The following is a 111,024-nucleotide window of genomic DNA, read 5'->3' as shown; positions in this document are numbered from 1 at the left end:
CCAGCCACTCTTCCCCAAGCCTGATAGAATCTAGCATTGCATGGGGTGGTTGTGGCTGAAGTGCAGAACCCGGCACTTGGCCTTGTTGAATAATTCCTAAATTACTCTCGTATGCTGTAAAAAAGCAAGGCTTGAGGGTTTTTAGACAATGTCAAGATTGAAAGAAGCCTTGAGGAGAAATTGTGAATTTTTTTACTGTTCAAAAGAATGGAAGTAGTGCCTTAAAGTGTCTTCTAGCAAAAAACTTTCACTTTAGTAAATTATGGGATGTGTCTGATGCCAGTGATGTGAAAAACTACAAAGCGGTGCAGAACAAAACTGAGGCAGGGATTCTACAGCAAGCGGTGATTCCTGGTGGGGTGAAGAATAGGGAACAGACTGGGGATAGCATGACAGTTTCTCTGGGAATCTCAGGCATTACCCCTGGGTAATAAGTTTTGGCTGTGTACATCCCAACTGTGTACATCCCAAATGTAAGGAGTCTTTTAATACATAGTCTTCAAGCATACTACAGAATCGCAGAATGGTTGAGGTTGGAGGGGACCTCTGGAGATCGCCCAGTCCCACCCCGTGCTCAGAGCAGGGTCAGTTACAGCAGGTTGCTTAGGACTGTGTCCAGTCAGGATGGAGACTCTACAACCTCTCTGGACAGCCTGTTCCAGTGTTTGACCAGATGTACAGTAAAAAAAAAAAAAAGTGGTTTTTTTCCTAATGTTTAAACATTATTTCCTTTATTTCAGTTCATGCCCATTGCCTCTTGTCCTGTCACTCGGCACCACTGAGAAGAGTCTGGCTCTGACTCTTGTATCTGTGTATATATATTAAGATAAATAAAAAAGCTGTAGGCAACTAAAGTAACACGGAAAGAATAAGTAGATGATAGATTCAAAATAAAGCAGTGGCATTTGATTCTATTTGATACCGGTGCTTTGCCTGACACTGTCTGATGTGTTTCTTGATGTGCTGTGGGACAGTAAAGCCAGTATGTTCAGCTCTGGGGTAAAGTAATGATGGAGGCTGGGATTCAGCTGGTTGGACATAGATGCCTTCATCTGAGGTTGCCACCAAGACTCTCTAGACGGCAACCAGAGAGAAACGGGTTACTCCACAGATGTCTTCTTCAAGTAATCCCTGTTCGGGTGAGCTCCCTAGAGATGCCTCTGTATCTCCACTGATCAGACAGGGAGCCCAGATGGTCAGGTGAGATGCAGGTGTACACATGTGATAGATGGATCCCACATGTGCTCTTGGAGGTGCTTTGTGTCTCCAGAGCTGCACCGATACTCCCTGTGTTTGCCCTGAGAGATGCTTCCGGCATGATGGGGATCAGTGGGGATCAGTCTTGAAGCTTAATGAGCAAACAGAGGAGATAGTCATAGGGAACAGAAGCTTACAGGTCTTCATGTGGGTGTGTGGTGGGATGGCTGCCCTCAGACAGGTTCCTCTGGGGAGAAGACTGCCTTCCCGTGGGGCTAGTGTGTCCAGCAGAGCCCATGGAGCCCTGCTTGTGTCTGTGGGATGGACCTGACCCTTAGCTGTCCCATGGCCCCACGGCAGCCCCGTGCACCGGAGGCTGAGCACGTCTCCCTTGGGTCTGCTCTCCAGGCGGCTCGCTGGAGGCAGCTAGCCCTATCTGATGAGCTGTTCTAGATCTATGAACATGACCCCAGGACGCTGTGAATGAGGGTTTGGTTCCCTGCCCCTCAAGAGTCAGTCCTGCTGGAATTTCTATACAATGACATTTGAAAGGGAGTGTAAAAGAAATCTTGTCAGAGTTCTGGGAATCTGCCCAAGCGCATGTTTGTGTCGGTTACTGTGGTGGCGTCTCGTGGGACACAACCTGTAAAGCCATTGCTTGCAAGTGGGGAAATTCTTCTCCTTTGCCCAACTGCTGAGCAGAGCCAAATTCTTCAGAGCCCTGGACCATGAACTTGCCGTTTCAGTGGGTTTGTGTCCTCTGGCAGATCATGGATAAATTACAACCCTTTTTGTTTTCTAGGCGACTAATGGGGTAAACTGCATTTAGGCTAAAACATATTTGTTCCTTTGTTCCACTTTTGGTATCTTTCCCCCGCCCCGCTTCTTTTTTTTTTTTTTTTGCTAAAGACCTTAAAGAAAGTGAAGGTCCTTTGCTAGTACAACATGTTGAGGTTAATTCTGACCCACTAGATCACATACTACAGCTGCTTGCACTTAACAGCTTGGCGTGAGATGCTACCAAAGGTGACCTTCATGGTGCCTGGTAAGAATGTAAACCTCTTGAATCCCCCTCTGAGTGACATACACCCAATGCTAAGCATGGGATAAATGTTTTCCAAGTTATGTATCATCTTTAGAAGAGCAGGAGGCTATTATTCTGAGGACATCCGGATGCACTGCTTGTTCTGTGTAATGTCCTGCTCGATGGTGCCTTACTTATACTGCTGCTAACAACAAAAAACAATATACTGATGTATACCTTTAGCCTGTTGTACAGTGACTTAAATCACTTGTTGTTATTGCTAGTCCATTTGTATTTTTCTAAGCATTTGTGTTCCACCAGCACACTCAGAGTGAGTACTCTCAAGGGGGAATTTCCTTCCTGATAAACAATTTTTTAGGAAGGATGTGGTGGTTAAGGCACTGGACTGGGATTTTGGAGACATGGGTTCTGTTCCCAACTCTACCACAGTCGAGATGTGATGAGTGGAAGGGCAAGCAAGCAAAGAGGAGGAGCTGTTTAGCTACAGCAAAAACACACTTTCATGTGGACTGTTTGTCCAGTTTGGAAGTTAGATAGGTCTGTTTTCTTGTTTGGTTAATCAAGTAAACAGTATTAGAGACTCCTGTTTGTGAAATTGGAATCTGAAAGCTAATCTTGACCTGATCCAGGAATCCAGATGTTGTTTTAACTACACGTTGTTTTAACTTGCATGAGATTTCAGATGCCACTTTTCAGTGTTTCTTGGTTGACTTAATTCACCGATTCACCATTTAGTTCTCTGATCTTCAGGCAATGTACTGTGACTTCTACGCTAAGTTGTATATGCACACAGTTTCTCCACTATCTTGCTTAGATACAAAGGCAACAGACCACACACAAGGTATTTCCTTTGTCACACAGGGTTAAGTTCCTACAGTTTGGTAGGAATGTAGATAACACTACATTTTTTTCTTTTCAGAAGCAAGAGCTTGGGCTACCAACTCTGAGCTGTAGACCACTAAGCTCAGCGTCCTGATTTGGTGCCACCTTTGGGAGGATGAATCAGGACAGTGACTCAAAGGATCAGCCCACTGGTGAGTTTTCTGCTTGTCCAAGTGTTTGCCTATCTTCTGTTCGTTCAGCATGATTTGCTTTCCATTTATTTTCCTTAGCGCTATGGGAGGAGAACACGGAGTCACAAATAGAGCAAAACACGTGAATTCAATGCTAAATTGCATGCCATGAAGGTTACTGGATCTTTGAGGTTTCCTGGTCCACATCTAGATACCGGCGTTCTTAGAACTGTATTCCAGGTTGAAACTTTTTATAACAACTGTTTTTATAACTTCTCACCAATTCAGAAGAATATGTTTTTTATTCCCGTGTGTTACACAACTCATTCAGATTTTATCCATAGTTTAGTTTTGTCATTAATTGCTTTTGTAATTCCTTTACCCTATAAAGTAAGGCCCAGGGAAGATGCACACACATACCATTTTCATGTATGTCCCACGAAGTTTCAATGTTCGCGTCCTTGCCCAAGAGATTGAATGGACAGGAATTTGTTACTTATTCTGGCTCAGTCCTGCCATAAATTTCCTCTCCTCTTCCATCCCCATCTTTGGTTATTGGAATTCAGTATCATCTAATGCTTCTGGCAGTTTCTGCAAAGGAGAGGGGCCTGGGAGGTGTGTAAGCCAGAAGCAGCGCCTGACAAGCCTCCCAGGCTCTTGCTCAGCTGTGTGCTTTTTTGGATGTGTAAAGGGGCATTCTTAGTTCTGACGTGAGGGCTATTTTTTGACAGTTTCCATTGTTCCCTACTCTTTGTTAATGGGTGAGGTCTTTTTGTCTGATTCCTTTTTCAGAAATAGAGGCTAGTATGAGAGCTGTCTGCTCACAGGTTTGGGGATTTTTCTTTTGTTGTCAAGAGTCCTGAGAGTTTCTTCCTTCCTTTTTCAGACTCACTCGGGCAAACTTGTCCAGACACTGTCTGCCTGAGGGGATTGTTAGGATATTCCTGTGCTGGGATAGCAAGGAAAGTGGTCCTCATAGCCACCACCCTTGTGCCATGCTCTTGCTGTCACAGTCCACATGGCTGTAGGCAGAGCAGGTTGATGAGTTTGGGGTTCTGAACACCTGGCTACAGTAAAGATCTTGCTGTTATCTACGGGTTTGAATCTGGGAGTTCAAGAATGGAAAATTTTTGGAAAATTCCTGTGGTAGCATGGAATATCTATCCTTTAATACCCTGCACGTGTTTTTATTACTGTGAACAGATGGTGATTACATGTCAGCATGTCATGCAGATTCATGAATCATCTACAAAAGGACCTAGAGGTTGGGTCTTTGGAAGAAGACGTTCAAGGAAAGTCTCCATAACGCAAACTGTCCTGGGTGCTCTTGAGAAATGTGTGGATCGCTTGGTCAGAATATTCACAGATTGCTCATTGCAGCGTTATTTTTTGTAGGGGTAATAAATGTTATGCTTTGAGTTTAGATCCACTCTTGAAAACAGGCACAGGAATGAAGCTGTCAGGAAAGACACATTTCCAATGTACTACTTGTGTGGATTTTACACCTTCTGTTGAAGTGCTTAGTACTGGTTACTATTGGAGTCAAGATACTGGGTTAAACAGGTCTGATCCACTGATGATTCATATCTTGACTGAAGATAGGGATCTTCACATTTGGACCTCCATTTGTTCAGCTTCCAGCACCAGCCCTCTGTAGCCACCTCATAAGTTTTACGTTGTCGGTTCATTTCATTATCTAAGCCTTGCTACCACTGTAGCTATACTTAGAGGGGAAGGATATTGTAATCTTGTGAAAGATTAAAATACTTTTACTGTAATCCAGCTGGAAGGGTAGCACTTTTCTCAGGGTAAGAGACAGCCAAGGTTTTTCCCATTCTGTCCTCCCCTTGTACGCAGGAAGGAAGTGCTGGCAAAGGCCCCCTCAGCTTCCTGTCGACTTCGGAGCACATTTCCAGACACAACCTTCTCCACCATCCATCACCCAGCCCAGCCAAACAATCACGGCAGCACAACGGGAAAAACACACGTCTCGCATAAACGCTTTGGAGGCAGCGGGAGTGCAAACCGCTGGGATTCGTGCACAAGGCAGTTTGATCTGTAGGCTGCGTCTGACAGCAGGTTACTGAGGATTTTCTTCCCTTCCCTTTATAATCAAGTACTTCAATAATCAAAACTCCCCTTTAGAAGAAGCAGCTTAACAAAGAAAAAAAGGGGAAAAAGCAGGAAAAGGGCTGATGTTTAGTAAAGGAGCTACTGCACTGACAGGTTGTGGAGCCTTAAGCCAAGGAAACGACCGGGGATGCTCTCTGGTCCAGAGCACCCCAGGGTGATGTGCCTGGCCACCGGGGAAGGAAGTGACTGTTGTCTGGCATGACGGGGGCAGAGGTTTCTGTCCGGTCTTCAGGGTAGGACAGTGATGAGGCAAATGCTATCTGTGATGCCTTAAAGAAGGAGGAAATAAATAAGGTGGAGGCCTGAAATGAATCGCCTTTGCTGAATATGATTCTGTCCCTCTCTCCGAGAAAAGGCTCAGAACTGAACTGTAATCTTTTTCTTGTATTAATGGTTTTGTTTAAAAGCTGCATTACCATATTTAGATAATATTTTCAGACCTGTCTGCTCTGTCACCTTTTATTAACCATTCCTTAAAACAGCTATTTGGTTTTATTTGTTTCAGTATGGCTTTAGTATTCTTGCCAACTTTGAGCTGGGAATTTCATTTTGGTTTTGATAGCAAAAGCCTGCAAAGATCGGCTGTTAAGAGATGGTGAGCAATCACTGAAACACCTCTGAAGATCACTGTATAATCCTATTGCATAGCTGGATATGACAGAATATCAAGAGTCTAACTTGACAGAGAAACAATTTTTTGATATTTGAGGCTTAATTTTCCATATACATCTAGCCTGAATGCTTTATGTGTAAGGCTGAGCACCTAGGTTAGTCTTCCTGGGTGTGAGCATCCACACAGATAGAGCCCTGTCTGCGTTAGCATGTTCTCACTCTGCATTTTCCAGTAGGTATGTTGGAAGCCATCCTATTGTTCCTTGGCCTGAGATACTCCAAAGCAACCTCCTAGTGGGTTGTGTCCAACAGCAAGAGGACTGGTTTGTACTTGGGAACGGAAGGAGGGGGATGGAAAGACTATCGACCACCTCAGCAATTACACCTGCCCTTCTTGTTTCAAATTGATGTTGCCCATGTTGAATTGTACTCTGTCTTTGAGCCCACACCTCCAAGTCAGCTAAGCACATCAGCTTGTAAGTTAGTGTGGAATTAAAACACCTCCAAGACTTCTCTGTTTGGGTCATTGGAGGGCGTGGGGTAAAATTCAAGTCAGAGACCAGCTTAATGGTAAATCTAAAACTTACCCTGAAATTTCAGCAGTTGCTCATAGTGTAAGAAAATAATGTTGTGTGGGGTTGCGTTTCTCCTGAATTAACTGACACTACAGGATTCCTTCAACCTTTCCTCTGACTTTTCTCTCTGAAAAATGCTATTGTCAGTAATTTCTGCAGCGTGACTATCTTGCAGTGTGCCCAGTGTACTCAGAGTCAAAGTAGTGTTTACTTAAGGCTATGTTTTGGCGAAGTTGGGGTGAAACTTGAATATGAGTGTAAGCTCTAGAATTAAAGAAAGGGTATGTTGTTTTAATGATAAGGTTTTTAGGCTAGAGTTGTGGAAGTAATTGGTGAAGACTTTCCGGAAGCAAATTCCGTAATACCGAAATCTGGCCACTCTGACCCCATATGCATACTGGCCGATGTGGTGGTTTGATTTGTAACACATCTTCCAGTGCAGTTTATGCTTTTTATACTTTTTTATCATGTAAAAACCAGTGTGTAACCCTTAACAGTCTTGATAAGCAAAAAAATCTCAGCTCCATGCTGGCTACCTGCACAAGCAGCTCATCTGCCCAGCCAGATGTGCCCTTCTGTGGTTATTTCATTCCTTCTCCCTCTGTTTCACATTTTTATTGTCCTTTGTCTGGGCTTGCAACAGGCATGGGGTGGGGAGTAAGCTCCTTAAATGCCTTTACAGTACTCTGTGGACAGAAATTATTTAAGGTCTTTACAGAATGCAGTAGTACGGAGTCCTCATTTAAAAGCTGAAGGCATGCCTGAAATGCTAACCATTATTTTTAAATCTACCAGAAAAGCACATGAATAACACCAACTGAAAAAGAAAAGAAGGTAAAAGTTACAGGGGGTGGGAAGGATAATAAACAGCAGTAATAGCTGTATGTTTATGAAAACAATAACAAAACAAAAAACTTACCCTTCAGGGCAATGGCCTAGAACTAGGAAAAGTCAGGTTTCCCTACTGGTCAGGGCTGAAAGTAGGTGCTGTCAATTGAAGTTGTCAGCTTTAAAAGAAAAAAAGCAAAACTCAGTAACCTAGTTTCAGGTCCTGCCATAGACCCGAAGTCCCCAGACGGTTTGTAGCATTTGGCAGTCTCATTTCCCTGTTTTGTGAAAGTATTAATCTTCCCCTTTGTGAAGCTGCTTGACTGTACATGGGAAAGTGCTCACATTAACAGTATGCAAAATTTCTTAATTTCCTTCTAGAAAATAATTTATTGTGTCTTTGCTTCTCCTGGCCATCCTGTTTGGAGGAAGAAGACATCACTCTAATGGGCAGTGGGTGCAATTCTGCTCAGTTCATATATGCGCTGATCTCTTACTTATTTTGTTAATCTAATTATGCACTGTGACAGCAATGGGTTAAAAAAAAGAGACAGGACTGTGATTTGTTGACAGTGTCCCTCTTAAGTACAAGAGTGCCAACTTGAAATCAATCCACCGCATGCTAGCCGAGCAATGTAAGGAACGCGGGACGGCAGTAACATGATCAGATTTGCTGAAACCATCGAGCAAAAGTGCTGCTGTGCTGGGAAAAGCTGTGAGCGGCGGAGGTGTTTATTTCAAGAGGCTGTGGCTAGGAGGACTGGTAATTCTCAAAGAAGTGAAAGCAGGCAGGGACTTGCGAGCCCCTTCTGACATGTGCTAGTGGCTGTCATGGTTCATGGCTCAAGGGAAGACAAGTCCTCAGGACTGCCAAAGTCTCTGAAAAGTCGAAGAAATAGGCTTGTGATAGTAAATGCTGTTTGCCCAGGGATACGAAAACACCATGTGACTGAGAAGAATTATGTTTAGATTGGACATGTGGTCATATGACATAAACTGATTGATAGCAAAGAAGTTTTCCACGAATTGCCTGCTGGTCTCTACATTCCTCTTTGCAAAAAGGGATGGAGTATAAGAGCTGTTTCCTCCCACTCTGGTGAAGACAAGGGTCAAGTTAAATCCAACAGTCCCAAACAACCTTCACAAACTCTAGCAAGGTCCAGGTAACAAACATTGGAGGAAAAACATACTGTGAAATCAAACAAGCACTAGTTATGAGAAAGACTGGAGGCGAAACGAGGTCCTACAACCCAGGACCGCGTTATCGCCTCTTGGTGCCTGTTACCATGCAGCGCCTTGAGAGATTACAGGCTCTTCTGCATCCTCCTTTCCCTGGCTCCACAGCCCTTGTTCACCAGGCAGATGTCCTCTTCTCCAGCTTGACAAGAACCTGCAGGGTGGTGTGTGCTCTGTAGGAGCAGGGGGGGTTGCCTGCAGCACGTAGCTGCAGATCTTCTCACCCAAGGTGTTTGCCCTTCAACAAAAGGGTTTGGGAGTAAAAATGCAGCCTCTGTTTGTGTGCGGGAGGGAGGAACGACTCTGCCACTGCAGGAATTCATTTGTGTTTTAGTGGGAACTGTGAGGCAATAGAAATGTCCTGCTCTGAGGCTAAAGCAGTGTTTGCTGTGTGTGATTGTGCGTTCTTTTAAATTAAACTATTTTGCAAGCACTTCCTTCCTGCATTTCTCAGAAGGAGGGAGGGGGGTGTGCAAAGAATGTTTAACTGCCTTTGACGGAGGAGGAAAACTGAAGAAAACAAGAGATGCAATCCTAACTACTGACCTTTTACTTGAGCTTGGTGATGTTTTTCAGCAGCAGAGCCTCCAGGGAGTAACAGCATCCTCCTTGCTATTGTGCTGCCTGCCCAAAAAGGGGGCTAAAGTTCAGCTTTTATGATGTTCTCACTCTGGGCTTGTGGGAAAAAGGCCACATTCCCTTTCTTAGGTCATACGAGTGCAAGAGATGACAGAGTCCTACAGTCTAACCCCAGGGCATTAGGCCAGTTCAGAATGAGACTGGGATAGACAGCTTGGTAAATATGCAGCCAGCTTTTTCTCCTTACAGAGATTCACAGCAGGTGGGAGGGTAATTTACATTGTTAAATTAAAAGGCACTGATTTATTTTATGTTGGTGTGTTACTGTTTCATAAAAGCACATGGGTTGCCATTACTCATAATGGATTCTTGCACTTTATTGTTAAATACTCCTTTTCCACTTTGGTCGACAGTTACTGGAAGTGAATGTTATCCACTAAGACAAAAACAAGAGGCAAATAAGCATAAAACAAAACCCCAGCCTCCTCCCCAACAAACCACAGGTTTTTAGGGAACCCTCCACAGTTCTGAAGATTGAGATTATTGCAGTAGATGTTCTCAAATTGTGCTCCTTGTCCATCAGACTGTTTATTCCCCGTACCATGTGGTAGGGGCTAGAGACCCATCCCCTTTGCTCAGTGGTTCAGATCAGGCTCCCCATCTCATAGGTGCCACCTAGACTTTCGCTCAGCACCGTGGCAGGCTGACTGTCGCCAGTTCCCTTAGCAGCTTCTAGTGTTTCTATCCATTGAGGTTTCCTTCAGCCTCATTGTTGAAGTGTTGTTCAGTAGATACTGAGCTGGTGTTTTTAAATGGCACAATCCTTGGTTGTGGATCCTGAAGAGTTGAGCAGAGGAGGAGATTCTTCCTGGAAAGGCTGCCTATCTTAAGGACAGATACTGTTTTAAAGTTACCATAAGACATACTGTTTAAAAAATAAATCTGGATGATGCTGACATCCATCTGTGCATTTGCATCCTTTCAGCAGTGCTTGCAACTCCTGCTCCGGGTCCTGCAGCATCTTAGCCTGGCCATATTGTGCTGCAGCAGACTAAGAGATCCTGTCTTGTGGCTGATGTATGAGTTTTACCTTAAGTTGGAGCCTTCTCTTTTGCATCGTAGAGCACATAAAACTCAACTGCAGCTACCCTGCAGTTCATTGAAGAATATGCATCGCTACCTATTACGTAATTAATAATGTGTATCTCTATATGTTGTAAGGAAAGATGTGTGTTTTGGCAGAACGGAGCAAATGGAAGTGCTGACTGATCTAGCGGCTTCATTGCAGCTGCAAGGGAAAGGTCTTGCTCCCTGCCCTTCTCCCTCACGCCCTCGTACCCAGTCCTGGGTACATGAGTCATCCTCTTTGCTCCAGTGCTGCTACCTTGGACCCTTCACTGAGTTGGTTCAGTTCACTGGCCCAGCAAGAACTGATCTGTGTTTTGGCTGAGTTTATTGCCAGCAGCTTGGGTGGGACTGGCCTGCGAACGGTCTGCTGAGGACCAGAGCCTGCGCAAGCTGGGGCAGGGAAGGGGCTCTCCGCATTTCAACGGGGCGAGCTGCTGAGTGGGGAGGGTTCAGGTTGGTTGGTGTAACTGCTCTTGCATGCGATACGCAATAGAGATGTAACGAGGATGAGTCACTTTGCTTTTGCACCAGCAAAGTGGTGAAATACAGCCAGATATTAATTCAGAGCACTTGAAAGGTGTATATGCCAAAGCACACCTTTGGGTGGCTGTTTTATGGGTGCAAATGCCTTATGTGTCCCCCCACTTAGTCATGCTTTCACCTTCCTGGGTACCACACACCTGTGACGTGGTGGAGCGTGCCGTTGTGGCGAGGTGAGGGCCAGCTCGACACACCTTGTGATTTTTTTTTTTGTCTTTCAACACTGAGCCTTGCCTTTGCAGCGTCTTCCAATGACTGACCCTCAAATTTGCTAAATACACATATCTAGTTACCTGATATATGCAGGCAGATGTTTGGGTTGTGGAGGGGAGAAACGAGGTATTTGGAGTCTGTCAACTCTCTGGCATTTCTGGTTATCATAGTGAGTGGTAGAGTACAAATTAATGCTGGGAAAATAGGCTTGAAGATGAGGGAGGTTTGCCAGGAGGTTTGCCGCAGATGAGAGAGTTGGACCCATGATGTGAAGCCAGCGGCCAGTGGCATTCAGATAACCCCAGGAGTGTGTCTGATCAAGGCAGAATCATGGTTCTTTTAGCCAACTTGAAAATTGCTTAATATTAATCTGCCTTTCTGGCTTACAAGTATTGATTTTCATATATACGAGAAAATGCCTGTGGCAGCCTGACATACAGTACTGTCTTGGCATAGGTGCTGGATATATGCTCTTGCCCAACTGCCCACTCTCCACCATCAGCTAAGTAGTGAGCGGCTTTGCTGGCTGTGGAAGAGCCACCGTCCCTGTTGACTTCCAGGGAGCGAAGCCATTTTACAGAATTGTAGGCTTTGGCTCTACAAATCATTCATTCAGCCTTATTTAATTTTGCCTAATTTGAGAAGGTCTCTCTCTTCATTTTCTTCTGGATGCTCTTTGTACTTAGCTACACAGACATTGGGAGGGAGAAGAATTTTTCTAAATTGTTTATTTTTTCTTGGGGAAAAAGTAATTAAGATTTATTATCGGTTTTCCCTCCCCAGGGCTCTACCTCAGAAGAATCTTCTGTAAAGCAATTTTCAGCTTTTACTTCAAGAAGTATGTAGCAAGCTATCAGTAATTCAGCATAACAAAAGTTCATGCAGTTCAGAGCTTTCATGATTACAGAGGAGCTTTTCTTGAGATTTTTAAAATGTCCTAGACACAATTAAAATAATTTCTCAGCAAGGAGAGAGCAAGCTGGGGACTCTCCAGCAGATGTAATCACTCAAGGAAAACTTTGTTTGGCTTGGCTGGGTCCTGCCTTCGTTCCATGCTCTTTCATCCCGCCGCCGGTCTTTGTCTCTCAGTCTTTTGCAGTGTCTCTCTGTCCGTCTTTGTCTCTGTCTGTCTTTCCCTCTTTCAATCTGCCCCGCATTCCCTTGCAGGCTGAATGGGACAGCGTTAACCTGGCTACTTCCAAGACAAACAGCGAGTCAGATTGAAAGAGGGGGGCCTTTGGCTGTCATGAGACTTCACAGTCACTCACTTCCTAGAATTAAAGGCTGGGAGTTGATCTGTAAGCCAGCCAAGCCGGAGACAATGATTGGGTTTCCATTTTGTTCCTTTGATACTAACTTAAATATGTGCACCAAATGGGAAAACAAAATTTACATAAAAGTAAGTAGAAATCCAGTTTCTCATACAGATCTGTTCTACCCTGTGTCTTCTGATATGGATAGCAAAAGTCATCCGTTGCTTCCTAAAGGACTTTGGAAATCAGGCCTGCTCTTCGAGAACTGATTTGTAAATGAAATCCTGACTGTGGTGTGGGTTCAGCCCTCAGAAGATGGGACTGGTGCAGCTGGAATCCTGGTGGCAAGGGGAGACTGCGCAGACGTGTAGCGGCTCCAGGCTTGGCTTGTGGGGGACGTTGGGGGTTCCCCCGGTCCCTGCCACCCAGGAGGGTCTGTGCCTTCATTGGGGGCTGCACACTGGGTTTCCAGAGCTGCTGATACCAGGCTAGAATACGTTCGAAGTAATTGTTAAAACGGATAGATCCATACTGATGCGAAAATGAGGGAGGTCAGAATCGGGCACCTGTTCTCGTTTCCATTGGGGGTTCTGCTGGGAGACTTTGGGTAAACCACTTCACTTCCCAGTGCCCGTGTGTGGAAGAAGTGCAGCATCTTTGTGCCTTATAAACTGTAATATATAGCCTGAGGTGCAGCTTTTTAAGGAAAACAACACCTGCTCAATGTAGAAAATGTAGAAAAGGAAAAATACAAACACGGAGGGCTGTTGTCTTCGAAGTGATACACACTGTTGGCAGCTCTTTATGATAGTGCTTCATTCAGCACTGCTGCGTTGGGGTATGTCTTGGTAGCATCATTGACATGCAAAAAAGTGTCGAAGTGGTCACAGTAAGGACTGTAAAAGGATTGCATTTGGGAGATCAACACGTCCTTGGTGCGTGCAAGTCTGATAGGGAGATTTCAGAGATCTTTATTTCAAATGTCTTTGAACTAAAGAAAGTGGTGGTGGAGGAGGGCAACCACATGGAAAGGATTTTAGGTAACTGCAGCTCACAGCCACAGGCAGAGTGTGTTAGGTTGTTCAGGTAGCTTTGTGTCAAACTTGGTGATGTTTCTGCAATGCCAGGGAAGCCAGTACAGACTTCCTAATGTGCTTGCTTTGGTGCTCCCAGAGGTCCAAAGCCAGCTGCTTCTGAACCAGCTGCAAGCTATTATGGCTTGTAAAGTCGGTTGCAACTCCTGGATAGCGCAAAGAATTGTTGAAGGTAAGTATTACATTCAGTCACATCTCTCTCACGGCGTGATCCCTTTTCGGGATGGAGCTGTTGTGACAGTGCACAGGCACTTTGATCTTTTAATCCCTAGCAACTGCATGGCGCTCTCCTTGGAGAGCTGTCTCAGTCTACCTCCTTCTACTCCCCGCGGCTCACTTGTTTAAACTATTACTGAGTCCACATATTTATTATCCTTCACTTCAATATCTGATTGTACTCATTTTCTGTTTTAAGAGTTTTACATTCTCTATTACATCATTATTATTCTAACTACGTGCTCAAATAGGTCTGTGGTGGCCGATGTACTATAAAACAAAGTATTGTTAATATCAGGTCTTTAGTGTCAGGCCCTGTGTCTAGCAGTGTACAATGACACGATTGTACTTTTGAGTGATCGGAGCACTGTGGTGTTTGGTCTGGTTCATCCATGGGATATGATGACATGCAAAAGACTGTAATGAGTATTGTATTTTAAATTATATGTGCATTTTAAATGGGTGAAGCTATGAACAAATAAGTATGTGAAAGATTGTTGAACTTCCCTGTTTGACAGTTACCAGCTAATTCTTGGACATCCCAAACCAAAATATTTAGCAGTATTAATTTTCCTGTGAGGCTGAAGACTGGGGAGACTTTAACTCCAGTCCTCAGTAGCTCCTAAACAGGAATGACCCCTCAGGAAAGTCAGGCTGAAACATGCTATCCTTCTCCTTCATTATTTTTCTTTGATTCCATGTAAACCATTCTGCTCTGAGTGGCTTATATACTCCAAATGTCTCCTAAAACACTTCCAGCCTCTCACCTGTCCCTTCCAGCTTCCTTGTTGAACGCCCCATTCTTCTTGCTACCACAGCAAGGCAGCCACTGGCAATTAACTTTCCAAGCTGTACTTCTTTTAGGTTTTTTTAATATACCTGTCTCTAAGTATACCTTATCCTTTCTCCCTGCTTGTGGGGAGTTCTGTTTTCGCAAATGAAAAGGAATGATGTGTTAAAGCAAATGCGAGTTGACACTGGGTCACCTGTGGTCTGTTCAACCAGTTCCTGGTTACATTATCATTATCTTGCCCTGTAGCTGGATGTTTCTAGCTGGGTGTATTGCCCATGCATACGGGTGACAAGAGCATGGGTGTGAAGACCACTGCCTTTCCCCCGCTGCAGAACCACCCCTGGGATGATGGTGGTGTGCTTTTTGGACATGAGCTGGTTTTCTGCTTTAAACTGCAGTGTGCTGCTGGGCTGTACCAGCTCATGTTCATTAGTGGACAGCAGTGATTGCAGCACCATACTCTGCTATATGATTTGGGCATGTTGCAGGTTCCCTCATTGATGAAATTGCCATGAGGAGTGATAAGGTTCCCTCTCAGGGACTGATGGTCATTTAAAATACCCCGAAGTATCTGTGATGATTACTCAGGTTGAGTGAAAGTCCTGAGAGACGCCTGTGAAATGGTGCTCATTGCCACAAACTGCTTTATAATCCAGCCTGGCTTCCCTGTCTAGCAGCAAGACCATTGCAGCACCCTGATTCTCCGTAGCCCACCCCATCAGTGGTCCCTGAGCTGAATACGGTTCTGGGAGGCGGCAGGATATTGCACACTAAGCTCTTTTTCTCAATTTTGATTCAGCAGTGTAACTCAGTATCTCACACTAAAAAGACTTTCCATTGGTATTCATGGCTCATATAACAGCTCCTCAACTGTTTCCTGCGGGTTCAGAGGGAAAGGATCTTTCCATGCATAATTTAATCACATTCAGCAGTGCAGCAGTTGAATTTTTTTTTTCCACAAAAAATCTATAACATCTTGTTAGTTAAATCTTATACTTTTATAAATGTCAGTGAGCTTGCTTATCTTGTTCATTCAGATAAACACCTCTCAACATCCTGTTTTTCTTATGTCATACGAACAGGAAGAGAACGATTGTTTGAGATGTGCGTCAGTCATAATTGTAACCAGGCAGCCACGTTACCCTCCCCATTGCCATAGAAACCAACAAATCTCTTCAAACATGTTGGTGCTGAGCTGACAGGTATCCTTTCTTTTCTACTTAACCGCCCAAGAGCTATAACTTTGCAAGTCATGTGTAGGACCTCTCAAAGATTTTTTTTTTATTTTATCTAAGAGGGTGCACCTATAAATTTTGCAAGTGAATAGCCATCGCTACTTTTATCTTAAGTAGCAGTGATATCTTTTATTCGGCCTTGTATCTGTAAGTAGAAACACTGAAAAAATCCAAGGCAAGCTGTTCAGTCAATGGTAGCGCAGTGTGAAGTACTGGGCAAGTTTTTGCCTGAGTCTGCGTGTAATGACTGTAACGTGTCCTAAAGAAGAACGGTTTTCAGCCAGCCGGCTTATGGAAAAGCATTTGGCTATTTTGCAACCACTTAGAGGTGACTTGGAGAGCTTTGTGCATGGAGGGAGCAGATGCATCATTTGGGGCACACTTCAGAGTTACTGGAACTGTTCCTGGCACCTCAGGATGAGATTTGCAAAAGCAGCAACAGGAGCAGAGATACGCATGAAGAACAGGTCATTTGAAGATTCTTGCTTTCTCTGGCAATATTGAGTATCAGTACTGGAGACAGAGCTCTAATTTAATACTCTGAGATGCAATTAGCTATAGGAAGAGGAAGGAATTTTTCAGTATAGGAATTTTACCATTATTTTCTTCAGCATAAGCAAAGTAGCAATTGCACTCTGCCTGCGGAGAGCTTGATTCAGCCTGGACAAATGGGTCTTCTCCACTTTGTTTACTTGAGTCTTTTAATTACGTTATATGTAACCTGAAGGGAAGCTGAAAAGATACTTTACAAGCCATATTTTTGATTAGAAGAAAGCTATGATATTTTCGCAAATTAGCATTTAAAGCAGATCAGATTGGTTCGATATACTGCCTGACAAGCGCATGGATCACGGATGCCCACATCTGCCCTTTCTGCGTGGCTATTACTCGTAGCCTGTCTCCCTATGCAGGCAGAGAAGGAGGAGGAAGGAGAAAAGGAGGAATGCACAGAGCTGGTAATAGTGTTGAAGACATCATCTCTTGAAAACACAGCCTGAGGGACAGAAAATAAGCCAGCTGTGACCGGGAACTGCTGGCCTGGAGGGGGTGATCGTTGGTTACCACTGTGGCCTGTGCCTTAGAGGAATGGCCAAGGAAAGAGCAGCAGAGGGAAAAGTGAATTTCCCAGCAACAGACTTGGGGAAGGCAGGTGGTGACTTCCAGGACATGGTGCTGCGTGATGCAGGGCACCGTCATTCAGCATCTGAGAGTGAGAGGTGACATACTGCTGGTGCGTTGGTTAGCCTGTCTTCCTTTTACCCTCCCTGGTGCTCAGACTGAAGATGTGGACGTAAATAGAAAAAAGAAGCATTTGTACGTAATTCCTACATACCTACATTTACAAAAAATTGACATAGATAAAATCTGAACAGGCATTCGTTTCAGTTTTCTGTATCTTTCCTCTCAGCAGATCTGTTAAGGCTAAAAATACCCATGCACTGGGGCAGGTGACACTAAGATCTGCTGCAGACTTAAGCTTTTTTTTGGTTTTGTTTTTTAACTAATGGGAAAGATTCGTACAAGTTTTAACATGTGTTGGGTAGATCATATGAAGAGGAACTCTCACACAGATACTGGAAAGCTGTGAATTTCAAAGTAAATACTTAATAAAAGCAGTAAATGGCAAAATGTAATGTGTTCTTGAATTTCTTAGGCTTGTTCCAATAGTTGTGCTTCCCTCCTTCGACTCCGCCTTTGTCAAGTATTGGGCAATAAAAGCTGTGGGCTTTTTCCTTGCTGGAAAAGTTAGTTTCAGTTGTAATTGCAAGACGCTGATCTTGTCTCTAATACCCTCTAAAAAAAAAAATTCTAATTGGAGTTTTTACTCAGCTGACAGCTCTAGCTTTTGCCAGTCAATCTGTATGCTAAGAAAAGAATTAGAGCTGTTACGATAACCCGACTCCAGAAAGAGAAGGTGCCAGAAAACTTGGAGGTGCTGGTTTTTTTCCCCCTCATTTTCTACCGGTAGAAAACTGGTCAGTGTATTAAGATCTACAAAAGCAGTTTTTGTAAAGAGCAATGTCCCAAACTGCAGGGAAAGAAATCAAAAGGAGATCTGTTTTTTCCAGCAGTGTGGTACAAGGGTTTTCAGCACAGTTTCCCCACCCCAGGTGAGCTGCAGCCCTGTGCTCCCATGAGAAAGCTCAGTTGCACCTTTATTTGCTTCACTGGATAAGCTGGACTCCTCACAACACATGAGAAAAATGTTTCCGTCCGCACTTCCATGTGACACAAGATTCGGAGTGTCTTTTGAATGTTTTGTTAAAGCGTTTCGTGGTACAACTTGATAGAAAGCTCATGTGAACCCTAACTTAGCTGAAACTCTCCATAATATAAGCAGAAATTAAGCATTAACTGAAAACTGGATTAAAAAGTTAGGACATGGACCCAAGCCCAGTGAAATGCTTCCTTAGTTGATGTGTGGAAATTTTTGTGTCAGCTTCGTTGGGTGAGAATTTCATCCATGGAGCTGTTCCTTCAAGGAGATACTAGGCTTAAAGCTTTGGCTGAAATAAGTTGGTGTCACTTGGGGTAGGTTAAAGTACATGGACTTCTTCAGCTGAAGCCTTTGTGTTGGGGTACTGAAAGTGGACCAAATGTTTTTAGCTGTGCATTTTAACGTGCTTAAACAGAGTCTACTTTGTTGACATCAGGTCTCATCATGTAAAAATTTCTATTTCAACTTCTAGTTTTAAAACCAATTTAATTCTCATTTGGATACTTACAGAACAAAGTTTTCTTGAACCTGATTACCTATCTTCAGTGATCAGAATGGTCTCAGCTAGTAAAAAAAACAATAAAAAAGTGAATTTCAACTTTACTGAAAGGGTTATTTTAATACGCTCCCGAAATGCTGGCAGAAAAGCTGAAGTATTCTTCAGGCTCAAGTTGTCTTTGTGAGGTGTAACCTACAGATTTCTTTGGGCGATTGGGTTATCCAGCCACAGAAGAAAACAAATTGCGTGTCTGATATTAAATACCTGAATCAGCAGTACCAGTCATGGAACTGTGTAGATAACAGAAACAGAAATCCTTAAGAGCTAGGAGAAGCAGGATGCCCTTGGTGCCTTTCACCTTGCTGATAGGGATGAAGCTGCGGCACTTTTGATTCTGTAAAGGGCCTGGTTGCCTGGTCTGTACCGGTGGAGTTCAGCAACGTGACCGTAGACATCGGCCTGAGACAGGGAGAGGTTCTGGCCCCCGCTCAGCATCTGCTGATACTTCTTAAGTATGCAGAAGTGAGGAACTGGCGGAAGAAAATGTGAGAATGACATTTAAACAAGAATCAAACTATTATTACTGTTCTAAAAAGAAAGTTGGATGGCTTCACAACATGTACTATGGCTTTTTAGTATTAACAGTTGGGTTTTTTTCATGGAAAACTACTTAGGAGAGGCAGTTAAAGATTCTTAGGTTTAGAACTTGGGGATTTCCAGAGATGTCTGGATGGGAAAAAAGTATTTATCTTTTTAGCTTTACGATAGTACTCTGCATCTGATGCTTCTTTCCCAAACTGCAGTTCAGTCCACTAGACCTGCTACTGCTGCTGTTCCTGACAGACTCAGTACTAACTAGCCAGAAAATAAGGACATATGTAAGAAGTTCCCCCTTTTATCCTGGACAGTATTAGTTTTCTTCAACTTTGCAGGACTGATAAGCTTGAAAGAAGAAATTGTTAGTTTTCTGGAGAGCTGTTTTGAATGTTGTTTTTAAACTCCTGAATTTCCAGTTCCTTGAAAGTGCCATTAACTTGGTGTAGGGACATTGACTTGTACCCTGGCTATGACAGACCCCTTCTGTTCCTGGGCTTGCGGAGGTGTGGTAGGACAGCCTCCGCCGCTCAGCGGTGGGATGTGAGAAATGGCTCATTCCAGGGCAGTGAGTGTTGTCAGGGCTTCTGGGAGCGTGGTGACTCGCTCCTTACCCTTCCCTCCTCAGCACTGAGATGTTTTATGGGAACAAAAACCGTTTCCCTTTATCACTGAAAAAATGCATGGAGCTGTTGGCTAAAGAAAGTAAAAATAGCTTGGCTGAATTTTTGGAGGAAAGGAAATATTTTATGATGAAACTGTTTTTTGCTTAAATAGGTTTGAACACAAGAACATAAGCCATGGTTTCGGCAGGACAGGGATCCACCGTGCTCAGTGTCTTCAGTCACCTCTCTGGCTGCGCCTGGAAGTGAAAATGTAGGGAGAGGGTGTAAAAAATCAGAAGGGAATGAGGGAGTGCACTGCCGTCCTCCCCTCCAGTGTGTGCCTCAACTCCCATCAGTCCGCAACTCCCAGTCCTCCTGTGCCAGGGATTGTATTATCATCTTGGTGCTTAACAACCCTTGATATTGAGGTTATAGCCCATCTAACAGATGAGGAAACCATTAAAAGTGTTGCCAATTACTTGCAAAAGGCTAACAATTGTTATATTTTTAGGCTTTTATTAATTTTTATTTAATTACCTGCCTAGAAAGCAACTTCTTAGTATTATTTTTAGAATTGCCACTTACGTAAAAATAGGTGCACTTCTCCTTGCCAAGCCAGGGTGGATTGAAAGAATCCAAAAATGACTTCTGTTTGTTTGAGGTGGTGACCCACGTGCGTGTTCAAACTGACGGTGTGAGATGCTCTCCTTTGCCACTGTGCAAGGGGAAGGGATGTTTCTGCTCCCTGAGAGTGGGTCATCTCGGGCACTGCGTGAGGATGTTCCCAAAGCTGGGCAACTTCTCGGTTAGGTTTCATTTTTATTTCTTTAGTTGGCACCAGATCTGAAGGGCATCTCCTGCTCACATGCCGCGTGCAATGCCTGGATGTTGTTGGTGTTCCAGTGTCTGTGTGCACTAAGTGGGAGAGGAATGTGAGTGCCCTTGGGGCTGATACGGGGTGGGGGAGAGGAGGGTCCTTGTTTGGAATACCAGGGGTGGAGGTGTGCTGAGCCTTGCCTGCCTTACACGGTGGTGTCTGGTAAGCAACCCTCCTTCCTCTTCATTGACAAAAAGCACCAAGAAAATAAGAGGAAAATGTTATTGGCTGTTCTGCTCAGACAAGCAAGTCTTTTCTTTTAATGAGAGTGCATTTTGTTTGATCTGTGTTTTTTTGGGGGGGAAATGATGAATTTTAGCCATTATGAAAACAAAACCCATGGTTATTTGTAAGGATTGTTTTATAAGAAGCATATGTGTGCTTTATTATTCTTTTGCTTGAAGTGTGGGGATTGTTTTCAGTGGGGAGGTTGTATTAGAAGAATGTGAACTTCTGACTCACTGAGAAATAGAGCATGTATTAGCGAAATTGTGAGGTTTCCTATTATGTTTTCATAACTTGAATTTCTCAGAATGGAAGGGATCTCTTTTGCCCTTAGTTATTAAAGAATGACTTTTACTGCCATTGAGAAAGAATAGATTCTTTTTCTAGAAAAACTTGTATTGCTTTCAATACACTTTTACTCTACCCACTATTCTTCATTTCCCTTTCTCCTCTCCAGCATGGCAGTTTCTCTTTCTCAGTGTTCCGCCTGTGCAACTCATTCCCCAGCCATATTTCTGTTTGATTTCTAAATTTTGACATTTCAGTAATGGTGTAGTCGGCAGTATAGACCAAGGTATGGCTTAACATAGTGATCCCAGGAGGGGGTGGGCTCAGCTAGTGCCATCTGAGGAATTCCAGCTTTTCTCTGGAAGAATCAAATGAGAAACTTGAAATCAGCATTGAATGCATAGCTGGATGCTTTGTGATAAGCTTTTGCAAGGATGTTGGAGAAAATACAATTAGTAGAGCTAACCCTGTGATATAGTATTGCATTCTGTCACATTAATACAGTAGGTCAAAACCAGAGACTACAATTCAGGAATTGCTGGCCTGTACCTTGCTATCCTACATGCAAGGTACATCATTGAATTAGGTGCTTCTATTAAATCAGGTCAGTCTGAAAGATGGCGAAGAACCACCCAAAGACAAGCTTCTAGATGCTGACCACCCCCTAAAGTGAAGCAAAATATCCCCTGCTGAGTGAAGCAGCTGTCTCATTTGGATTGAAACGAAGCTTTCCCCCCTGCTTTTGATACAGGGAGAGAACGGGGGTGGGGGGGAATTGTTTAGGGTTGACCTGACTTTTTTGTCTGGTCTATGAACCAAAACATAAAGTGGTTCCGCAGTTCAAATTATTGTCTGGACCACATCGTCGCAGTGCATTAGGCGATGTGAACACCTCTATTTCAGTAACGATTCCAGTCGTGGGGTACTTCATCTGCTGTAGAGAGACTGCAGGGGAAACCCAGCCATGGCCTGCAGATCTCTTCTCCTCTGGCAAGCGGGAGTGGATGACTATCGTGTCAGGGCTGGAAGAAATGTATCAGAACAGTCACAGCTGGTCAAAAATGGAGAACTAAGGAACCATTCATTAAATGAGGAGTCTGGCTACTGAAAATGAGCTGATGTTCATAATCAGGTGATTACAAGTCAGGAACTTACTGAGGTTTGGGGGTTTTTTCCTCCCTTTTTTTTTCCCTCCTGTCTGATGCAGATATTCCACTGGCTGTGTTAGTGCAGAAGGTAAATCTGAATGTATCAATGAAGAACTGGAGGAACAAGTAATGAATGCTTTTCCTTTGGTGAACCTAGACTCACAGACCTCCCAAAAGGCTAAATCTTTAATGTTAAAATTATAGGGGAGGTGTGTGGTGTATGGAGTTTTTAAGACTGTGGTAGCTGCATGTGGTTACTTCCTTTCTGAGATCTGAAGCGTTCTGTGCAGTGGAGTTCAAAGCTCTGTCGATTAGAAAGCTGTAGCTAAAATTGGAAACCGAGCCAAAGGCTGGAGTGAGCCAGACATACCTTATAAAGAAGGACCCTCTCCGTCTTGTTGCTTCATTTCCTTGTGTTTGAATTCAGCTAAACCCACATAGTTAGACGTTTAAAAAGCATATTTGTCTTTTGCGGGAGACGCAGTTAAGGAATGGTAGCTGGGCATGGTGAGTGAATTTTGGAGCGCTAGAAATGGTGCTAAAGCAGAGCAATTTATTGCTTCTGAAATGAAATAGTTTTGTGACATCTGATCCTCTTGTAAATTTTGCACTGGAGAATTCAGTGGTGGGATGTAATTAACGTTTAAATTGATGAGGCTCTTACGGCAGCATTCCTCTGCCTGTCTGCAGACGCTGGTACAGGAGACATTTCCCTGCGAGCTAATAGCTCTGGGGCGCTTTATTCTTAGTGGGAGTCTCATCACTGCAGTTGGTGGAGATTGGGATGAATCACCGAGTGGTTACTCCTTAGTCATAGTGTTCTTCGAAGTGAATTGTTACCATATCTGTTTTTCCTAAGACACAGACTCTGCCATGAGAAAGTATTAAAGAGCCTTTGACCTTCTTGGTACAGATGCATCTGAAATAGAAGTGGACACTCTTGTAAGTGAAAATCCTCCCCATCCCCAAGATGGTGCTCGTTTACATTTAAAAGTAACGTGCAGGGGTGGAGAAGGATGCATTGGAATTTCGTGCTGGTCATGGTGTTATTGGAAGGGGAGTGATATTCCTGAAAAAATCAATCTCCCTTAAGACAACTGTAGACAATTTAACTGGTAATAACAAAGTATTTAAGAGCTGTAGACCCCCTCAGTTCAGGTGAACTTGCAGATCTGATCAGAAGATGACGTGGACACTCGTTGGATAACTGATGCGCAGGGTGCAATGCCTGCACAGGTCCACGTTCGCTTCCCCATCCCTGAGAGTACATTTGTTGAGTGCTAATTTGGGGAGAAGTACTGTGGGCATCAGGCCCCAGGTGCTCCGGCAGCATCCACAGACACTCACTCACGTGTGAGAAGTCTGAGCTGGCCCCGCAGCCACGGCTTAGGGGTGGACTCAGACCTCACTGAAGCAACGTGTGTTTTGGGGCACGGAGGTGTGGGGAGAATACAGGGCAAACACGGTGGTTGCCAAAGGGTTGCTAAAGCCCTTGCGTTGGTACTGGTTTTCTTACCATGGTTTCTCAGTAGTTTGGAGCTCTGCCTTTTTGGCTGCTTGCTAAGTTGTTTGTTTTTTGATTCTTTATGGGGAAAACTGCATTTTTATTTACCTCTGCACTCCCAGTTATAACTTATTTGGTACAGTGCCATGTCTATTAAGCAAAACCCTTTGTGACTTTTACAATCAGAAAGTGAATTGAATGAGAACAGGGAAAAACTGACCTTGGATTTGCAGAAAACGGTGGCTGTCTCAGCTGTGCTCCTGTGTCAGTGTGGATGCAAAGCAAGCAGAGATTGCATTTCATTGTGGGTGAAGTAGGAAATATGATCCTTGGCACTGTTTGGAAAAATACAGACAAATTACAGCAATGCCACTAAGCATCATTTAAAACACGTGTTTTCAATAAGAAATGGCAAATGGATTGGTGCAAGGGGGACGGAGCAGCAATACCGTCAAACCCACTCCTCAGGATATTGCATCTATCAAGTTCTGACCGGCTAAAAAAAACGCGTCCCGCTCCTGTCTTTTGCAGCTTCTGATGCACTAATTACCCTTCGCTCTTCCCTCCCTCTGAAACCACGAAAGAAAGCTGCACTAGCCTTGCTGCAAGATTATATTTTAACTGATACACCTACGATGGAAACATGACAGTTACTCCGAAAGAAATAGTAATAAGCAAGAAGTTGCTCCCAGCTCTGGGGAACAGGCTTCGTAGGGATGCTCTGGGGCAGTGGGTGGTCTCTTGTCCTCTGAATTTCTAATAGTTTTCAAAGAGATTTCCCCGTTCGTTCCTAGGTTTGTCAGAGGCCTCGTCTCCCGCTCGCGTTGCTGTCGGAGTGAAGGCGAGTCTTCAGCACGAGGGACGTTGAGGCAGGACCAAACACTGTTGCAATAGCATAATCCTGACTGTTTTTTAAAAAAGTGATTAATCTATATCATATCTGCTTTGATTGTTGACCATTAAGTCTAGTATGTATGATATCTTTACCCACTCCGTGGTTATGTAGCATGTCGGGTATCTCTTCCCAGACCCTGGGATAAATCCAAGTAAGAAGAAATTACTGAAAAAGCCTCCTACAAAGCAAAAGGAGAATGGCACTGCCATGCCCCACCAGCTAATACCCACATATTCACGTATACATGCTTTTTTGGAAGTCTTTCTACTTATTTTAAAATAATATAGCACTTTACCTTTTGTTTCTTTATTGTATCTACTTTCTCTTTTTTTTTTAATTACAACCCAGAATTTTACGATGTGTATTGCATAGTACCTGTATGTTATAAAATTGTTTTTGTGTCTTTTAAATGTCATTTCACATTGTTAGGAGAAATTCCATATGGAATCATTTTCTCAAGCTCAAAAATACTTAAACAAGACTGGAAGGTTTATTTATGTTACGTGTGCTCATTAAAAGTAGACACAGCAAGAAAACCCAGAAGGTGTAAAAATCTGTGAGTTTCTATGGAGAAATTTTGTATCTTTTTAATTAAATCAGCTTGTTCTTAGAGATTCAAAGTTTGTCACTAGAAAATGTATCTGTTCATTTTTTGCATCATTTTTCTGTTCCCTGTTGGCCTTCTCTTCTACAAAATTAGCACAAACTTGGTGTTAACTACAGACACTTTTCTGAAAAAAATTGAGACAAAGTAGGTTTTGATAAGAGACAGATTAATTCTTAATCCACATAGCATACTATTCATTGGTTTTCAGATGTAATTTAAATTACACAGCATTGGGTGTACCCATCATGCTGCTGAAACAGGAGTTGGCTAAATAACTCTGCTCCCACCCACCCCCAGTTAATGCATTGCCTATACATTTACATATTTTTGATTTTAAGTGCAAATGGGCTAGCTGTGCTTATGGTAACATAGAAATATCTAGAACCTTTATTTTCCTTTCAGAAAAATATCTCAAAGGCTCGTTGAGATTAACAGGAGTTTTCACAGGGGACAGATTTCAGGGATTTATTGGGGCAAAAGGGACACAAACCAATAGATAATAGTAAACATTCATTGATTGTTTACTGGGTGGGTTGGATTTGTTATATATTCCATTAAACATTTATTAAAATCCTGTTACTTTGCAAGGAAGAGGTGTAAGCTGTCTGCCTAAAGAAGACTTAACCATTAGCATTATGTTCTTGACCTTTTCTGTCCATGAATTTCAGCTGTAATTGACTGCTTGGTGGATGTGATCCTACATTTCAGTCACATTAGCCTCCTTTGGGTTTTGGATTTTTTTTTTTTTTTTTTGCATTCTCTATCTTTTAATTGGTTGACTGTAATTCTTCCAGGTCTCGGGCCATGGGGCATTTAATGGCTTTTGACATAAAGAAAAAGCGTTGAGAGATTTTTTCATTGGTAAATCCCTCCTCTAGGGTTTGATGGCTCACTTTCCCCATGCGAGACACAAGGAACCTCAGTCAGAAAGTGGGTTTCTCTTGCCAGGGTGTTTTAGCAGAACCAGTGAATAATGCAGCAGAATTTTGCAAGGACGCTATAGCAAAACCACTGCTTTACCTCACCAGCCCGCGGGCACCGCTTTTGTCGTGATCACAGCAGGTTTTGAGTGATGTATGCACAAAGGAAAAAGAGAGAATGAACAGAAAGTAGTTTATGGCTTTCCTCAAAGGCACTTTTCTAACTCAAAAATATAAGCCTTGTGGTTTATATGGTTTTGAAATGTAACCACAGATATTGAGAACTGGAAAAGATTTCATTTACCATCTCCTCCAATTTTCGTACCAGATTCAGGGCGGAGGAAATTTATTTTCAGAATGAAAGAAGTTGAAAGGAAATATCTTAATGTCAAAATTCTTAAAACAGGAACATACTATTTGGAGAAACTGTCAGATGAAGAAATTGAGGTTTTGTGTCTTGATGGAGTGGGTGCAGATGTGTCTTTTTGAGATGTCCACCGAAGTGCTATCTATAACCTTGCTTTGGTGAAGCTTTGCCAGATATTTTATGGTCTGCAACCCCCTTTTTTGGAGCTGTGAAGGATCAGTGTCAGACTGAGCACTTTCTCTTCGAGCTTGGTCTAGGAACTGAATGGGATTAGCTGCCTGCGGCACGACTCTGCCTGTCGCGAATGACTGGTTTAGAGGCTGCTTAAAGAATCACCGTCAAAGATATTAGCAGAAAGTGATTTTAATACAGATTTATAAAAGTGCAACTTAACAGATGGCAAGGTTCACTCTACCACTTACTAGAGGGATGAAGTATACAAAGTAAAATCATGTTGTAATTGAGCTAGAATGATTTGTACAGAGACCAAGGACGAAAAGGGTAAGGGAGACCCTCCCGTTGAGTCACGAGGTTCAGAGTAGACCTGGCTGGATCTACCCCTAGTCTCAGACTTGGTCAATGGTTTATGTCTAAGGATTGTATGTGTTTAGCAGCAGTGTAAGGTTTATTCACAGTTTTAAGGTAGATCATAAAATTTAGGAGCACTTGATCATTAACTAATTATTAACAAATTTTAGCAGCACTTAATCATTAACTAATTTAACATTTACGAATGTTAGTAGAGTCGACTACAAGCATGACTTAATTACTGTTAGTTCACACACATACACACAGACAGAAATATATATATAAATGTACAGAAGGTACCTGTTAAAAATTCCCCTCGAGTTCAGTGAAGAAATGTTCCTGTGAAGTGTCTCGGCATTTCTCTCAAGGGGCGAGGGTTGAGCCTCAAGGAGTGAGGGTTTCAGCCCAGGTCCTGTCGTCAGTTTTTGGCGACAGTCCTCCGAATATCGCAGATTCGAGAGGTCGCGAGCTCTGAGAGGTGTCCCCCACTCAGAGGGAGATGCTGGGCGCAGCTCTCCTGCAGTCCAGGAGAGCTCAAAGGCTCTCACTCAGGACCACCGTTTGTAGGGTTGCAAGATGATTGGCTTTAGTCATCCACGAATTTCCATCCTGGCCACGCTCCCAGGCGGTAGTTACTAAAAATTCTCAAGGTTTCAGTGTTGTTCACTTGAGCTGCACCCCAGATAAGAGTATCAGGGGGTGACGCCTGGGCCAGGCAGAGGGAGAATATTCCCAGCCTCAGCTGTGCAGAGTTCCTGAACGGTCAAGGAGCGCTCAACCGCCAGACTCAGTGCACCAAGGCCAAGGTTTCACGGGAATTTCTGAGATCAGCAAGTGGCCCTGGATCGGGGGGCGGGTGAAGGTACCGCCACACAGCCTCTCCAGTTTGGGAGCATCGTAGACCTGGCCATCCTTGGCTGCTCACAGCTGGGAGCAGAGAGAGCTGATGCTCTCCTACTTGCCACACTGTTTTTTCACACGGTTTTACACGGCCTCATCCTTGTTTTGTTTGGTTTGCTCATTGAATGACCCTTGCTAATAGCTGGATATCTCTTCCGTATGTAAGAGTCTCTGCAGAATTTAACTTTTCTTTAGAAGTGGAGATTCTGGGTGTTCTTGGTGTGACATACAAAGGCATTTTTCTGGCCTCTGTGACCTATCCTTGCTTTTGCAGGCGCTGTCCTGTCACTATTTTAATGTGTGTATCTCAGTAATTGCTGCTTCTTGCTCTTACCGCTGTGGCTGAAGGTCGCTCCAGAATTTTCCTGTTCTTGTCCTCTGAGTTGAGCCCAGATGCTTTTGTGGTTCAGTTACGACCATTTGGTTTTCAGTTGCTTTGCTTTGTTCTTCCTTCCCTTGTATTTCTTCCTCTCTCCCTTTTGTGTTGAGCAATCGTCTGCTCTCCAGATTTGTTCTGGAAGGCTTATGAAACTCCTCGTAAGGTCCTGTCCTTTTTCCTCAGATATCCTGGCATTAGTTTCTTGCTGCTTCTCTGGTTCCTTCTCGGATGTGGATGAGCAGGATCCTACCTGGTATTCCAATGGGAACATAACAGTACTGTTATTGCTTCATTATCCATGCCAAAGACAGTAATTTTCACTCTTTAGGGGTGCCAGGAGAACCAAGAAGAGGCCAGTCCCCCAAAGAGGTCGTGCAGGAGGAAGAATAGAGGAATTCTTTATTTCTTTCAGTAGCCAAAATGATGTGGACCTTCACATCTACATCTTCTGTCCTAGCTGCAACAGTCCAGCATGAACTGCTGTGGCTTTCCACTCTGGTGGGACCAGGCAAAAGCATAATGTTGCTTTGTGCTCTCGTTTGTGTTTGGTTCTAGAAGTATTTGCATGTCAGTTATTTTGTTAAGTTTAGCCTCTGCTTACATTTCATCCTTAGGTACTTCCAAGGCTTTACGAGGTAAGGAAGGAGATAGCACTGTTCTGACACCAGCGTACCACGGTTAATATTTCAGTGTTTTCTCTCCGTGTTCAATCCCTGTTCTGGAGAATTGAGTGGGATTTGCCTCTTTCTTATGCACAGACTGAATGGAGAGCAAAACCTTTTGGTCAGGTCATGCCAGAAGATGGGTGGTTGCCCTCTCCATGGTTGATTTTCTCCTGCCCCAGTAGTTCGGCACTGGCCTCCACTGCCACCCGCTGCCTGGCTGCCTGGCGCCGGGGCTCGGCAGTGTCCCGAGACATTTCACAGAAACAACTACATTATGGGTGCGTTCACTTCCAGGGCTTGGGGAGGGGGAAGGTTGTTTCCTACTTACCCGTGCTTGCACAGTGGCATGCTGGCAACATGCTGAGTCGTTTAAAATTCACCGGAGAGACGGTTTTCATGCATCTATATATTGAAAAAATGGTGAGATCAGATTTCAGTTACAGGGAGGTAAGGTAGGAAAAAGTCACGTAAGAAAAGGGTTTGTTTTGTTGATTGAGGTTTAGAAAGCTTTTTAACAAGTTGCATTATTGGCTGTATCTGAAGTGAAACACTGCTTTCCTAACTGCTCTCATTTCCTGTATCATTCCGGCTTGTTCACTGCATTAATTACAGTTCAGATTTACAGTGTATTCGGTTACACACTGGATTGCATTCTAATTTTTTTTCCTGTGTGTGTATAAATTTCTTTGGGAGTCAGGCCAAGAGGAGAGTGTGTATATATGCATACACACACACATGGGCTGAATTTGACTGTTAGTTGCTAATTTTGTGGGGAGTAGGGATCTGGATTTTCTTCTGTTTTGTTGTAAAAAGAGACTTTTCTTTTTCCAAAGGAGAAGCAGTAGCTGAGAACAGCCAGTGTTTGGAGAGTTCAAGATTTCAGAACAACCAGAGATGAGAGAAAATATTATCTTATGAATTGTAAATGTGGCATTTTTAATTTGGCTGGTGTTTCCCAGAGGTTAGTGGATAATGGGAATACTATCATTCTCTTGGCTCGACCAGTAATCAGCTTGCTACTAAGAATATTTTATAAATCTAGTGCTTCAGAGTTTCGTTGGATGAGGTAGAGCTTTTCACAGTTGAAGTAGCTTTGTGTGACCTGAAATATGAAGTGAGATCGGATACTAAGCAAGAAATCTGGCATTTGGAAATGAGCTATTTAGGAACTGTAGAACGCAGAAGGTGATTGAAAGGATGTTTCCTTTTCAGTTTAACATTTTTCTTTTGGCTTTATGAAAACATAAGGGGAGGTACACTAAATATATGAGGAGTGTTTTTGGAGAACTCATTCAAATTTTTAAATTCATTCTTCACATTTAAACTGTTGATGCAGTAGATGATTTTCATTCAGAATATTCTGAGTCATGGTTTCGTAAGTAAATGATTGCGAATTAAATAGACCCAGATATCAGAAATGTTACTGCTTTTAAAATGAAATACTCCTAAACATGCGGTTCAGAAATACTGGTATGAGGAATAATACTGGTATGATGGCTGATAATAGATAAAAAATAACAACTGAATGCAAGTTCTCAAATAACTAGGTGAAAAGTAAAAGAGAAAAATTCCAAATAACCTTCTTTTGAAATAATTGATCACTCCTTTTTTTAGCTTTGCCACTAACGACAGCAGCATTTCATCTTTCCTCTTCCTCAAGCACCATCTTGCCCGAATCACATCAGAGCCCAGCCTGCTTCCAGCCCTCGGCTCGGCTCTGCTCGGCTCTCCAGCACACAAAGGCTGCCCTGCGCTCGCCAAGCAAATAGAGGCTGATCTTCCCATAAATTTACCCACTCGCGTCTTCCATCCACAGGTTGCAATGAGGTTAACACTTTAGAGCCAATGCATTAAAAATTACTGTGTTGATAATCCTTTCCAACCTGTGCAAGATGCTTACTCTTCTAGGACCATTTTATTTTAGTATTAAAAAGGGGGAGTAGTGGGGAGACCAGTGGGGATGTATTGGATGCATAGCAGCAGCATGATTTAGTTGTAAATGCACCAATACAGCTTTTCAGTATTTGAGCCCATGTGGGTGTTTAGTTAAAGCCATGCACGGATGATGTCTGTTATTTTGTTAGGATTTCAGAGTGAGGGATTTTAGCACTTTAATCCTGACTGACAGTTGGAAGGTTGGTGGTTTCAAACACAGTGGCATGGAGTAGCTGATTTCTCTTCACTGAAACAATGCACCAGTGTGTCTAGGCTGCCTGTACAGAGCCAATAAATCTGTTTTGTTTTGTTTTTCTCCCCCCTTTTCTCTCTCTCCCTCTCTCTCTCTTCCCCCTCCTCCAGGCCAGGACCCACTCCTATTGCTGAAAACCCTTCAGCTTCTCTGGACAAAGAAAGAGATGAAGGTAAGGCCGAGCTTCCTCTCCACACTGCAGTTAATAACTGCATGCAGAGCATGTCCAGACGCAGAACGCTTAGGTCAGACCTGCAATTCTTCAGGATTGCTTTCAGTTCCAGCACACAGGGGAAGAGCCTATGCATTTGCAGCAAGAAGTGAAAAGAAAAGGTAGCTCTGTGTGATGTGAAGCAGCTCAGGGGCTCATATAAAAGAGCTGAAGTTTACAGGGCTGAGTTACAGAGAGAAAAAAATCAAAGTTGCTTTTGTTTTCTTTTAAACACTTTTTTTGTCCATTAAATGGAGAATCTTTGGGGGAGGGGGAAGAATATTTCTAGTAGCTGAAAAAATGAGGGTTTAGCTCAGTAGAAAAGTGCTCTTTGCCAAGTGGAATGATATCAAAGCCTTCATATTCAAAGTATTTTTACTTTTTTTTCCGATTTGGTTTGGTTTTGCCTTTTAGAGTGGTGAATGCAATTTACACTGCCTGTCTAAAATTAGTGCTATATTTTTATACAGCACCCTATGGGCTCTACGTGGAGATTTCTCATAGGGAGTAAAATATACTTCATCTAAATTTGGGAGCTTGAAAACTAACAAAAACACTAGATGCATCAGCTTAGTGGTGAGTTTCCCATGTTGAACCGTGTTTTCCCCTGTGTTGTTCAGGCAGATTCATAGCTGAGATGTTTTTTTCTAAAAGACCCAGAAACCTGTAGCTCACCACATAGCCATGGGGAATGTGTCCTGTGTGAAATGGCCGGCGTGGCTGAGTACCTTGGAGTACGTGCTCCATCCTAGGTGTCTGGAGTGTTTAGTCATTGTACTTGTCTGCTGCACTTAGACTTTCCATTACTGATAGTCTGTGGTTCCCAGCCGGAATAATTAAAGAACTGGAAACACAGTGTGAGAGGTGCCTTTCCAAATGGTCAGTCACCGACATAGACTTGAGCTCAGCAACTCTGAAGCCTTGAGCTTTCTATCAAGTTTTGTTAGAGTTGGAGGAAAAAAAATATTATTTGTTAGGTCTTGAGGGCAGTCAATCCCACAAAACAACAGTAGGAAAGAGTAATCATCAAAATCTCTGTACTGTGTACCCTGGGATGTGTGTGGATTGTGAAGAAAAATACTCTGAAAAAGACAGAGCCTCCCGTCGACGTGTCCTTGTGCAGAGAACACCACAGCTTTCCTGCGGAGGGTGGAAAAGCTTGAGGATCCCCGTGAGTCACACTTGCAGCTCTGCTTATTCAGTTTGTTTGTTTCTGGAACGGTCATCCCAGGGAGACGCTGGTTTTGCAGAGCGTGCAGGCTGCAGCCTCCCGGTGGGGCAGGTCTGTCCCCCTCGGGCCCACCCTTCAGGCAGTGCCGCGTGGCTGCGGGCACGGGCAGAAGCGTGTTTCTGAACCTGGGGGATGCGTTTCTGAACCACGAGGAAAGCCTTTTTAAAGAGATGAGGAGGGCTATGGTGGGACCAGGCGGTGGCACAGCAGCAGCTGCCTCTAAGGTGGGGAGCACAGCATGAATGTCCCCGATGGCTTCTGACATGTGCTCGTCACACTGTCACGGAGGTGGGCTAATCCATGCTCAGGGCATCGCCACCCTTCAGACATGCAGTGCACCCACAGCAAGTGTAGACACTTTTTTCAGGGGCAGCTGCTGCCCTGCCCTCTGTGTGCAGCTCGAGGTGTGTGGTGCTGCTGCTTACATCCAACTCTCCAGTTCAAATACATGAGGGAAGTTGACTTAAATACAACTCTATCTGCTCCATTGACATTTAAATGGCAGGGAGCTTCTTTGCCTTTCACTGTGTGTGAATGTAAATCAATACTGTCTATTAACTAGTGTGAATCAGCCCGTTGGTCTCAAATCAGTGACCATGAGCAGAAGGAGGGTATCTGTCCATGGCACGGTTCTGGAACGTGGTTATAAGAAGTGGTCATTTCCTACATAGGAAAGACAGTTTTGGAATAACCAAGAAGCATCAACAGACTGCTCTGAGCTATGTAACTAGAAATAAGGGACCAAAACTGAATGAAGGAGTATGTAGTTTGAGCATCAGCAAAATTTTCCTATTCCCATGATCTGTCAGGCTGTAGAAATCCCCCAAGGAGCATTCCCTGCCATGGGAATCAATTGAAATGGAAATGGCAATTACACGTTTGAGAGGAATCCTTCTCTGGCAGAGAGACGATCTCTTTCCTCTCTGATTTAGGTGTCTCATGCCTTTTTTTTTCTTTGTGTTTTTTTCCCCCTCAAACTATACATACCATAGTTGAAGTCTGCCGATTGCTAGGAAGTTTTGAAGAAGGCTTTTCCCCTGCTTGTCAAAGTCTAGCTGGTACGAAGTCAAGACTCAGTCTAGATAACAACAGTTAGCGCTCCTGGCAGTTGTGCCAGTGTTTGGAGATGCTCTGCGTGTGAAAGCAGGCTTGTGCTCTCGCAGGACCTGGTGTCTGCTGGAGTCCATCCTGCCAAAGCCCGGGCTCTGACTCCAGCCCAAGGAGGAGCTGAGCGGTGTGGTGAAAGCTCTTGTTCAGTCTAAATGTGCTGAAGTGGGGCTTTGGGGGGAAAAAAAGAAAAAAGAAGAGAGGCCATTTATAAACAGTGCAATTTAGTTGGCGAGTTGCTTTGTTTTCCTTTGGCTGTTGTGTTGGATATTTGTGGTTGGATAAGAGCTTGCCTTTTCCTTCTGCTGAGTCTCGCAGTGAAGTTGGAGCCCTGTTTAACATCGCAAATTCTTGCCACAGGGAAAAATACTTACAGGGAGAAATCTGTTATCTAAAGTCACATCTTTGTTAGTCATCAGCTTTTTCATACTGCATTTGATAATCTAGTGAGAAAGAAACAGTTTCTGTCGTAAACGATAGGTTTTGTGGTTTTTCCAGACATGAAAGACACTATGGAAAATAACTGTCTTCCAGTAAACATTGTCGATGAATAAAAAAGAACAAATTCGTTGGCAAATTTTCTGTAGATTTTCTTTTGTTTTCCATGTCGTTCTTCAAACTTTATGTTGTTTCCATTGGAAGCTACAACTGGGGCCATCATATACAGTAAATTACAAGTGCTGGCTGCAGGCAGGAATGAGCATCTTTTGGATTTTGCTAGTTAGCCACAAAAGAAAGAGAGCAGCTGCTCTTAGTGATTTCTTGTTTTCTGTCTCTGCTTTTGCCTTGCTCCACGCCAGTACATGTACCATGCGGTGAAAGGTCCTGTGTGGGTACTGAAGGATGCCACTTCTTCACCCTGCCAACCCTCCGAGCTCCTTGGAAACTACTTCTAATGTAAACATTATAAAGATATTGCTCAGTACTGCTAATTTATCACTTCTACCAGATGGGTAGTAAGTAGCCTATTAACATTCACAAAGTGAGTGTCCAATTCCTTCACATTTCTAAACACATCACCCTGGGATTCCTAAGATTTATGGCGTGGAGTTTTCCCATGTTCCGAGCCCCTTCGTATGACCTTTAGACTTGCAGAGGTGCGCAGTGTCTGACGTGCAGTGGCAGTAGGGAGTCGACAGCAAATACAGGTAGGTTTGGAGGATAGGAGCATAGATTTGCAGGATGGCAGTCTGAGTTTGAACTCTGATATTTCTTTCTTTTTAATCTTGTGTGTAAAATCCAAACTATTGTGGTACTCCCAAATATTCCTGTAACGGTGAGGAGCATTATGCCATTGTGGCTGAAGTGGGTATAAAGTCAAATATGAAAATTTGTGGTACAAGAATGAGGAGGAGGGGTTTATATGCTTTATTACTTGTAGGTCTGTCAGAAGACGAGTAGGTTTTTAAGCCCGGTTATCTACCTTCAGTATTGCCATTTTCCTAATAACACTCCTTTCTCGAGCTCACTTCTTTTCTCCCCTTCCCCCAAATCCCAAGCCCCTTTGTCTGCCCCACAGAACAACTTCTCTGTCTTTATGGGATAATTAGTGTGGACAATTGCTGCTTTTCCCATTGGGTTTGAGGTGCAGTGAGCCATGAAGGAATCTGTAATGACATGAAAAGTCACTGGAGGCGCGGATGGTGGCTGAATAGCAACAGTTACCTCTCTGAATAGATTAAATTAAAAAAAATAAAGCTTTGTGTTCAGCTGGGGGAAGGGAGGATTCACTAATCTTTTTGTACATGACAATGTGTTTTTGTATCTCAGCAGCTCAAGGAAGAAATCAGGCGGGGCTTTGCAGGACTGGAGGACCCATTGGCAGGACTCCTGGACATGCTGGAGAGCAGCAGTGATTGGAAGGGGAAAGGGCATTCCCTCGGGTATTACATCACCACTGAGTTGCAGCTTTGGATAAAAGAGCATCCTGCTGTTCCACAGGTTAGAAAAAGAGAGAGCAAGAGAGCCGGGAGAAAGGAGAGGGGATTGATTTTAATGTCCCTCAAGTGTCCCCAGTTTCACTTTATTCTGTAGTCCAGCGTCTTCTCTGTAGTCTCATACAAACACGGCGTGACGAGGTGTGAAATTTGTACTGAGATGATGTTATCTGTTGTATGCTGGCCTGAAAATGAAATAATATTAGAAGCTGTGGTGCGAGAGCTCTGTTTCCCCTTCCAAGCTAGGATTTCCATCTTTCCAGATCAAACCACTTTGATCAAGCGTTGATCTTGCAGCCTTTGCTGGGCTGGAGGCTTTCCCACTGGAACTCACATCCCTGCTGTCAGGATAAAACCAATTGCAGTAATCTACTCTGCATATTCTTCCAGTTCTGCAAATAGAAGCCAGTTACTGTACGATTGCTTAACTCCTGCCATATGGTGGGGAGCTTTTATCGTCGGGAATGCAGAAAATGGTAACAGTATGACTTTTCAGCAGCTGAATGATTAGCTTTGTAATGTTGGGTCATCAGATTATACGTCCTAATGTTTACCATTCCTTATGCCTTCATATGTTCTGACCTACTGAGATTCTCTCTTTTTTGTATGCTTTTGGCTCTGAACTGCAAGATACTTCTGTATTTGTGTTGTTTCATTTCCCATTTTTCCAAATGGCTCTTTTTAGATGTTGAGCTCTGCCATTACAGTATCTGCAAAGTGCAGTGAAGTGCTACTGGCACTGAAATTCCTATGTCATAAGAGAACGATCATGTAGGAACGCAAGGATTAATACTTGTATCTGTGCATCTTTTGACGATGCTTTTGCTTTTCCTGCCCTTCTTGCACCCAGGAGCAAGCCTGGGAATGAAAATTGAATTCTTATGCCTGATAGGTGAGATCTCCCTTGAGGGGAGTTGCTGAATTCAAAGATTTTCTGCTGGGAACTAGAGGGGAGAATTTCTAAATAGCTGTGTTAGTAAAAGAGGGCATTTTTCCAGTTTCGTATTTTACTTTTGCACAAGGCCATATGCCTTTTCCAGAATTATCCCGCAAACATTTAATGTTTTTAAATTGGATGCTGTGAAAAAAATGTGTATCATATTGTTCTGATTTCTGCTTGCAGACTCCATGGGGAAATTGGAGAATCCCTTCCCAAGGAATTGGCGTATTCCACTGTTTAAACAAGCTGCATTTTCAACTGCCATTGAATTGTAGCCATCTTTACTAAATCTGTGTTTGATTTTTTTTTTTCTAGTCTGGCATCAAGCTGAAGAAGCTGCAGGCCCGTGTACTCAGAATACTAGCCCAGTGCCCAGCTAATCTTCTTGACCCTCTGATTAGCATTTACCAGCTCCATACAGCAGACCGGAACTATTTGCTTGGACATGTCAGTCATCTTTATCACAAGGGCGATTACAAAGAGGTGGGTCATGTCTTTCAAATAAGTTTACCTACCCAGCTCTCTAGTTCTCTGTTAATGTCTGTGTCCTTTTCTGGATGCATTTCAATGTGAATTCTGTTTCATCACAGCAGCTGCACACTGTGAATGGTACAGCTTAGCATGGTCTTCCCATGTACATGAGTAGGCTGTGTTCAACCTCATTTTTTCTAATGGCTGAGTACAGAATGCTAGTGAATCCTTCCTCCACTCCTTTTTTGATCTTTGAAAGTAATAGGTTAATAGGGTTTAATTTGGAGAATTTAAGGGGATGGTTGTGTTGTTTTTTGTTTTCCTTGTCCTTGGCAAGAAAAGAAGGGATTTTAGTAGTTGGTCATAGACCTGCTGTGCTATCTTCAATCTGCCTGCAGCAAGGAGGGGTTGGAAAAATCTCTCTGTTCCCACGTGATTACCCTAACCAAAGGGTTCTCAGTTTGAGGAGTTTTGAAGCCTCTTTACCATTGAGGCTCATATTCAAAATGTGTTACTATTCGTGTATTTGAATTTGAGTGGCTGACACTGGCAGGAGTTCACCAAACCCAGAATTTGATATGTTTTACCCTGTGGTTTAGAGTACTTGCAGCATCTCTGGCATCACCATGATGTCTTGGTAGCCTTGTGAGTGTTCTCATAAGCAAGCTACGCTACTGTTAATGCTTTCTTTATTTTTTTTTTTTAAAGGCAAAAAAAGAAGGTTTGTTTTTCTCAAAGGAAAATGGTTCACTTTGATGGTGTAGAACAGCTTGATCTTGTTTAGCAAAAGAAAAAAATCAAATAGCATTTTTAAAATCCTATTCTTCAGTAAAGCTGAATTCCCAAGTGAGATCGTGGAATTCCATTCTTGTTGATTTCTTTGAATACTGAAACAAGGATATTTCATGTTTGATTAGAAGTTCACAGGTAGCTGCTTGAAGCTTACTCTTTTGCTCAATAAGTTTTTGAACGTGAGTGTTTGAACATCCTAACAGAAATGTAGTATTTGACTATATTCAAGTGTGATTTTTAAGTTCATGGCTCCAAAGATATTTATTGTTGTCATTAGAAATGCAGTTCTTTCTAGATCTGGTTTTGGAAAGCTCTAAATTTTTTTTTGGTGGAATTGTTTTTCTGTTCTTTCTTCCACAGAAAGGCTCATTTACTAGTCATTCCCAGTGTGAAGAACAGGAAACCTCAACTGTTGCTTACCCTCAGCCATAACTTTCTTCTAGTTTTGTTTTGTTGCCAGAAGGATGAATAGAATTATCTTCAAGAATAACAGGAAATCTTTTACTGCCCTTGGGGACTGATCATACCTAAGTTCACAGCAACTAACCCCAAAAAACCTGGAACTAGGGCTCTGAGCACTTGCAGCGGGCTGTGCCGTGTCTGTTCGTCCTGCTCTTCCCCGTCTTTCAGATGGGGCGGTAAAAGCAGATTCACATGCAGGATTTTTGGCTCTTCTGTCTCTCACCTGAAAGGACAGAAATCCTTATGAATCCTTGCTGTCATTATTTATTTTCTTGCTGTATTTACAGTAAGACAGCAGGCTGTTTGGGTGCATTTCCCTTTGCCTGTTTTGATTCATTGCCTACTGCAGTGTGCGAACCACGGAGGTCCCCCGCTCTGCCCTGTGGGTTAAGGCTCCTTTCCCTCACAGAGGTTTTGGAGAAAGATCTCTTCAGAAAACGAGATCCCAGAGATCCCTGGGGACAGCCATGGCGGTTATTTGTTTCTGAAGCACATCTGGTCCTCCCTGTATGCCTTGTTTTAGTAGAACTGGTCAAAAGCTGGACCAGTTTGTGAATCGCAGCAGCCGGGAGTTCTGCAGCGAGCTGGTGGGAGGGCCGCCTGATGGCGCAGGGTGCAGGGTGAGGGCAGCAGGAAAACCATCAGCTGTGCACGGGCGGTGGAGGGTTTGGTGGAAGACGCGCAGGTGGAGGTAACATTCTGATTTAGCAGCAGTAGAATAGTAGCTGTGGTGAGGAGGCACCTGAAGGGGAGCGCTGGCCAGCGGATGGCACTAGTGCTCCCATGATGCAGAAAAACAAGCTGATACAGTGAGAGTTAAAGGAAAAAGCAGGGACATATAAGTGGGTTTTTGAGGCGTCTGGCCTGTTTGGGGTTTTTATCCGTTCTTTTGTGAATGGAGTTTGCAGCTGCTGGGGGAGTATGGCAGCGTGGGGCCTTGCAGGGCGCTCTGGAGCTGTGCAAGGGGCTCCCGGGTCTGCTCTGCGTGGCCTGCATGGCGTGAAGAGACAGAAGGGTTTAACATTCCCGCCCAGGTAGTTTCAGGTGAAATGTGGCGGCTTCGTCCCTTTCTTAGAAGCTCTGCAAAGCCACGGGCCGTGGCTCCATGCCGCCCTCGACCCGGCTGTCCCGGGCCGGGCCGGACCCCAGTCGGGCTGCCGGGTGGACGGCTTTGTGGGAAGGGCGATGGCTGCTGGTGGGGCCGGGACAATGCGGGGATTCAGCAGACCGGGGGTAATGCAGTGCGAGCGAGTCTGTGAGAGGCCCTGAATAGGCCAGGCTGTGCTTGAGAAGAATGAGGGGTAGGCAGAAGGCAAGCTAGTGTTTCATGGTCATCTTATGTTACACTTCAGCCTTTCAAAGAGTGTCTGGGGCTGGTTCAATGAACCTCTCTTGCACTGCGAATGCGGGAGCCTAAAGACAAAGGGGACTCTTGTCACTCGCAGGCCCCTTTCGGGAATAAAAGCCATTGTCACATGAACAGGGGCAGTCTGGCAGGCTGTGCATGCTTCAGTGCCCCATGATATCACTAAGTCTCAGCAGAAATCACATTCAGGGCCCTGTCAGCTTTGATTAGCGGGGTCTCATGACTTAATGTGCTGCGATATTTCATGTCTAAGGGTGGCGGCTGTCTTTCTGTGGGATGAATGCCCTCTATTGTCCACTGAGTTATTTTATTTACATTTTTTTAAACAGCTTATAAAGGTAAAAAGATAGCTGTGCTTAAAGAAAAAAATCAAATTCCTTTGCTTCTGGATCAGTAGTGAGTGCTGCTCGGGTCAGATACAGTGAAACTTGTTTTCACAGTCAGCATCAAAGTTCTTGTCTTGTTTAACAGCTTTATAGTAAATTCTGAACAGGTGGCAGTGGAGCTGGGTTTAGGAAGGAAACAATAAATAATCTTTTTAGCCTCTGACAACCAGAAATATTCTTGGGCCTGAGAGAGCTCCCACTCTGACTTCTCTGCATCGGTGACTAGCAGCATTTTTCTCCCCTTCATCCGTTTGGTTCTTAAACAAGAATATTGGACTAAGCTATTAGTGGGGCAGGGAGTATTTAATTTTTAACAGGTTTTTTGCTTGTTGTCCATCCAGATTTCTCTGTTTTCAAAAGCAGAGTATATTTTTTCTACTAATGTTTAATCCATTAATTTCTACAAATAATGAAGGTCGATTCTTTATGTTAAATTCAGTTAATGTTTGCTCTTTCCAATTAAGATAATGTGGATTATCTATTAAAATTCAGTTGTTAAAATTTGTCATAAAATAACTTGGAGTACCCAGAGAAAAAGCTCTGTAGACACAGAATTCAAAGTTTTTGTCAGCAGTACATACTACTACAGAAGTAATTTATTAATTCCGTAGAAAGGATGGTTGACCAAAGAGTTAAACTTAAAGGAATACAAATATGTTAAGGTGTAGAAATGCATAGTTCAATCACCAACATGACCTTCAATTTTCAGTGTAGTGATGTTTTGAACACCGATTCAGGGATGTTATTGTTTGTGGTCCTACTTCATACACGGTGCTTGAGTATTCATGGTGTATTTTTGCAAAACTGTCAATACAGATCAGTGTTAAGATTGATTGAGCACATTAATGGATATTCAGATTTTGGATTTCTTCACTCTGACTTTTTTGAGCTGTTCCCAGGACAGTGAAAATGTCTCTGATATTGCTTCTTTCCACCATTCACCACCTTAATTACAAAGGCTTGTTCAACTCTTACTGTATTTTAAAGTGTATGCATTTGAATTTCCTTGTTTCTTTTAAATTAAAAATAATAATGGATAAGAAAAACAAGGAAGATGTTACAGGGGATGTTTCTCATGTAAAGATGATGATGTCAGTCTCAACCCTTTTTTCCTATTAGCTTAATCTACTGCTAAAGGACAGCTTTAATGGCATGTTGCATGCTAGATTCACGCCAGTCCAGAACAGAGGTAGCCAACCTGTGGGCCATGGACCACTCTGCCGCCTGCTCCCAAACACCATGTCTTCTGGAGCCGCCTCTGCTATGGGCGTCTGTCTGGTGAAGTGGTTGGGAAGGAGCTTGAGTGTTGCTGGGAAATAGTAATTCAGATGGTAGTATTCTGCTCCTACTGCCAGCATTTCTGGGCTCTCGTCAAGCAAGCAGACTCTTGGAGAAGAGGTGCGAATGTGCAGCAGATCTAGCCATACAGAGAGTCTGGATCTGGAGGATCTAGTGAAGGTGGGTGGCCTGTGTGCACAGCAAACTTGGGCAGTGCTCTAGAGGATCACTCATTTGTGAGGATGCACTGACCAGTTAAACCAGGTTTGAAACTGCTTTGAGTGACTTGAGGAAGTCGAATCACAGAAGTGTTTGTTTCAGTTCCCTCTGCCCTTCACCTGTGCTCACGCATATTCCAACCTTGACTTTTACTTCTCTCCCTCTACCTCAGATTCTTTAGACATGAGTAACCTGTCACGACTTCATTTTGATGGTCTCACTCCTTATACAATATGTTCATGCTCTTTTGAAAGTGGACCTGGGAAATCTCATGTTTTTCTCGTTTCTGAAGATCTTCCTGAAGACAGCTGTGTATATTGTATGCTCTTTAAGCAGGAAGTAATTAAATATCTAACCTGATGTCATACACTTGTGCAGTGATGCACTCTGAGAGTTTGAGCAAAGCTGATTAGCCACAGGTTTGAAATGAGTGGTTCCAAAACACAAAACAGATGTTCCCAGTGATTAATACGTGGTGTGCCTTTTACTCAGTTATTTCTACCATTATTATGTATCCAGGCTTTGATCACTGTGATTTTCTTAGAGTTGACGTTGCATTCTCCTCTGCAAAGTCTCATTCTGTTGTTTGGTCTATTCTATGGGTTTTCAGAAATTCCTTCACCATTGGTTCAGAAATACTACACTAAGTCAAGCACAGGCATATTTACCTTTGTGTTGTCCCAACTTGCTTGCAGCAGAGCTAAGTAATGCAGGAGTCATCAGAAACCATTTGTGTCTGTCCTGCATCATCACTCCAAGCAGTGCTACTAGCAAAAGGTTATTCCTCTGATGCTAACCCCACCGTGGGAAAATTGCCTAAATTGTCAGTGTAGACACCACCCAAGTGCACATGCCCTTGCAGATAAGATCTTGTGTGGCTTCCTGCGCTTCATACTGTATATGGAAAGAATAGTCATTTTTAGATGAGACAGAGCCAATTGCATTCAAAACAAGTAGAGAGGATCAGGTATTGGTGCAGGGTGCTCTGGGCTTGTGTGTTCACTTCAAAACACTCCCCATTTTCCCAAACTCTTGTTTTTGCAATTGCATGACTAGAAGAGTGGTCTGGTGCCTGTGGCTTGGCCTGAATGCGTCGAGTTTGGGTACCTTCCCCCATCCTATGGTCAATGCACCCGCACACATTTTAGATATAATTTAATGTAGTATTGCCCAGCTTTGGATTCTTCCCCATCCTCATCCAACCTTCCTTTTCTATATTTTTAGGTGTTTTTCCTTGGGAAACAAGACTATTATAAAATGTCCAAATACGATTTTTGCTTTCACCATAATTAAGTCAAAGAATGACCCAAAGCTCCCCGAGGACAGTGAGAAGACTCACAAACTTTGATGGGATTTGAATCAGGCAATGGGTCATCACCTTTTCTCCTGTACTAAGCAGTGGCTTCGTCATGTACCTGTCCCATATGCACTTGGAGGGTGCAAGGCAAGACAGGGACCAATCTTTCCCATATTTCTGTTACGATCTGGGGCAGGAGGGTTTTAGTATAGGTTAAAGACCTTTATGTGCAGCAATAATGCTAATGATGCTAATTCATTGCTGTTACTAGATTACATGCTAGAAACTCTCTATGTCTGAAATGTATTTTTGTGAAAAAGCTCCTTGTACCACCAGTCAGGACTAAACATGTTCTCTTTATAGTTTGAGGAAGGGTGAGTAGACCCTGATAAGCTGACTATATATGTTAGTGTTCACCAGAGCTTTTCCTGTGTCTTAGCTAGGTTTTTTGCTGTAATTGATCAGCTGGCAAAGTGGGGGGGTATCTGCTGCTTAGGATTTTTGTTGCCCTGCTGATCCAACCTGGGTCTGGGGATCTGCAGTTGGATTAACATGGTTGCTAGCTTCCAGCTACCCTGGCTAGTCTTCCAGCACAGCTTGGAGAGTGCAGCACTGCATATGGGGAAGTGCATGTTTCTTGGGTGGGGAGGGGGATTCTCACCATTTCAGTTACAGAATGCTGTCTGCCTAATTAAAGTGTTTGTTTTCTAACTACAAAATGAGTCTGTGAATGAGGTGTTGCTTTTCTGGAGATCTTATCATCTATAAACAGACTGTTAAAAATAGGGTCGTTTTACACAAAACTTGTTTGTGGAGTGAAACAATTCAAAACATGATAATAACAAAACAAAATCTTAAAATAGCTCTAAGTTGAGACCACAGACACAGCTGCCAAACACTTTCATCTTTATTACAGTTACTCATATCTCTTCTCTTATTATTCCTATTGTAAACACACTGATTTTATCTCAGTTGTCCTCACTATTCAGCCAGCCATGTAACTACACCCTGCAATCCAGCCTGGTTGGTTGTTCCTAGGACCCAGGTCATGCGTTTCCTTCCACGTTTAGCTTTGTGCATGGACGAGGCTGCTGCCCCGCCGCTGATGGCGTTCCCCCTGCGGGAAGCTTCTGCCAACAGCACGATTTCTCTGACTGCTCCGTCAGTTACTTTAGCTGGGTGATGTTAAAATGACGTTAAAAACCAGCTGTGATTTGCTTGAAGTTCCTCTGACCTGCAGCAGTGGTGGTGGTGGTGTGAGCTGGGCCTGCCGCAGCTGGGGTTGGAAGGCGATGCCTCTCCATGCTTTGGCTAAATGAATATTCGTTGCTCTTCACCCTTTGGTACAGGGTAGAATATACATCCCGTAAAAGAGGAAAACCTAACCTGACGTGGCGCATATTCATCTGATTAAGTCACCTGTACAGTTAATAGAGATGGAGATAAAACTATACCATTTAGATAACAGTTCTGCAATTAGGTTAATCTGAACATGCATGTGAACATTGAATAGCTATTAGGGAGACCATTGTATGCTTGCATGTTAAAATTAACGGATTACTTGTTTAATAAAAGGTACTAATGAGATCAAATAGTGAAACAAGATTTTAAGAGTTGCAAGTCTTTTTTTTTTTTTTAATTCAGCAAACTGAGATAGCTGGAGGAAAATAAAACCAGCTGCTAAAGCTGTGGAGACCCAAAACCCTTCTTCAGGTCCAAAACAGAAGTAACGACCTTCAACTTGTATACAAGTTGAGAATAATTACTCAGCTTGAATTTTGTGATGTTAATCTGATAATTTGAGAGAAAAGGTACTTGACGCTTGTGGAGCAGAGTAGCATATTAGCCTCTAAACAGGTGGAATAGTTATAAAGTCTGGAGTAAGAGATTTGGTTGAAGAGTTAGCTGGGCTGAGAAATGATGATGTGCCTTTCTATTCAGTGTTTAGTTTGTAGCATACAGTCACTGCATTAATAGTTCCTGCTTTTGTCACTTAAAGCTCTTCTGTGGATTTCTCTTTTGGGGATGAAGCCTAGACTGTCAGTGATGCAGTGTTCGTTTTGTATTAAAAAAACAAACAAACAAAACCCCCCAAAAAACCCCAAACCCCCCCAAACCAAACCCAAAACAAAACAAACGGAGAAAAAAAATGTTTTCTCACTGATAACTGGGTATCTCTGTTCTTTCTGCACAGTAAGATCTAATGATTGAACTTATATGGTGTGTTGGTTGTCTGCTTTTGTACACTCAATCTTTGATGCAGTGGATGAAATACATGCATGAATTTCCCAGAAGGTAACGTAATCCACGGCTTCTGCTCTGAGCAATGCTCGGATGAGCTGTTAGGTTTTGTCTGTGTTGCTTGGCTGGGTCTGCAGAACACGTGCTTCCAGTAATGAGTTAAGTTGAGGTGTCATTTGAATGCTAGGAGAGATCACAGAAAATGTGTTTCATGGTGTGCTCCTACCTCCGCTTAGGTTATTTTTCTGGTTAAATTTTTCTGTAAGGGTTTCATGCAGGTGAAGTATAATGATGAGGTTTGTGTTTGCTTGGGGGGAATTCACATTTTTTATTATTGTATTATGTTTGTTTATGTATTCTAACAAATAATACAGTTCTAAAATTCAGCTATTTTGACAAACAAATCCATCGCTTTCATAATCTTTCTCTCAAAGCAAAATCAATCACAGATAGCAGAGAAACCTGTTGAAGATAAGAGCTCTTCCTCTAAGCCCTAGCATACTGTTTTTATCCTTGTCTGAATAGATAGGCATTTGTGAACTCAGTTGATTACATACTCTGTCCTGTTGTTGCTCAGCGTTACATGCATGCTGCAGTAGGGTCAGAGATGTTGTATTTTCAAACACTGTTTACAACCGTTTTGGAAAACACAGCCTAACTTTGCAAAGTAATTAGAAGGATTTACACTTCATGTAAAACATCCTTGTTACCTAGTTCACAATTACGTCAGTACTAACACATAAACGCTCTAGAAGGCTTCTTGCTCTTATTACTCTATTTACTGGAACAATACACTATATTAAAGAAAGCCATTATATGTTTATTCTGTGTTTGAGATCCAAGTATTCTCACACATTACAGAAATTAGACACTATTAACTGCTTAAAATCCTAATTAGTTTATGTGCCTCCCAAGCAATGCACAGTTAGATCTTAATACATTTCTGTAATCACCAAGCTGGGACAGGATAGACAGTGGCTGAACCAGTTCTTCTCGCAGTCTGAGTTACTGCAGTTCACCATACCAGAGTTTCCTCATCTGCAGAAGATACTGATTTGGAGTTAATTTGTGAACGTGGCAGGTCTTGGCTTATCGAAGATTTGTAGATACCACAAAAGGGAAAAATATAGTTCTTACCATCTTTCTGATTGTGGTGAACCTTAACACTATCAGGGGTGTGGAGGTACGCAGAAATTATAAAAACTAGGACCTCTTGATTTCAGGGTCTTTTAAATCTTGAGTTGCTTTCACAAAATGCGACCATTTTACAAAATTTAAAGGGCACAGCAAGGTGGATAAAGTTAACTCAGAAAGGTGTGGTGGGTCAGGTCTTTTTTACAATTATATTGATAGAAAATATCCATCTTAGCTGATTTTGTTCAAGCACTTTGCTTTCTCTCTCTCTCTTTCTGCCAGACAACTCGATCTTTAATTTTTGCTCCAGGGTATGCTGCTGCTTGGAATATGCAACTCTGCCAGCAGTGCTCTTGTACATTTCTAAGTGGAATGTATGTGGCCAAATGTTTATATGATTTGTACTTGAAAATTTAACAGAAATAATTAGCACATTAAAAATTTGTATAATAGCATATATACTTCGCTTTGGAATAATGCCCATTTATCCACTGTGTTGTTCTTCTCCTAAATACACAACTTTTTTTGTATTTTCTAGGCAGCCATACTGAGTATTAAGCTAAAATTACAGCCAGATCAAGATGTGGAGAAGGTGAGTCATTTCCTCTGCAGGCTTCTCTGTCATCAGATCCACCTTTTGTTAAGCAGGAGATCCATCAAGGCCCTCCAAGTTGTGCTGCCTTTCACTTGAAGCTTCACTTTGTTCCCAGCAAGTAACTGCTGCATTGCTGATGTACCTTTACATCTAGGGAAGTGACAGAGTGTATTTTGTTAGATCTCATTACAGCTTACCGGAGTGTTTTTCTAGCTGCAGCCACTGTTATAAAATATTCTAGCTGTGTTCTTGACAAATGGTTATCACTATGATGGAGTTCAGTGCTTTTGCTATTTTGAAGCTTTGCTGATATTTGTGTTGAAAATGTCACATCATTTGTGTTGGCTGATATTTGTGTTGAAAATGTCACATCACTCTTTTAGGCAGCACTGGTTGATTAAGCAGGGAGGTTGTGACTTGCTGGCCGTGTCTGAGCAGCAGGGAATGGGGCAGCCTTCTGCCGGGTTTCAGTCTGCGATGTCATGGACCTCTTCCGTGCCTTCTGTGTGCTGCAGCGCTCAGTCTGTGGAACATGGTCATCAAAGGCAGGGCACAGAGCTTTAAATGTAATTTCTTCTCCTAGATGTGTACGCCACTACTGCTCCAAGATAGAACTAACTTGGTGGAAGATTATGTGGGAGAATATCCTGAGCTCCAGAGCAAGCTCTTGCAGATCCTGGACACGTGGTGTGAACCTGGTTTTAATATCAGAGACATCACAAGGTAGAAACGCTTATTGACTTTCTGAAAAGCTGGGGCCAACTTGCTGTCAGAGGACAGTATGTTCTCTGGTTGTCTATCTCAGATCATTTCTCAGCGTAATGGAGTGCAATATATTTACTTTTCAGCTGAGAAAGGGGAAATTCTGGTGTCTGCGCCAGAGTCTTCTCAAACGCCTCAGCCCGTAAGACAAAGATATCATTCCTATTGACAGATGCTCAGTTCCTGCCAGGAAAGAGGAGTGCAAAATGAAACCTGTGCAGTTGATCTTAGCAATATAACAATATCAAAGCTTCCTCCAAGGAGGCTGTAGCAATCAGACTCTCGTGCTTTGCTGCAGACAAGGGTGAGTTTCAGTATCGGTTGTACAGGTTTTGCGGGAAGATAATACTGTGATGAAGTGGCAGAAAAACAAGAGATGCAAGTGGTTAACCTTCATGTGCTCGTGAAATAGTCGTGTGTGTTTTAATTTATAAATTGCCTCTCACTAGAATAGCTCCTGTCAGTCACAAAGCCAACAGTACAGTCAAACTCACAGTGTAGATGCAATAGTTGCAGTTTTAGTTCTGAAAAAAGACGAGAGGGAATTGCTCGCTTTCTCTTTCTTTAAAATAAGCCTCTGGACTTGCTTCAGTCACTGACTGGGAAATTTGTGTGGTTGTATTGTTGGCTTTTTGCTGTAACTCTGGAAAGGCAGTGGACTGTTCTTACCAACACGTAGCAAACCCTAATACCTCTAGTGTTAAATATCTACTACTTGGGAAACATACTTTAGGCGACTCCACAGATGTTTCTTTCTGATTTTGTTTATTTGCTTACAGACAATATCAAGGCCTGTCCAGGTACAAACCAGATAAATTTAACCGTAAAATGCTAAGCAAGCTGGTCTTCAGGCTCCTAGACCGATTTAATGTAGATCCAGGTATGTGATATTGCAACATATTGTGGAGTTATCTCACCAATAAAGAACAGATGAAGTCAATTTGTCTTCTTCCATGTTCAGCAAGGAATCTCTGCTGTAATTTATCATGGGGAGTTTCAGGGTTTAATTAATGATATTGAAAAACAAAGCTGGTAAGTTATGGGAATTATCACTTTGTGCTGTCGAAGAATGAAGTGCTTGTGACTAATAGACTGCTTCTTTCATGATATGAAATAAATCTTGACCTCAGAGTGGCTCTACGTAAACACATGATGGTCAGCTTTGAGTTATGACTCCATTCCACTCACATAAGAGGCAAGTCATTATTCATCTGGGGATCTGTTTTCTTGAATTATGGGTCCGTCAGCTGGGAAGAGATAACCCTTGGGAAGCAGGAGCCTCACAGCCCTTTGTATTCTTTGCATAAACTAGGGTTGGTGGTAGGGAATTTTAAGGCTCTTGCAGCCTTTCGAGAGAAGTAACACATTTTACATCACTGAATAGATCTGCTTCACTACCAGTTATCTAACAAAATCTACTTTGTTTCGCTTTGGTTGTTAGCAGGGACTGTTGATCTTTTTTTCTTCTCTTTGGGATCTTGCGTCAGACACCTTCGGGTGCACCGTTAGGTTTTACCCTGCAAAGCTTTCCATCATCAGCCCAAGATATGCAATTCTCTTTTCTTGGACTGAAAAGTGTTTTCTAACCACAAATTGTGGGCTTATTACACCTGGCAGCAACACTATATTGCATATTAATCTTCACATCTTCAGACTGGTGTTCAAAAGTTAGTAAGATAATCCTTACAAACCCTCATTGGAGGATAGGTAAATATAATTAAACTTAGCACATTGTTGTGAAAGCTGAGACACAGGGGGGTGATTTATTTAAAATCTAAAACCTTCCCAGGAGTTTACTAGTCTTCAGTAATTTTTCCTCCTTTACAAGGGTGGTCGTTCAGTAGGCTGTATTGTCTTTTATGATCTGTGAAGAGTATTGAGTTGTTCCCCTTTCCTTATGAAAGATCCACCAAGAGTGTGATATTAACTGTAGAGGTAAAATGATATGACTGTTCACGTGCAAAATCCTGAGAAATTTAAAAAAAAAAAAATCTAGGAGAGGAGCATGTAGCTGTTGATCTCAGGTGCTCTCTGTGCGATAGTAGTGTGCCTCAGCCTGGTGATGGTGTCCCAGATGTTGTAGCTGCTGATAACAATGGCCAAATCTTGCTGGTTCTCCACAACACATTCACAGGTGAGGAGATTCCTTGAAGTAGATACAGGTCCCATTCCTGCCTACGCTTCCAGAGAGTGATTTATCCCGTGCAAACTGCAGCGTCTACAGTGCAGGATAAGTCACTTGCTAGAGAGGGCTGTCCACCTCTACTGATGTGAGAGGGGATGTGGGCTACTGATTTAGACATGCCAGATTTGGGGCAGCTAAAACCAGTGTTGGATGACTCTCATAGTCCCATATATGAAGGTAGGTGTTTATTTTTTATGTAATATCACACGTAATTCAGAGCAGGACTTCACACTTTGCTTAACAGTGGCTGTCTTAGTCTCCTTTGAAATGCTTTGGAAGGGGATGAATGCCTACAGAGGAACTTCTGCCGTAGTGCTGGTCCTGCTTGAACTGAATTGGGAAATGGTGGCAGCTGGAATAACATGGCTTTCCTTTTCTTCCCACCTCTTTCCCCTCCCTTCCTCTGAACTTCTGGGTATTCTTTCTCCATTCTTTAGTGGAAGTAAATCTGACTGTGACGAAAGAGCATACAAAAAGGAAGCAGGCTAGGTAAAACGTACAGATTAAAAACTCCCCTCATTTCTCTTGTTCTGAGCAGCTCCACCAAAAGCTAGCAGTGAGGTAAAACTCACAATTCCTATTACCTAAACTGATTGTGGGCTTGTTCGATGCTGCAGTCTTCTGCTGCTTTCTGTCTCCTCTTCACTCATGACTCCTACTCGCTGAAAGAGGCTGAGAGCAGCAGCAGAAGAGGGAAGTGGCTTTCGGTGAGAAAGGCTGGAGGAGGACAGGGTTTCTTGGTATGAGAAGGCAAACTTGTGTGTGACTCAGTTCTTGCAGTTCCAAATCTACTTTCATATTTCACTACCCGAGCCCACTCTTATCCACTCACAGTAAATTTCACTGGCTGGTAAGCAAAACTTAGGTGATGATCAATCATTAAGATTTGAAACACTTCTTGGAACTGCCAGTCTTAAATTTCAGAGCCAGATAGGAGGTGGCCCAATATAAAAAAGATCTGGAATCTCAGGGATAAAAAAAAGGCCATCATCTTATATTAGTCCACCTCTTCTTTTTCTGAACTGTATTCCAGTATTCCTGTTAACACACAAAACAGAGCATGGTAAGTGAGAGATTTTCTGTTGAGTCCCAAAGGTGTCCCAATAAACTGTGTGTGGATTCCACCTAATTAGCTTTATTGGGGAAGGAAGAAGTTGGGCAGAAACGGTATGTGATTGAGGAAAGTAAGTTTTATAGCGTCTTTTCTCACACATGGATCAGTATGCTCTGGTTTAACGAGCCTGCAGCTTTTGCAGGCTAATTACTTAATACTCTTTGAAGGCCCTGTGAGATTGGCTTAGATTTACAAATGCAAGTTTCAGTCAAAACAGTTCTCAGAGATAAGGGAACAGACCCTACCTGTTGAAATGGTTGAGTCTATTTTCTGTTGTGTTTTTGCACAGCCAGTATACCACAGAGAGTTCAGTGGCGTTTTTCATTGAAAATACCATTGGGTATGAGGTAGAAATTATACCATTCTGAAAAGTATAACTGGCCTCATATATTGGGCCTTAGTGCCCATATGACAATAAAGCAGATAATAGTGGTGTTGATAGAAAAGAGATGGTAGTTGAATGCACAGTTAACAGTTGTTGTCCTGTAGCAGTGTAATAAATTAGCTGAGCACCTTAAGTTTTGAATGCTATGAACATGTTTTTACCATAGTCTTTAAAAAGTTTTTTTAGCATAAACTAAGAGAAATGTTTCTCTTCATTTGACCACCAGGTTAAACTTTTGGTTTAACCTTTAAATTCAATTTGGTGTGAATCTTCCTTATTAACCCCCAAAATGGATTTGTGAGATAGAGCGTATCACTCGGTTAGTGTTGGGGCAGTAGAGGGCAGACGAGGGCTGCTCAGCAGGCTGTGCATCTGCTCAGGTAAGTCACAACTGTCCTCAAACTTTATCAGGTCTGCGAGAGCTGTCAGCACATCGCAGGGCAGTCACCAGGGAGAGCTCCAGCAGGGACTCGTGGGAGTCTACACTAGGCACTTTCAAAAGATGCAGTGTTAGGGAGACAGGAATGACTGCCTTTGGAAGGAGGAAACTTCAAATGTTTTTACCTTTTCCTTGTTAAAACAGCAGAAGGTTATTCCTTTCCTTTACGTTTGCTTTACAAGGGTTGTTTCCCCCTAGTTCCATCAGAGTGATTTTCCATCAGAGTTTTTTAGCTCTTGTCTTAAATACCAGGACATCTCTACGTAGCACTGTGACTGAGAAGAACCTCTAGGCTTAGATGTCAGAAGATAGGAGCCATCCATTCCTGAGGTTGCAGTGGCTGCAGAGTCAAGGTGCTGAAGGAGGAGGGGATTGGACATGCCAGGGTCCTTTCTGGGGCCCTTACCTTCTCAGCTACATTTTTGTCTACTGAAGTACAGGCAGTAGAATATGATCTGCTCTAGACCAAGACAAGCTGGCCAGCTGCTCCAAGCTTTTCATCAGCACCACCCTTGCAGTTCTGAGCATGAATTCATCGTATCCAGACACATGTCTAAAGACCACACCAGAGCATTTTTTCCTTTAGGCATAGATTGAAAACCTTGTACTATGCACTCTGTTCTTCCTCCAGTCAGCTAGTGCTCCAGGCAGAAAAGCTAGCAGGTAGCTCAGGGGTTTGGGGGTAGTCTGGGGCTTCTGCTGTTTCACCTTGCTTTCTGAAGAGCACTGTCCCTGAACCCAGAGCATTTAATGAGAGACACTAATGCATCTTTGAGGCTACAACAAAAAGAGGTTTTTTTGAGTTCGGCCATACCCTCCACCAATTTGCACTTAGGGACTAATCTCGTAACACACTGAGAGACTAATGCACAGCTTGCTTCTCATCAGATTCCCTGGCAATCCTTAGCAATACCAGGGTAAAAGCCTCTAGCGTTTCAGGTTCCCTGATTTTATTAAAAAAAGGCTCCTTTACTTTGTCCCCAAAGTATGCTTTGTCTGGGACCTTCTGTTTTGCCAGGGCAGGGTGAAGGAGTTTCATTGTGAATGGAAATCAAGCTTTTGGGGCAGTGTAAAGAGAGGATTGGGCCCACATCCCAGCTGAGGAGGCATCACGTATCACCTGGGAGTGGTAGCCACGCACCACACCTAAAAATATATTACACCATCTCCCCAGTAGACACATCTTACTGATGTTACGCGAGTGAAATAAGTGTGTATTGCAGGTTTCATACCCTGCGTGACAAATAGATTTCATTTTTACTTCCTCTGTGTTGCTAATAGCCATTAACTCTCTGCTAACGGCTGAGAGCAGACTGGATTTTTTGCTTCTGAGTCAGTCCCAGATGTGAAATGTAGTTCAGATGAACTACATTGTGGTGCAACTGCCAGGTTAAGAGTTAACACATGCCCAAAGTGGTGCTTATACCATTTGTATGCCACTCGTGCTCCACAACCCAGTCATGATCCCAAAACCCCATTGTACAAACACTGAATAGAAGTATGGTCCCTGTTCTGAAAAGCTTAGGACATTGTCTTTTGCTCCGACCAACAGAACATTGGTTTTGGCTCAAGAGACCTGAGTTCAGACTCCTGTTCACTCAACTATGTGTTTGACCTTGAGTAAGTTGCTCTGCCCTGAAGGGCTTTGATTTCTGCAAATATAAGGTGTAGATGGTCATGAAGCTGCGGGGAAAAGGTCTGGCAAAGACTCCGCAGTACCACCTGCATCACCCTCCTGCCCCAAAGCCAAAGGGGCTCCTTCTATTATTTCTGATATACGTGGAATGTGGAACCTATTCTTAAAGACCTCCAAGATGGAAAGTTTACCATCTCCTATACAACCTATGCCAGTTCTTCTCTAGCCTTGCCATTAGATTTTTGTTGGTTTTTTCCTCCAAAAGGCTATATGGAATTTCTCATGCCTTTATGGCTTTTGCTAGATGCATCTCACGTTTTACTTTGGGCTTTCTGATTTTATGTGTTTGTGCTGTTCTTTTGTATGTGTGTGATCCAGTTCCCACATTCCTCCAGATACTGGGATAATGTCCGGAGGAAAGATCACCATATTTATTGGCATAATCTCCTGTGGGATAATTGCAGTAATTTCCTCAGATCCTTCGAGGGCAAGGATATGTTGTCACACTGTGGAAGATTAACTTAAAAATAACAGCTTTAAACATTTCTATTTGAGATGGAAATGTTCAAGTTATGAAGTGATGCTTCAAGAGACACGGAGAAGCTGCAGTAACCTGTGGTACATCAATTCATATCCCTCTGATTTCAGGGTCTGGTATTCAGAGATCTTTCTTCGTTCTGTCAGGTTTTAATCCTCGGGTATGCCACGCGGGGAGAGTGCTAAGCTCTGAGGCCCTTTGGGTCAGTAACACTAGTTTCTGCCGGTCTACGCTGATTGAAGGGAGGCTGCAGAGAATTTTCACTTTACTGTTTTCTGTTACTGTTTCTGATTGCTGGTCCTGCTCCTTCCAACTACCAGTGAGATGGTTGAGGCACTGAAACCCCAATGAAGGCTTTGGTTAAATCTTTTCCTGTACATGCATACCAGCATCTAGCAAGAACTGACAGATACGTATGCTAATCCTAGTTAATGTATTTTATCTTCTGCGTTTATCTCTCTTTGCACTGGATTTCAAAACAAGGTGCTATGTGAAGATCTTGTTTTTTGCAGTTGTAATAAGGCATATCTAATGAAGATGACAGTAATAAAAATAATAACAACTGTTGCTTGCTAGCTCAGCAAAACAATAGTGACCTCCCTCTTTGTATGGATGTGGAGTCTCTTTCATGGATATATATTTTATCGGATAAACTTTAGCCACAAGTTTACATCCTGAGTAACATGTTCAAAACTGCTTCAATCAATTAACAGCACAGGTTCCAATTAAATCAAAAAGAATGCACCTCTAGAGACTGGAGGTGGTGCCTGTATGAAGATGCTACCTAATTAAAGGTGTGAAGTCATTAACTGTGAAACATATTGAACCAGCAAGGGGATCTTATCATTCAGGGGTGGTAGAACCAGAGATATCAGAACTGAGGATTAGCATTGCTAATCATGGTTGAAAGTGTAAATAACAGTTTATAGTTTAGATAAGCTGACAATGTGTGTGTCTGTCCGTCATTGTTTCAAGTGTGATGGCATCCTGCCTTCCACATTGAAATTGGGGAAGGAAAAATGTAATGTCTAGACAGTAAAACTTCAAGGAAGTTCAGCTATGTTGTATACTTAAATGTCTTTTTCCTTCTTTTAGCTCTCTGCCCTAATGTCATAAATCAGCGGCACTTGAGAACTCTGAATTACCTCTTTTACAAGAGATTTGTTGAGGTACGTTTCTGTATTGTGTGGCATGGGTGTGAATAATGAGGCTTTTTGGTTTTTATTTTGCATTTTGAATAACATAATTGATATGATTGAAATGTATTGATAGTATATGAGCAAGTTTTCATTGTGAGTATTATTGTATAGAAATGCATTGGATCTGCAATTGGACCTGTTTTTTCTCTGAGTGAATAGTTGGTGTCCATTCATATTCTAATGACTGGCTGTCATGATTGCTCAGAGCTTGATGCTTGTTCACCTCAGCATCCTCGGCCGTGTTCTGAGACATGTGAAGGTAGGTCAGGGTATGCTCTCCGTGCGTTCAGTTTCTCTCAGCCATCTCAAATAAAAAGGAGCATACTGGCTAAAGAGTTTTTTGGTGGTTTTCGGTTTTTGGGTGTTTGTGTGTTGTGTTTTTTTTTAAGAACACTAGGTTTTAGGCATTCCACATTGCTGGGTTCTTCGTAGGCACTTTGCTTTGGTACTTGTGGCCTGGCTGTGATAGGTACGGCCCAAACCTGCCACAGAAGCTTTTTTGTGCTAACAGCCTTGTTACTGCTGAGCAAAATAGTAGTACTTTCAGCTCTTGAACCATGCTTTGAACTAACTTTACTTTTGTCCAGCCTCCAAATTCTCTTTCCAAATACGCTAGAACTTGTCCTGGCACTGAGGGCTTGTAGAAATAAGAAGATGCCATTAATTCTTTCTAAGGAGCAGGTTTCTAGGAGGCAGCTTGGAGGTTGACTGTCTGCAGAATTACTTGACTGTGGTTTCTCCTCCCTTCTCATGAGTGTACTGAGCCAAGTCACTGCCCTTTGGATGCTCTTGAGCTCACTGCATTGGGAAGCAGATTTCTCTTCTTGTTAACAGGGCAGTTTTGGTGCTTCTCTTGATGGTCTGGCATTCATCATTATCCTGTGCCTGGAGACAGATTGTACCAGCTGAGAGTAAGTTTTTGTTCTGCCTCTTCTGGAAAAAACAGCTTGCACTTCTTGTATCCAGGTGTATCAATTGGACTGTGAAGGACAAGGACCACAAGAGACTGAATATCATAGCGAAATGTTTCCATTTCTTGAATTTTGAATTATCAAGCTGTATTTACCAAACATGGAATTGTGTTTCATCTGCAGTTCATAGAAGGCTTTCTCCTTGTAGATACAGAGGTTTTTTTAACAGAGTTTTAACAGAGCCCAACAGGTTGTTCAGATGTTCCTGTGGTACTATTGATCCAGTTTTCAGAGTGCCACTTTTCAGGAAATGAGACACCTCCTCCAGAAGTGCCTGTTCTTTTGTTCAAAAGAGGATTCGTTTGATGTTCTGACAGAAGAAGGCAGATGCATGCGTTTTTTCTGATCCTCCACCCCCCAGTACTTTGAACGCAAAGATGGGGTTGAGTGGTGGTGATCTGATGACCCCATTCTGGCACAGCCAGTTCTGCTTCCAAGACCTCCTGATCCATCAGCGAAGGCTCTGATCTGTCTTTGCTGCCTGCCAGATCCACTGACAGAAGACCTGGGGAGGATCGAGCATTTCAATGTCCTGCATTTCAAAGCTTTAATGTTGGATGACATCATTCTAGACAGTTTGGTCATCTGCAGTGAGAAAGGAGAAGGCATTTGTCCAGGTGTATTTATTTAGCAGAGTGGAATGGATTCTTGATCTGGTGTTCTGCTTTCTCTGGCCTTCCATTTCCTTTGTTTTGGAGTATTTGCCTGATATAAAGTATCCAAGCTGGCCAGTTACTTCCATTAAGGTACATTTGGCAGCTGTTTCTGGACACAGTCCCTTCTTCTGAGAGCTCTTTGGTGTTCTCTGTTTACCATTCTCAGCTGTGTATGAGGTCTGGTTAAATGGCTCCTTTATCTCACTAGTATTTAAATTACACGCTTGTATATCTCAAAGATGTTTTCTTTGAGGCTCTTACTCCCTGTTTGTTCTTGTACCTTTCCATAAAAGTGGCACTAGTCATCATTGTTACCTCTGCCAGAAGTGGGGGTGAGGCTCAGGCCTCGGTGGCTGATCAGTCTCATGCAGCCTGTGTTCTTGGCAGAGTGGAGAGAAGGTCCCATCCCAAGTTTTTCCCCAAGGTTGGCTCTGGACTATGTTGGAATGGGGATATTAACTTATCAGTTTCCTTTCCTAGACCTTATGATTCCAGAGGATTTTTCATGACTTGGCTGTTGAGAGAAGTTTGTATTTTTATATTCTGAAGGCTCAGCCTTGCAGATGATCCCTGAGATCACTTCCTTTACCTGGAGCGTATGGGGATGGCTGTCCTCTGGGCTAGCTGTTGAGGTGAACATCTATAGACATATTGCAAATCTGAGGTAAAGGCAACAGCAATGATCCATGTGTTCCACCAGACCATGGCTTGTTTCAGCTTTGCTCAGCGATGTCTCTGTCATTGCAAGAGCACCATGTGAGTTTTGAGGCATTCAGAAATGCTGCTGCACTTTGCAGAGTGTTCTTAAGGTGATCAGTTTTCTGCAAATGAGCCCAGGACCCAGCTCCAGGTAATAACGAGAGTTCGGGCTACTGCTGGGTAAGGGCCTGCCATTGCCCGTGTACTTTGATTGCATATTAATTTTTTTGTCTTCTGTGCTGTACTCTAACACTTGCTTGAATTACTTCCTCTAAGCTCTGTTTTTCTGCCATGCCCCGGCTGGTGACATATGAGAAGCAGAGGTTTCCCGTGTGCTCCAGAATGCATTCCTCAATGACAGTTGATGCCAGTGTGTAAGATGGTGTGTTAAATTTCAGCTTGCTGTATGTAGCATTCTGCCTTTTCTAAGGCGGCTCAGAAGTGATTTTGTCTTTTCAGAAAACCATGACTCAGGAGAATTGGACAGATCACGTTCAGGTGAGTATGGATTTCCCTCTCCCATTTTCTCAGGGTTATTTGCTTGGAGGTTATTTTAAGATGTTCAGAATATCCAGCTCTGGATATTGTAGTCCTACTATTACAATTTTGCGCTTTCTCATAACTTCATAAGCATATAGCAAAATTGGACGTGCAGGGAAGAGCAAGGAAGAAAATTTATACTTTAGTTCCTGTTATGTCTTTAAAAATGCTCTGATTTGGCTGGAACATTTAGATAAGATTATCAAGTACATTCTTTTACTTTCATGCACTTTTTGGTAAATGAACACTACAACTATTTACGTTGATTAATTACAAGGAGGGGGGAAAAGAGAGTTCTCTCCAGGCAGCTAACAAGGTGTGTGAGTAAATTGGGACAAATGTTAGATTCCCTCTGCATGCTCCACTCTGATCATTTTCAACAGGTTTATTAGGTGACTGTTAGATATTGTGAATTCTACGTCTTGTGCTGTAGGACACAAGTAATTTTAATAACACAGGAAAAAGGGTAGCAGTATTTTTTTTCTTGGTGTATAATCAGGAAAGTTCAGGTAAGCATGTTTTGGCCTGATACTACAATAAATACATATGTGACAATGAAATGTCAAGAAATTCCATAATCACAAACCATTAGTGATTATTTATGTGCCCATGATATCCCTACGGAATTGCAACCTCATGGTGAGTGTTTGCTCCTTTTCTGTAACTCCTCTCAGTTTGAATTCTGCAGCCATTAAGGATTTCTGACCGTCGGCTGGAGTATTCCTTTGAAAATCCATTTGAATGGTCAGTGTGGGCCTCTGAGTGGTAACAGGCCAGTCTGATGACTAATGATCTCATGCATTTGAGGTCTTCGACACTGCCTGTACACATCAGCAAAATGACTGAATATTAAACATGACATGTTTCTTCTCTCTTCCATGGGTCAGAAGGAAAAAGAACAGTTCAAAAGGTCATGAGGATGTGTTTTTTAAGACAAAGATCATTGGTAAAATGCCCAGCAGCCCTTCATGGCAACTGATAAACCTACTGAGTGTTTTCAGTGGTGAATATTCAACTTCTGTGTGTAGTTTATCATACCCGTGCGAGAGGCCAGACTCTGTGAGGAAAGGAAGGGGTCTTGCCTCTTGATCTCAGTGATCTTAACCCGTGAAAGAGCTTTTCAGGGTTCCCTTTGATTCTCACAAGCTTAAAGGCCAGCCCAAGTGCTGGTGCCTTGCTGGATCAAGACCTGAGATGGGATTAGCGATGACACTGTAGCAGACATCTTCGTCACAACTTCTGGATGTATTTTGGTGTATGCAGTGAAGGGGTTTCTGTTGATGCTATGGCGGATAGTCGGAAAAACCTCTCAGTCAACATACGCAATTGCAGATCGTGTCAATCACTTGTGGAGACAGGAGGCTTGGGAATAGATGCTCTCTGAAAAGTGCTTGTTTGCTGCCTGGTAAGACAGCTCCCTAGAGATCTACACAGAGCGCAACTGCATGATGGACTATGGGCAGAAGGTCGTCTTTGCTTTCCCAAAGTATTCCAAACTTTGTATTTTCTGCGTGCTGCCAACTTATATATTTTGGACACCTACGTAATTATCACACGAGTAGTGCTTAAACTTGCCTGTTATCAGGCACTCTTAGTGCTATCAGAGATTACTGTCTTTGGCATCACTTTAAAGCAATCAGAATCTGTACCTATGCATCTGGAGGAAACCAAAATAATCGCATGTGCAGGTAGGCTTCTGTTTCACGCTGCTGGCAGGGCGGCTGCACTGAACAAAGGAAGTTACAAAGGAGGAATCTCTGAACAAGTTTTGTTTTCCAGTGCAAAAACTAAGGTTGTCCAGGACTTTATTGTCTTTGAAAGATTGGGCTTTACATGAGGGAAAGGTTCAACTTTCCACTCAGAGCTTCACCTATGAACTGACATGTTTTGACCAAAAAAATCCATTAGGCTCCTTGTGGAGCTGGAGAGAGTTGTCATTTGTGTTGTCTGTCCCATTCGTATGTTTAGTTCAGGCTCACAGACAATTTGTATCTCCCAAGCTCTGCCGGGCGATGCAGTATTAAAGACACTGCGCAGGGCAGGAAGCAGAGGATGGGATGCGGTGTGACTTCTGGGTCACCCCGGGGGAATGGGAACCAAAACTCCCAAAAGACTCCACAACGGCAAACTCTCAGTCAGAGTTTTCAGATAGTTTTTTCAATTTTAAGTCCAAAGAGGTTGAAAGTGTTCATGGGTTTAAAGCCCATTTTTGTTTAATTCTGTGCTGCAGCCGTGACAAAAGACTTAAGTTATATAGATATCAAGGGCCCTGGTGAAAGTGATGTCTCTCCTTGTTCAGTGGTGGTGGCCATGTCATGTTCGGTATGGTGGGCGATAGACATTTCTGGGCTGGTATTTCGTTTTGTTTGCCCTGAGCAGTACAAGTACAGAATTTTCCTGTTCCTGCCCTGTGGGATGAATCGAAGGTGTGATCCTGACTGCTCCTACAAAAGGCAGAAACTCGGTAGTTAATTGTGGGGCCAACAGAACCTGTTTCCAGCCCTGTAGCAAACTGGTTTTGCCCCCTCCGCCTGCCAGCGCCCACGCTGCTGATCTGCTGTCCAGGCTGGGATGGCAGCCGTAGGCAGGCAGAGGAGGCAGAAGGAAAAGCAAAGGGATCAAAATGTCTTCATGCCCTAGGGAAACTGCCCTCATCACAACTGCCTGTAGGCAAGCCTGGTTAGCCCGCGAGGAGAGCTACAGTTTGTATCATCTTCAAGCAGAGATACCTGGAGGGCAGAGGGAGGGGAAGAGTACTCTTCTTGCACAGTGCCAGCTGCATTGCTATTCATGCTTGCCTAACTGATTCTGAGCTGCATGGAAACACACAGGAGAGTGCCTGTCTTCACAAGCAGAGGGGAAGGTGTGTAGGATATTGATGGTAGATAGGCAGGAAAAAAAGAGGCAGGGCATGAGCCAATTGTCTGCTTTGCTGTGTACCCTTCTGCTTCCATTTTTGCTGCTTCATATTCTTCATAGCTTTAATCAGCAGCGTAAAGATGGTAGAATTGGGTAGAGCAACCACAGAACAGCCGATATATGACACTGATCAGATGTGTTCAGGAAGGGTCATCCTGCCAGCAACTGCAGAGGGCACTTGGCCAGCAGCAAGAGGGCTTACTGAATGCTGATGTTTCCCTGGAAGTTCTGCAGGACAAAATCACTTTGAGACTAAAAGGCATGGAAGGCTTTTTTCAGTCATCTGCCAAGCTTTCAAAAAGTGGGCACGCATAGAGCAATAATGTCTATGAGGAGCATAGTAGAGAAGCAACTCTGATTGCAAATGTCACCTCTACCAGTGTTTTAGATGTCAGATAGTACCTGAGGTACTTGCATGAGGTTGGCAATATGACATGGGACCTACAGGAGAGCACTCCCTTCTAAGGTGGCAGCTGGAGCCTGAGGACATCTCAAATACCACCAGACACTTGTGTTTTGGAGACCTGAAATTCTCCTGGTTTAACAAAGGGCTTGGGAATAGGAAGGTCTGGTATTTTGCTGCACCGCTTTTAGTGTGCAGTGTTCTCACTGATTGTTTCGGGGGTGATCTTGCAATTGTGCCCTTCTAGACCCAGCTTGGTTGATTAGTGCCAAAGCACCCATTTTGTGTGGAGTCACCCGCACCCCTTCAGGTCCGGTCCGTTCCACATGGCAGCTGTATCCGTCTATGTGAGGAAAGAGCTGCCCGGGAAGCTCTGAGGCCCTGATGCCACCCACAGGAGACAGTCTCAGCTTGAGGAGGAAAGGCTAGGATAGTTGTGCAGGGGGAATGACAGAATATTATGGGTATTTCTGAACAATTAGAGCCCAGAAGGCACACACTTGCTCGATGATTCTAACGTCGAGAGTATTTTTGCAGGGAATAGTTTGACTGCAGCAGAGCTAACCAGTTGGTAGTTTAAAATGTTATCTCAGGGTACTTTGGCCCAAGAAGTATACGTGTATTTATTTGGACTTCCTGCTATGAAATTCCTTCTCCCATGGAGCAGAACAGGGTGACGGTGCACAGTAACGTAGCTTTTCCTTTTGGGCAATAACTAGATCAGTGTTGGGCAGGGTTAAAACCAATTAGTTTATTTAGGACTGTCAGTGTTATAATCACCTGTTTTGCAAGGCATCTGGTACAGTGAACTGGTAGAAATGGTACTTCCACTTTTACTGACCTTGAGCCAAAGGGCCTTTTGTTCCTAAACCAAAAAACTTTCTATGCTAGTGTTTGCATGGGGGAAACTGTCCGTTAGTTTCTCAAATGTAAAAATCTTAAACCCTTCCAAAATTAATGCTCAGAAAAAACGCTGGTGTTTGAAAAGATGTTACTTGTTCTTTGGGCACTCATCGTGAGCTGTGGCTCATCAGCCAGCCCTTTTGCCAGCTAATGGTTGGAACCACTCTGTCCTTCATTTTGGCTTGTGCAACTTGAGAGAAGGGTACGGGGGTACAACACCTAGAAAAGTGGCCCTTGGTTTTTTCAGGCCCCTGTTTTGCTCTGGTGTGCTCTGGTCTTGCATGAGAATGAAGTAGATGAACCCTGGAGCCAGCTGTTCACCATGTTCAGCGCTGGGAGAGGCTGCAGCTAATCTCCTCTCCTTCTCCAGCTGTGACAATGAGATAACTTACTTATTTTAAAATTTCTGACCATGAAAATCAAACACTGTGCCAGCTTGTACTCTGAGTGACCAGGGGTGAGATGCTAGTAGTTTGTAGCAAATGTATAACTCTAGTTCCACTAAAATTCTAGGGTTGTTATGCTACTTTACAGATAATATTCAGATAATATTCAGAAATCTGCCCAAACAGAAGGCATAGAAGTAAAGTCTCCTCCTTTATGTGTAATACTTTTGAAAAAACTTTGACAATTCCTGGTCCTTAATCTCACACTACAGCAAGGAGTTGATGTAATCGTATTTATTTAACCAATTTATTTCTAAATGGCAAGCATCCTCAATGACTGATGCCAGGATCCTAATGCGCTCTTTCTGTTCAGGACCAATTAAAATGTAACTACCTCTGGAATAAAATGTAATAGCTGTTGTGCTCAAGGAGGTAATTTTTAAGGGGAATTTAAAGGGCAGAATGCAATTATTTTTTTAAAGTTTTTGTGGCCAGAACACCTGGCCAGTAATCCTGCTCTGGGGAATCTTTAAAAAGGACAAGAGGTCAAAAAGGCCACTTTGCAAATATCCACGTCTAGTGTCCTTCTGTAGGACTCCTGAGTTTAGGCAAACTTTTAAATTGACTCAAGATTGTTTTGAGTACAGCAACATCCCTATGGCGTAAGGAACTTAATATCTGCAGGGAATTAAGCAACCTGTGCAATGCAAATGGGAATGATATTCAGGAGGTGATCAATAAATGACGTGTCTTTCGGTATAAGTCTGCATGTCAAATTATCTTTTGCTCTGTGTTTGAGTGAACTGTATATTCAGGGATCTAATGGATTTCATCACTCAGACATCAAATCTAGACTGGCTGTTTTCCTGGAAGGTAGAAACCAAAACTAGTTTAACCAGCCGTTGTGTGGAGTCCCTTGCTAGTATTTATGGCCTCCTTTTTAGCAGGAAATTAGAACCAGTGGGTGATTGTTTTTGTTCCTTCTGTCCTTAAAAGTCTCAGGGAGGAATCATCAGCTGAAATAAATTTTCATGGTTCTACTTGTGTTGCTGCAACAGGGTGCTTGAGCTGAGGAGCTGTCCCACTTGAGCCCAGGTAGCACTGAGTATGGGTGTGTACATAAATATGCAAGAGCTACTCCTTGCCTCTATTTTGCCTGCAGTTTGCCTGTTAAGCTATCTGCAAAAGAATTGCATTTATCTTTCCACAACTTTAAGCAGATTCCTAACAGCTGCCGTTTAAAAAAGAGAAGATTTTTCTTTTCTTTTCCGTTTCCCTTTTGCAAAATAGATGGTATGTAGACCTGGACCAGTGACAGGTTTAAGATCTGGTATCTGTCTTGTGAAGCCAGGATTGAGGGAATTGCTTTGTATCAGTTGAGAACTGGCAGTCTTTCTTCCCCCAGTGTCCGCTTGTTGCTCCCATTGCTCCTTTCATTCCTCTTCCTGCGTTTTGTCCCCTGTTCGGGGACTGACCGGAAACTCAGTGGTGGTGGGGGTGTTTCATCAATCCTTCTGCTTTTGCCCCGTGCCTTTTTCTTCAGATTTACTATTCTTGTTGGAGGTCTCTGGGGAGAACGTATAGCCACAATGTGATGTAAAAGTATATTGTACCTAATATTAAACCATGGAAAAACTGGACAATAAAAGTAGCAGGCAAAGTATAGATTTCCTTCTATTTTTCAGTTCAGTTTGCAAACGGTGTCATACATTTATTGATAGCTGAAATAACATCAGAGTTGCAAAGCAAAAGGACTTACTGATATGGCTGATGCAGAAAACAGGCACATCTGTGACTGTCTCTGGAAAAGCATAACGTAATTCTTCAGTTACGTTCTGCTTTCGGGGTAGAGAGCAGTAAAATATGCATCTGTACTAATGAAGTTAGCACTGTTGGTCTAAAAGAAATGGGAACTTCTCATTTAACAAACCCACAGCTGTTGTGGGAGAAATACATGGGAAAAGCCAAACATGCAGCGTGTTCCATGCCTTACTATCTAAAGAAAAGTCTATCAAAGGATGATATATACAGTTAATACCTCCATGTACCTCCTGCATGGCTTAGAGAGGATTATTTTCTGTAAGACTTGAAGAGCTGGTGTGCCTAATGATAATTACAGTAATTTTATTTATGATAAATCTAGCCACTTCTAGATAAATAAATCATGGTTAAGCACAAACCTACTAATGAATTCTGGTGGAATTTTACAGTAGCTACAAAGAAGCTAAGAAAAACTGCCATTGTTTTCCGTACTAGCTACTAAATTGTCAAAAATGTCAAAAAAGTTTTAAAAAATCAGTCAAAAATTTCTCTGGAGTGATGGAAGATGTGTTTGCTCAATAACTTCGGAAAATCAACTCACATTTACTTAAGTGGATCTACAGGGCCAAGCTCTGGGGATTCAGCAGAAGCTTATGGAAGCTGGGTGTCTGTCTTCTGCTTCAGTGAGGTATTGGCAAGTAATTCCTTTGAAAGCTCAGGACCTCAGTTTTAAAAGTTGTGGCCAAATAGCCTTTATGTGCAGACAGATTAAGTACTGGAGAGTGAAGAAGGGAAACTGGCGAGAACACACTGGGAAAAAACCATCTCCTTTAAATTGTTTTGGTATGTTAGAGATGCTTTCTGACCTTAAACCCCCTGCAACCAGACAGGCCTAGCGTGCTGCTAAGCAGTATAATTACATTTCTGTCACTAGCATGCATTCATTCGAAAGCACAACTTCATCAGAAAGAGATTTGGTATGGTATAAAAAAGAGGCTAATTGGCTTATGGCTGTAGGTTGAGAGGTCAGTATTAGATTAAAGAGTTAAGAGCATCAGCGAGCGGTTGTGCCTGACGTGCCCTGGTGTATGTTTAATTCAGCCAAATGGAAGAAGCATCTTAGGAGTAGGAAACAGTATAGGAAGGACTATCATCCAAAACTTTATAGGAACATGTGGGACATCCAAGCTCCTTAAAAGCTACATCAGGAGTCTAATATAGTAGTTTCCAGGATACCTGTTGCTGACTCCAAACTGCATCAGCTATGGGATTGTATACCACAAAGTGAAAATGGGGACAGCCTCGCTTAAAACAAGCAAATCCTCCTGTTCCTTTTGCTCTAAGACAGAGGGAACCCTATCAAGAGCATTGACATTGGCCTCTCCAGCAGAAATAGGGAAAGGCAAAGAGGAGGATGGGACACGGAGCTTGCCTGCTAGCACAGAAGGAAAGGATGTGTTCATTTTTTAGAAGTGGGAAGCAAATAGGTCGTCCACAGGGCTCTGCACATATTCTGTTTGCGAGTGGGAGACCACTATTTGCAGGTCTGTGGCATGAGACAACGTGATACTCTTGCCCTGTGGTAGTTTCTGCGTGCTTGGGGACGTGCAGATGTAGGGGCTACATTTGCCCAGTTTTACTGAAGCCTTAAGCCTTGTACATATTCACACACATGCACAGGTCCACTCTTATGTTCTTATCCAGTCAGCAGTAAAACTATCCGGTCATTCAATAATCATCCCAGTTTATTTCAAAACCCTGTAATCGATCGGTACCTGAGTGCTTCCACAGATAGATATTGGATTCTAAAGGCCTGTGCAAATCAGCTGCCTTGCACAAAGATGGTCGGACTATTTGCAATTGATAGTTTGGCTGTATTATACTTTTAGGCGAGATTAGTTCACCAGTTCCCTGCCAAGAAGAGAACCACATAAACAGAGGATTGTTTAGAAACAAAAAAAGTTCCTCTTGATGGAGAAGTCATGTAAATGGGAAGAAACAGGAAACTAATCTTCCCTTGTTCGCTGTGAAAGAATGCATATCTCTGAGGAATGTTGTAATTATGGATTTAGGAAATCAGTCCAATTTGCCAGGGTGTGAATTTCAGAGTTCATTCAGTCAACCCTCTCAAGCATTTCTCCTTCAGAACAAAAAACACCAGGAGTTTAAATGTACCGAAAGAGATTAAAGGAGAGAAAAACCTACTGCCAAGCTTTGCTTTTGGTAAAGATCCTGCAAATTATTGCTTTGGCTATGAGCCAGATGAGGTTTGTGCATGGTAAAATAGAAATAAGTGGTAACCCATGTTTTTCCTGTGGGCATCTATTTTTCATAGACTAATGATGGGAAGAGTTAGTGCTCCTGAGCAAGTACTTGCTTATTCACTTTGAAGACTTTAGTAAATAGAAAAATGTCCCCTGCTGTGAATGCCACATAGCATGTTCTTAGAGAGAAAAGAACCTAAAACCAAGTTCCTAACTATTCTGAAGCAAGCCTGGGCTGGAGCAGATCCATAAGCAGAGCGGAGCCGGGGAGAGCGCTAGGTGTGAATACAAGGCACAGCAAGGCTCAGGAAGATGAATGAAATAGCCCACGGTGAGCATCACTGAGGAGTTCCAGCGTGGCCTGGAGGGGGGCTTTCAAAGGCAGGTCATGAGCGCTCACAAACCTGCTTAGAAGTGAAGCGGCAGCAGAGAAGAGACCTAAGAAGTCTGACGTCAGTGAAGCTCAGGGCTGGGTTAAAAAGGAAGCAAAGAAATTAGCTTGCTGCTTCTGTTCTTTGGCAATGAACACAGGAGATTTTAAGTTAATTCCATTTCAGAGCTTACAGGCCTTTTAATTAAGGCGGTGATACAGGTGAAAACCTGGAGCTCTTTGGTGACCAATCTTTCATGCAGCTATTTCCACAAGAAAAGTGCAGACCTGGGGGGAATTGCCGTACATCAGGAATAAGTGCAGGCAGAGTAACAGTGCATCCTGGTATAGGAGGACCCCTCTAGAAAGCTGTTAAAGTAATCTGGAGCCAGGACCAAGTAACAGGAGATTCCTGCTTTGTTGCTCAGCCTCATAACTTGGAATTTGACCTGAGCAGGGAGAACGGAGTAGGGAGAGAATGAGAAAGAGGGTTCTGAGGCTCTTCCCCTATCTGCAGATCCTTCCTCCTGAAAAGTCTGCATCAGCTGTGTGGAGCTGACACAGGCTGGACCCGAGCAGTAAATCCTCCTGCCCTGCTGGGGAGTAAATGTGCTGGAATTCCACGTCTTTCTGGAAAGGAAGATGGAGCTTATGAATTCTCATTATGTATGTGCCTAGGTATGGGAACATTTAATTGAGTGATTGGTTGGGTTAATTGGTATACTGGTTTAGCTCGTTAGGGTTAATATTAGGGCTATCCAAAACAAATGGGAAGGCATCGTGGTAGCTTCAGCTCATGTACATCCTGACAAACTGATGAAGTGTAATCCTGCAAGTTCATTTAACAGCAGCAGTGGAGGCACAGCGACAGTGGTTTCATTCCTGCAGGCTCTTCCTCTTTACACATCTGCAGCTCTTGCAGTCCTGCAGTGAAGTAGTGCTTTAGTTCTCTGTTCCTGTCCCTGCAATGGTGTCAAGTTCTGGCAGCGTGCGGCTGTCGCTGCAGTCTCTTGCTGTGCTTTTGTAGCTGGAGTGGAGTTACTGCAGACAGATCTTGTAGTACGAGTGGATGTCGTACACTTCTGCTAAGTCGGATTTTGAAATAATCACGTAATCCTTCAGGCAGCCTCATAGCTTAGCAGAAAGTCATATTTTGCTCATGCGGGCTTCCATGCTTCAAGATACAAACTAAAATAGAGTTATGTAATGGTGACTTTTGTAGAAAGTTTATGAAAGTGCTTGGCAATTGTATAAACCTTCTTAGGCTTGAGAAACCAGAGAAATTATGTTGGGTCATATGAGGACCAGGCTCAGTGAACCTCAGTAGCAGTGCAGGTCACTTGATGTGCAGTATATGGTTGGAGTCCTCACTTTCTTAAACTGAAGAGCACAATTTGCCACAGTGACACTTTGTTCGTGTGTGTGTGTGACATAATGACAAAAGGCGGATAGATAAATGCTACTTCAAAATACACTGGGAAGATAAGGGTTGCCAGTTTGTCTTCAATGCACTGTGTTATTGGACTTAGACAAAGCATCTACTGTGATAAGTAACATACTACTTTGTGCTCTGAAAGAGTTTGGCCAATTTCCCCATCCTCATTCATCTTCAGTCTTGCCAAGTGCTGGAATGCTCCCAGAAAATATCTCCAGCCTGCCATCATGAGAGCAAGAGGTGTGAGAAATCTGGAAGCATATCAGAACTGTGTGGCTTATGTATTCAGAACAAGTCCTTGGTCCTTCGCTGATCCCTGGGATGAATAATATTCAGCAACTCTGGGGCCAGGGTTAGGTTAGAATTCAGAAGACGCCTCTGCAGTGATTGTGAGAAAGGGATTTCAGGGAGAAGCACAGATCCTCAGGACAGACTTCACACTGAAGTGAAGGAAAAAGAAATTATATGTTAAAAAGCAAGTAGGGTAAAGTTACCTTAGTCTATTTGTTGAGGAATTGTATTTTTGTTTTTTTATGGATGGCATGCAATTATTTCTCTCTCCAAACAAAGGTTATTTTAATAGGGTTAGCCTGACTCTATAGCTCATTAAAGACGTACATCTATGACATTCCCTGAACATGTAGTGGAGGGGAGAACAAGTATTGCAGGTGAATGCACCCTGTTTTTGTGTATCAGCATACCTGGAGTTCTTGTGGGATGTAGTTGAGGAAAATGAGTTAATTGTGGGTTAAAATAAAAAGAAAAGTTCTGGTCTTCCCACTGGGAAAGTCCCCAAAGTGTCAGGCTACACCTACACTGCTAAACAAGACCATGAACTGATCTGTGATCCCAAAGACAAGTGGCACTGGCTGACTCGTACCAACACGGCCTCAGGCTGCCTTCCCTCCTGAGAGATTTCTCTCAAATCCACAGTGACAGGAGCGGAGGGATGGGATCCCTTTGCTAATGCCATTCTGCAAGCGCAGCCACGGTGGCTAATCAGACAGTAAAAGCCTATTTTTCAGGACAGCATTTAAGTGGCTGCATTTCTAGCCACGGTGGCTAATCAGACAGTAAAAGCCGATTTTTCAGGACAGCATTTAAGTGGCTGCTGGTGGGTAATGTGATTCAGTGTCAGTGCTGAGCTTTACCATCTGACAGATGTATCGTGGTGCCCTCTTTAGTAAATCCTCCTGTGTCCAGAAGCTTCTGGGGGCTGCGTGCCTGACGGTCACTTGGGCAGTTAGGAGCAATGTTGTTGTAGAGTATTATACCTTCTCTGTTAAAGCTCAATTTCTGTCTGGGCTTGTGCCTTCTCCAGCGAAGAAACATTGATATCCATGTTCTGGTCAGCTACTGAAGTGAAATCTGGTAATGATCGTGCCAGATTCACTGAAGTAAAATGTTGACGCGCCATGTGCCCTGCGAAGTGGAGCCGTTGCCAGCAGACAGTTTATCTGTTATGTGGCTCTGTGAGTTGGGTGAAGGTTGTATGAAGGATGTCCAACGTTGTTTTTAAAAAAATGTCTCAACCACTTGCTTAATATTTTTTGAAATACTCTCTCTTCAGATCTGAATTTGAAAGCAGAGTTTGTTCTTTACCTCAGCTACATACCTTCTCTCATCTATGGCAGTATGAGCAGGTTTTGGAGACATGATGACTTCATCTGGCGAAGACGAATGACTTCCCTCAGGGGCTGCCTGACAGAAATTTGGAAGGAATCCCAATGCAGGAAACATATTTGGATCTCTGTGTAGTATTGTTGAGCATGATCAGGACCATCCTGTATTCTGGGAGATGAGATCTTGGGTGTTCTTCGCCCGGGAGGTGCTTGGAACTTGAAAGCAGCAGTCGCTGCAAGAAGCCGCCTGTCTGTGTGGAGACAAGTCTCAGTGCTGGGGAATGCACAGCGGTGCTAATCACAGAATCAGAGGCTAATTTCAGTTTGAAGGAGGCTGTGGAGGTCTCTTGTCTGCCCTCCTGCTCAAAGCAGGGCCAACTTAGACAAGGTGTTGCAGGTTCCACAGCCCTTCTGGACCTGTTGCAGTGTTTAGCCACTCTCACTGTGCCCTTTTTTTTTCCTTTAGGCTTGGCTGGAGTTTCTGGAAGGATCTGACTCCATCTTCTCTATGATCCCCCATGATAAAATTGAAAAGAGCAATTATATTCTCCCATATCTCCCAACTTAGCCTTCCCTAGGCTGAACAAGGGCTGCTCCCTCAGCCTCTCCTCCTACATCAAGTGCTCCAACCCACTAACCATCTCAGTGGCTCTTTACTGAACTCTCTCCTATTTTTCAGCATCTCTTTCACACTGGGGTGCCAAAACTAGGCACCGTGTCCAGGTATGGTCTCACAAGTGCAGAACAGAGGGGAGTAATCACTTCACTCAAACTGCTGCCTGAAACGTAGCTGGCTGTGCAGTCAGCCGGGTGAATTTTAACAGACAGCTATACATTTTTTTCCCTTCTGGCTGCCGTTTGGAAGTGGTGTCTGGACTTCTGAACGAGAAATTGCATTGGCAAGATTGTGTAAGCTGCAGAGAGAAAAATGAAGCCAGGTGCGTCTCATCACACAATATTGTCCTAGCTACTCATCACAAGCTAGCAGCTTCATTCCGGTTGCCCAGGAACAGTAAGCTCCTTGTGAGGAGCCCCAATACAGCGGCAAGTTGGCTTTAAGAGTTGCCTTTGCCTTGATCTGTTCAAGTAATATCGTAAGTTAGACTCCTCTGAACTGCCTTTCAGAAGAGCTGATTGCATGGGGAGACTGGGAAGCTGAGTCTCCTGATTCACAAAGCTGAAGCTAGGTAGTGTGAATATGCCCCAGGGAGCCACATTGCCAAAGCTTTGTTGAAAGAGAGAAGAAAGACCACTTCCCCGCCATTGATGTGGTAATGGCCTCCAGAACACTGAAGTGTGGCTCTGTCAATGACGCACTGATGCTATCTGAAAGTCAGTCTTCTGGGATATGAATGGAGGCTATTTTGTTCTTCTTCAGTTCATAAATGAGTGCATCTGAGTAGCCAGTGCCTGTGAGCGAGAGAACAGCTCAAGTGGTGAGAAAGCTCGGCTTTCTCATGCTTCTGTCTTTGTGCATTGGCCATGGGTGAGTGGCCTGCTGCTTTCACAAGAAACCCTGTTTAGAAGTGAGTGTGGGTAAAGTTGGCATCTTTTGTCCAAGTGCCATCTCTGTAGGATATCCAGAAGTCAGGATCCCCCTTCTCTCACGGAACAGGCTGTGACCCTGGTCTGAGCTGGCACTGAGGGTCTCAGCTCCAATCTCATGCATAAAGGACTTCCCTTCAATGACACACTAATGGTGACATACTACTGTAGCGTCTCTCCATGTAGGACAAATGATGCTAACTTCAAAACAGAAATCTCGAGCACAAATAAAGTAAAGTAACAATGAAACTAAGACAGTGGGATGTTCCAGGGGATCTTTAAACAAAGGCGTCTGCACAGTACCTGCAGCACTGCAGTGAATTTAGAAATGCTGTTGGTGTCCTCCACTGCTTACAGTGGTTTTGTCCTTTCAAAGTCCAGGTTTCTTTTTCCCCTTTTAAAGTTGCTGGCTCTAAAATATTCTACTTGACATTTTCTCTACACTAACAGGATTTTTTTTGTTGATTCTGGAAGCACTTGAGAACAGGGGAAATCGGCCAAGACATTCAAAAGTTAAATTAAAATCTGACTCTGCAAATAGCCAGTGTCACTGGTGTGAATAACTTCACTCTCCGGTAAAAGATTCGGAGGGAAAGCAGAGAATTGTATCGGGCAGAAATGCGACTTAACACACACGGGTGAAAGTAATCTAGGGTTGGCTAGGGTGACTTCCAAAGAAGATATTGGGTATTTGGATCAAAAATTATTGATAACAATGGAGGAATTGCTGATGCTATGGGTTAAGATGAGGACATTCCTAATCTTGCTCTGCACTGGTTGTTGTGAGCTTTGTAAAGCATTCAGCTGGGTAAGAACAGGATTTACGGGTAGGTAATCTGCAGCAGTCATTTTGGAAAGCTTTAATCATGGGTTATTGTTGGTGTCAGGAGTTTTTGTGTGCACCTATGGATTAAAGAACGTATGATATGTCTAGAATTCAGAGAGGCATGTAAACAAGCCTCATGGTATATATAATCTTTTCCTGCTCGGAGGTGTCGCTGATGTTGATCAGAACAACTGTGCCAGTTTCCTCTTGAAAAGTGTTCATTTACTGAAAACAAAATACATGAAATGTCATCCCTAGTGAAACATTTGTCTCTGCATCTGTGCCCACATCTTCTGGGGCCAAAGTTTCCACATTCTTGCTTCTTGCAAAGCTGTTGCGGTGGAAGCCTTTCCCCTTTATAGCAATGTTGGGTTTTTTCAGTAAAAAACAAACAAAGCTATTTTCCGTTTCAGAATGCAAGATGTAATATCTCTGGAGAGATTAACCTTCTTCCCAGAGTTGTTTTTGTGGTTGAAAGAATAAATCTATTATCATTAAAATTAAAAAAAAAAAAATCTGCACCTCATTATTTCCAGAAATAAAGCTGACATAATGAGATTTATTAAGAATTGACTCTGGGTGAACTGAAGAGAGATCCAACCCCAAAGACTTTGTGTTCTAGGGAAAAGGCAGAAAGACAATAGGATGGACACAGGGGAAGCTAGAAGAGAGAATTGGTCTGTGATGTTAATAAGAAAATATGTTCTTTTGGGGAACGACTCTGAGAAGTGGCTTGGCAAATGCGGCAGGAGGAGTTATTCAGACCTCCTTCACGTGTTAGGTGCTTGGCTGAGCTCAGTTGCATGAGGCAGAAATGCGAGAGGTGCACAAAGTATCAGGACTGGCATGGCCGGGAGGAAATGTAGAGGGCAAGAAGTGTTAACATGATAGCTTATTCTTGCCAGCTCTGCCCCTTCCCTTGGTTCCCTCTCCTGCTTTTCTTCCGTAGCTGAGCCCCTGGTTAGCTGCTGGACCCCCCTCCCGCTGACACTGGCTCCTTGCTGTGCCACCAACCTCTTAGGAGCAGCAGTAAAAATATTCCTCCACATATCCATGAGAAGAAATGTGGTTTGGCATTTGGCAAAGTCACACGGGCGCAGACTTAGTGCTGAGGCAGCAGTTTTTATGAGCAGGCTGGCTTCTCGTGTGCACTACCTGGGATGCCAAATTTCGCTGGCTTTTCTTCCAAGCCTCTACCCCCTCCTGCACCTCTATGGGGTAGGTCATTCTTTTTTCTTCTTCGCTTTCTTTTTTACTTCCCTTTTACCTTGGGGGCCATCAACAGCTTTGTTTCCTGATCTCTGTGCAGGGTGTCTGCTTTGAAGAGAACTTCTCACCTTTTAGTTGCTGAAAGAATGTGAGGAATGAGGCCCCATGGCCCCAGCCTACCACCCAGCCGGGCTGTGTTTGTACATGCAGTGGAGAGAGAGCAAGGTGTCTGCAGTCCCTGGGAGCAGACTCGGACCCTGCAAGCGCTGCTTGGTGGGCAGCGAAGGAGAGATGGCGGTGGCATGTGCAGAGGGCGGGGATGGACTTTAAGTGCGTATCTGAGCATTTCACTACACTGAAAAATACTTGTTGGTAGTGCCAGCAGCAATATAGCCATATAGCTACAGATCCTAATCCACCATGGAGTTTCAACTTGTTTTAGCAATTAAGTTTTCTTGACAATGTTAACTTCTAAGGCAGATCCATGAGTAAATCAGTCTGGCGAGAGGAGTGAGTGGCTTATCTGGCTGCAGTGGCTCTGGGATATCTGCAAGTGCAGGTGGGTTGGCTGGGCAGGAGGAGAGGGTTATTCCCACCCCCACGTAGCTGTCACGGCTGTCAGTGTCACTGTGTATGTATTTCCTCTTACAACTGCATCCGCCAACAGGGTGAACAAGACAAAAGAGCTTTGGTGAATCCAGCTGTTGCAGAGGAAACTGTTATGGGCCCTATTTGCCTGCCCTGCTCCTTGCCAATAGCTGCTCCTTCATGCCAGGGTGGGCAGTGTGCCGTGCTCCAGCCACTCTGGCTCACAGCTGGGTATTTGGGCTTATACCACAGGCAGCCGTGAGTTTGTGCTTGTGCCCCCAGGCGCTGCAGTGTGCCGAGGCACGGGCGCACGTTCGCTTCCACCAGAAAACAGCTGGGAACGGGGAACATCCTAAACTGCTCTCCCTGTTTGCAGGTGCGTGTAGGGCAGGCTCCTACAGCGACACTTGAGATCGTTGTGCTTGTCCGTATGGCTGAAGCAATAATCCAGTTGTTATGTCCACAGAGGCCTTAAATAGACACAAAGGGAGGAATTTCTTGCACCCAACCCTAGTTCTTCACAGCTGGAGGAGGGACCTCACAGTGGTGTGTGCAGATGGGCTGTAGGCTGATGAGCAAGTCTTTTCCTTGCTGAACACCAAAGTCTGTCGCTCAGGAAAGTTTTGCTGATATGTCCCACCTGTAACCCGTGTGTGACTGGCAATCCTAATTACCCGTGCAAATACTCCCAAGGCTAGAGACCCCATGCTGCTGTCTTACCTGGAGAGAGACTAAGCCATCCTATTGCCCCTCCCAGGACATCAAGTCACAGCATCACTTCAGGGCTATGTACAGACACAAAATGGGACTAAAACAATCCAAACTCTTACCCCTTCCGTAATTACCTGCCTAATAAGCCCAAAGGCCTTTCCTGTCTGGTCAGTCACTGGTTCTGATTTTGCTTAATATAATCGGTACCTGAGCAAATAATATCCTAGTCATCAGTCAGGCTAAATGGTATTGTTTTACCCTTGTTTCTCTGTGCTGCACCTGCAAAGTATCCCCTGAACAAATAGCCATGTGTCAAGGGGACGCAAGTACCCTGATGAGCTCTCAAAGTACTTGGCAGAGAAGTGCAGCACTCCCTGGGTTTGAACAAAATCACTCCTGCAGTGGGGGGATTCTTGCTCCTTTCTGCACTTGTCCAGGATCTCCTGGAGGATGCTGTCTCCTGAGAGAGGATAGAAACGCCCATGATGGAAATTGCACTGACAGGCTTTCTTCACCCTTGATTCCCCTTTCAGAGCACAGTTGGAGAGAATCGATGGCTTCAGGGGCACCTGATACAGTTGCTAATCAGTTACTGTGGTTTGAACACAGCGGCAAGATGGGCGCAACGCTGCAATTTGCCCAAGGAGATGCTACCTTATGGAGTGGCTGATGAGCTTCAAAAGCTGCAGATCCAAGAGAGGTAAATACTGTTTCATGCCTGTTTCAATGATTACATATTTGCTTAAGATAATCTGCCATAATGTTTCCTTGGGGAGATAATTTTGCAAAAACTTCCTCCATTTACTCATATCACATCTTGGCCATGTACATGCTGCATTTGCTTTTCATAAGCCTGGAAATGTCTGTGAAAGGTACATTTTAAACTCACTCCTGAGTACTTAGAAGCTGTATGAGATTGGTTCATGCTGCAGAGGCGTCCTCCGACTTCCTCTGCCAGATCAACAGCACAAATGAAATGATGTGGGTAGGATCTGAATATGTGTCTATTTTACTGAGTTGATTACATGTCTGTCAAAGTTTTCTATATACTCTGCATCCCCCACTGTACTGTAATCTGGTTTAATGCCTTTTAGGAGACTTACGGCCAAGAAAATAATTTTAAAGTTCCTTAAATTTTTCTAGTTGTATTTGTTTTCTTCCTCCTTTGACAGCTCATAAGCCATTTTTCATCCCAGTCTGTAATTTTTGCCTCATCCAAAGCTTTCAGAAGTAATAGGAATTTTTGACATTTGGGGTCAGATCCCGGAAGAGTCGCATTAATTGAATTTGGGATAAAACCGGACTCTCCGGCACAAATTTACCAAGTGAGCTTAAGAAGTCTTTAGCCCTCTAGTCTCTGTCCCCTTTTCTTCCTCTAAGGCAATCCCAATAACACAATGCCATGGTTCCTCTCCTGCTTTGGGACCTCCATGTTGTATGCAGCAGATTAGCCTGCAGTAGCTGCAGTTCCTCCCGCGATGGGAGCTTCATCCTATTGCATCCCCTGAAACAAGAGTACAAAGGCAGAAGTCCAAAAAAAGAATTGAAAAATCCTTATATTAAGAAGGGTTCTTACAGCTCCTTGATTTCAAGTGCACAGAACTGTGCAAACAGCCCAGGTCAAGGATCTCTGTGAATCTGCTGGTGTAGGAGGAGCAGAGGGGAAGGATGGAGGGAAGAGGGTGGCCAGGTTCCATGCTGTGTGTAGACAAAGCTGTGCAAAGTTGGAAAGAGGCTCAAAATTTAGCAAGGCACATATAGCCACCTAAACTGTTAGGAGCTGTCTGACCCCCACATCAAGCTAGATCTGGAGGAATACCAGGGCTTTGCAGTTCTGGTTCTGGGTATTCTGTGCTGTGTCTCTTTGAGAAAATGGCCCAAGATCATCCTCTTTATGCAACAATATCCCAGGCAGTTGCTCAGCTATGCTGCATGGAGGAAGAAAGGCTGTATTTGAAAAAACGACTCAATACAAATGATTTGCTGAGCCCCAGTAATTCACTTGTATACTCACATGAGTGATGGTGTATCTGCCGTGCTTCAGTGACTGTCCACAAGATGTTTAAGCAGGTTATTCAGAGGTAGCTGTGTTTGGCACCTTTTTTTAAACCTTTTTTTGTCCTGCAGAAAGGCCTGCATATATGCAGGCTACGGCAAGTCTTGAGGAACTGCAGAGCTTGCAGATGATGGTCCTGTTAGGATCTCACCCAGGACTGCACAGGAGATCTGGAACCGCAGGATGGATGAGGTCTGGCTGGTGGTCCCATCAACACATAGCCCAGTAGCCTCTGTGCCCACGCGTGTTCGTGAGCCGAACTCCTGCAAGGCTGCAGGCTACCACAGTCCTTGGGTTCAGAGTAATTACGCAGTCATCTTGCTGGCCTGCTACAATCAAGCAGCATTTTCTGCGCTCATTCATGTGCAGGAATTCATCTAATTGGATTCTGTGCACACAAGAGGACTTATCCCTGAATGCTCAATGCAAATGCAGGAGAGCTCTGGGCTGTGTGGTTGGAGTCAGCTTAGCTCAAAGCCTTGCTGTCATTTGAGGAGCAATCATGTGTTTCCAGGTAGATTCAAGGCTTTTGTCAAAAACAGAGGGGAGGAAGCAGTGATAATTTTTGGGTTCCTTAGGACTCTTCCATTGTTGTACACATCAGTCACCTTATTCCAGGGTGTTGTGCTTGACTGGACTTGGCACCACTTGCCTGATGTCTTCCTCTTACCCTCACTGGTGAAATGTGTTGGGGGTTTTTTTAGCATGGAGATTGGTGTTTCTAGTTCAGAAGCCAGGTGAGATTAGAGGAAAGTTTGTGGGAAAATCTTGACCGCTCCCAAAAGGTAACTATTTACAACTTTGTGCAAGCTGATAGCCCGTATCTTTAGCATCCTGCAAACATAGCCCTTGAAGCCTGTAATATGATTTGAAATGAATCTGATTTGAAATGGACTGTGTGTCCAGGAGGAGTTGATGATGACATCGTACATTGCCTGTTTGGGGAGGAATAAAGCCAGCAGAAAGTTGATGATCGCTGCTCCCTGGGTAGCAAGTTGGACGCTTTCAGCGCCGTGCTCTTGGTGTGAGAAGCAGAGGCAGGGTCCCTCTTGGCATGGCTGTTGCACGAGTCTGCACGCCCATGCTCATCTGCTATCTCACGTAGTCTGGGGCTGTCTCCTGTTACTGCAAAACGTGCAGCTCTATGCAGATGATTTGGGTGCTTACCTTATGTTCTTAATGCAGGACTTTCCTACTGGTGTCATATGTCAGAATTACGAACTCCAGCTAACAGTTAGGACCTGTCACTGGCTGCCTGGTTAATGCCGACACCTTACTAGGGGGTAAGGACACCATTTTAAGAAGACCAAGCCTGAGACTGAGTGAGGTTACCTGCTCCAACAGGTTTATCATCAGGTTTGTTGTCTTCAACATTACAGCAAATTTCCATCTCCTGGAAGTGGTGTTTATGCAAAAACTGCAGCTTTTGTAACTAAAAATCGTATTTTTGGAGCATAGATTGGACTAACTTGAATTACGTAGAAGGTGAATGAGAACACAGTGTATTATTATTTTTTAAATGCTGATGATTTTGGGAGGGTCTCACAGATGGCCTCGAACAGTTCATGTGCTGAGCTTCATGAGAAAGATCTGATCTTTCTCCTAGTGCAGATCTGCACTGGTTCATGTTCAGGGCCCATGTAACCTCAGGAAATAAGACACAGATGTAATCACCCTCGAAACACCGTCTGCAAAGGCCCACTTCTCCATATGGTACATGGCTTTCTTGGAGCACAGGAAACTCTTGTCTGTCTAGAACATGCTTCTGCTTAGCTCTGATGCATTGCTGGAGCTGCCCTCCTCCTGCCTCCTGAAGCTGCACCAGCTGCCAGTTGGGAGCCAGAAGGTTTTTGCATGAGGCGTAATCCCTCAAAATACAATGGGGCGGTTAACAGGAGTGTGACTTAGCCACAGACTCGGTGCATCTAGAAAGATAAAAAGCATCACTACATCTCTCTGCTCTGGGAATCCTGTGTCGTGTACGGGTGGAGTGAAGGCATGCCGATTAAGATGTGCTGTGCTGTTCATGAGGAGTTGTGACAGATGAGTAAAACCCTTCGTGCCCCAGTTTACTCATCCAGTCATGATACCTGCTGCAGTAGCTGCTATAAAATCAGCAGAGCCATGGAACCTAATAAAACAGTCTGCCTGCCTTATTTATTGAGCTAACAAAGCAGCAGGTTCCCAGAGAGGGTGTTCACACTGTAGAGAGCAAGGTGGTACCAGCATATAAATGACATCATCTCTGCCACTGGTCACACCACATGCAGCTCCTGAACTCTGCAGGTGAGAATATTCCTGGAGACCTGAGACTGCACACCTTCATTAAATATTTTACACAAATATTGACTTCCCCATGCACACAAACCCATGGAAAAGAGTGTTTGTACAGTGAAAGCTGCTATGCTACAAAATTAGTCACACAGTCCCCTAAACATAAGGTTAGTAAATAGTTTCTCAAATAATAAACCATTTCAAGTCTCTATGGGAAATAGACTATCCAGAAATTTGTGATATGTCCAAAATAGCTGGATATTTTTTATTAGTTTCTGTCTTCTGATTGCATCATCTGGCTGAGACACCACCGCAATATGCTGACCTTCCAGTTACAAGGCCATTTCAAGAGACTCTGCTGCATTTTGAAAAGAAATGTGCTGTGTAAGATCCTGTTGTAGGAAATCAGTTAGCTCATTTCTGCAGGCATCTTCCAACATTCCCAGGGTATTAATACACAGATACTGAATTTCTCCGTGTGGTGCCATCTGAAACCCAAATGGAGGGAGTAGCACAAGCAAGGTACTCGGTCTGTGGGTTCAGCTGGCTGTCTTCCCCTAAGTATAGAAGGTTTTGAAACTTTGTTTCTGAACTTCTCTCATTTCATCCCTGTGCAATGTAGGGCAAATGTTCTTGTGCAACCTATGTGGACGTTTTACAGGGAATGGGATGGAGGAGAAGAAGCTGGATAGCATCAGGGAGCTCCGTGAAGCCTTCCCAAGCGATTGCGCTATAAAAGGATGAGGCAGGTTCACCCGTTCCCAGCTGGTAGTGATCTTAGTGTGGAGCAGTCTGAGAGTCTCTTTCTAAGCCAGTTTATGCTGTGGGGAAGTGTGAAGCTCCTGTTTTGACACAGCGCTGGTTAGAGCTGACCTCTCTGTTAAGTATTATACCGTGGGAGCTAGCAGACTTCCATGTTAACCTCAAGGGCAAAAAGCAGTAAATCTAAAATGTGTTGTCTCTGAATGTGGAAACAGCTGCCCAACTTTGTCATCCAAGTTGCATCAGTTCTGGGAAAGAGAGCTGAGCATTGAGGACAGGGCTTGGGACTCTGACTCCAGCAAGTGTTTTGGTTTGGGTGTTCTCTGCAGTGGGTACAGTGCATGTGCGTGGTGAGGTCTCGGATACAGTGCCATTTCTGTGATAGGAATAAAAAGAGAGGATGACTCAAGACGGAAGAGGCTGAGATTACAGGGAGAGTGAGGAAAGAGAGGGTAAGGGTAAGATAAAGAGTTGAGTGGCATGGGGAAATAGAAGGTCAGGGTGAAATAGGGGGCTTAAGACTTCCTCCAGTCCAGGATTTTCTCTCATTGCATGACTTAAAGGAATAAAAAGAGAGGATGACTCAAGACGGAAGAGGCTGAGATTACAGGGAGAGTGAGGAAAGAGAGGGTAAGGGTAAGATAAAGAGTTGAGTGGCATGGGGAAATAGAAGGTCAGGGTGAAATAGGGGGCTTAAGACTTCCTGATGTTCCTCCAGTCCAGGATTTTCTCTCATTGTATGACTTAAAGCTGTTGCATCTGATTCTGTGCAGGGTAGAAGAGGCCGCAAAAGCAGATAATTATGAAGAGAGTAAGAGGAAGGACTGTTACCAGCTTCCTATTCCACGGGCAAATATTCACTTCCTGCAGACGTGGGAAGAGACACTGCGGTGCTGGGAAAAGGTGCTGCGGGTGAGTGTTACTCTGGTACTTACTTTGCAGCGTCAAGGAGCAGAAACTCCAGCAGGCTGGTACGCAGGGTTGTATGTGGGCCACTGCCATCAAATGTCTCCCTCCCCGAGTCAAGAACAGCTGCTTCCTTTAGGCTTGTCTGATTTGGGGAACGCGTTGGGAATTACTGTGGCAGGAAAGGTTCCGGGGGGTAACTGAGGTGTGCTGTGAAAGTTACTTGTCTCTGTAGCAGTTTGCACACTAGCAAAGAGATGCAGTTGCTGGAAAAGAAATGCTTGTGTTCTGGACAGGGACTGTCCAGGCTACTTTCAAGCGTAGACAGTCTCTAAGTAAAGAAGGCTTTTGTCCATGTTGCAGCCTGGGCAGGTTGTTGGCATTGACATGGAGTGGAGGCCTTCGTTTGGCATGGTCGGGAAGCCCCGTGTCTCCCTCCTTCAAATTGCTCTGAAGGATGAGGTGTTCCTGCTTGATTTGCCACGGCTCCTGGAGCAAGCTGAGACGGAGAGTGAGAAGGAGAAGCTTCCCCATTTCATCCAGATGCTCTATTCAGATGCAGCCATCACTAAACTAGGTAACATGTGTCTCTTCTCCCTGCCTCGGGTCTTTACACAGCTTATTTTGTGTAATTCTTAGATCCTCTTTGGGGTTGTCACTCTCTAAATCCGCTTATCACGGAACCAGCTTTTGTAGCCCTGGGTATTCAGATACTGCCATGCCAGGAAGCAGAGTGACCAGTGTAACTGGGAATGACAGAAATGTCTTCGTTTCAGGTCAGACCCAAGATTTCTGATTTAGCCTCCCTGCTCGGACTTGGGATTGTCTTAGTTCCATACTAAAGCCCAATTTGCACCCAACCTTCAGTGGTCTAGGGAAGTCTGCCATCCAGAGCTTTCTGGATTTGCTGGCCCTGTCCCAAAGCCTCTGTGCTGAGCTCTCCGGCTTACCATACCTGGTTTTGGATTCTGCTTGGAGGCTTTTGGCAGGAGTTGTTAAACCCGGAGTTCAAGGGCAAATTCATAACTGACCTACCAGATTTTAAATAAGTTGATTTTAAACTCAGCATTTTTCATCCACCTCTTCTCTCCCAATCTTGATTTGCAAGAGTATCTCTTAGGAACAGGAGAGATGGGAGTCTGCCTTGTTCTCTATCTGAACAGTCCTTCCACCATATGTTTATACATATATTGTCAGCATTTTGACTCTGAACTAGAAAAAGCTGCAGTGCATTAGCCATGATTTGAGGTTTTCCTATCTGTGTGATTTGGGCTTTTCTTTCCTCAGGTTATGGGATGTCTGGAGACCTTAGCAGTCTTGCAGCCACATGGTCTGCTTTGAAGGACATGGATAAGCAAGCGCAAGGTGTAGTGGACTTACTCACAGTAGACAAACAAGTAAGGATGAACACATGAAGATATGGAAAATTGTGTCTCCTGCGTGTGTTCATAGATAACTGTCAAGAATTCACAGCATTGTGGTTTTGTGTCCTGTATTGGCAGGGAGATGGCTACATGAGTAAATAGGCCTTTTCCACTTGTGGTTTCGAGGATAATGTGATTCTGTAAAGAAAGACAGAAGCATTTAGTTTTCATCAACTAAAAAGTTAGAGCTTGATATACTAATAACTTTTTTCATAGACTTTATAAAAGCTATGAAAAAGCAATTGAAATGGAGACATAGCTCCATTCAGCTAGGACAAAGCTTCTGAGCACAAGTCATACTTGAACTTGGTAAGAGTAAATTCTTGTAGAAATTCTGATATTCCAAGAATTGCAGTATTGAAGCAGATATTATGGAGTTAATGATTTGTAGAGAATTCATTCATAGAAGGGCTGCTGGTGGATTCAGCACAGGAATTTCTGTTCAGCTGAAATACAGCTGTCTCTGGGTTTGCACACAGGAGTTTTTAGCAGTCTGCAGAAATGTTAAGGACAACCATTTTAGTGGGTAAATTTTACAGAGTGTGTTTAAGGCTGTGGGTTGGGGTGAACCCAGATCTTTGGGACTGATAGCTTAACCTGGGAAGTGCTGCAGGAGGAGAAAGGTGCTGAGCACCCTGCAAACCTCTGAGAAGTCACAGTCACAGCCCCACTGCTCTGATGCAATGCTGTACGACAATGCACTTTTTTTCCTTCCCTGGCTATGAAACAGACTTCTTTTGAGCAAGTGTGTTTGTTAAACAAATAACCAGACGCCGTATACATCTAATGCCATCCCAGCCCTTGTCTGAGACAACGGATTCAATATGCCAGGCAACAGATAAAAATGATAGGGTTGCTGCATGGCCCCACCCACTGGAACAGGAGGTGTTGTAAAAGTTGTTTTATAACCGTGTGTTTTACATCTTCTTCTTTCCGTCAGCTGCAGAAGAGCTCCATTGACTGGAAGAAGGGCGGCTGGAAGGTCGATGTACTGTCCCCAGAGCAGAGCTACGAGGATAGAGGGTTCAGGCAGCCGGAGAAAGGTCTCAGCCTCTTGGTGCAACATGTGCTGGGAAAACCTCTAGATAAAACAGAACAGCTGTCTAACTGGGAGAAACGGCCTCTCCGGGAGGAACAGATCCTCTATGCAGGTCTGGTCACTGACTCTGTGGCAAGGTGCTACAGATTGTCCCTTACAGGCTGTGTTTGTCTGTTCTCTGTCACCAGGAAAATTGTTAAGTAGCAAACGAAGAACATGGCTTTGCAGATTAGTTCCTGTTCAGAGAAACCAGCACATATTATGTTTGTCCTTTTGCGGACATGGCTTTAATGGGTGAAGTTTAAACTGTCCAGTGATTCATTATTTCCCTTATGAAAGAATTCCTGTGCTTTGCAGATTTTGTCTGATGAAACATCACTTCAGTGGAAACTCCTCTCAGTAACAGAAAGGAAGAAAGTCCACTTCCTTCTGCCTCATTTCACAGCCTTTCTGCGAAACAAGTGCTATGTTCATTTGTCATAGTGAAGTGCTTGTTAGAGCAGGGTTAAAAATGGGTAGACGTGGTGTCAGAAACTGCAGCACAGAATCGGTACTGTGGAGGGACGAGTGGAATTTATTACTGATTACCCCAGAGTCAGAAGTCTGGGACTAAATCTTTTCCTGAGGCATCAAAGGACAGTCTACTGAAGCGAACTAGTTCTTTGTAAAATTCAACTATCCTTGAAGCTGACACAGTTCCCACAAAAGTTAATCACCAGGACTTGTAAAACTGGCTTGGAGACTTAGACAGTTCCCGTTGCAAGGAACAGAGGCCACATGGCAGTGCGTGTGGGCAGGTGATCGCAAACAACTCGCTTATTACTTTTTAAGATACTACATCTAATGGGGAAGTTACCTTCCCATAGCTGAGATGCGGTAATAAACCGTGGGCAAGCCGCTGCTCAGTAACAAAGGAGAGTAAAATGGGTTGGCTGAAGCTATCTTACATGGTGGATTGAACAGGCGCACTACAATTTGCATTACATTAGAGTCAGAGACAGCAGAGGGCCTGTCGTTTTTTGAGCTCCTCTGCCTTGGCTCTTTGTGATCGTGTGTTAGGTTATGATGCTCACTGAATCAGTAAAAGAGAGCAGGGTACAACGTTAGTAAGCTGGAGCTTCACAGGTTGTTTGCATTCAGTGGCATTTACAAAGGTGAGGGCTCTTTCTTGCATCAGGAAAGCCTCTGTTTTACTTTTGAATGAAATCAGCTGAGTCTCATATTCCATTTTTTTCAGCTTCAGATGCATACTGTTTGCTGGAGATCTATGAGAAACTCTGTAAGGATCCAGCAAGCTTTGGTCTGAGTTCAGACCTGACTGGGAGTCTGGTGGGAAAACCAAGCACAAAACCCAGGGCAAAGAAGCAGCTGAATAAACAAGAAGTACCGTCACCTTCTGGACAGGTTTGTAAACATCTTCAAAGAGCTGAATGTTGCTCAAGACCCCTGCAAATCATATGTTGCCTTGTCTCTCAGTCATACTATTAGCTATGCATGGCATGCCTGTTTGTAGTCTGTTCTCAGGACTATTGCAGCAAACGTCTTCTTCGCTCCTCCCCTTTACTGGTAAGATGTGCTTTCTCCTTTGCGTGCCTTCGTTCAGCTTTCCCTGCAATTTTAGGTTCATTTGTCTTCGCAAAATGTTGGTGCAGATCTGTGTGGCAGAACCCAGCTAACCTCGCTGGTAGAAATGTTTCTTCCACATTTCCTCAGTGGTGTGGGTTTGAATTCTGTGGCCTAGGTGTTGCATCAATGAGGTTTCAAAACTGACTTCCTTACTTTTTCTTTTAACTGAGCTTCTACACTTTGATTTCACATTGGGAATGCCTCCTTTATTGTGTCTGGAGTTGAAGTCTGCAAAGTTAAAAACAATCGATCAAAAAAGTCTTTCTGCTGATGGCTTGTCTCTGACTCCCTGCCATATGCATGCTGCATGACTGGCCTCCCGCTGCAATGTATGTTGTGACAGAGCCTTAAAACTCCACTGGCCATAACTTGGAGCTGCATCACTCTGCTCAAATATCTTGGAACGTGACTGGTCCCTCTCTCTCAGTCATAAAGTTTTACTTTTAAAATGCAACCATCCGGTTGTTTATGCACCTATGAAAACATCAGCAGAAAAACAGTTTTGTTTATTAACTGAGAAGACTCGCTGTGGCTGTGTATCCTTCTGAGTAGTCCCAAATGTATGTTTAGCTCCTGAAGTCAATACTACCTTCCATGGTTGGACTGAGATGCTATTGATTATAGCCACCTTTTCAGGATCCTCTTTATCAAGTGACTGTAAATGTACAGTATCCTATTAGTCTTAGGCAGTAAAACACAAGCTGTTCAGTAGTTTCCTAAGCACTCTGTGTTCATGGGAATATTGTATGTTACAACAGATTTGACTGCTGCAGAAATGGGAAAAGTAAGTACTTCAGGCTTGAATTACCTTGTGAACTCATGGGTCATCTTTGTGTTCTGTACAGTCAGATTCATTAACAGAGAGGTAGTTGGTAAAATCTGGACTGGGATTCAAAAAAGCAGACTTCTCCTGACTCTGCATTCTGCATGACTCCAAGCTCTCTTTCCCAGTGTTTCCTAGTCCACTCTCTGAAGTGGGGCTAATGACACTATTCTCCTTTACAAGCTTTTTGCTGTCTGCTGGCATGAAACATGAGAAAAAAGCTACATATGACATTGCTGGCCATTGAGTAAACACTAGCTAAGAGCCAGCTGCTGCTCCTTTACATCTGTTTGAACAGAAGCAGCAGCACAGGGTTAGTGTCTTCCAGCTACCTCAACATCGAAGGCCCAGCTTGATCCGTTATCACAGCACTCTGATGTCTCAGGGCACAGCTGCAGCCGCCAAGGTCCTTGCAGGAGCCAGTGACAGTCCAGTCTACCCAGTGCTCCAGAGCTTTGAGTGCACGTACCAGCTTCTGGGAGGTGCAGCATCACAGAGATTGAGCTCTCAGATCTGAGCTAGTTCACGTGGTCAGCCCAGGCGTATCTGCGTGGTGCCACAGCATTTCCAGGCCTGAGTCAACTCCTGCAGAGCTACTCTGCAATGCTGCAGTAACTCTCTGGTTCCAAAGACAGTGTAGGCCTGCATAAATGGTGGCTGTGTCCTTCAGTCATCCCAGCTGATTCAAGTTCCTGGAGGCAAAGCTGAACATTGGAGGTTCCTTAATAACTTCCCTTCTCCTTGAATGTAGCTATTGTACTTCTGGGAGCCTTCCAACGACAAAGTCTCCAACTGCAGGAACTCCCCCGGCAGCAGACATTTGAAATAAAATAAACAGAATTCAGGCACTGCCTATTTTTAAAATTCCGAAGATAACAAAGCTGATGTGGTTGCTTTGTCTACCTGTTTCTCCCTCTGTCTGACAGATCCCCTTCCCAAATCATAACTCTGGCACATGTGTATTAATTGCAGTCTAATTCGATAGGGGAATAGCAGTCTTGGAGATGTGTTTCTGTGAATTCATGAAAATGAATGTCTGTGTATAGAGCGTAGAAGGCCAGGCTGGCATTTCTCCGGGGAAGGGCTGCAGATCCCCGGTTTGGGTGGCCAGCTGGCCAGTGAGTGAATGGCTAATTCAGAATTAGCCCCATCGTGCGCTGCCTCCTGCCCAAGCGGTAGGTGGGCGATGTAGAAAGGACATGAAGGAGGAACTAGAGGTGTTGCAGAGCGTGGGGGAAATTGTAATACAAGTGGTAGGGGACAGTTGGATTTGCCATGGCAGGTGAATGCAGGGAGGCAAAACACAAATGTGCTGGAAATCAGCCTTCTCTTCTGCTGCTTACGGATCTCTTGCCTTTCTGTAGCAATGCAAGGGATCCAAAAAGGAGACTTCGTGTCGCTCTGCTGCCATCTCCCCAAAGGAGTTCAGTGTGGTCTGCGATAACATGCTGCAAGGCCTCGGGCGCTATCTTCGCTGCCTTGGTGTAGATGTCCGGATGCTGGAGAATGAGGATGACCACAGGAAAGCTGCTGAGGTTAGTCACGTGTGTATGTGTGTGTGTTTATAGCTCCCATCTGCGCTCCTTGGGGAGTGCCTGCTGCTTACTGAATAACTGCACTGGTTAGTCACTCGCGCCGAACAGGAGCTGCCCAGCGCATGCTTCCTCTGTGCCCGTGCTGAGACCCAGTTCTCTGGTTCAGTCCGAGAAGCTGTGTCACATGGCAGCTGGTATCAGCTAGTCCCTGCAGTAGTGTGTGAGCTTGGTTCTCCGTTTCCAGGAGATGGGAGGTGAGCAGAGAGTGCTGTGATCTCACACCTTATTTGTGTCTGTATGTTTGTGTCGTTGACAGCTGGGATGTTTCAAGTCATTAGAAGAACACAAGTAGAGTGTAAAGATATGACCTGCAGTCTCAAGTGTCTTTGATGGGGAGGTGGTGGTAGATTTGCAACAAGACAAAAATCAGAGAAAGGAACCCAGAATTCACTTCGGTTTCTAATGGACTCCAGTTTGGGCTTACAGGGAAGGTATTTGCCTGCCTTGTGCCTGGGTCAATTGAACAGAACCATAATCAAAAGATGGCTGTTCAATATGAAAGGAAAAATTTCCATAATGAATTGCCATATAATGTCCTAGCTGGCTACCACCTTGTGAGAGGACTCGAAGGTGATCAGCCACAACTTGCAGTGAAATGTTTGGGAAAGGAAGAGTCTCTAACATAGATGGGGACAACGAACATTGGTCTGGATTCCCATAACAATTTTGACCCTCTGCCTTTCAGAGGAGAGACACATGCTTCTTCATTTCAGACATACTTCTACTATGCCAGAAATGGAGATATCCAGCCCACACAGTGTGTTGCTATCAAATGTGCACTGATCACCCGGCCTGGTGCACAGGATGTTTCCTCTTCAGATGTCTGCTTGGCCTGAATCCTGGGCAGGCTCTAACTTCTGCAGAAATAATTAATATCTCATCTCTGCCAAACTTGCACAAGTCATTTAAACAAACTAGTTCTCACTGCCTCCCCCCAGAGCCCCGTCTCCGCTTCTCATCCTGATACCTTATCGTGCTATGGACAGGATGTTTTACATTGCTTTCTCTATGGTGACCGGACAAACATCCTTTCACTATCAAAAGCCCTTGGAGTGTTACTGTATTGCAAAGCCTTTGATCTGTGCTTGGATAATCAAAGATAAAAATAGACTCCTCCCACCCTACTTTATATCTGGCTAGTCCTGATTTAATAAAAGTTGAATGTTGACCACCCCTACGCCCAAAAACTTGTGTTATTGTAAAGGCCAGGAGAAGGGTTTGGATCCTGGTCACTGAATACAAGATAGACAGTTTGGGTGTTGTCCCAACAGAGTCTCAAACTAGTGTCACCAGGAACACATAAGTGTGTACAGAGTTAGTGTTTGTTCTTCATTAAAGTCATTTCACTAAAATGATTTATCAGTCATGCTACACATCTCCTTGTGCCAAGAACTCCTGAATCACCTGGCATTTGCTTCTTATTGTTCTCATTCCTATTGCTTGTTAAAGTGACTTCAAGTATTGGTAGGCAGATGGATCTTGTCTTTCACCCTCTATTATTTGAGATTAAACTTACAAGCCTGAGAACTTTGTAGGTTGGGCAGCTATGGATTTTTTTTTTTTTTTCTTTTAGACCAATGCGTGCAGCAGTAATTGGTTTGAGAAACCCCATTCCCAGGCTAAACTTGAAGTCTGTATCCTGTGTACTGCTTCGTGTTGTGCTGCTATTATTGGCTAAATGTTTTATCTTGGACAACAGTTGTCATGGCAAGTTTATCATGCCAGATCTGCAATCTCAGATCTGCCAGCCCGTGAGAGCAGGACCTCTAATACCACGAGCCAGTGCATTCCCCTGTTTGCCCATATTTAGCTGTTGTGAGATGACACTGGTTTGCATTCTGTGTATTTAATGGTGCCATTTAATTAGGACTTGACTGGAGAAGTGACTGATTAAAAGTTATCTGTCGTAAGCACAGACACAGAGAACGGAAAATGGAAAACACTTTAAAAATGGAAAAATAATAGAAATTCATACTGAAAATTTCTGTGGTTAAATCTGTCCTCACGTTGAAGGCAAAGAGCTCACAGTCCATCCTTATAAAAACGTTTTAGCCTCTGTTCATGAGCACCAGCCTCTCTGGGAAGAGCAGCTTTGTGTCCAGGTACGGGTTCTGTGTCATTTTCCAAGTCTTCTCATTCTGTTAGGTGGCAGTAATATTTTTATCATGTCATGTGATATTTTTACCGTTCATATCCTAGCTGCTGTAGCGCAATGCACGCAAGTGTTTGGCAAAGCAGGTATGCAGCTGGGGGATGAAATTCGTACCAGATGTGCTGGACAATTGAGAGCCGGGGGGATTCACCATGTGCTTTCCCTGAAACGTGTCCTTGCCTGGCAGCACTGCTCCGGTCCTGCACCTTGGGAGGAGGCCCTTCTGGAGGGCTTTGGATAGTGGTCCAGGCTGGCCCAAGCCTGGCTCCCTGCTGTATGGCAAAATAGGGAGGCCGCTCTTGAGAAGGGCTGTATGCATCCAGCCATTCCAGCCCCCACCAGGGGCTTCTGACTCCATCCCAAGGTAAAGAATGACTCCATCTGGTAAATAATGTGGAGATTCGCTCTCTCTTATGCAGCATCCTTCTGTGTGTGCAGCTGCTATTACTGAGGTAAGCCAGCCTTTGCATTTGCACTTATTTCTATAAGCAACACGTTATTTCCAGTTAATACATTTTTCTTTTCTTAAATCATGTCCTATGCCTGTTGTATTTCTAGCCAGGTCTTCCAGCTTGTCTTCTGCAAACTTCTCTCTGCAGAGAATCTTAAACCTGTCTTTTGGGCCTTGGGATAATTAGAAGGAGGTGGGAAAGTTTCAGTGAGTGTTACTCTTTTCTCTGCAATTTTGCAGACTCAGGTAGAGCAGTGGGATGCTTCTCATACTAACCTTAAAGGATCACCCACCAGTCTGAAGTGACTACAGCAGATCTTGCAATGTTGTCCTTCAGGAGTGAAGCAGAAGCTTGTAAGAAAATTTTAGTAGTCTCTTACGTTGCTAATTTCTAAGAAGAGACTTGGTGAAATCTCAAAGCCCTTTGAGTTGAGTTGCGGGATGGTTTGTTTTATTTTTTTAATGGACTGTGCTCTTGGTCTTCAAAATCATCCTCATCTCTAAGAATAATTTGCAGGCTAAGGCAAACCTGGTATCTTTTTGAAGTGTGATAATATCCAGAAGGCTGGTAGAACTGGCTTCTTGCAGCTTCAGTGGTGTAGAAGGTTCCTTTGCAAGGTTACACCTACTCCCCCAAAACTCCAGGTGAACTGGTGAGTCGGAGAGGAGGGCCAGGCTTGGATGGATCTCAGGAGCCAGTTAGAGCAATGTGAACCTGGATCTAAATTGCCCTGGACTGGTTTGGAGCCATGGAACACAAAGGGGACTTCTAATACTGCAGTGAGCAGAGCTTCATGGAATGGGGGAATCTAATCTCTGATCTTGTCTCAGCTTTGAATGTCTTTTTCCATATTTTTGATGTAAACCTCATTCTTCAGGTTTGCTAGTCTTTTTACCTCCCCGCCAGTCTGCGGAGTAAATTCACAGAGGACAGATGAAGAACCGTTCTGCCTTTTAAGATCAAGACTTTGCTTTTGATGTTTGGTCAGCAGGAGGAGAATGTCTTTCATTGGAGACCTTGATACAAATAGGTCTACCTTAAGAAACAGAATTGGGTCGATGGTTTTGGTCTGGTACTTAAGGCCACGTTATGAAATCATCACAATAACGCTGTACAATTTATGGTTTTCAGGAATGCTGAAGAGAAGTCTAGGGTTGAAATACCAGCAGTACCGCAAGTGCACTGCAGGACTGGGCTGAGTGTGTTCATAGCTATTAAGTTCTTGGTTTACTGTCTATTTTAAAAGAGTCTGAGATAACAGGTAGGGGCCTTCAGGGTTGGATGGAGGTTTGTGATCCACTTCTCTAATAAATCCTTGTCTGGGGGCTTGTCCAGCACACATCCTGGAGCAGATGCTTTCTGTCCGCTCCCTTTTTGTCTGAACTGGGCCCTTACTGGCCAAGGCGCAGGATCACTGCTTCACCTCTGCCACTGCAAGGGGGGGGTCACAGCTTTTCCTGGAGTGCTGCCTTGCAAAAGGAGCACTGCAGTTTGCCTCTTCAAAGACATGCAGCGTTGCGCAAGATGTGTCATGCTTGGCAAATTTTAAATTTTAAATTACAAATCTACAGCCTTGTGCTGTTTCTTGAAACCTTCTTTGGCCTTCATTCAAGATCCTTTAGGTTGTTACAAATGATTCTGCTGCTGGTGCTGGCTTCGAAACATAGGGTCTCTCTCTGCCCTCTCTCATCAGTCGTTGCCCTTCCAGGTCTCTCTGGCAGTAATTCATTTGAGTTCATTCATCTCCTCGAGATGAAATTTGGCTGAACAGACAGGCACGTTAAGGGCTAAATAAGAATACCAAGTTATTAGGGAGTGCTTTCTGTCCAGAAGGTCTAAGCCTTTTCCAGAGGAAGTTGATATTATCTTTTTAATAGATTGTGAAACTGAGGCCAATGCCCTCTCTGCAGCACTTGGGATGGAGCACAAGTCCCTGACACCCACCCCAACACACTACTCTGATGGTTCTTCTCCTTTTATTTGCATCTCTGAGCATACATCTCCCGGATGGTCCCAGCGCTGCCTTTGGTTATTTCTTTAGAGGAAAAGAAGGAATTGTGCCCTTTTCTCCAGCACATATCCTCCATGGTTTCAGTCAGATGTGTGCTATCACATGGCTTTTCTGGCTCTGCGTGCTTCTCCCAGTCGTTGTTCCAGAGGCAGAAAAACATGCTGGAAGAGTTATTGCTTTTCTCCTTTTTATTTGATGTTCTTTGCCTGTCTCTGCAGAGCCATTTAGATAAGGGGATTTATCAAGCTTGAACTAATTAACCCTGGATGCAGGAAGTCAGAATGGAGTGTTCCAGCTGTGAAATCCTCAGACTTACCCTGAAGCACACATGGGTCTGAAGGAATTTCACATCTCTTTTCCCCTGTCGGCAAATCACTATGGCGAACTTTTGCTGTTGCCTTACTGGACTTCTCTCACTAATGTGCTACGAGGGTGGTTTGTTGGCAGGGCTGGTCAGTAACCCAAACTGCGTGTAGTAGGATTGCATGCAGCACAGGGTGTCTCTGCTGCCACTTCAAGGTTCCTGTTCCTGGAGAATTTTTTTCCTTTATTCAGAGAGAGGATTGATTTTGGTAGAAATCCAGTAATTTTGCCTGTAGGAAGATGCTTTAGAAGTTGTTGCCAATCGCTTTCTCAGTGCAGAACTGGCAGCCAAAGAGTGACTTCACAAAAAAGGGAGGAAAGCAGCTACCTGAAAGGTCAAGATAGGAGAAAAATGGTTGCTTACTTGACTGCACGGGGAGTTTGTGCCTTCAGAACCTTCTCCCCCTTGTTTCATGTTGCCATAGGTCCAGTGGGTCTCAAGAGAATAGCTATCCAAGACAGAGTTGAAAAATCTTGGTTTGTTTTTTTCGGTGTTCCCTGGCAGTGCTTGGTGGTGTCAGACTGTCTGGGAAGTGCAGGAGGACTCTGATCCCAAATGTGTCCTCCTGCCAGGGTTAAAGAGTGATCCAGAGAGAGCTTCTGAAACTCTGATCCAGAAGAGAGACCTCCGTGACACGCATCTGGAAACAGTGAAAAATACGAGGGCTTCCAGCAGAACCCAAGCCAGAGAAGAGAAATAACCTCGTGCCTACCTCGAAGTGCCAATCTCTTGTCAGCACTAGCAGAGCTGAAGTGCTGGTTCACATGGGAATCCTTCTATCGCTACGGCCATGAAACTATTTCCCTCCTACAGGAGGGGGTGAAGGGGTGGGAGGGAGGGATGTCATTTAATCGTACGAAGATCAGTCACACTTTCATCCTTGTGAAGAATTGCAGTTCCAGATTTAGTATGTCCTTTTGGCACCAAACCATTTGAAAGTGTCTCTTACTCTCTTGCGAAGGTCGGAAGTGCGGGTAATGAGTCCCTTGATAATTCAGCGCAGACCTTTCCCTTGAAGGACAAGACCTCTGATAAAAGCGCAGGATTGCAAGTCAGGAGGTGATAAACTCTAATGGAGATGTTCTTTGTAGCCTGGAAAGGGTGCACAATTTCTGTATGTCTGCTCTTGGGCTGCTAGGAGAATAACACTGTCTTATCTTTAAGGAGTGGAGTGAGCATCGTTTTGTTAATGTCTATGAAGTTTGCAGACACATTTAATGGTACCTTTTTTTGCTGGAATTACCTGCTTAGGTTATTTTTGCATTGCTGTGCGAGAAGAACTGCTTGCTTCTTTGTGAACCAGACTGGGGAAATAGAAATAGTCTGGGTTAAGGAAAAAAAAAAAGATAGAAAGGTTTTTGATAGGATTATTTCAAGGTGGATCGGTTCCCTGGGCCATCTGCAGTGCAGATGCACAAGTAGCTTGTTCCAGCACATGTGAGGCAAGACGGGTATTGGCAAGGAGGGGACATGTAGTGAGCGAGCGATACCTTGAGCTGCTATTACTGTCAAGAGCGTATTGTTGAACCAGACCCAGATACTCTTGGCCTAGTGTATGTCGACACTGGAGAGAAAGACTCGATACCGCCAGTTCATGCTCTCTCTGCTTTGACTGAAAGGAAAGCTTGAATCCAGTGTAACTTCAGCCCATGTTCATTATGATTTTTACTGTTTTTTCCAGATTGCCCGACAGGAAGGAAGAGTCATTTTAACCTCTGGACTCCCATATCAGACTGTAAGTGTTCAGAGCTTCTGGCATTTTTTTGGCATTGTATCGTTGCGTGGCCTGGGATGTGCAGTGTAGAGAAAAGGAAAAGTCAGATGTGAATGCAACAGCTGACTTGGCTTTTTCATGTTTTCTGCACTAAAAACTACATTAAGGGTCCTTAGAGGTTTGCTGTTCTGAATGACCAAAGCTGAGGGTGACTTTTTTTTTATACTCAGTACTGCATCAGTAGGGAGAGCGATTGCTCTCCATCGGGGGCGGGGGGTGGAAAACAAGCCAAGCAATCCAGAACAAAGTGTTTCTGTTTGGCCTCACTGGCAGGTGAAAGGCAGCTCAATTCCTGTGCTTTTTATCACAAAGATTCTTGTTTACTGACTGGCTCCACACTGACATAGTTTCAACACTTAAAGACGTTTCTTCAGGCTTGGAAGGGAGAGAATGGAAGCCACCAAGCATGGGTCCCGGTGAAAGCTGTAGAGGTTTTGTGTTCCTATAGATACACAAAAAAATCAAAGCAAAACCCAACCTTACTCTCAGCACCAGATGTTCAGAGCCCTTTGTGAGACACACTTCAAAATGGAGTGTTGGTGGGAATATACTGAACCTGTCAAGTCAGTGGTTGCAATGTTATGATGCCTGCTGCAGGTCTTTTGCACTTTGTTACTGCCCAAAAATTCATTTGGAAGAGTGAAACTATTTGGATTACACACACGAGCCAGAGTGCAGGACTTCTTTGTCACAAACTATCAATATAAAAGCTCCCAACTACTCAAGTAGCTAGTTGGAGTATTTGCAGAATGTAGGTTGCTAATTTCCTACATAATAGCTGAGCATTGAAGAAAACTCCCCCCATGATGAGACACTGTGGGGCAAGTGCAGCCGTGCCATGCTACAGGTTCCTTATCCAGACCATGGTTCCTTGAGCCTACAGTTGATGTAATAGGTAATTCAGCATCCAGCATAATCTTATTTGGCAAAGCTTTAACTTCAAAGTACTGTGTAGGAATTGCAAAAGGAGAATAACTGCTTCCCAATGTATGATACTGTCCTGAGAAATCTCTGGTTCCCTTTGTTCCTTTGCCTTTGTATGCCCTATGCGAGGACAGGATGGCTCTGCTAGACTCCTGTGTTTGCATATAGCTGATCCCACCTCGCTGTGAGTACTCATCATGTTCATAAAGATGTGTCTGGAACTTCCCAGTGCTTGTTCCCAGATACAAACTTCTCTGCTAAACGTGGAACAAACATCGAGGGACTGTCCACATCAACCACTTCAAATTCATTGGCCATCAGTGAACTCCAGGTGAAACGGTGTTAAACTAGAGGGGTTGAAGTGGTAAAACTGTCATTGGACGTCATCTCCATCATTGTGCTTTTGCATACTGTGTGTGATCTGGCCAGGTTTCATGTGAAAGCTGTGATTAAATTCAGTTTCCTCTTGCTACCCTTGTCAGCACCACACCACCAAATTATAATTTGAAGGGAACTTGGGCAATCATGTTTCATATATATATAACATGCTGCAGTGCTTCACTAGTCTCAGAGCTATTGCAGCAGCGGCTAAGTGTTAAATTACCAATTGTGCTTGTTAGATCAAGATTTAGACTGTAAACACATACTAATTCCAAATGTTATTTGTAATTAAAACCAAACCAAGTGTATTAGGAAAAAACCCACGGATCATGATGCATGGAGTGCCTCATTTATTGTCTTTTTGGTTTATGACTTGTCTTTTGAAGCTGCAGTCCCAGGTAGCAGAGGGAAGGTGTTTCTCTGTAAACTGCTCAGAAAAGGCAAAAGAACAGGCCCTGCAGGTTCTGAAGCACTTCAACGTTCAAGTATCCCTGGCGGATATCTTCAGCCGCTGCCAGGTAGGACAAGGCTTGTTTGAATTAAAGTTCATGCTCGCTCGCCGTTTCGTGCACAGCAGGCGCTGCTTCAGGTCTTGCACTCAGCGTCTTCTACTTGGTTCCCAAGATTTCTGCTTGAATTTTGGCAACATCTTGCAAAGCTGTGAGGAGTTCTGAGTGTGCTAACATCCATCAGAAGTGTTGATGAATAAGTCAGAAGAACAGAGGCACTGCATCTGCAGCTTTGCTAGAAACTCTGCTGTTTTTCTGATTTTTGGTACTTGGCATGTGTTTTGGCATTGACTATCACGGTTATAGTCTCTGTTGCTGTGTTCTCCGTCTAGGACACATGCTGTTTTAATTATAAACCATGTTTAATTATGGCTCTGTGATTCTGATAACACTTAATTACTTTAATAGGAGGATTTTTTTTAGGACTGTATTTTTTTTTCAGAAACTATTAGGTTAATTCATGTCCATGCTAGTTGATGACTCCAGATTGTGTTTGGCACTGGATATCTGTGGATTGTTGTTAAGAAGAAATTTTAATTGTGTTAGCTCAAATCTCCATCTCTTCCAATTTCATTCTTGTATTTGTTACAGTAACACGCTGAAACCTATCCCTTCAAAAACTGTAATATAAACCAACTTGCAACTTCAACATCTCTCATCTTATCAGTGTTTAAAGAAAGAAAAAGAAGAAACTGCAAATCTGGCTAGAAAAGGAGCTTTCTCTTAGGAATAAACAAGCCAGCTGAACACTTCAGTGAAGTCTGGCTCAGTGCCTTGTGGTCGAGCTCGCGGGGTCTCCTGGCCTGGTGGAACTGCACAAGTGTTGTAGGAATAGCAGTGACTTCTGGGCAAACACACTAGAGAGCATTTTCTAGACTTCTGCTTATATCTCATGTCGGTTGTTGAAACTGTATCTGTAATTTACAGAGAAAATAAGAGTTGTCCAGCTGTGCAGGTTGTCTGTAAGAGAAGAATGACATAACACCATGCAGATTGGATCGACATAATATGGGTTGAGCTTACTTCAGGATAAATGTATGTATTTAAGATAGTGCGTTCAGTCTTGTGGTTTTATTTTTCCGAGAATAGATTGCAGTTGTTATATAGTGGCACGCTGGCTTCTTTGCTATTTTAAAAAAAAACTTTAAAAAACCTTGTGGATTGTCCAATTCCCTGAGATCCCATAAAATAGTAGTGTTCTTCCTGATGGTTGTTGAAATATCCCAAGAATAAGCACACACAAAAAAACATGCTGCAGAAAACCCTGTGATATCTGTAATAAATGCAGAAGACTGTGCAGCATACGATATAAAACTGACCCCTTGCCCATGATCTGGAGTCTGGAACTGTTTAACTATATGGCTTTTTAGTACGTGCTGTCTTAGTTTACACTATAAATAGGGGTAATCAATCTGGCTAGGAATATATACTAAGTGTTCTCTTACTTCCAGGAGAAATGCCTTCCCTGTAAATTGTGGTGGTGGAACAGCTGCATGTTTTATACCGCTAGGCATGGGAAGATGCTATTATTTGTCAAACTGCTCTGTGTTCTGAATCATATATTTACCTACATTTAAGGCTTTGGCATTTTGGAGCTGATTTTGTTCAGCTGTCCTCTACAGACTGTGCAAGTTTCGCTAATACGTTGCTGTGGCTTTCGAGGAGAATCCAAGTGCTTGTAACTGCACATGTCCAGCAGACGCCCAGCCGGTTACGCAGGGTGCTCGGCACTGCAGCTCTCAGCAGGTCTGTGTGCGAGGGGGAGAGCGGTGGGCAGCAGGTTGAGAAGGATCATGCTGCGTAACTGCAGAGTATTGACTGCCCACGTGAAAAATGGCAAATTTCTGCTTATAAGAGGGTGCGCTGGGGCCACTGTGGCCAACAGAGACCTCAGCACTTCATTTTGTAAGTTCTTTCTAAAATGTCCTGATTCTCTGCAAACCTAATTGGGTTAATTAGGATGAAGCTAGATCCTTAAATTGCTGAGCGGTGCGTTCCATACTGCCTGTCCCGGTCTTTAACCTGGTTACAGACCTCAGGGCTTGCAAACTGCTTTGAGGTCTGTCACCTCCTTGCAGAAATGTGTATTGCTAATGAGTGGCCGAGGGTTTCGGCTGTCCCTGTAGCAGGGGAGCGCTGATGGCATGCAAGCTGGGGCCTCCAGAAGCACCCAAGTGCTGCTGCGTACGCGCTCGGCAGAAGGTTACTCATTCGTAACCCGGGCCACTCTCCTTCCTCGCCTTCGTGGAGCTCAGCCGGACGGTGTCTGAATGGAGCCCGGCAGCGAAGGAGAGCCGTGTTGTGCTTGCCAGAGCGCTGGAGATGGGTTATCGGCTGCGATCATCCATTGTAGATAAGCATCTTCTGTGTGTCACAGGAAGCAATGTGGCATCCTGCCTGACTCTCCCTGTCTCGTGGAGCAAGGGCTTGTTTTGTCTCTTGGGCTTGTATTCTGTAAATGATTTGAGTCAATATGTCAGCAAATATTGTTGCTGTAACAATTAATGCGTGTAGTGCAGAGCACATGGTAAAAATAGGTACCAATTCAATGTTGTACCCAAGATTGCTGTAAAATATGTTTCCTCTGTCAGCTCCCTCAGCAGGGATGGACAGTCTCTCTTTCGCAGATATAAAGAATGGGCTTGCTTTGTAACCCTGCCAAAATACTGCCTTTTTCTGTTAAAACAATGGCAAATGCCGGTTACCTCTGTCTGACTTAGAGCAGCAAGCGCACAGAGAATTTCACCCATGGGCTTCTCAGCATTTCTGCTTTCAGTTGTGCTGGGATTCGACTTGGTTGCTCTGGTTAAAGGCTCCAGAAATAGAGACTGCTGCTGGCTGCATCGGTTATGGCCTTCCAAGTATGATCTTGCCATTGTATATGTCTCTCAAGTGCTGCATCTTAAGGACTCTGTGATGGTCATGGGGAAGCTTTAGCCAGGCCTGGTGTTGCCTTCAGTGAGGAACATTTTAGGGGGGCTGAGTGAAAATAAGATGAATTCTGTCTTCTGGTGACATGTAAACCTTCCCCGTACATTTCCTAGCCTTAAAATCTTTGAAATAAACCCATTCCCTCTATTTGAAATGCAAATGTCTTTTGTCTGTCACCTCTGCACACATTTGAATATCTTGTATACAGCTTTTCTTCTTTTCAGATATCCAAACGTAGCACCTTCAGAAAGGGGTGATGTGAAATGCATGCTGGAAGGTGTTCTTACGTGATAAATTCAGCACATTGATCCCTGACACTAGTCAGGAGGATCTTTGTGGAGTTGTCAGGGGCTGTTGTGAGCAGCCTTAGGATCAGCTACCAAACTGGCTTGACTGGAAGATCAGTGATCCTCTGCTCTTGACAACTTGGAGGAAGTTCTAACACAGAGCTTGCATTTAAGAAAGAAAAAACCAAATCCTGCTAAAGAAGGTGACCTAATGGATGGCTACAGTTACGAATACGAACATCTGACAGCTAGGTCGTTTTATAGGGGGGTTGAAATTTGGCTTCTCTCACAGGTCTGTCCATTCAAGGAAGAGGTTATCTCCGACCCATCCTGGTGCCGCAGCCACCCTCGCTCAGACGTGGTGTCCGTGGATGGGGCATGCCTGCCTGCTTTGACATTCGCTTATGGCCTGGTAGGACAGCAGGAGGACATGAACTCCATTCCAGTCTTGTAAAGAAACACTTGAAAATGGACATGATTTGGCAGATATTACCTGGATGGCTGACTTTGTCTTTTTCCATCTTGCTTTTCTGCGCCGTCTCATTGAAGATCCATCTGAAGCAGGTGTAGACTGCATCTACTGACCTGGCAGGGTGTGCAATGCCTCTTCATTTACTGCTCTCTTTCTCGGTGAGCTCGAGGTAGCCAGGACATTTTGCTTCCTTTGGCTAAGGTATGGTGTCTGGCCTAGCTGACTTCTTGTCAGTGAAAAAACACTTGTGTCGAAGAAGATAAATTCAGGAAAGGGGCTGGCAGCCTTTGTTTGTCAGTAATGCCGCTCTGTGCAGCACTGACAGGGTGAAATTACGGTTTGAATGGTGATAAACTGAGGAGATAAACAGTGCAAGTTGTTAGCTTTAAATCTTTATATCACAAGTGTTTGTCACGACGGTTTGAAGGGAAAACTATGTTCAGTGTTGTATGGGATTGACGATAAATTACTCCTGTTATAGAAGACCCTTGTCGTTAAAGGTTTATAACTCTGCTGTAAAATCCTTGCTGGTTTGAGGCTCTGCAGACAGATTTGGAGCCAGGAGGGCCTGTCTGTCTTCAGAAAAGCTGAGTTGTGCTTTACTTGAAACTGCTGCTCAGCTCAATTTTGAGTCCGAAGCTTTGCTCTTGTACAAGGGAGGGAGTGGGCTGGGGGACCTGGGTCCTGCGGTGTGGCTGTGCCACCTCCTTGCCTCCCTTGGGCCTCTCTTTCCTTTCCCACCCTCTATTTGACTTGACCCTTTAGCCTTTAAGCTGTCTGGGGCAGGGACCCTGTTTGAGCAATACCTAACGCAGTGGGAGGCTGATCCCAGGTGAGGTTTCAAGGCTTTCCTGCAAGGAAAAATGATTGCAATTATATCCCCTGCAAAAATAAATGTGCATGGAAAAAAAAAATCTCAGGCTCCAGCTGCAGTTTCTGCAACTGAACAACCCTGCATTTATTATAGGATTATCTGCAAATTCGTTGTCTCTTTCACTTTACTGAATGCTCTGATCCTAAATAAGCAAATTACATCACCTATTCTGGTGTCCTGTTTAACTTATGACCTCAGCCTGAGCGCTGCAGGATGTGAGAGATAGCTGCTTTATTTCATTGTCTGGAGATCTGGTATCTTTTTTTTTTCCCCCCTTCCCTGCTCTTTCAGTTTCAAAGCTGCTCACCCCAGCCTTTTAGAAAGGTGTTAGCATGGGATTAGGAGTAGGCGGGGAGGAGGGGGGGAGGAAGAGAGGAAACCACCATTTTTTTTGAAATTAGGTGCAAAAGTGCTCTAACAGTTGCAGCAAATGTTTCTGGTTTTTTGTGGTTAAGGTAACGAATTTCATTGCTGCGAAGCTCATCATGTGCAAGCTGATTTACGCAGAGGGAGCCCAGTATGGAGCAATCCATTTAGCAGGGACAAAGAAAAAGGCCTTATGATTAGATGAAAAACCCTGTGCTTGGGGCACTTTGCGAGAACCTTTGAAGCCAGCCTGGGAACTCTGGCAATATTAGTCGATAATTAGTAATATAGATCCCTCAAGCTGTCGTTTAGGTTGAAAATGTGCATGTCTCTCATGAGCCTCTGTCACACCAATCTGATCAGCAGGCTTTTTTGTTCCTTTTATGTGGGTTGCTCTGTCGGTCCAGATGATGATGAGAACTGCCAGACATCATCTTTCTCACTAACTTGTGAGCCGAGCAGCTATCTCCCTGCTCTAGCGTGTCATGGAAGTGGGACCAGGGCAATTTTGTTTTGTGGTCACCTTTCCTAGCCTGAGCAACAGACATTTTATTCTTTTAAATGTACCAGTTGTCCTTCCCCATGCGCAGCGAAAAACCAGTAGAATTTAAAGGCTGCGTATTTTGTAAAATGTTTCTGCCCCAGCAGACAGTGAGGGATTTGTCTCAGGAGTTGCTTAGGACAAAAAGCATCTGCAACTGAAATGGGACTGAGGCGATCATCAAAGAATTTCGAAAATGTCAGTTCTCGGAGCCCACGTTTCAGCTTTTGAGATGCCTTCCACTGACGTAACATCATGTCCCTATTTACTTCCTTTCAGCCCTGAAACCTCTTTGGAAAGGGCCGTGTCACCATCTAAATGAAGAATTAAGAAGGGTCATGTGCGCTGGATTTTGTCAGCTTGGGAATGCTGAGAAAGAGAATATCATTTTGAAACTCTCTGTGGTTTAATAAAAGGTTCATCCATAGGATGCAATTTGTCAGCGCCTACAGGTCAGGAAAACCTGTGATTAACAGCATCTGTGGTTTCCCCAGATGTGTGAGTTAGCTGCTTGCTCCTCACCAGCCCTTAACCCAAACCGAAAACTCAGCCCTGTGCCTACCCACTACGTAGGCTGTGATTTCTTGCTTCAGAGTGCGATTGTTCAACACAAAGGGTAAGGCCCTCTTAATCTTTTTGTTTATCCTGGGCTTGGCAATTTAGATGTAATCTGCAACTTGTGCTGCTGAGACTCTGGCCAGGAAGCACAGCTGGTATTATTCTGCCTCTGCAGACATTGTTGAGGGAGCGAATTGACCTCAAAAGGTACTTGTCCCAGGACTGTCTGAATGTGAGCATTCAGTCGTGAATGCACCTAGCCCTGGCGCAGCAGCGTTTCATTCAGAGGGATGTAGCTCTTTTCATTTGACGACGGTCGTTAAATAGCTCAGGGTTTGTGATAATTTGTCGTGGCAAATTGTGCTCCTTTCGAGTCTCCAGTTGAGATTTTTATTTGCTGATCTCTAAGGCTTAATAAACCATAGTGAGAGCTCATAGCGAGTGGTCACCATTACGTGCAGGGACATGGGGGCACACCGAAGCAACGTGCCTCATCCGGGTGGAGATCCCAGCGGGAGCTGAGCGAGCCCCAACCCGCAGGTGCGGGGCAGGAGGGTGGGCAGCATGCAGTCCGTACTGGCTCCACCATGCGATACACGAGTGCATACAGCACCAATCCTGTAAAATTCCCAGCTTGTAGCTTGCTTAGCACTGCACTGTGTCCATGTAAAGCCCAGAGCCCCCCAAAAAAAGGGCTAGACCGGGCCTAATTCTCACCAGCGAGCCCGGACAGTGTTGCCTGGTTCCCACAGACTGTACACTTCCCTGCCAAGATTTCAGTATCTTCAGAAATTCAGTGGAGCATGAAGGTCACAGCAAGGGAAGAATGACAGCCTGAGACTTTTTTTCCCCCTTTCACCAGCTCGGAGCAGACTGTTGTCTCTCTAGCGTGTTGACTGTTTTCATAGGGTTAGCGTGAAGTTTATGTTTTACACAGACCAGTGGAAGTCAGATACAGGAATGCAGCAGATCAGCTGTGTTTCTTCAAGGAAGACGGTCTCATGTTGCAGACTTTCTTTCTCAGTGTCTGCAAAAGCTTGATTTCCAGTGAAATTTCCTTTACAGATCTTTGTCTTTAGGTTCTTTTTGTGGACGTATGTGACTGTACCCGAGGTTTCGGTTTGTGTATTTATTTCCTTTCTCTTATTTTCACTTGCAAAGCTGCAGGCAAATATTAAACTTCAGGAGGGGAAAAAGCTGGTAATTTTTCACGGTGTTATGTATTACAGTGCTCAAAATGATGATGCCAAATTAGCCATTAGAGGTCAAACCTCAGCTGACAGCAAATGTTTTCTTTTGAGGAAGTCATCCTTGTTCCTGGGAACCAGTTTTGTTCTCCTGTGCTAAATGCAAGAAAGGTATGAATGTGTGTTTTTTCCTGGAGGGCAACACTAGCTGGAAAAATGCTGGTTTTAGCCAGTGGAAACAGCACAAGCAAACAACGATTGGCAGTGGAAACAGCACTTGTATTTAGACTAGCATAGAAAAGAAGACACAATGTAGTGCAGAGTAAATGTCCTTTTATACAGTTCTGTACAAGGCTTTTTCTTCCTCTCGTGGGTTTGGACAGATCGTGAAGTGCGTTGGTCAGCAGTGATGCTGGTGCACTGGGAGAAAGTAATGAAAGGTCAGTGGGTGACAGTGATGGAGTGACTGTAAGGAAAGCGAAGAACTCTCTGGAGAAGGCAGTGACACAGCTATAACTCCCATGTGTCCCAAAGAAACTGTCCCCATGTTTTCTCTCAAATGTCATGAGAAAACAAGAGATTTGTAGCCAATTTAAGTTCTGTTGGTTTCCAGTCCCCTGTGTCTCCTGAGGTCAGAGTTCAGTGTATTGAGTGTGTCAAGAAGTCAAAATTCCCATGTTTTATACACTGTGGAGTTTCTCTTCCTTTTTGACATCGGTGCCCTTATAATGCTCTTTGTTTGTATGTCATGGTAAGGTTGGGATGTCCAACTCCTGGTGTTTGAATGGCTGTATATTTATAGTGGTGGGTTCTCAGGATGATAATCCTACATATAAACCAGCAATACAATCAGTGGGTCTGGTTATTTGAGAGACCTTGTACATGAAAAGTTAAATAGTGTCAAAGTTCTTGTTTTCACAATGGAGTGACCAGCTTCATTAGTAGATCAAGGGAAGTGAATTGATTTTAACCCATCCAGAAGTTAGTGTCACCCATCCAGAATGCCTCCAGGCCTTTATTTTCCCTTCATAGATCAAGGTGATTGAATAGTGTCGGAAAGGAGCCTTTCTTCTGAACAGTTTGATGTGGGCCATCTTGTAGCACAGGTAGTATCACGGCAATGTTTTCCCAAATCCTGTGGAGAATCCTGCACAAAACCCTTGTCCTGTTGTTGCAAATGCTGTTAAATCCTGCTACGTGCTTCATGGGGAATGAACAGTTTTGCAGTCATCCAAGATTTGCAATGTTTGCCTGGGCAGCGGTTAATACCGGCAGCAGACCTTTGTTCCTTCAGAAGAACGTGTGATCTATAGGCATTTTTAAAGCTTTCGTTTGAGTCAGCATTATACACTGAGCTACACATACTTGGCTTCATTGTAGAATTTGCCAGATTTGCTCGACAGCATTTATCTGAAGACCTTTAGGCATTAAACTGTGTAACTTCCTATTGGCATAAAATGAACTGTATCTGTTATTCAGAGTATTAATTGCACGAGATGACACCCTACACCAAAACTGTACGTCTGTGGACCCCTGTGGGATATGATACGTGATTTCCTTCTTCATCTACTCCTGCGAAGGCATTTTCAGCTAGAAGCAGCTAATGATGAAGATGGTAAGCAACATATGTAGGGTTTGGGCTTTTCAAGAAGACCTTGTCCCCAAAAGGTGCACATGGTCTAAATTACTTACTTGATGTAAGAAGAAACCATTTTGTATTTGTGTAAACCCTTTCATCCAAGGATGATGCAGTGTTTCAGAAAGAGAGACAGGTAAAGTAGTATCCTGGTGAAACCTGAAAAGACATTGTGTCAGTCTCGACATGATATTTTGCAGTTATCTTGATGAACAGCTATATTGTGTGCTGTAAGCCCAAGGTAGGATTTTGCTGAGCTAGGCATGGATGCTGTCATTGAATCAGTCATTTATAAGAGGCTCAGGATACATTTTTCTCTCCCATCCCCCAAGAAGGCAATAGAAATCCCTTGGTAGCAGGAAGGTTTTTATAGTGAGCTTATTTGAGAGTGTGCTAATCTGGAACAAAGTCTCCGACAGCACAAGCTTTTTTCTTCCAGAGGGCAGCCAAGTACCCTCCGGCTTCCCGACACCAGGAGCGATACTTAGAGGGAGAGTGACAGCGTAGGAGTTTTGGCGAAGGTGGAAAACGTAACATTTGGGGCATGCTTCTTGTGAGTCATTATGTTTTCTCTGGACAAGTGGATTTAGATGATTTAATTCAAGATACACAGTCTGAGTTGATCATCCTTTTATTCAGGGAGGTGCTGGGGGAAGGTGCAGGTGAAAGCCTGTTTTTCTCTCATCCCCAGTATCTTCTCTGTTCCCACCCCCCACCTCGGCTTTTCTCTTGGTGGTGACTGGCGGAGCTGCTCCCTACTGAGGCATTTTAGTGAAGTAGGAGAATATCGTATGTTTAAGGTGAGCACAACCAGGTTTATTTTCCTTACTGCCCCCTCTAATGGCAGTGGTTACAATCAGGTGACTCCAGCCTAAGGCTGTCTTGCAGCCAGGAGGGTGGCCCAGCACCCTTTGTCCCTCCCTCATGTTTGCAGCTCATGCTTGGGGAGGGGGCACATGGGGAGCCAGATGTAGAGACTGATCTGGCTGAAATGGGAATTCCCATTTGCAGCTGCATCAGTGCTTTGTAGGCACAAGGGACTGCAGGAGCAAGTTACGTCTCGGGTGTACCGATGGCATGGACCACTCCACCTCTGGCAGCCCGATCCTGGGGCAGTGTCCCTGCCTGGAGCCTGGGGCATGGCAGCGAGTGTGGGTGTCCTGCAGAGGTGTGGGCAGACCACTGATCTCTGCAGCTGTTAGGGTTTTAATTTGACTGTCTAATTTCATGGACTCTAAAGAAGGGGAGATCACTGAGCTGGGTCCTGCAGGAGGAAATGAGCTGGTGGTTGGAGAGAAGGAAGTTGGTGACAGAGGAGTCAGAGGAGGAACACGGTTCCATACAGACAAGGTCATGTGAATGGCTGTTTGGTGACAGGATGGAGTGATTGATGTGCAAGGATACTAGGTCACTGGGGAGTCAGCCTGAAAGCTGAAGCCTCTCAAAATGTGTGGGACAGTATGGAAAAGAAAGTCAAAAAGACATCAAGTAAAGCCAGACAGCTTCTTGCACACCAGCCTGCCTCACAGCTCTGGCTAGCATGCTTCCCCTGGCTTATTTTTGCCCACTCCAGCCTCTGACTATATAGACGAGTTGGGCACTAAAAAGTTGTTCGCGCTTCTTTGTGTGCAGACACTGGCCTGAGCCGAAGGATTGAGCCTTTGCTCCCAGGAGTAAACCCATCTCGCAGCAGGGACCAGCCCTTCTTCGCCCTGACGAGCCTTTGCTCTGGCTGCCTTCTGCCGTCGGGCCGTTCCTCCCCTGAGCGGGGCCTTCCCTGGATCAGCGGCATTTAGTGGCATTTACTGGAGGGCTCAGATTACCCCAGTGAAAATAATCGGTTATGCAAAGTTACGCTGTTTAGATTGAGTTTCTTCTGTGTGGCCAGTGAGGTGTGAAAGTCAATCTGCTCTGCAAACCCTGAGGGCACTTTCTCTGTGCTGACTTGATATGATAGCTTTGGGGTTTGGCTGTGGGGGGAAAAGCTGGCCCTGGGTTCAGTTCAAAGGGACGTAAACCACAGGTGGTTATGGTGGAACTGGGCTCGTGAGCATCACAGCGCTCCTAAATCTGGCTGGGGCTGAGCGAGCCCAGCCTGGCAATGCAAACGGGTCGCCCAAGAGGAGGGTGCGAGGTTTGGGTCTTGCTGGGGTTGCAGAGCCCTTCGGTCATCTCAGCCAGGAGAATGCTGGTGAGGGCGGGCCATGGCTTCCGACTGAATATTCTTGTTTATGGTTATATCGGTGCATTTCGCTTCTCAGGCTCATCATCATGGTTCATGCAGTAAACAACAGTGTAATTAGTAAATTCTCATGGTTAGGAGAAGGACTTGCTGTAGCAGGAGTGTTTCATGGTATCCATTTTACACTTTTTTCATGGTTGTCTTCCTTTTCTCCCTGATAGAACCACAGATTTGGAGTTTCAATGCAGAAAAGTCCCTGTGGACCAACCGTCCCTCTTGACTCTTCCTGCCTGCTGGCCGTGGTTTCCGTGTCATTCCTGCACGGAGACACGTGGGCTCACTCCCAGTTTGAGCTGGCGTGTCACCCAGTGGGGAGGCTGCAGGTGACCAAGGGGTTCAGGCTGAAACCCTGAACTAACATGCCAGTATGGTACTAGACCGTCTGTCTGTAAGATCAGAGCAATGGCACGTAGTAGCCGTCGTAAGGGGCTTGCTGGCTGCTTATTGATCCCAAGGTAATCAGCATGAGGGATGGTCCAAGGGCTGCTGTCTTGGCCAGGTAATGCAAAACTGACATAATGGGAGCAGTACTGAAAAGCAGCACATGCATATTTAAATCAGTGTCAATTTATGCTGTCGCTGATCTGTGACTTACCGCAGTATCATTCATATTCAGCTTTAATGCCAAAAACAATACTCAGCTGCTTTCTTACTTCTTAATGAAAAATACGTCTTTAGGGTTTCTTTGAAGTCCCCACCCCTGAAAATCCCCACTATATTGTCATCATTGTTACTGTTAACAGCCCCTGCCAGTATTGGGAGCCTTTCCTGACAGATAGCTCTGCAGGGGCTTTGTCTGACGCTGCAATTCAGCCTTATACTATAGACAGTTTTAAATGGCTAATGACGGGCCTCCCAGGGGATTTCTGCCAAACTCTCAAAGACCTCCCAGGTTTAAAAGTGGCAGGGTGTCCTTTTCCTGGGGCCAGCCACAGGAGGAATGCACACAGTCAGATTCTCCTACCTAAGCTGCATCAGCCTAGTTATTTTTTCAGTTGCAAAGACTCATCCATGCGTATATAGCCGGTTGCTTAGCAGAAAAGAGATAGCTGTGTCAGTAGAGGACATGGAATAAATAGAGGAAAAAGGTTAGGTGGAAAGTATCCCTGCTAGTTTGAGGTATTATTGCATTTTAACATTGAAAATATCCTTTTTGAAAGTCGTAGAAAAATATGAAAGGCTTTGAAAAATGAAGGCAGGGTCTGTATCAGAGGTACAACAAGATTCATTCTTCCCCAGTGTGTAGTGATGGTACAGTGATATTTCTGGGATACAAATAGGAACGTGAGTGATGTCTAAATGAACTGGGCTCCTGCGTGCCATTTTCAGAGGAGAGGCAGAAAAACACTTGAGGATCATTGAGGGTCTGTTGGAAACGGGACACCGACGCTTATGCCATGATTTCATGAGAGTTTTAAGTCAGTGTAGGCGGATGCTGCTGCCAGATGAAGCCGTGCCTCTCCTTTCACCTCTCCCCTACCCCAGTGCCTCTCTAAGCCTCCCTTCTCCCAACACAAGTGCTTGTTTAACTGCAGAGTCGCTGGATCAGGGAACTGATCCCAGTTGAAACAGACCTGTCAAAACCAGATGGTTAATTTTAACCCAGCTCAGTTCCCCAGTCTGGTTCGCTCTGCAGCTGCCCAGATGTGTGTCCGTGCGGGAGGGGGGCGGAGGACTCTGCCTCCGCTGTGTCAGCACGGGCTTACACTGGCCAAAGCTCTTGCAAGCCCACAGCTGAAAGAGCTCAGGCCGGTGCTTCGACAGCCCTTGTCTGTTCAATCCTAGCCGAATTAAGAGAATTTGGCTGGTGCCGCACAGTGTGCCAGGGAGGGGCTCACCGGGGAGGGTGGCCTCTCGTCTGTGGCTGCCCCGTCTCAGCTCCGGAGATGAAGCCTCAGCCTGTCTCAGCCCTACGCTGTTAATATCCATTAATTTTGGATCCTTCTGCCAGTTCAAAATCTGTTTTGGTTTGAATTCAGCTTTATAAGTGAAGTGCACAGTCAGGTGGGCACTTATTCCCGTGTAAACAGAAACCTTACCATTTTGATCAGCTTGTAGCTGCTGTGCACCTCGCCACAGTTTTGCGTCGTGGCTGAATACAGTTCACAGCCTCTGAGTGTGTTTCTTAATTTATTCATAGTGAAAAGGGCTCTTCTCAGTGATTAGCAAATGAATTTCCCAAAGAATATGCAAGAACTGGTTCATTGCTTGCGCTTGTGCTACCAAATGCGACTAAATCTTTCCTTCTGCTAAAGGAATCAAAATTCTCTCAAATCAAAATTCATTCTCTGCTGTATTAAAATAATTTCTTTTTTTTTGTTGAGGGGAAAACTGCCATCTCTCAAAGTGATGCTGTGCCTTTAACTGGGCTACTGTTGTACTGAGTAGTTGAAGCTTCATTTAGCCTGAATGAAAAACTTGATGCATGTTGCTGAAGAGAGGAAACGGGTGGTGGATGATTTACTTGGAATGCCCTACAGCAACGAGGTTATAAATGAAGAGGGGAAACACCAAGAGCACTGAGATCTGAACCAGAGGAAATGCACGAAGCCTTGAAGTGACCTTATGTAAATTCCTAATGATGAGACTTAATTGAACTCATTTTTTCCAGGGGTTGTAAAGATCAAAATAACAAGAGCCTTGAAATGCAAAAGTCTCTAGATAACGCATATGAATGTATGGTAGCATACAGCCGAAAACTGCCTCAGGTTTGTGTGACCAGCCTACCCAGCAGCTGGACACTGGACCCAGTCTGGCTCCGGGAGAGCCGCTTGTGAAACGAGCTCGTGTCCTCAGCCCGGCTCCGCGGGGGCGAGTGCCCCATTGCACAGAGACGGAAATCCCAACGAGGAGAAACAGAGCAGCTCTCGAGGGGTCGCCGGGCTGTGCTCTTCTCGCCGAGGTTGGTTCCCGACGTGAAATAATGTGGGCATGTGTTCAGTGTGACAGTGTCGGAAAATGATACGGAGACTGTCAAGACCGAATTCCTGTGCTGTTCCTAGAGCTTGAGATTTTTTCCTCCGTGCTTGCGTTTGGCTCTAGGATTCATTCTCCTCTTTCATATTAATGTGGCAACATGAAGAAGTATTGATCTGGGGAGAAAAAACAAGTGGTCACTGCTGTGAAAAATACTTATCATTGATTCTGGTGCCTAAATTATCTGGCTGGTGTTTTCCAAGGACTTGCAGAGTTAGGTACCCACATGCTCTGAATGTCTGTGAAACACCAGCTGCCAAAGTCTCCCAAGTTTCATTCAAAATACCAGATTAATTGATTTATTTAGGTTCATAAACAGCAGTAGAGAGCAGGAGGCTCTGACCCAGTGAGAAACTGCGGATATGGCTGTGAACAGCAGGCTAATGAAGATGAAAAACCTCCCCTGTCCAGAGTAATCCAAACACAGTCTTACATAGGAGTCTGTTGGCCCAAGTGCAGCTGTTTGTCTTTTCAGTAATCTGAAGCCGGAGCAGTACCCTGAGAAGCAGAGGGGACAGTGACTGTTTGTACATAGCGGAGGTCAGTTGTGCTGCTGCCTAAACCAAACAGCTTCCCGCGGCGGAGGTGAACTCGGTGGCACGGTGGTGCCACCGCGGCTCCGGGGACGTGCTCCCGCGGGCACAGCCCAGCTTCCCGGCTCCCTCGGACCCAAAGAGAGCAAGAAACTCGACGTCTTCCCTTCAGAGGGAAGCTGGAAAATCTTCTCTGTATTTAAAGTTCCCATGGCTGCAGTTTGAATTTGGCACACAGTTGGCCACAGGGTTATCTGAGGTCATGTACTCAAATAGTTGTAGATAAAACAAGGGCCTGTTTGGATTGGAAATCTCCAGAGGGCTTTTCCTTTGCGCGCGGATAATGATATTGCAAGAGGACATGAGCCAAAATAAAGATTCGGCTCCGTATGCAGTAGCTCAGTAAAATAAAATGAGCAATGGAAAAAAAAGAAGAAAAAAAAAGACTGTTTTCATTACGTTATTTTCTGAACTGGCTGTTGAGATGGAGGAATTACAGCCAAGGAGAGGGAGTCCTGC

General features: G+C 44.0%; 1 protein-coding gene across 1 annotated transcript; it reads left to right on the top strand.

Moving 5' to 3' along the window:
- Positions 1-31,207: 31,207 nt before the first annotated feature.
- On the top strand, positions 31,208-95,911 carry EXD3 (exonuclease 3'-5' domain containing 3; the record flags this gene model as incomplete). Its single annotated transcript, XM_009573809.1, has 18 exons — positions 31,208-31,274; positions 34,447-34,543; positions 35,417-35,587; positions 36,839-37,006; positions 46,708-46,761; positions 47,348-47,487; positions 48,306-48,406; positions 54,919-54,992; positions 57,808-57,846; positions 75,364-75,530; positions 80,696-80,834; positions 81,192-81,405; positions 82,116-82,225; positions 83,193-83,403; positions 84,529-84,695; positions 87,105-87,275; positions 93,996-94,049; positions 95,780-95,911. Coding segments are annotated over exons 2-18 (2,166 nt in total), but the record flags the coding sequence as incomplete, so codon positions are not given.
- Between the last annotated feature and the right edge of the window lie 15,113 nt (positions 95,912-111,024).

This window comes from Fulmarus glacialis, unplaced genomic scaffold, assembly GCF_000690835.1.
Source record: "Fulmarus glacialis isolate BGI_N327 unplaced genomic scaffold, ASM69083v1 scaffold11713, whole genome shotgun sequence".
Taxonomy (NCBI): Eukaryota; Metazoa; Chordata; class Aves; order Procellariiformes; family Procellariidae; genus Fulmarus; species Fulmarus glacialis.
The sequence above is the reverse complement of the archived record's forward strand: the minus strand, read 5'-3'. Positions and strand labels throughout refer to the sequence as shown.